Source organism: Apteryx mantelli, chromosome 31, assembly GCF_036417845.1.
Source record: "Apteryx mantelli isolate bAptMan1 chromosome 31, bAptMan1.hap1, whole genome shotgun sequence".
Classification (NCBI taxonomy): Eukaryota; Metazoa; Chordata; class Aves; order Apterygiformes; family Apterygidae; genus Apteryx; species Apteryx mantelli.
Genome location: NC_090008.1, coordinates 1,742,240 through 1,873,820, shown reverse-complemented (window position 1 = coordinate 1,873,820; position 131,581 = coordinate 1,742,240). Strand labels below are relative to the sequence as shown.

The window sequence follows — 131,581 nt, the reverse complement described above, 5'->3', positions numbered from 1 at the left end:
AGCCGGGTGGTTGGTGGGGTGTGCCAAGGACTTTTGCAAATTGGAGTGAAAGAGAGGAAACTGGAAAAGGAAGGATGAGGCAATAAAGTCCTAACGATCCCTTGGCCTGACGTTTATGACCTCTTCCACTCTCTGCCCCTGGCCGTGGTTGGCAATGGTTCCCCTTCCCAGGCTGGGAGTGGAGCCATGACCTCCATGTTTCCCCGCCTGTTGCTGCCAGGATGAGGAGTGGGGATGTCTCCGCCTGTCTCGCTGCTCCCATGGGCTCTTTCCCCCTTCCCCTGAGCGCGGCGTGAGCGTGAACTCCAGCCGTGCTGCGTTCGGGTGGCCGAAGTCGCTAGCGTGCACCGTGGCGTGCACGGACGCTCCCCGGTTCTGGAGGCGGTGTGGGCCCACACGGCACGCTGGGCCACTCGGTAGCTCCTGTGTGTCGCCCGCCAGCTCTTGCTGTGGGCGTTTGCCCTACAAGCCCCTTCCCGGGACTGCACGTGTTCCCGTAGCGGAGTGGATAAATTTGCCAGGGTGTAAAGACAAAGCACCAAAGTGGCTTGCAGGTGATTTTTGAGGAGCTGGTGACTTGCAAAGGAAAAGATTCTTGCAATCCAAGGGCGCAATTGTATCGGAGAGGGGACAAGATGCCGGGAAGGGTGGAGGCTGTCTAAAGGTGTAGCGCTTTGGCTGTTCAGATTGTGAACTTAAAAAGGAGCAGAAATCCTCAGGCACTGAGACATCTGGGTTCTTCCCCAGAAATCACCTCGGGTAGGTGTGGATCAGCCCCATGAAGGCGCAGAACTGACTTTTCTGGCAGGTTTACATCTGTTCCTACTGGGAAACTGGACTGCTGTCAACGGAGCCAGTGAAGAGGCTTCCGGACTCAAAGGGGGCATATTTAAGGCTGGATCCTGGGATTAGGGAGACATGGTGGTGTTTCTTTGTGTGCTTGGGATGTGCAGGCGTGGAGACAAGGTGGTGGGTCAGTGTGGCTTCCTGCTGCTCGGAGCACGGCAGCACAAGCCACCGGCTCCCAGCGGGTACCTTCCCTATAAGAGTATTTTTGCTCTCCTCATCAATAGCAGCATCCATTGTCACCTGTGCCCAGAGACACCCTTTGATGAAGCATCTCCCAGCCTGCTCTAACTAGCCCGTTGTCAACAGGAACGAGATTATGTGAGAGAGGAGCTTAACATAAATTGCTCTTTCTTGGCAAGGTGAAGTCAAATAACAAGAGGCCCCACTAACCCCAGGTGATTGGGCTCTTTGTGTAGCTCCAAACATGCTCTAACGCTCTCAGCATTTAAAAATAGTCCAAGGAAGCCTTTTTCATTGAGGAAGTCTGATGATTGCAGCTCCCCCACCCACCATGTGGAGGTGGATGTAGAGCATCCGAGAAGCAGCAAGGGGGTCAGATCCTGTTGTCTGCTTGCTGTGTGTAAATCTCGGAGCTAATGCCATCCGGTCCGGCGGGGCCTGATAACCCACCTCCTTATGCTGCTGTAGCAGCTTGAAATGGGCCTTAAAGGGAGAGCGAAATTGCAGTTGGTGTCACATTGTTATCAAGTGTTAATGAGAATCCATCTGAATTTACACCAGGGAAAAGTGCAGAACGGGATCTACTTTGTGCGGTTTGAACTAGAGGTGGGAGGAGAAAATGGGTCTGGGAGAGAGACAAAGGGAATTTTCTAGGGGAAACGCACAGGCTCCGCTCATCGGATCCGGCCGCTGGATGCTACGCTGACCAAATGAACCTCGCCGCAGAGCAGCCGGCCCGAATCTAGGGCAGTGGGAAAGCGTGCTGGCGTTGGGTGTCGGGCTCCCTCCCCCTTTCCTGCCTTTGTCTGGCGGCCTCCTCCCGCTGCGTCCCCCGGGCGGCTTGCCTTGCCCCGCTTTCCCCCCCTCCGCGCGCGCGCACGCTCCGGCGCCGGAGCGTGTGCCGTGGGGCCGCGGCAGGATTGTGCCATGCAGGGGGCCGCGGACACACCCACCCCGATGTGATGCATTGCCGGCGGAGAGCGGCTGCTCGGGGGCCGGGGGCTTCCAGCCCCGACTTCCCAACTTTCCTCCGCCGCACAACAAGGCGGTGATTGTTTGTGGCATCGGGGTTGATTGGGTTTGCTGCTTTGGGGTCGAGTTGTTTTGTTTTGCTTTTTTTTTTTTTTTTCCCCAAACAACTTTCATCGCAAGGTGAGAAAGCTAAAATCGCCGCACCAAAATGAGGCGGTTGCTTATTTTCGTGGCGCGTTGATTTTTTCCCCCTTTCTTGTAAACACAACTTGCATCCTCACTACAATAAAAACTCAGTGCACAGGGATTTAGTTGTTTGTTTGTGGTCCTTTTGTGTGCATTTGTGTTTTTTTGACACCACTTTCATCAGATTTTCAATGCAGCAAAATCTTACCCCACAGATATTCAGGAAGGTTTATTTGTGATGTTCTTTGTGTGCTTGTCTTTTAACATGGCTTTCATCTTAAATGGGAAAAGAATGCCCCACCTTCCCAGAGATATTTGATGGTTGTTTATTTTATGGTCCTCTTTAATTTTATGGCTATCACAGAAAAAAGACCAAGTCCTAATTTGCCCTTAGGCTCTTTTCTACCACACCAGCAATATCAAAATGTCTTAAGTGGGGTATTTACAGGTGTAATTTATACCAGTGCAGTGTAAAGGAGCCTCAGTATAAATGGGAAGAGGGGTAAAAACCTTTTGTTTGTAGAGATAATTTATATCTGAAGAAAACAAGAAATATATGGACCCAGGGTGATTTGTGTGGTCTGTTTTAAAAAAAAGACGACGGGGCCAGATCCTTAGCTGTTGTAAGCTGGTATCGCACCTCAGATGCTTTCAGGTGAAGCACACACTCCTGGGCTTTGCTGGAGGTACACCAGTTTATGCCAGATTAGACCCTCTAGGCTGCTCTCAGTAGGGGTGTGTGCTTGTTCAGGATCTGCCTTCTAGCAGCAGCGATGAGAAGGTTGTCAGTGGGTTTATCTCTGAATTTACACTGCAGTAAAATATCCCGTGGAACTACTCCACAGGCACGGCTCCTTTTTCCGTTGCGCCGTCCCTGTGCTGGCATTTACACCGTGCGCAGTGCAGTGGGCGCATCCAAGGTTTGGAGCTGCTCGAAGGCCTGTTCCCGCTGCCAGAGCAGCGCACGGGAGCCCCAGCATCAACAGGAACCAGCCCCCGAGGAAAGCTTTTGGGCTTAGGGCATTGTGAGCGAGAAGAGATTTAGGACGGGTCCACGCAAAGTAAATGGTGGTCACGCTGGAGGTATCCTACACCCCCTTACCCTCCCATAAGCGACTGCCTTGGCTGGAGAGCAGCAGTAGAACAAGCTCTCCAAGCCTCCTCTGTTAGTTTTGACAGATTTCTTTACCCCTAGTGCAGGGGTAAAGAGAGAGGAGAATTTGGCTCACTGCATCCAAATCTCCCCCTGATTCCCCCTCCCCACACCCCTCCATTGCCTGTGTCTAGACTAGATTTATTTATTTAATTTTCACCAGAGCTAGCTGCTACGCAGATTAATTCCAGTTAGCTAACTGGTCTGGGGACAGTCCTCAAGGGTTTGTTCATGTATGTTAATGTTTGTGGCTTACTACGGTAATTTGCAAACACATTTACTTTGAGTCAATTGGCAATCAGTTAACTGAAGTTAAAAGAAAAAGGGGTGGGGGGAAGAAATAACCATACAGGCCTCCTTTGCAGAATGCTTTGGGATCTGTGTTATTGGCGAAAAACAGCATAATAGAAGCTAGGTAGTGGAAACACAAGAAGAAAGGGCTTAATTCTCTCTCTAATATAAAAATCTAACTGGCAGGGGTCTGCCAGGGATCAATTAGCTGATGTCTGCACACTGCCTTAAAGAGTAGAACACTACAGCAAAGTTGTATATTATTATAGTTCCTACAGGTCCTTTTCTCCTTAGTTTTACATTTTTAACACCGCCTACTAAGCAGTTCTCTCCCTTTTTAATAATCCACCGAGTAAAGCAGTTTGTTGCATGTTGTTTTCAAATTTCAGTTACTCACGAAGAAAGCCTTTCATTAAAAAAGCATATAGGGCAGATTTCATTACAAAAGCATGTAGGACTGTACTACTCCTCGGGCCGGGGTGTAAAGGGCCACATCCTGATCATGCTTTGGTTTGCCAGAAAGGGAGCAATGTGAAATAAGGCTCAGCTCCCATTTTCAGTGGTGCAAAGCGAGGTCAGGGTAGGTGCTGAGACAGACTGGCACTAAGTGGGCAAATCTGATTTAAGCCCAGCCTGATTTTAGCTGATGTAAATCAGTGCAGCTCTCTTGGAAGTTGGTGGAGTTATCTGGATTTACACTGCTGACAGCCTGGCCTGTTGTCTGCACCGATTTAGAGCTGCTAGAGATCTGGGCCACTGAACCTGCTGGGCTGATGGTCTTGATGGAGTTGGTCTAATTTCCTGTGGGGTTATTTTCTCCAGTTTTAAAGCACAGGATCCCCCATCTGTCTGTCTCTGCAAAGCTGGCTTTCCTGTCTGCAGGCCTGCACGGAGACCCTCCCTCCTCCTCCCCCTGCTTCTCACACCATCGGCTGCACCATGCGTCCTTTTGTCCGTTTCTAGATCTTCCCTCCCCCTCTCGTGCCGTGCGCTCTCCTTGCCCGTCTCCCTTTTGCCTTTCGGGGTGTCTCTCTTTCTGCCTCCCCACCCCTAATTCCTCTCCTCCCTCTGAAGGATCACAGCTTGCCTCTCCCTCGATTTCCATCACCTTTCCTCCATCCGTAACTCCCTCCCACCCTCTCCCGCTCGTGTAACTCGCTTACGTTTGCCCTCATTCATGTGTATTCCTTGCCACTGCTTCCTTCCATCTGTCCCCAGCATGGAGCCCCCTTCCTTTGTCACCGCTCTGCTTGCCTGACCCTCCATGTCGCCTCCGCGATTGTTTCCCGTCGTGCTGGGCTCGCATCCCTCTCCCCCATCTGCAGCCATTGTCCTGTGGCTTAGAAAATGCCAGACCCAAATGCAGCCCTGACAGATGCGTACCTGAGGTCCTTTTGCGAAGGAGAGCGGGCCTCGTGCTCCTGGGAGGCAGATGTGCAGGACACGGGTCGCGGAGCAATTCAGCGAACGTTACTTCGGTCCTGGGTGACGCGTGGAAGTCATTTCCAGCACGGATGCTCGCTGCTAACACCCCCTTTCTTTCCATGTGACGCTTCAGTGATATCCCTGGGGAAATGGTGGCATCTCAGTTAATCTCCCTAAGATGGAATCTCCATCTTTGGAGCGAGCGTCGTAGGAGCAGGGCAGGCAAATGTCTGCCAGGGGTGGGTTAGGGAGAGCTGCGCCTGCCCCGGGGCTGCGGGATGGCCTAGGTGACCCCTTACGGTTTTATCCAGCCTTCCGGTGACTCCTTGGGACGAACCTTTATCCTGTGATTTTGCCTGGGTGTTTTTATTCTACACTTGTATTGTGCCTAGTGTGGCAAAGTCCTGTTCTTTGACCAAGTTTCCTAATGATACAATGCTGTAGGAAACCATCAGTCCTCACCAACCATTTAAAAACTTTACTAAAGATTGCACTGCAAATATACTTCAGGGTGCAAACTCAGTGAGGAGTAAGGTTTGGGCTACCCTGGACTTGCCAAGGTTTCTAATTGACTGCGATTTGGGGGATTTGCCCTGCTCTTTCTCAGAGTCAGATCAAGCATTTCCATTCCCCAGGAATGTAAAATTAGTGGCTTAGAGATGGGTGTAATGAAGCATCATTACAATGTTAATTATTATAGGAAGTTTTGTAGTAACACAGAGTGAGAGACGGCTATTGTCACCATTTTACAAATGGGCGGCTGAGGCTCAGCGAGCTGGAGTAACTCTGAGGAGTTAAAAGTTGCCTCGGGAGTCTGCAGCAAAGTCAGGATTTGCCCATACACATCCCGAGTCCTAGACCAACGCCGAAACCCCGTGACGAGCGGTGGGGTTTCGAAGCCACGCCGGGAGGTTTCGTGGCCGTGCGGTCTCCCGCGGTTTGGTGCAGCTGCACCCCGGCGCCCATGCGACGCTGCGAGACGCAAGGGTGACCCGGCAGGCTGAGCGCGCTTCGTGCAGCTGCAGCTATTGGTTGCAGGGTAGCACGGCGCCTGCCACCGCCGCCAGCGCGGGGAATTACTCTTGTTGGCTGTAGTGGCACAAGGCTCTGTTTTTATCGCTAAAGGTGCGGGGTTCGATTCTTGCTAATGATACGCAGCGGTGGGATCGTTACGTTGCTGTAAATACCCTGATGTCACAGGTCTGCGTCTCGTGAGACAAGCGCCACATCAGTGGCAGCACTAAGTGAGTGGCAGCCCTGAACTCCCAGCTGGGAGAGATGTTGTTCTTTATTAGGGTCTGTGTAAATAATGATGTTCCAGCCCGCGAGCTGAGGAATCTTAATTTCTTGGTCGCAGAAGCATCGTTTGTGGGTCATTTTGTGTTAAAAGCGTGATGTCAACACAGTGTGCTGTGGAAAGCGAGGCTTGTGTCAGATGAGCTGAGGAGAGGACAAGCAAAGGGCTCAAGAAAAGGAGATTGCTGGGATGAGGAGGAGATGGGAGATCTCACGCAGGTAGTTTTCCATGCCGGATCCAGATCCTCTTGTTTTGTGAGCAGTGCCCCGAGTCAGATGGCTGCAGACCCCGGGATCCTTGGCAAACCAGGGCAAGAGGCTCCCCTTATTCCGGCCGCACTGGTAGAAATGCGACGCCCTGGGGAATCCCATGCCTGAGTTTTGCTTGGAGACCCAAGCTTGGAGCAAGCCTCCTCCCGCAGGAGACACCCCAGCCTGAGCACGAGCTCGGCGCCAGGCTTTGCAAATGCTTTCGGAGAGTGGGGTCAAAGGGAGAGCAAGGGGGAGCGCTTCGAAAAACCCTGTGCCACATCTGTAAAAATACTTAGTTGCTTGACAACATCCTAGTGCCATCTAGGAACCTGGAGTCGCATTTCTGGCTCTGAACTCCCTCAAAAAAAAATGATTTGGAAGCCAAAGCACACTGAAAAGTCTCTTGCCTTTTTTGGAAGAGCAGAAAGATGTTTTCTGAGCTGCAAGGAGCAGGGGGAGTAGGCTGGGTGGGCTCCAGCTCCCTTCTTGGGGGGGATGTTGAGAGCACGAAAACACCACGATGGCAGGTGACCTCGGGAAAGGGCCGAGCGCCTGGAGCACCGTAATGGGGAGGCCTGCGGCCAGCAGCACTTTTTATACAAAGTTCAGTGTCAAGGGCAAAACGCAGCCCTTGATAAATTGCCCTCCGCTCTCTGGTGGTGGCGGCCGGGTGGGTTTGATGCCGTTCCCCACCGAGAGCCGGGGCCGGGCACATCCTCAGCCCCCCTCCGCCATGCTCAATCCCCAGAAAAGGGCCTGGCTCCTACTGGATTCACCCCAAAAGGCTCCCTGTAGCAAAAAGCCACCAGGAAGGCCTCTCTGCTCCGATTTAGGGCAGATTTTTTTCCCCCTCCCGCCCCCTGTGAGCCCTGTGGCAAAGGGGCTCCGCGTCGGCCATTCCTGCCCGCAGACTCACCGTCTCCTCCGCTCCCTCCGTCATCTACTCGCCTCTCTCCTGCCGTCTGCAACACTGGTGTGGCCAAAAAACACCCGGCTGCATGGGGGTGGGTAAAGGGAGTGTTTCTGAGGGGGATCTCTCGGGGGGGTGACTGGTTTTGGAGGGGCTGAGGGGGGTCGCGGCGGGGCAGAGGGGGCAGCACACGACATGGCGGCTGCCTTGTGCGGGCTCCTGAGGGGGAGCGTCTCCCTCAGGGTGTCTCCGTGGGGGTGGCGAGGGGGAAGCCTTCCTCAGGCCCTTCCCCGTGCCAGGTTTGGGGGGAAAAGCACCTAAAAGTGCCTTTCCCGCCTCCTTCCCCCCTCCGGCAGCTGCTGCGGGGCGGTGCCAGGCCCGCTCGCAAGATGGCGGCTCAGGGACTTCTCACAACATGGCGGCTTGGGGTCTTCTCCTCACGACATGGCGGCTCGGGGGCTTCCCTGAGGAGACGGGTGGGCGGCGGGAGAGGCGGCCTCTCCTCTAACCTCCCTGCCTTGTTTCTCCCCTTTCTTTCACCCCCAAAGGCTGCAAGATCAAAGCGCTGCGGGCGAAGACCAACACTTACATCAAGACGCCGGTGCGGGGCGAGGAGCCGGTCTTCATGGTGACGGGGCGGCGGGAGGACGTGGCCATGGCCCGGCGAGAGATCATCTCCGCGGCCGAGCACTTCTCCATGATCCGCGCCTCCCGCAACAAGGCCGGCACCACCTTTGGCAGCGCTCCCACCTTGCCGGGCCAGGTCACCATCCGGGTGCGGGTGCCCTACCGCGTGGTGGGCTTGGTGGTGGGACCCAAAGGAGCCACCATCAAGCGGATCCAGCAGCAGACCAACACCTACATCATCACGCCCAGCCGGGACCGGGACCCCGTCTTCGAAATCACCGGGGCGCCGGGCAACGTGGAACGCGCCCGGGAGGAGATCGAGACCCACATCGCCGTGCGGACGGGCAAAATCCTGGAGTACAACAACGAGAACGACTTCCTCTCCAGCAGCCCCGACTCCGGCATGGAGAACCGCTACTCGGAGGCCTGGCGGGTCCACACGCCGGCTCCGGGCTGCAAGCCCCTCTCCACCTTCCGGCAGAACAGCCTGGGCTGCATCGGCGACTGCTCCGTGGACCCCGTCTACGAGACCCCCCGGCTGAACGACCAAAACGACTTCAATTACGGTTACCTCTTCCCCAACTACGGCGTCAACAAGCAAGATCTCTATTACGGGGTGCCGGAGTCGGGCGCTCCGATGTGGGCCGGGCAGGAGAACACCAACCCCGTCTCCGTGCTTTTCTCCAAGCAGCAGCGATCCAGCAGCACCGGCGCCATCCACCCCAACTCCCATCGCTCCCCTTCCTCTTCCATCCAAGAGCCCGGCCTCTCCGGCCTGCCGCGGCGGTCGCAAGGGGAACCGCTCCAAGGTTTTTCCAAGCTGGGCACCACCGCTGCCGCCCGGACGTCCGTGTCCAGCAGCCGCGAGTGCATGGTGTGCTTCGAGAGCGAGGTGACGGCCGCCCTGGTGCCGTGCGGCCACAACCTCTTCTGCATGGAGTGCGCCGTGAGGATCTGCGAGAGGACTGATCCCGAGTGCCCCGTCTGCCACGCTGCAGCCACTCAGGCCATTAGAATATTTTCCTAAAAAGACAGAGCAGGGCATTGGGGTGGGGTGGGGGGGTGGGGGGAGCAGGAAGGGAGCGTGGCGGGGAGGGGGGAGGAGGGGGTCCAGGAGGAGAAAAGAAAGATGCTGATAATAATAATAATAATTAATAATAATAATAATAATGACATCTGAAGAACAAACGAATGAATGAAAGAATAAATTAATTTAAAGAAGAAGAAGAAGAAGAAAGAAAAGAAATTATTTTACAAGCAATGTATGTTATTTTTTAAAAAAAAAAGAGAGAGAAAAAGAAAGTGAATAATAAAATTAAAATGAATAGCAAAGCCAGAAATTGTGAAGGGCGAACGATGCTCCAGCCTGCGATGTCTTTTTTTGAAGCAAGTACTCTGAACGCACACTCGGATCTCGCAAGCAAAGCGGTTTAGTTCCATTTTTTTTGGTGGCGAGATTGGGACTTCTCTGCGGTGACCAAGCCGGGCCATCCCGACGGGCCGGGGAAGGGAGCAGGGACGTGGGGAGGGCCCTGCCGGCCTTTCTTCTCCGGCCGCGTTCGAGCTTCACTTTGGTCTGAAGCCCCCACTCTCCTCCCCCCCCCCAGGGACGTCAGCCCAACCGGGAGCTCAGAAAGAAACAAATAGAAAGAAAGGAAAACGGATGACGGGGATGTTAAAAAAAAGAAAAAAAGAAACCATCAACCTCTGGGAACCTGTTAGAACGAGGGCACAACTGTATTACCTCAAAGATTTAAACAAAAAACCACAGCAGCTAAAGAACTTTTATTGTTTTCCTTTTTTTCTAAAAAAAAAAAGCAAAAAAAAACAAAAAAAAAAGAAAATCAAAAAAAGAAGAAGAAGAAATAAAAATGACGCCAGTGAAACTGAAGAAGGTTTGGAAGAACCTATTGGAATCACACTGGGCGATTAGCATTTATTTTATTATTCTGAGCCACCGTGGAGTCTGGAACTTTGTTCTTTTTTCCTTATCCGAGCAGGGATTTGTTCATCAGACGAATCAGGAGTCACTAACAGGGTATTTCAAAAGCAGTCTTGAGTTCCCATCCATGGGGGGAGTGTATCGACTTCCGTCTTTCCGTCATTCACTCTTCATCCTTTTTTCCAAGTGATGCCAGCTGCAGCTACGCCGAACACACACATGCACACACGCACACAGAGACACACACACACACACACACAACGTTGTGCTTTTCTTTTCTTAAAAGTATATATATATCGCACCAAAACCTAAGAAAGACGATCATGCAATACAGGCGATGAGCCCATATGAAACCAACATGCATCCCAACAGAAAGCAAAAAAAAAAACCCCGAGTTTATATATATAATTTTGTTGTCGTCGTTTTTAAACTGGACCAAAACTTTTGTTACCCAAAACCGAGTGGAGGAAAAAAAAAAAAGAAGAAAAAAGTATTTCTTTATGGACCAAAACCTCTTCAGCTGTCCTTTACCTGGATCTTCCTGAGGTTGGCCACTTTTATATATTATATTTTTTTCAGAGTGAAACAAAAAAAAAAATGAATTGCCTTGTTGAACATCCTTTTAATCATTTCAAGACTCCTGGTTTTGTTAAATCAGATACTTTTTAAACCATTGGGAAGTGGGGAGAGGCCGGGCTTCGAATCTGGCTCCTGTGCCAACGCACGCGAGATGCGAGCCAGCATCTGAACATCGTCAGGTTTGTTCAGCCAGGCTCTGGATGCCAAAATGCCGTGGTGGTAAAGATGTGTGTCGGATTAACCTATCGAGTACCAGTATATCTATCTCTAAATATATGTGTATGTATATATATAGGCACTTAACTCGTCAAGCACCTATATATATATGTATGTGTATATAAAATTATATATATAGTTTTTTTCTCCCACCACCGCCGCTTCCCCGTTTCCTACCCCTCAACTTCTGCTCACAGATCCCGGACCCTGATTTAGAACTGAACCAGCAAAGTTTCGCAACTTGGCAGAGACAGTTCTACAGCGAAAACAGAAAAAAAAAAGAAAGAAAAAAAATTTAAAAAAAAATCGCCTGAGATTTTTTTTTTTTTTCCCTTCAGTTACAGGAGACTTTATTTTCATCGTAATAACGTTCCTGGGAACATCCCCTCCTCCTGCTGGGTTTGTTCCGGCCGGTTCCTCCCGCCGGGGCGGCCGGCCTTGCCGGCGGGGGGGATGGATAAGGAGCCCCCCCCCCCGCCGGCCCGATTTCGGGCGGAGGGCTGGCGAAACGAGGTGCCTCCGCCGCTTTGCATCGACGGTACCGTATTGCGGAGGGGCAGGAGGTAGGCGGCGGGGTGGACAACATTCCTAGGTTCCGTGACCGATGCCGATTGCTATGATTTTTAATTTTAATTTTAATTTTAATTTTTTTTTTCAAGAAAAATAATAACGATGCTGTGCTAAAGGGACACTGTCAGGTCGGATTTGTCCTCACCTCCTCCCCAAAGCTTTAAGACATCCGTGGCCGGCTGCTTCTCCCAGGCCGGGATCCGCGCCGGAGCTTTTCCCGCGGGAAGCCGCCGCGGTTCGGACCCGCCGGTGCGGGGGAGCCCCCAAATCGCCCCGACACCCCCCGGGAGCCTCGCGCCCTGCTCCGACCACGTCCCGCGCTAAACCCGGCCCGGTTTGGGAAATCCGGCTTCGGTTTGGTCCCAGTAGAAGAAGGGGAAGTGGAAGGGGAGGGGAGGGGGGGAATTGCTGTTTTCCGGGCAGGAATCTCCCCCCCCCCAAAAAAAAAAACACGCTCCTCCGCTGTGTCCCCCCCCCCCCCAAGTTGTATTTTTACCCGTTCTTTGTGCAAAATGCTCCCGCCGGTGTCAAGAGCGTGGCTGGAGGCGGCGGGGGGGGGGTCGGCGGCGTTCGCCGGCCCCGGGGGGGGCCGATGTGTTAGTCGAGTGGCTATAGTCGTTCTTGGCTGAGTGACGTCTGTTCGTGGTAACGTGAGCGAGTTTTTTTGATCGATGTCTTTATTCGATGCCAGGTTGGGAAGAGGATTTTTTGGGGGAGAGGGGGGGGAAGCGGGGAGGTGGGGGGGGGGGGAACCTGTGCTAGCACTGACCCTAGGCGGCGGGCTGGGGCGGGTGGGGGGGGACAGTTGGCATGGGGGGGGGGGGACACCCCGCTTACCCCCCCCCTTCCCGTTCCCCTGAAGAAGTGAAGAAAAAAAAAAACGGAAAAAAAAAAAGACGATGTAAAAGCCTCCTGCATGCTGAAAACGTTAGAAAAGGAAAAAAAAAAGAAAAAAAAAGGAAAAAAAAAAGAGACACCTTTCTTTTTACAAAAAAAAAAAAAGGGAAAAAAAAAACAAGGAGTACTGACCCAAACCGAACGTCTGCGCTTGCCGACGGGACCCGGGGCGGGGGGGCATCCGTCCGTCTGTCCGTCCGGCGGCGGTGGTGGTCCGCCCCCCCCCACAGCCGCGGTTCCTGCTCAAGCCTCCGAGTTGGCCTTTAATAAAACCTTCAGTTCCAATAACCTTTATATATATATATATATACATATATATATACATATACATATATATTAAAAGAAAGCTTGATGTAGCAGTTCTAGTTTAAAACGAATAGAAGTATTTCGGCCCCTGTTTTATTTTGATTTCTCCCCTCCCCCCCCAGCCCCGCCGCTCCCAAACTCTGTATTTTTGATGTAGCAACTTTGGAAGAAAAACAAAAAACACAAAAAACAGGCGCTGTAAAGGCACCGAGAGCTACCTCGGACCCGGGGGGGGCCGCGGCGGCTCCCCGGCCCCCCGGGAAGCCCCCGGAGCGCGACGGTCCCGGGCCCTGCCTGTTAGCGTCCTCGGGGAGCCCGGCTGCGGGGCTTCGGCAACAAATTTGCGTAATATTTTTTTTCTTTTTTTTCTTTTTTTTCTTTTTTTTCTCGCTTTTTAAATATATGTATATATATAATAAAAAAAAATCTTAAAAAAGGAAAAAAAAATAAAATAAAAACAAAAAACGACAAAAATGCCCACGACCTTAACTATTTGCTCTGACTTGTATCTTCCTTGGTAGGCGACTAAAAAAAAAAAAATTATATTAAAAAAACCCACAAATGGCTTGTTGGTCTCATTCACCAGCAATAACGTTAAAACGAAAGACAGCACCCTCCTGCCCGCACCCTGCCCGTCTCGCGCCGAACCGGGTCCCGGTTCCCCCGCGGCGCCGGGGGGGCGACGAAGGCCGCGCCGCCACGTCATCCTCGGCGGCAGAAATTAGAGAGAGGATAGTATGTACGATAATACGTAGCGGGGGAAAAAAAAAGAGGAAAAAAAAACAAAATTGGGTTTATATTTAATGAGGAGATACTATTAAAAAAATAAAAATCTTGTCCTAGCTCCCATTTGCAAAAGTATTTTTCAGCCGGAGGGATAGCTATTATTTTTTTCTCTTTTCTTTCTTTCTTAAAAAAAGAAGAAACTCCATACATACAAAGGCTCAGACTGTTACTCTTGTGAACCTCTTAGATCAAAATGCTCCAACTTGTTTATTTAGTATTTGAAGGGTTTATTTTGATGCATTTACTGGCGTTTTTTAAAGAGAGAGAGAGGAGGGAAAAAAAGATTAAGATTTTAAAATTAGAACATTTCTTTATAATTTAATATTCTATTTTAATAAATGCATTTATTACATGTAAATGTAGCAAGGAACTGGGCTAATAAAAATACTTTTTATTAGGTAATTTATTATAAGAAAAAAGGATATTTTATTTTATGATAAAGTGATCCTTAAAAGTTTAGAAGGTTTAGAATATATGTAGGTTAAAAAATACATTTGTATCCAGAGTATTGCTTAAAAAGTGTTTTTAATATATGTTTCCTTTTTTTGTGTGTGCGTGTGTGTATGTAAAAGGTGATAGTTATGGTGCAGATATAGCCCTTTCCAGACACGAAAAATTAACACAGTTGGATGTATTTAAAAGGAAAAAAAAACCCACCACCACCACCACCACCAAAAGCCAAGGTAATAATTAAAAACCGGAGAAGCAGAAACGGAAAAAAAAAACCACTACGGCTCCCCAGGCCGCGCGGGGCTGGCGCTTCCCGCCCGTCCGTTGGCTCCGCTCCTTTCCGCAGCCGCCCGGGCCGGATTCGGGAGCCCGGCGCTCTCGCCGCCAGCCGCCGCGGCAGGGGAATCCCTCTTTTTTTTGGTTTGTTTGTTTTTTTCCCCCCTAATTCCCCTTCCGCTCCCTCCGAACCAGCGTTGGCCGCGTCGCCGGCAAAACTCCCGACTCCTGCCCTCCGGAGCGACCGGAGCCCCCTTTTTTAGCCAGCGCCACCCGCCCCGGCTCGCGAAGCCCCCGGCTTTAACGCAGCCCCGTCCGGGAAAGCACTTAGCTCCGACCGCGTCCTCGAGCCTTTCGGGGTGTCCCGGCCCCCGGAGGTGCTTTTCGGGGGGGGCTGAGCCGCCGGGACCCCCGCGGCGGCGGCGGCGGCGGCGGTGGGGGGCTCCTCACCCCCCGGGACACGGCGGGGTGGGAACGCTCCCGCTCCGCCGCCTTGCAAAGAAGCATTTGAAAACGAGAGGTTTTGTTTGTTTTTAACCAAAAAGAAGGAGGGGAGGGAGGGGGGGGGGGAAGAAAAAAGTTTGCGTTGAGGGGTATTAAAAAAAGTTAAAATAATAATAATAATAATAATAATAATAATAAACGTTCAAATTTATTTCATATAATCCTAGAGTAAAGATTAAAAGAAAATTAACTAGTTCAAATAGTAGATGCTATCCATATTGTTTAATCTATAGTAGATCCAAGTGATCCCAGACAGAGCAGAATGTAAAATAACCGTGTAACCGAGCTCAGTTATCATTTTTAGCTTCCCCAGGAATTCCATCTTTTTTTGGTACTATTTTTCTGAGACAAACCAACGAAAAGCCTAGCAAAATAGCAGACCACCGACTGGTACCTTCTGTCAATCAAAGTACTGAAGTTATTTTTATAGAGGGGAGAAAAAGAAAAAAATGGGATCTAATAATATGTATTTTTTTAAAAAGATACGTTTGGGTTTTTATGTTGCTTTTTTAATAAAAAAAAACTATAAAGATTTGGCTAGTCACTGAACAAAATAAGAAAGTTTTAGGCCATTATTTTTGCCTTATTCTGCCCTCCGGCCTCGGGCTGGGAGCGTGAGAGCGGAAATTTCGGCAGAGCGGTCCGGGGCGGCAGCTCGTCGCTGCTCCTTTTCTCGGGCCGTCGCTACTTTTTGAGCTTCTCCGGGGCGCCGACGGCGCCGGGAGAGCCCGGCGGAGGCCGGGAAGCGCCGGCGGAGACGGGGACCCCCCTGCGATGCGGCGCGCGGGGCCGGAGGCGGGCGGGCGCCGGCGTTTTCCCGCGCCCCGGCCGCGTGGGAATGGCTCGGGAACGGCGGCGGCGGGAGCGCGGGGCTCCGGGGCGAGGACGGTTCGGCTTGCTGCCCTGTCCGCTAGGAGCCGGACAGTAGACGTAGGACACTAGGGTTGTTTCATTCCCTTTTTTTAACCGGTTTTTCCTTTTTCCGGGTTCTGTCTCGTCCCGGCGAGCCGCGCGGGGACGCGTTACCCGCCGGCGCGAGGTTCGGGCGCGCTCGCACGCGGGGACCTTCCCCCCGGCAGCAGCTCTGCAGGTTTGGGGCGACTTTTGCAGCGGGTTCGGGGCCGGCTGCTTTTCGCCGCTCCCAAATCCCCGTTCCCACGCTCCGGCTCTAAACGGAGCGACGCGGCGGCAAACTCCGGAGCGGGGGTATCGGAAGCAAAGCGCAGGCAAAAGCAACGCCCCGGGGCAGCGCTGCCCTTCGGGCCTCCCGTTCGCCCCGATCCTCCGCGCCGTAGCGAAGCCAGGGCCGTCCCGCGCTCCGGGAGCATCCCGAGGAGCCCAGGGCACGGCCGCATCCAGCAAAGCCATCCGACGGGTCCGGGCGGGAGCGAAGGCGCTTCCCCATCCCGGCTACGGCGTCTAGCACTGTGAATCCAGCGCGGCTCTGCGGCTTTTCCCGCGCCCCGGGCCGGCGCCGCGGCCAGCCGGATCCGAGCGCCCGGCGCTTCCCCGCGGAAGGGGCCGGCGAGGCCGACGGTTTGCTCTTTCCTTTTCGTTTTACCTCATTTTTGGTTTTGATACTTGAAGAAGAGTCAGTGGTTGACGTTGCGCGGTGACGCCCTGGACTGGAGAGTGGATGCACTTTATAGGAACTCGGATACTGCTAGTGGGGTCCCATCCTGCCTCTGCTGAGTCCACGGCAAGGTTTCCCTCGGTGCCGGCGCCGGAAGGAGCAGACCCGGGATGGGTTGGTTCTTCCAAAAAAAGAAAAACAAAACAAAACAAAAAACCTTTCTAGGCTATTAGGGAGCAATTTTGTCTTTTATCGGGGGTTTTCACACGCTGCAGAGACTCGAAGGCGCGTTCTGCCGGCGCTCGGCCCTGGAGCGGGAAAAAATTTGCCGCCAAGCGTAAGTGTGGTGGGACGATGCCGGATGCCGCCGTTATTCCCGCGTATCTCGGTGGGCGACGGCAGGGCCGGTTTCTCGGCCGGGCAATGAGGTTTGCGACGCGACCCGCTCGTCCGCGAAACCAGCAGCACTTTTTTTTTTTTTTTCCTGCCTTTATGAATATAGCAGGCCGTCCGTTCAAAATATCCATTAAAAAATTTAAAAAAGGGAAAAAAAAGTAATTGGGCCAGATCCTGGTTTGCAATTATTCGCTCCTGGGTTAAAAGCAAACGCGAAAGGCTGGGGGATTTGGAGGCCAGGGCGCCAACGCTGCCGGGCTGCGAAGCGGCACCTCCATTCGGGCCGCGGCCTCCGGAAAAGCTGGGAAAGCCCTGCAGAAGCCCTGGGCATCCCGCCGCTGCGGGGCCGGGGTGGGAAAAAAAAACGAAAAAACAACCAAAAAAGTGGGTTTTGCTCGCCGAGCGCCGCGTTTTCTCCCGCCCGCCCGCGCTCGCCAGCGCTGTACAAGTTTCCGCGCATCCGCTTTGCTCCGGGCGCTCTCCCGGTCCGACGCCGCGGTCCGTCCCGCCTGCGCCGCCCCTGCCTTTAAAGTCCATTCCCTCTTTTTTTTTTTTTTCCTTTTCTTTCTTTTCTTTTAACGTCATAGGAAACCTGTAGTCGGGATTGTTACTATTGGAAACCGATCACATGTTCCATCCAGGTATTTTCATCTCTCCGGCGTTACGCAAAAATAAAGGCCTGAGAGAGAGATATAACCGAACATAGAAGTAGAGTTAGGCTCGTTGTCTGAGTTTTGAGGCATATAGTATAAGGGGAGAAGGAAAAAAAAGAAAAAAAATTAAAATAAAATAAAAAATTAAAATAATGATGTTGCACAACTTGTAGAAAACAAAGAAGGGAAAGGGTTAATGTATTAAATGTGCTAAATTACATTAAGAACTTAATTTTATTAAAGTATTATTACTTAAGAAACTCTGGTGTCTGCTCTTGGTTTTCTGTCTGTTCACACCCGGGGAAATGTCGGAGCGCTCGGCCGCTCCGGAGGGTTCAAAGCCGGCGGAGCCCGGCTCCCCCCGGGGGTCCCGGGCCCATCCCGCTCGCTTGCACCTTCCTCCCGTCCCTCTTCCTCCTCGCGCCCTCCCCGAACCGGGGGAGCGCGAGAGCCTCCGGCAGCAGCGCGATTTTGGGAACGCGCCCCAAATTCCCGTTCCAGGGGAAAGCGCGCCCCGAGGCCGCGGGAGCAGAGCCGCCCCGAGCCCCCCCCCCCCCCCCCCCGCTGCGAGGGGGCGCCCGGGCAGGGGGTCGGGGTCGGGTGCTGGGACGGCCGCCCCCGCTGCCCCCTTTTGATTGACACCTGCCAATCACCCGCTCGCCGCACCGCCGCGCCGGGCCCAGTTCGCCCAGTAACGCGGGCGACGCCCGCGCTGGGAGGCGGCTGCTGACACCGCGGTGCCACCAGCACCTTGCGAACGCTGCAGCCGCCCCATCTAGCGGCGGCCGCCGCCACCGACCCCCCCCGACCCCCCCTCAGCAGCCCCGGACGCCGGGAAGCAGCAACGACGCTTTATTGCAGCAGGTTCCAACCCGGCGAGAGGCTCCGGGAGCCGCAGGACCCTCCGCGCATCCCCCCCCTCCCGTCGCCGGCAGCCGAAAACAACCCCGAGACCGGCGGAGGGACCCCAACGCCCTTTTTCCCCCCCAATTCCATAGGTCTTAGGTAAATACGGGGGCGGCGGTGGGGTCGGGGGGGGGTGTCCCGGGGAGGGGGGGGCTCAGATGCTCTGGCAGCAGGGCGCTTGCTTGCCCTCCTGCTGGGTGGGCAGCACCCGGATGGGCTCGACGGCGGTGCTGGCACCGAACTCCGGCTCGGGCTGCCCAGCGATCTGCCGCTGCGACACGATGCGGTAGATCTCTGCCGGCAAAAGGAGAAAAAAAAATAATAATAGTAAAAATAATAACAATAATAAAAATAAATATTCCCAAACGCCCCGCTGCGGGCGGCGAGCGCCCTCCCCGCGGCAGAGGACCCGCCGCCCGCCTCACCGGCGAGGATGCCGTGGAAAGCCGTCTCCACGTTGGTGGAGTCCAGGGCGGACGTCTCGAGGAAGGAGAGCCCGTTCTTCTCTGCAAGCACAGGGCGAGCTCAGGCCGGCGCCGCGGCAGCCCCGGACACGCGTGCACGCACGCCGTCCCCGCGGCGCTACCTGCGAAGCCGCGGGCCTCGTCGGTGGGCACGGCGCGCAGGTGCCGCAGGTCGCTCTTGTTGCCCACCAGCATGACGACGATGTTGGCGTCGGCGTGGTCCTGCAGCTCCTTCAGCCAGCGCTCGGCGTTCTCGTACGTCAGGTACTTGGCGATGTCGTAGACCAGCAGGGCTCCCACGGCCCCCCGGTAATACCTGGGGGAAGGGGACGGGGGGGGGACGGGGATCCGTCAGCGCCGGGCCGGTCGCCGGGAAAGCATCGGGGACCACGGGGAAAAAACTCACGCGGAGGTGATGGCGCGGTAGCGCTCCTGCCCGGCCGTGTCCCAGATCTGCGCCTTCACCGTCTTGTCGCCCACCCGGATGCTCCTGGTGGCGAACTCCACGCCGATGGTGCTTTTGCTCTCCAGGTTGAACTCATTGCGGGTGAAGCGTGACAGCAGGTTGCTCTTCCCCACGCCCGAGTCCCCGATGAGCACGACTGGAGGGGACGGACGGACACGAGGGCAGCGTCAGCCTCCCCCTCCGGCGACCCGGGGCCGCATCCAAGCAAAACCCCCCTCCCCTGGGACGCCCGATCCTGCGGGACGGGGTTTTCCACGCAATCGAGGATTGAAAGCTCTGGTTGCAGAGGAAGCAGCCTCCTCCTCCTCCTCCTCCTCCTCGTCGTCCTGCAGCGCGGCCGGGCGGGAAGTCCCGGGGCGTGGGGTGGTTAAGTGCATTTTTTAGCCTGTCGCAGGCCTGGCCGGTTCCTGAAAAACCCGGTGCAACAGGCTCCGGGGAGGCTTTATCACCCGGCTCCCCTATCAAGTTTGTTGGGTTTATGACTCAGCGGGCTTGGGGTTTTATTTATTTTTTATTTTTTTATTTATTTTTTATTCCCCCACCGCCAATTCCTGTGACACGTTCGAGTGTGGCGGCTCCACCTCGCCCACGAACATCCCGCTAGCTACGGTGGCTGGGGGAGAGCCGGGCACGCCGCGGCACGGGATGCATCCCACTTGTGCAAGGAAGTTCCTCCGGGCCATGGACGGCAGCTCCGGCTCACGGGGATTCAGCTCCTTCGCACGGGCTGGGATGCAAAGCAGTCGGAAAAGCAGCCGTTTTCCTGCCAAACCCCCTCACAGACGCCCCGGTGCAACGTCTCCGGTTAGGGATCACGTCTCAACCCGTGGGGAAGCGCCGGACCACGAAGGTCCTGGCTGCCCCGGGTTCGTTAACGCTTCCCAAGTGGCAGGAAGCCACCGCTTCCTCCTGGCTCAACGGCCGTGTTCCCCATCCCGCCACGCTCCCGCTTCCCCCAACTTTCCTCCTCGTCCGGGTCGGATGAGCAGAGCTCGGGTACAAAACCGGCTTTTTGCATATCGCAGGGCTCTAGAGACGGAGGCGAGAGCAAGGAGGGGAACGCGGAGCCCGGGCTGCTCCGGCCGCATCAGAGTTTCCCTCCTGCCGGCTCCTGGAATAGCTGGGGGAGAGGTGGATTTTCCTGGGCACCGGCCAGGGGAGGTGTGCGAGGAGCCGGCGGCCCCCGCGGGGGCCATTCGCAGCCTTTCGGGAAGGCCCGCGAAGGGAAGCCGACTCCGGGCCAGCAGCCAGGCGACATCACCCCCCCCCCCCCCCCCCCCCGGCTTCGTCGCTCTGGAGGTCGCCACTCCATGAGGATCCCACCTGCCTTCCCCAGCGGGCAGGGAAACCAGGTGCCTGCGGCCAGGCAGGCTCCGACAGGGATGCTCTGTGTGCCAGGGAAAACCTCCGAGGAGGAATCAGCCGGAGTGGGATGGCTCCGCTGCCCGCATCCCGGCGAAGGCCAGGCCTGGGCATCGTGCCTTGCCCGAGGTCACCAGGAAGGAGAACCAGGACTCCCGGCTCCTTTCCCCTGCCTAACTGCAGCCGGGCGAGAGGCACAGCTTTTCCTTTGGGGATCACCCCTCGATCCCAGGAATCGCTTGCCCGCGCGGAGCAGAGCGCCCGAACCTGCTCAGAGGGGCCAGCGAGGCGCTCGCGCCTTCTTCCCCGGTGCCGTGCCCAGCTCGGGAATGCCACCGGGCAAGCAGGGATGAGCTGCACTAAGCAGTGCCGGAGCCAGAAGCAGCCCCCGCAGCCCCCAGCCCCGGGAGCGGGGGGGGGGGCATGCACGGCGGCGGCGCTGGGCTGAGGCCGGGCGCAGCTCATCGCAGGCGCGGCGGGCCCACCTTTGAAGAGGAAGTCGTACTCGTCGTCCTTGCCCCGCATCGCGCCCCGCGCCGCCGCCGCCGCCGCCGCCCGCCCCGCCCGTCCCTTACCCTGCCTCGCCGGCGCCCGCCCCCGCCGCGCGCCCATTGGCCGCCGCCGCTCCCCCTCCGCGCCCATTGGCCGGCGGGGCTGCCCGTCACCGCCGCAGGTGCGCTCACCTGGCGCAGGTAGGCGACCTCACCTGCGCCTTAAAGGAGCAGCGACCTTTTTTTTTTTTTTTGAGGCGGGGGCAGCGGGCCGGGCCCTGCCGCCTTTCCCACGCCCGCGCGCGCCCCCCCGCAGGCCACCCTGGGCTCTCCGCTACCCGGGCCGGGGTTTCGGATGAGGCCCGGAGGCGCTCGGCTGCAGGGCCACAGAGCGAGGGACGTGGCTGGCTAGGCCAGGTGGGAGCCCGGTCACCCGTCCCATCCCGCAGCGCGGACGCCGCTGCAATAAGCCGTCCGCAAGGGCAGATGGGCCATTTCCCCCCCTTGGGCCTTCTCTCCCATCCCCTCCAGCAGGACGTGTCCTGGGGACCCACAGGATACAGGAGTCAACTGCTCCCGAGGACGCTGGAGAGGGGGACGGAGCCCTGCGCAGGCATCCCGCAGCGCTTCGGGCCGGATGCACCGGCCACCAGAACCGCCGGCACCCGGCAGCACTGGCCATGGGCTTGGGGGTCAAGTCAGGGGTCCCCCAGCACCGCATCTGACCGCCGTCACCGCAGCTTCCTCGGTGCCTGGGCCGCGGAAACGCTGGGTGCACCCAGGGGGGGAACGGAGCAGCTGGAAGGATCCGTGCACTGGGGCCGTTAACAGGGGCCCGGCAATAACGAGGCAGACAGAGCAGAGCCGCCGTGACCGGTGCTTCTCCCCCTTTATGGCAGAATTCGGCCAACCTCCGGGCGCCCGGCTCAGAGCGCCACGCAGCACGGACGCCTCTCCGGCTGCTCCGGGGCCGTGCTGCCGGGGCTCTCGCCGGAAAGCGACACGGTGGCGTCCTGGCTGCTCCGCTGCTTCCGCTTCTGCACCTTGCTGAAGATCTCTGCGAGAAAGAGGCGCCGCGGCGGGGGGGGCCGTGGGTCGGCGGCGGCTCCCGCGGCGGCATGAAGCCGCCGGCCTCGGAGAGCGAAGCGCCCCAGGGGCCTGAGCACCTACCCTTGAGGACGGTCTCGAACGCCTGCTCGACGTTGGTGGAGTCCAGCGCCGAGGTCTCCGCGAAGAGCAGCCCTTTGCTGTCTGCAAGGCCGGGCGTCAGCGGAGCCCCCCGCCGCCGCCGCCGCCGCCGCCGCCGCGCTCCCCTTTCCCGGCCCCCTTTTCGGCACCTGCGAACATTTTCGCCTCCTCCGCCGGCACCTCCCGGGCTTGCGCGAGGTCCGTCTTGTTGCCCACCAGCATGACGACGATGGTGGCCTCGGCGTGGTCGTAGAGCTCCTTGAGCCAGCGCTCCACCGCCTCGTACGTCTGGTGCTTGGTGATGTCGAAGACGACCAGGGCGCCCACGGCCCCCCGGTAATACCTGCGGGACCGAGCCCCCCCCGCTCACCCGCCGCTCGGGAAAAACACCCCAAAAAGCCCTGCCGCATCCCTCCGGCGGGATGCAAACCGGCACAAATCCCCCCTCCTGCCCCAAATCCGCCCCCCCGCCTTACGCGGAGGTGATGGCGCGGTAGCGCTCCAGCCCGGCCGTGTCCCAGATCTGCGCCTTCACGGCGGCGGTGCCCAGCAGCACGGTGCGGGTGGAGAACTCCACGCCGATGGTGGTGCGGCTGTCGTGGTTGAACTCGTTGCGGGTGAAGCGGGAGAGCAGGTTGGTCTTGCCCACGCCGGATTCGCCCACGAGGACCACTGGGGCGGGAAAGCGAGGCGCCCGCCCGGGATTAATTCCCGCGCCCGGACTCGCCGCCGGCCAAGGTCACCCCACGCCGGCTGGGCTCGGGGAAGGTGCCCTTGCGACGGGACCCCCCCCCCATCCCCTTGCAGGCCACCGCTCACCCTTGAAGACAAAATTATAATCCTCGACGGCGCCCATTTCTCCAGGCCCGGCCGCTTTCCCGCGCCGGCCCCGGATGAAGGATTTCCTCCTTCCCCTTCGCGAGGCGCCGAGCGGAGCGGACGCGGGGGCCGAGTTTCCCCGCCGGCAGCCGGGGGCCGCGGAGGCAGGTCGGGTCGTGCCGGGCGGGTTGACTCCAGGCGTGGGGAAGGCGGCGGCGGCGGCGGCGCAGGTCGGGCAGGTAATGGCACCCTTGGGACCGGCACCCGGAGGAGGAGCCGGGGCCCGATCCGGGCGCTGGCTGCAAAGCGGCCGCCCCGGCGCAAGGAGCCGGGCGCTGGTGGCGGCGGCGGCGCATGGTTGGCGCGAGCCGGGCGGCTCGAGCCGGCCCCCGAGCGCGTTTCCTCGCCTCTGCTGCCATCGTGTGAGAGCCGGGGAAACCAGGCAACAGCGAACGGCACCCCGCGACGGGGGTGCGACACCCAGCTCCATTCCCCTCCCCCCCCAAAAGGGGCTCGTGCATCTTGCAACCCCCCCTCTGCGGTTCGCTGCAAGGCGACGGCTCCTTGCAGAGCCCGGAGCTTGGGGGACCCCGACCCACATCTACCCCCGACCCGGGGCCAGACCCCCCCCCCTTGCTCTTCCCTTTAATAAAAAGAAAAAACACGCACAAGGTAGGACACAAGCATCAGCCACCATTTTATTCCCCCTTTCCCTCCCGCTCCCCTTGTTTTTAAGGGCGGTTCGAAGCGCCGGGCAGGCGCCTGGGGACAGCTCGCCTCCTCCCGCGTCGGCTCCCGGGGAAGGGATGGAAGCGCGGATCGCTCAGGATGCGGCCACCTGCGTGAGCGGTTCCTCCAGGTACTGGACGAGAGCCTGCGCCTGCGAGCAGAGACCACCGTGAGCCCCCGGCGCGGCACGCCATGCCCAAATCCGCATCCCGCCCCGGCGCCCGGCGGGTTTTGCACTCTCCCGTGCTCTTGTTTTAATTTAATTTCATTCGGGGGGGGGGGGGGCTTAAAAGCAGCAGTGTTTTAGTGCTCGAGCTGGCGTGGGAGGTGCAGGCAGCTCTGCAAAGAGGTGCCCCAGCCACAGCAGCCCCCTCTCGCCTTCTCCGTCACTTCTGTTTTCATCCTTAAAGGATTTACTCGCTATTGCTATTTTTTGCCCCCGTGCAGGGACGCAGCCCCGGCAGCAGTTCCAGCGTTACCTTGGCTTTCAGCATCCCAAATCCGACGGTCTCCTTCGCGTACATGCACAGCAGCAGGTTCGCCACGCGCGTGATGGCGACCCGACCCTCCTGTGCAGGGAGGAAAAAAATGGGGAGAAGAAAAAAAAAATAGGGAAACCCCACGTATCGGACCCCGGCTTTGCAGCGAGCTGCGGCGGCCCCCGGCCCCACGTACCATGCAGTCCATGAGGATGAACTTGAGGTTGTCCTCGTTGAACGCCTGGTGCCCGTTCTTGTCGTAGGCCACCCAGATGTTGCTGGCGATGGCCGCGGTGACCCGGGCGTCCGTGTCCCCGTAGCCGGAATAGGCGAGCAAGGAGCCCTCGTTGTTCAGGAGCCTGGAAAGGAGACGGCGGGGTGGGGGGCGGGGGGGGGGTCGAACCCGCGCGATCCCCGGGAGCGGGATTCCCCCCCTTCCTCCCAGATTAGGAGCAAACGCATCCCATCCCAATCCCCCCCCCCCTCCCCCGGTCCGGCATCGCTCCAACGCAGGGAGGAAACGCCCCGGTTTTCCAAGGGATTTTGAAACCAGGAAGCTCCCAGGGCGGCTCCGTCCCTGCTCGGGGCTGTTTATGGCCGTGCGTTTTGCAAGCAGCGGTGCGCGCTCCGGGCTCCGCGCACGGCCGCATCCTGCCCGGCTCCCCACGAACCGCTTCCTTGCGGGATCGCTTCCTTGCGGGATCGCTTCCTTGCAGCGAGCGGGATCGCAGCGCGAGCCCTCCCGGCCCAGCCGCGCGCGGAGGGGGGGGGGGGGGGAGGAGGGAATCACGTCTTTTCCCAGCCGGCTCCGCTTCCCGGCTCGGAGCGGCGATCCCGGAGGCCTCGGCCGAGCATGGCTCGGCGGCGGCGCTGTACTCACAAGGTGCTTTGGACCCCGCCGGTGTTGGCCTGGCTCAGCACCTGCGTGAGGGCCTTGGGGCGCAGCATGGTGCCGGCGGAGCCCGCCCGCGCCCTGCCACGACGGGGAGGGACAGGGACATCGGCGAGCCCGGTTCGCCCGTCAGCGGGGGCCGTGCCGCTGCTCGGAGCACGCTGGGACTTGTAGTCCCTTTCTCCGGGGACGCCGCGCACCCGCGCATCCTTGCCCCGGCGCGGCCGGTCCCCACGGACAAGGCGTCCCCGGGATGCTCGCGCCGGCCCCAGATTCCCACGGGTCCCCCCCTCCGCTCTGCGGGTACCGCGGCGTTATCCCACCCGCGGAGGGGTGGAAAAAGGCAGCCGGAGCTGGAGCGGTGCGGGAAACCCCGGGAGTTTGCACAACAACCCCCAGAGCACCGCGTTTTTCTCCGCGTTTTGTTTTTCCCCCCCCTGCAAAAGTTCAGTTTGCGGCGCGGAGGCCGCGGGAAGGTCTCGGCGTAGGACGCGCTCGGGGAAGGAGCCCGGACGAGCGGGTCGGACCTCTGCCCCCAAGGACACAGGGCAAGAATAGGCTGGAAAAGCCTCACCGGAATAGCTTTAACAACACGCGTTTTTTGTTTTTTTGTTTTTTTTTATCCGGGGAACCAGCCAGAGCTAGAGGCGGTATCGGAGGGCGCAGCCCACCCGAAGGGGGATCGAGCTGCTCGCCCTCAGCCGGCGCCCAGGGAAAGGTGCTGCCAACTGATACTGAGCAAGGAAATAGCAATAATTAAAAAAATAGCCTAAAACCAGCCAGCCTTGCCCTGCACCCCCAGCTCCAGCCCCTTAAGAGGTGCAACCCCCCCCCCCCAATACCCACATGGCTGCAAGCACCCACAGCCCAGCCTGGACACCCCAACTTTATAGCAGGGGCTGAGCTGTGCCCTAATGACCCCAGACACTAATTGGGCCCGAGCCCAAGTCTGTCCTGGGCCACCTGCAAGCAGGCAGGGGCACGGTGAAGGGGTCTATAGATTGGGTGTAATTAGGCTGCACCCTACTAATGAGGGGGTACTTGGGTCCAGCCAGCTAACGAGGGGGGTGCAGGCGGGATCCCCCTAACGAGGGGAAATGCAAGCCAGACCTGGCTAACGGGGGGACAAGCAAGCTGGATCCCCTAATGAGGATTTAGCTGGGTTTGGCTAATGAGGGGGGGGTGCAGGATGAACCCCACTAACGAGGGGGGTGCAGGCTGGACCCTGCTAACAAGGGGGTTTTATCGGGCACACAGGGATGTGGGGGAGGCGGTCAGCACTGGGGGCGATACCTGGGGCAGCTGCCCCTGCTTTCTCCCAATCACCCCCCCTCCTCCCCTCAATTACCCCCTTTAACCCCCCCCCGTAAAGCGCCCCCCCCACCCCGCGCCGGGGTCCTCCAGCGCTGCAGCTCCCCTCCGGGACGCCAGGGGGCGGCGGCGGCGGCGCGGGGCGGCCGGGGGGAGGCGGTGGCGCCGCTCTCTCTCTCTCACGCGCGCGCGCGGCGGCGGCGCGCGCCGCCTTTCTCTGGCCGCGGCCCGGGCTGGCGGCGAAGATGGCGGAGCCGAGCGGCGGCGGCGGCGGGCCGGGCCCCGGCGGGGAGGGCGCGGCGGAGCTGGGCGGCCCCGGCGGCGCCCACATCCGCGTCACGGTGAAGACCCCCAAGGACAAGGAGGAGATCGTCATCGCGGACGGCGCCTCCGTGCGCGAGGTGGGGGCGGCGGCGGCGGCGGGGGGGAGGAGGAGGAGGAGGAGGCCGTTGGGGGGGGGGGGAGTTTTTTGGGGGGCGGAACCTGGTTTTCGGGGGTGCGAGTGGGGTTGGGAAGCCTTGGGGCCGGCCTGGCTTTGGGGCGGGTGTGAGGAACTGGGGGCGTTTGGGGGGGGCACCTGATTTGGGGCCGATTTGAGGGGGCGGGGGGGTCTGAGGAGTGTGGGGGGGTGAGAGGTGGGAGGCTCATTTTGGAGTGGGGGTGAGGGAGCTGGCGGTGTGAGGGGTCTAGGGGGTTTTGGGGGGGGATGTGAGGGAACTGGGGGGCCCGTAGGGGGCCTGGCTCTGGGGCAGGTGTGAGGAGCTGGGGGTGTTGGGGGGGGCTCTGGGGGGGACCTGGCTTTGGGGGGGGGCTGTTTTGAGGGTGAGAGTGAGGGAGCTGTGGGGCCTGGGGAATTAGGGTGTGTGTGAGGGAGCTGAGGGGTCTAGAGGACTTTGGGGGGGGGAATGTGAGGGAGCTGGGGGGCCTGAGGGATGGAAGGTGACTTTAGGGGGTCATGAGAGAGCTGGGAGGTATTGGGGAGACTCTGGGGAGGAACCTGGCTTTGGGGCTTGGGGGGGAGCCATGAGGGGTCTGGGTGGCTTTGGGGGGGGACATGAGGGAGCTGCAGGGTCTGGGGGGGCTTTGGGGAGATGTGAAAAAGCCGGAGGGTCTGAGGGTGCCTGGTGGGAGCATAGTGGTGAGATGTAGGGGGACACAGGAGAATCTAGGGGGACCTGGCTTTAAATTGGGGGAAGCTGAGGGAGTTTGGGGGGGATATTTGGCCTTTGGGGGGGGGGTATGAGGGTATAGGAGGGTCTTGCAAGAAACGGGTTCTGAGGGGGTTGGCTGGAGGTGGCCCTGGACATGGGGAGAGTTGAGGAAGGAGCTGGCTGTGAGCAGGGAGAGGAAGGTCTTGGGGTGGGGAGGGAGATTTGGGGTGCTGGGGAGGAAGGTCACTTGGGAGGGGGGTGTGAGGGGTTGGAGGAATGGCTTTGTGGCGGGTGGCCGTGGGGAGAGGGGTGTGAAGGGTTGGGGGGCATGGCTCTGGGCATGGGGGGATCTGTGGGGGTGGCAAGGCTGCCCCGGAGCAGGGTTGTTCTTCAACCTGTTGGTATGGGAAGGGCTGCGCAATAGGGAAAAGCGGCTTTGGGGGCAGAGCGGGAGGCTGCGGAGGGGGCGGCTGGGCGGCTCTGTTCCTGCGGGACTGGCTCCTGGGCAGGGTTGGAGACTTGGGCGTGTGGGGTGGATCTGGGCACGTGGGAGGCCAATCCCCCCGCGTGGAAGAAGAGGTCTGGGTACGCCTTTGGGGTGAAGGTTGAACAAAGCAGAGGAGAGGGAACATCTGACAAGCGTGGGTTTGAGGTTCACCCCTCGGAAGGGTATTCCTAGGCTGGAGCGGGATGGGTGGGATTTGTAGGGAATGGCTCAAGCCCTGTTGAAGTGACTGTTCCCTCTGGGACAAGGTGTTGTCATCAGCGCTCTTGGCTTCCTGGCTTGCGGTGTGCTTTTACCTGGGGCTCAGGATATGAGTTTGCAGTGTGATGGATCTGGTTGAGATCTCTGGGGGGCAGAGTCGTGGGGTTAGGCAGGGACTGTGGTCCCTGTGACACCCCTGCTCCTTCCCAGTCAGCTGCTGAAAGCTTGTTGGGATAAACAGGATGTTAAGCGACTGCTCTGTTGAGAAGAAAACGCTGATTAGCTTTGTAAGCAGGTTAACGTGAGGTTTGGGACTGTTCCCCCAGGCATTGGTTTCGGGGGTTATAATGCGAAGGCTGTAGGCTCATCTAGGACAGGTGTTTGTCATCCTGGCTTTTTCTGTGTGAATTTCCCGTAGTCTCTGGCTTCCAAATGCAAAGCTTTTTCCTCTTAAGCCAACTTGGGAATGCCCTTGCTGAGCTAGCAGTGACAATCTTATTGGCAGGTGTTAATCCCACCTCATTCCATAGTAAAGAGGAGATGTCGGTGTTGTACGGTACAGCATGCTCATAGGGAATATAGCTGCAGAAATAGGAATTAGAAAAGACCTAGTTTATTTCCATTGGCTGATAAAGGATTGTTCCCTTTTCCATAGAGCTCTGTCCTGTATTAAATCACAGAGTTGGGCTTTCCTTAGAAAAAAATCAAATGAGCAGAGACAAAAAAAATTGTCATTCAGAGGATAAATGGTGTCTTTGGATTAGACCTAAGAGGCACACTTGATCTTGCTTTGGAAGCCTTCAGCTCATCTTGAGGTAATTGCTCTGTACTTTCTGAAATTTACTCCACATTTCCTAAGCAGTGTAGAGCTCTTCTTTGGTGTTTTTTTTCCTTTTCTTTTCTTTCCCCCTTAATACCTCAGACATGCTCAGCAATTGGTGAATGAACTGGTGTGTGCATGGGCTCCTTCTGGGTGCAGTTCTGAGGGAGTGTCAGTTCCTCATGCCATTTGTATAGGGAATGTGATGTCCGAAATATTATCGTTAAGTTTCTGGTTTCAGTCCTTTTCCTAAAAAGTGCTCTGTTTGTTTTCCAGTTCAAAGAAGAGATTTCCAGGCGGTTTAAAGCCAAACAGGATCAGCTGGTTCTGATCTTTGCGGGGAAGATCCTGAAGGATGGAGATACTTTGAATCAACACGGGATCAAAGACGGGCTGACTGTGCATTTGGTCATTAAGACTCCACAGAAGTAAGAAATGATTTCATGGTGGGGGGCGAGGGTAAACTGCTGATGTGGATAAATGATGGTGGAAGGGTTTTGCTTTTTCTGTGGCTGAAGGGGAGTAACTTGTGTCAGACTTGAGTGCAGGCTTTGGGACATTTGTGAGTCTGGTAATGGTGATCTGGCAGGAGACCTTTAGGTTCCTGGACCTGCCACTGCTTTGCCATGTAACTGTGGGGTTTATCACTTGGCCTGTCTTTCCCTAGTTTATGCACTTGTGTAAATTTGCAAGTATCTGAGGGGACAGAGTCTTCCCTGGTACAATTATCATATCTAGCTTTGTGTGCTTTGAGTGTCTATAACTTGGTAATCCTGCAAGAACCCTATTTGAACTTGATCCTGTCCTAGCTCTAATAAAGACGAGACTGTTAGCAGAAGTTGCGTTCCCACTGAGTTCATATTGAAGTTCAAGCCAATACCCAGTTATTCTCTGTTAGTCCTTGCCATGCACTCTAATCCTGAGCTCATGCTGTCTTTCAGGTGCTGTAAACCTTTGAAAGACAGGCAGTGCGTGGAGAGCATTATCCGAAGGACAGAGCAGTGTTGTTTCCTTGTGGTGCTTATAGAGAAACTATCCATGCAGATGTGTCTAAGTTTGAATGCAAGGAAGTTCTGGCCGTGTGACTGCATAAGTACAGCAGTGTATTTGTTAGCTCAAATACAGCGCTGTAGTCACACCCCTGCCTAGCTTCCAGTTCGGACGCAACTCGCTTGTGTCTGTCTGTGCCATGTAGATCGGCCTGAGAAAGGAATACAAGCACGACAGCATTGAAGAGATGCTGCAAGGTTAGGCTTTTCCCCAGTGCCGTCAAACGGAGCGGTAGGCGTTAAAGGCTCTTGGGAACAGTTGCTGCATTTCAGATGTGGCCGTGTCGTGTTGATTTCGAAATGCCCTTTGCAGCAATTTCTTGGGCTCCCCGCTGCAGCCTCATCGGGCTCCTGGTAAACTAACAGGGCTGCATCTCTTTGTGCAGCTCTGCTGTCCCCTGGGAGAGCTGCCTGACTGCTTTAGTCAAGAGTGGTGGGGTTCCTCCCTTTCTTTTTACAAAGACGAGCGTGTATATTGTCAGCTTCTGCGGGAGGCCCCTTTGCAGGATTCTGCATCTCCAGGTAGCCTGACAGACTGATGCTGTTTACCAGTGTCTCCACAGCAAACTGCAGTACCTGTGAACCGTTTCAAAAAGTAAATGAGAACGCTGTCCTGGGTTGCTTGTTTTATTCTCTAATAGTCATCGGTAAGTGCTTACTGAAGACATTACAGCCTCTTCCTGTGCAGAGAGAAACCGAGTGACCTATCTCCAGCTTCCCTCTTCCTTTTTTGTTCGGTTTCCTATTTGCTTTGTTTCCCCGCATGCCTTGCCGCCTCCTCAGTGGCTGCTGGCTTTCAGCAGCAGTCACTTGAATCTGGAAAATGCATAGGGGCCTTCAGGTTAGATTTTTTTTTTTTTTTTTTTTTAAGTCCTAGGATAAGAGTGAAAGAGAAAAGGGAATTAGAAATGGGACTCATTCTTGGATTGGGGAAAAAAAACACATAATGTTTTAGTTATTTGTTGGTGGCATAACTTTTTTAATTTGAAGTAAAGTGAATTTTGTGGTCTAGCTTCATTTGAAGGCTCTTAAGCGCTTACCCAGGATTATCACTGCAGTGACTGCAGATGCTTCAAAGTATCTTTAAATGTGTGGGTGTTGGGTTTGGGGTTTTTTTTTTCTTTTTCTTCCCCCTCATCCCAGAAGAGTCCTGGGAAGGAACTGTGATTTCAAAGTACTTGTTCAGGTATTAGTGCTAGTACTGATAGTGTACTATTGCTACACTGGCATGTGGCACAATAACTGCGCACATCTATTAAAAGCAGCTCTGGCCAGCTTTTGTTGGACGGAGAGGTCTCCTGGATAAAGTGCAGTCAGTAGCAAAGATGTGAGTTCGTAGCCAAGCTGTCCAGAAACATTTTGTAGCTTCATGGGACCGATGACATTACTGCCTCGTGCCTCAGTTTCCCTCTCTGTAGAATAAGGCTAATCCTTGTTTTGCCCCCCAGGGGCACTGGTAGTAATAATCACTGCGTGGAAGGAATTGCAGAACAGCAGATTCTTGTTTACCCCGTGCGGTAGCCCTGCTGTAACCTCCTGTGATTTCTGTGGGAGCAGCAGGAGGATTTTCCTGTTTGGAGCAAGCTCATTGCTCAAGGATATAGCTGAGGTAAATAGTTCAGTGCTATTCAAGGAAGAGCTAGATATAATTCAAAGAAAGACCAGTCAAGCCACTTGGTGCAGGCCAGGATAAAATGTCACAGGCTGTTATGCATCAGGATGGGAGGCAGATTCCAACAGATGGAAGGCATCTGGAAGACACAGCTGTGAATCCATGCAGACTGGAATGGCTGCTGCTGGGACGACAGGCTTGAAGGGGGACTTTGGTGTGGGGCGTACAGTCCTGCGTCCCCTGCGGAGGACTCTGCTTAACTTGCCTGAATTTCAGGAATTTATTGATTTCTTTGCAGGGTCCAAGATCCTACAGCTGCTGCTTCTGCCCCCACTGCTGCTTCTGCCCCCACTGCAACCCCTCCTTCTCCTGCTGCCCCATCTCAGCCTTCCACATCCAGCAGTGCCGGTTCTGACACGGGGAGCGGCAGCAGACGGAGCAGCGGGTCAGGGACCATGGCGGGTACTGGAGACGGAGCCCCTAACAGTGCTACATCCATCCTTTGTAAGTGATGGCTGCCTGACAGCCTTACCCGAAGGAAGAATTTCCTAGGGTTAGAGCAAGGAGCTGGGCTTCTTGGCCCCTGTAGTTGTCTCTGTTGCTTGCTGTGGGCTTTGCATGAGTCACTTCCTTCAGTGTGCCTCAGTTTCCCTGCTCAGGGTGACACCAAATCCCTTTGCAACGCACTTGTAAGCATGTGTGTGGGATATCCTTCCTCAGAGCTGACTGCCCCAGGAATGGGATACCCTTAGGTTGGCACGGATGCGGTGCGGTTCAGTTGATGCACTTGTTCTCTTTTTGCGGCTGCCGACAGTTACTGACTCGCGCCTCTCTCCTTCTGTGCTGTTCCCTCTCCAGCTGGCTTCGGCGGCATCACTGGGCTGGGCAACCTTGGGATGGGCTCTGCCAACTTTATGGAGCTCCAGCAGCAGATGCAGCGGCAGCTGATGTCCAACCCGGAGATGCTCTCTCAGATCATGGAGAACCCCTTGGTGCAGAACATGATGTCCAACCCTGACCTCATGAGACAGATGATCATGGCCAATCCCCAGATGCAGCAGCTCATGGAGCGAAATCCGGAGATAAGCCACATGCTGAATAACCCAGAGCTCATGAGGCAGGTGAGTCAGCAAACCAGGGGCCCAAGGCCTGTTTAAAACCTATCCAGGAGCATCTTTGTGGACTAGCTTCAGTGTCTGTTCTCAAAAGGCAGCATGTAAATCCCAGATCCGGTGAATTTAGAGATCTTTCTTTTCTTTTCTGCTGCGAGCTCCCCCCAAACAGATGGTGGTCTTGAGTTATATGAATAGTCATTACGCAGCCCACGTGCTTGCAATCCATATCTCCCTTCCAGGACTGTTGAATCCATCATGTGTTGGGCAAAAAGGATGCTAGGATCTTCCAAGTGTGCTACGTACAAGGCTACTGTGTTCTGATTCCGGCATGGGAGCAAAAGCAGTTGTGATGAAGTGAAGCCACTGCAAAAGCTCTTTGTTCCTCTCTGTTTCTGTTTGTAGATTAAGTAAAGACTACAGGGCTGTACGAACAGTGTTTTACCGCATATATCAGTGGGGAGCGCTAGTCGTAGGTTGGGATCCTTGAAGTCTCAATTTTGTCTATGGTCCCAGACCAGAGAGAGACCATTCCCTAGAGAACTGACTACCTGTAAAATGCCAGGTCTATTAGAAGGGGAGCATAAGGGAAGAGTGAGAGCCCACGTGTTAAATAGCCGGTGACCGGACTCTGCTCTTTCCCTAGAAAGCCTTGTCAGGAGGTGTTTCCAGGTTTTTGCTCAGTGAGACTGGTTTCCATCCCCTTCTGAGTTATGTTTCTTTGGACTGTGTCAGTCATGCCCAAAATTCCAGACTTGCTGGACTAAACTGCAAATGATCTGTACTTCAGCAGCTCTTCAGATCAGATCCGGATGTTCCCTGTGCAGGGGATATCCAGCTGAAATCTGGAGATGGTGGATTACTTGGTTTTCCTGGAACAGGAAGGAACCAATCTCTTCCACCTTCTCAGTTTTTGAATGCACTCCATCCACTTTGAGTGGGAACATATGGGTGTTAAATGTTTGGATGTCCTGATACTGCTTAGAAACGAAACAATCTTATCCAGCTGAATTGAGGTTGTAAAGGAAGAGAGCTTAGCAAGGATGGGAGGAGCCAGGATCCCTGGGCTCTCTTTGCTTGGATAAATGATCTCTCTGCTCTCCGGCTGCGAAACGGGTTTAATTATACTCTTTCTTCTGGGAGCTGAGATTTAACTCTTTCAGTGCTTGCCTAGCAGATCAGTAGAAGAGTGTCACTGGGCTGCTAACCAGTCTCTCTATCCACTCCAGTCTTCCATGGTGTGCGTAGACTTAAACTTTCCACATTTTCCTCCTTCTCCCAGACAATGGAATTGGCTCGTAACCCTGCCATGATGCAGGAAATGATGCGGAACCAGGACCGTGCTTTGAGCAACCTCGAGAGCATTCCAGGAGGATACAACGCCCTGCGCCGGATGTATACGGACATCCAGGAGCCCATGTTTAGCGCAGCCAGGGAGCAGGTATGGCCGCAGCCACTGAGCGGGGCCGAGTAGTGTACTGAGAATGGGCAGGGTGTCTTTCCCTGCCCCCGCGTGCTGGGCCTGCCTTCCCAAATCGAGACTTCTCGTCCCCTCCCTCTCTAGATTATAGATGCAGCCGTTAGCAGGAGAACGTTGTGCCGCACCAGTCATTTGCTTTTATTACGAGGTTTGGTGTATGTGAACAGAGGCCTGCCCTCGCTCCTTTTGGTCTCCAGGCAGGCTGGATGCCAACCATCTCCGGTCTGAAAGCCCCATAGCTTCGTTAGCACGGCCCTCTGCTCTCGGCGGGGCTTACTGTGTTAGCTCAAGCCTGACGCCTTTGGATTGGAGCTGGCTGGAATCCAGCTGGCTTGGAGCACAGGAGGAGCGAGTGCAGGTCTGTCTGCAAAAGGCTGCGCAGACATACTCCAGTCTAGCATTACCTACTGGTATGTCCGGGTGCTGGTTTTACATGGATGTTTTGAAGCCCTGTATTTGGGAGCCAAATTTAGGGCTGTGGCTGTTTCTTGAGCCTGGTCTTTTTCTGAATGTGGTGTGTTGTGGATTACAAACTTCTCAGGAGGCAAATTATGGCGTGTGTTTAGCAAATTCTGGACCTGGATGAATGGGATGGGCTGTTCTTTAGCTCATGCAGTGTTGGGGTTAGTCTGATGCTCTCTTTTGGGCTGACTGATTAAGGTGGTTTCTTTTTTCCTTTTTCCCTAGTTTGGCAACAATCCGTTCTCTTCCTTGGCGGGGAATTCTGACAGCTCAAGCTCTCAGCCTCTGCGGACGGAAAACAGAGAGCCGTTACCTAACCCCTGGAGCCCCACGCCCCCTGCGTCCCAAAGCCAGGCACCCAACAGTGAAGGGAGCGCTGGCTCGGCAACCACCCAAAGCACACCGACTGTATCCAACCCCTTTGGGCTGAATGCTGCTAGCATTGGGGCTGGTACGTAAGCAAGAGAGGAGCAGAGGGGACTGCTGACTGAACAGCTCTCCCAGACTTCCTTGGAGGGAGGTTCCCTCTGGCATTTGAATGCCTGTCTGTGACTGTTCTCCAGATGAGTGATTCTAGCCCATTTGCGAGTGAGAATGGATTATTCATTGTGTGTCCGTCTGAGGGTTACTTTGGGAACTCAGAGATGTCCCTGCGGCCCTTGAGAGCATAGGAGGTGGCGAGCAGAGCACCACAGCTGTTCACAGCTGTACTTGCTGTCGGCCAGTAAAGGCACTGCTGTTCTATGTCATGTTGCATTTCAGGCACAGCAGCAGTGCTCAGGCTTGTAAGGGGTTTTCCTTTGTCTTCTCTTCCCTTACCCTTGCAGGCATGTTTAACAGCCCAGAGATGCAAGGACTCCTGCAGCAGATTTCCGAAAACCCTCAGCTGATGCAGAACATGATCTCTGCCCCTTATATGCGGAGCATGATGCAAACTCTTGCCCAGAACCCAGACTTTGCAGCACAGGTAAAAGTGTTGCAGCGTGTCTGCTATCCTCAGACAGACCTTGAGCACGACACCTGTGAGACCAGCCTGCCTCTCTAGCTGGAGAGGTTCCTCTTTGCAGGAAGCTGAGAGTTGAGTGAATAGGCAGTTCCGTTGTGTTTCTTGATAGCTTGGAGCCAGCCGTAGCACTGAGCCCTAAGGCTTCAAAAGTTCTCGCTGTATCTTAGCAGATCCCCGAACTAAAGGCGGCGGCTTTCGAAGGGATGTGGGAATGGCCTTCCTCTTTGCCTGTGGGCGGTAGCCCCTGTTCAGCACTGTTGCCAGGAATCAAGCTGTCTTATTTCAGCCCCTGTTAACAGGGAAAGATGTTGAAAGCCCAGGGAGGGAGTCATGGGCACCTGTGACTTACTGTTTGTGATCTAGTTGCGTAGGGTTTAACAGCCAACGGCAGCAACCCTCTGACCCTACCTACGTGTGCTGTCTCTTGCTAGATCATGGTAAATGTCCCCCTCTTTGCTGGGAATCCACAGCTTCAAGAACAGCTCCGCCTTCAGCTCCCTGTCTTCCTGCAGCAGGTAAAGGCCCCTGTCCGGCCCTTTGCTGCTCTCAGCCCCTGAGCTCTTCCATCCTCCGTAGGAAGGGGAGCATCTCGGCTGCATAGTCAAGTGGGCTAGGAACCATGTGGGTCTGGGTGGTTTGGGCTGTGGAAGAAAGGGGTTTTCACAGGGGAGAGAGAAAGCAAGAGCTTGTTTAGATGAGGCAACCTAAATTACCTAAAGGTGGACTTTAAATTAGACTAGTTAAGCTCCATGAAACCCTAGTGTGGACAGCCTCTCCCTGTAATGCATTTACAAAAATTAAGACAGCTAATTGCACTAGAGCAGCTGCTTCACTCAATCAAAATCACTCTAATTCTGAAGGTGCGTGTCCCCAGCTCTGATATGATTCACCTAGTTCACCTAGGAAATCTGATCTAAACTTTGTTGAAGTATCTCTGTGTAGATGAGCCCTTTTGCCTTCATTCCCAGATGCAGAACCCTGACTCCCTCTCCATTCTCACCAACCCCCGCGCCATGCAGGCGCTCCTCCAGATCCAGCAGGGACTCCAGACGCTGCAAACGGAGGCCCCAGGACTAGTGCCAAGGTAATAAGTGCTGTAGAGTGGGTTTCTGCAGGCAGAACTGACACGCTTGGTACCAGGAGGCAGACTAGCTGTTGATTCATGGAGGAGAGCTGCTTAGGGAGCTCTGTCCTGGGAATTTGTGTGTGTGCCTGCAGGCCTCTGTGAGCTCTAATTAGCACTTTCTACTTGTTTGTACTTAGTGCAGGAAGTCCTTGACCCTTTCTTTCTGCAAAAAAGATTTGGAAAACGTTCAGTCCCTCCCCCCCATCTTTTGTCTGTGGTATTCGGTGTCGCCTAACTCAAGAATTTTGTCTCTGGGGAGAAGTACCAGATGCAGAGCTACAAGGCTGGGTGGGTATGTTAGGGCAAACTGGTCTGCCAGCAGCTCTGGTCTTTGACAGTATGGGTCACGTTCAGTCGTTGCAGTTCCTTTTAGGCCTGCGCCTCTGTTAGTATTGCTTACTCCAGCATCATGTGTGACTGGGATACAAACGCAGCCGGTTCGGTTTACGAAGCTGCCCTGTAGCGAGGGCCTTGGCGAGGGCCAGCCTGGCAGAGGCTGCCGGTTACCCGTGCTGTGCAGCTCTCGCAAGACGCACAGGGTGCACCCAGAAGTGCCAGCTCGCCTCTGAGCACGCCCTGCTTTTCTCCGCAGCCTCGGTTCCTTCGGCATGCCTCGAATGCCCCCGTCCTCCACAGGAGGAAGCACAATCCCGGAGAACCCCGTTCCCTCCGCTTCGACGCCGGCCAGTGCCTCTCCAGCCGGGGGTGGTAACCCTCAACAGCAGCTCATGCAGCAGATGATCCAGCTGCTGGCTGGAGGAAGCTCTCAAGTATGTAATGCCCGGCTGCATGCTGCTGTGCTCCTGGGGGCATCTTGGGGGTGAACCAGAGGCTTTTCTGATCCCACCCTGCTCTAGGGTTGCAGGTCCCCACCAGGTTTTTCTTGGCTACAGTGCTTTCTCCTAAATTTGCTTGGTTTGGTGTCTCAGGTTGGCTGGCTCTTTGGGGATAGAGCGACCCTTTGCGCAGGCTTGAAACTAAGAGTTATAGGGACAAATCAAGAGCCAGGGATCCTCCTCCCAGCTCTGCCGTTGCCTTAGGTACTGAATTTGGGCTAGTGTTGTGTGGAGTAGCTGCTCTGCCCAAGTGCTTGGCATCTTGGGGTGGGGGTCACATCACTAAGTGAGCTTGGAGGGTTTCAGTATTTAAATTTTTTTGGGGTCCCTGCTCAGCCACCGTTGCTGGCCCTGCACACAGTGTGGTCTCTGCTGTGCGAATCTCAGGTCTTTATGTCCTTTCCCTTTTGCAGGCGCAGAGTCCTGAAGTGCGATTCCAACAACAGCTGGAGCAGCTGAACGCCATGGGCTTCATTAACCGTGAGGCCAACCTCCAGGCGCTTATTGCCACCGGTGGAGACATCAATGCAGCTATTGAGAGACTGCTGGGCTCCCAGCCTTCCTAAACTCTTGTCATGCTGCCCCACAGACGTCAGCACACGCATCCATACACATGCACAGGGGGACCTTTCAAGAAAGCCCACCATCATTTTCATATCTGACAGCTGTCCATGTATTTAAAACAAAAAGATACAGCTTAACCCCTGACCTTCCTACTAAGTTAAGATTTCATGTTGAAATGCTCTTTAACTGGCTTGTATGTGGATTCCAGTTCTCATCGTGGCCACAGAGACTTCAGATGTGTATTTTTTCCTAAATATGCCCTCTGTCTCAGACACTCTTCTTCTCTCTAGATGGTAGAGGCGATACTTCTAGTTACTTACCTGAATGATTGTGTTTTGAGTAGCTTGATTTTAACTGTACATGATTCCCTCCCCCAGACCTCGTTCCAGGCAAATATTTAAAATTTAAGCCAAGTTGGTTTTGGTTACTTCTCCCAGCATCTTATTAGGAATGGATCAAAAGAAAAAATTGAAGTGACTTGGAAATTTCTGATGTCCTTTGTCTTAATGTTCCATTGGATGAGCCGAGCCTGTGTCCCTTGCACACAGGTGTGTGTCCAATCTCCTGGTAAAGGGTTGATGCGCATGAAAAATACGTTTGAACTATGGCCTTTTTTTGCTGTGGGGATGGTGTAGGAGCCTAGATGCCTTTAGGGATCAGGCTTGCTGTTCTTGAACCCAAGGTTGAAAGTGCTGTGCAGAAGAAAGTGTTTGAAAGGGGTCTTTTTGCACAAGCAGTCCCGTTTCTGTGCAGTGGTGTCAGGGGTTTGACTCTTGTGCTCAGCAGACTCGTTTATGAAAGTGTAAAAGCAAAAGGAAATGGAAAAATAAGTTAACAGATCTTTTCTCTCCACTGGAAAATGTTGAAGTTTTCATGTTCTTCCCAGTTTAGACCCATCATCTGTCTGTCCTCCACCTCTCCTCCCCACCATTTTGATGTGTTTGAATGTCACTACTCTCCAAGAAACCCTTCCCAAGGACCAGCAGGGTGGTATTTTCCCAAGAGCCTCCATGGCTGTGTAATTTGCATACCATTTTTATCAAAGAAAAATAAATGCGCACAACCATCCGTCTTCCTGCGCTCCATGTATCTTCCTTGATTGCTGCATTTAAGCTGATTGAGTTCCCCTAGTTACCTGTGATTAATTTGTCCCCCCCCCACTTCCCCCACTGCCACTACCCAATTTCCTCTTGTAGATAACGCGGGGTGTTGTGCAACCCTCTGCCCACCTGTTTGGGCTTCCTTCCCTTTTGTGGCCGGAAACCTTTTTGACACTTGAGTAGTAAGAACCGCTGCTGAAGGCTTGCCCAAAATCTGGCACTAAACATGCCTGTTTAGCAGCTTCCTTCGGGTTAAGGGCTTTCAAGTGCGTGTAGGATAAACTGAGACTGGGTGACTGCTGGCGCTCCTGTGCTAACAGCTGACTGTGGAAAGTGGATTTGACCCCTGCTTTTCTGTAGGGAGCATGGCACTTGCCATTAGCTGGGGTTGGTATCGAGTGATTTTATATATATATATACATATATTTTTTTTTTTTTCTGGTGGGAGAAGATTGGGAAGCAAGAGGGAATGGGTGAGATCCCAGGGCCTTTCTGTATCCCTGTAAAACCCATTGCACCCGCCTTGCTCCTGAATTGGAGATGGGATCTATCAATTTTCTGTGTCGTCGTCTTGGAAGAGCGTAGGTGGAACAGTGGTTGCTTGAGAATATGTGCGGGGAGGGGGGAGTATGGGCTGGAAATACTCCTGCCTTTGTGTAATGTGCATCGCAGCGACTTTTTTTTAAGATGGGGATTTAGAAGGCCTAAGTTTAATCTTGTCTTTCTTGAAGGCTATGGGCATGTCTATGGGTTTCTTCTTGTGACCCCTCCCCAAGCGTGTAAAGCATTTGCAAAGAGTTGTGAAAGGATGGAACGTCACTAAAGCTTCTGATCAGACTGGTGGGGGTTAGAGCTCTTTCCTGGTGCTGGTAATCAGCCCCTTTTTTGGTTAAATTTGGATAATCTGAGTAAATAGTTATCTCTCAGATCTGCTGGGCATCCTTTGTCTGCAGTGAGCTCCGACTGTCTCTGCAAAAGCCGTTTCTGCGCGCGAGGCAGCTCTTGCAAAGCGTGTGCTTGCAGGAGCTGAGGGCAGAGCATGGGGCAACCAGGTGAGCGAAGGGGAGAAAAGGCCGCCGGAAGGAGAGCTGGTGCCGCTCGCTCGCAGGGAGCGGCGACTGCGTAACCGGTTGCAAAACCCACCGTTGCGTTTGAACCTCTTTCCAAAGCAAAGTAAGCCCAAAGTTCGTGAGGAAAAGGCACCCTTTTGTCTCAGTATCTAACCTGTAAAAGTGGCCTGCAGGGGTAGGAATTGTCCTCTAAAAATCCAGCTGTGGTGCTGCTCTGAGGCCGATGAACGGACTAGGTGTGCAACTTCGCCGCCGCTAAATCTCTCAGTACAACCAGTTGGCCTGTTCCCTTCTCTGCTTAAACCCAAAGCCCTGTTGTCTGCGGCCGGTCGCAGCCCTTCCAGCTCCCTCCCTCGTGTCAGCTCGGTGCAGGCTCTACCTCGGCGCGGACCCGCAAGGTTGAGCAGGGTTGAAGGGTGATGCTGAAGCCATGGTGTTTACTCACAACTTCCTCCGTCGCTGCGTGTCTGCTGCCTCGGCTTATCTCTGCCTAACCTCAGAGACGGGGCTGAACTGAGCCGTGCAGAAGCTCTTTGGTTTGTGCCTGGGAGTGAAGCCAGCTAGAAATAACCTGCACGGTGGAGAGCTGAAAGTGTAGGCAGGGTGCTGTGAATTATCGAGGAGAATTAATGTGCTTCGTGTAGAAATTCTTGCAAAGATTTTCTTGCAAAGATTTCCTTTTTTCCCCCACCTAAACTTATGTCCTGCTTTTCCAGAGAGCTCTGGACCGTGGTGAGCCCGCGGAAGCTGTTCTCGAGCAAATGCTTCCTGCAGAAGGAGGGTAACGATCATCCTCTATCTGGGGGAGAAGAGAGGAGGAGGAAATGCTTGGTCTTCCCAGGCCATTCAGCGCCAGCGCCTCTCTGCTCGTTTAAGCAGGAAAACATATTTCTCCCGTCTCGCCGTGTCTGCGGCGCCCGCTCTAGTGTCAGCTTGAGATCATTCCTCACCTGCTGCCAGCCCACCAGCCAAGGTGCTAAAATAAAGATAACGGGGCAGCCTGCTATCTCGGCGTGCAGCCTCTGTTTGCATCTGATGTTCATCCTCCAGCGCTCCGGCTTCCTCCGGGTAATTTGGCAAAGCTGCCGCCTTCCGCGCTGCTCGGGGGGTGCCCGCTTTGTTTTTTCGGAGCAGCCTGCCTCCGGCGCGGCCGGCTCTGCGTTCCCGGCTTTGCAGCTGGGCCTGGAGCCGTGCGGAGGGGAGCAGCCGTTCCCGCTGCCGGGAAGGGGAAGAGTTCAGGGAAACGCTGTGCCGGCGAGCGTGCCGCCCCGAAGCGCGGCCTCGGCCCCCCGCGGACCTTGCAGCGTTAATGCCCCCAAGGTTGTTTGGAGCTGCTCGCCTCTTTAGCGAGGGTTTTGCAGGCTCTTCCCCGGAGCTGCTCTAACACAGGCTCTGGTCCTCTTTTTTTTTTTTTTTTTTCCCCTCGGGGAGCAGAAAAAAATCCCGCTCTGCCCATCCCTGCTGCACTCGGGCTCCGGTCGGATGAGCCGGGATGGGCAGCGAGACCCCAGGGACCAGGTCACTGCGGGTGCTTTTGCTTTTAATAAATCTGACCTGGCAGAATAAATTTGGATGAGATTTTGGCTTTGCTTTGGGGGCGTCCGATCTGGCCCCGTGCATCGGAAACGTGATTTATCGTCCCGAGGAGGGCCGGGCCCTCGCAGACCCGCTCTCGCCGGCAGCCCAGGCTGCGAGGAAGAGGCAGCTTTGAACGCTGGTAAGAAGGGAGCTTTTTAGTGAAACCTTAAGCCCCTCGAGAGAGCTTTCCCTAATCCTCGGTAAAGTGCTACTCAAAAGCCCCCTTTTAGAGGAGCAATTGCGCTTTCTAACAGTTGCATCTCTCTTTCCCAGAGGACCTGCCCAAAGGTGTTTCTTGCTGACTGTTTCCTCTCGCTTTTCTCTGGTAAATAGAATTAATTCCTTTTAAAATGTAATGGAAGGAGCAATTTCCTCAGCAGGTAGTGATGAATCCGGCTGATTGATTTGGAAAGATTTCTCCTGTAAAGGACTTATTTGCACTGTGTTCCCCGCGCTGCTCCCCCCTCTCCCAGCAAAAATGCAGCCTTTCCCCCCGCCCCAATACCCCAGTGTAATGCTTTGGTCCTTGAAACCAGACCTCCAAGCGTAGAGGAGGGAGATGTTGCAGAAAACACACCTCTAAATTTCCTTCAAGAAAACTTTTTATTCCTAAAGACTCTGCTGAGAGGGCCGGGCTGTCACGCAGGCTCCGTCCCTGCATCCCCGCAGCCGTGAAGTTGGAGCCTGGGCTGGAGTGAATTGCCCTGATTTCACCGGTGCAAGTTCAAAATAACTCTGTTAAAGTTAATAACTTCTGAGCGAGCTGTGAGGGGGGGAAGCTCCTGGGGTTTAGGAGATCCTGGAGTGGGGATGGTTTGGGGGGAGAAAAAAGTATGTGCGCACACACGTATGCATGTATATATGTGTATATATATATAAAAAATACACGCATTGGGTTGGACTGCTGGAGCATCTTCTGTGCTCAGCCCTGGGAGGAGTAAGGAGATGCTGGGCTGAGCCCAGGCTGAATTATGCTTTGCAGCACCGCAGACCTGCCCGTATTGCATTTTGCTCTGTGTTAACGTTGCTCTGAGTTTAATTTTTGGAATTCTGTAATAACTGGATATTCTCTTGCTCCCTGCGGCTCCCCCCGGCCAGCGTTTCGCGGGGTTGCGCTCGCTGCGGCGTCCCGGGAGGTCCCGCGCTCGGAGGCTGGTCCTGGGGCGGTGAGGAGACTGGGATTTGTTGTTTGCTTCCCTTGACGCCGAAAACAACAAAATCACAAGTCTTCCAGATCGACCCAGGAGCGAGGAGAGCCGTCGGCCGGGAGCCGCGAAGGAGGCGAGGTACCTGGCGGGAGAGAAACGGAGAGAGGGAACCGGGGCGCCCGCGGGAACGTTGCGCCCCGCTCCCGTCCTGGCGGGGGGGGCAGCTCCCTCTGGAGCCACTCGCGTCCCCAAACGGCCCCGTTCTGGCTCACGCTGGGTCCGGATGGTGCATTCGCGCCCGCACCTAGCGGCAGCCGAAATCCCGCGGCGCCGCGTCGGTCCCTGCGGTGGGATGCGAACCGGCATTGCGATGGGACGGCGGGGCCGAGCCGAGACCCTTCGGCTCCCGCGCCGGCTGCGGAGGGACCGTGGGGCCGAGGCGCTGCGTGGGTCCCCCTCGCCGCTTTTACTGCGGAGCCGGGAGGAAGGTGCTGCCGTCGCCTGCCCGGAGCCCTCGGCCTCTTCCCGTTGCTGAGGCAACGGCTGCGGGAAAACGGGCTCCTCCGGCGCTCCGTCCCCCCAAGCTTTGCAAGCGGAGCGACGCCAAGTCGGGTCCTGGCTGGAAGAGATGCGGGAAGGCCGTTTCGGGGAGGATCGGCGCTGGGACACCGGGCTCCGGCCCCTGCGCCTGTTTTCCGGAGCGCCGTGGCGTGGCGATACCTGCGGGAACGCCCGGCCCCCTCCGCCTCCTCCAGCGGGGACTCGGCTCCTCCGCGAAGGTTATTGCTGCTTTTTTCATCCTAGCGGACAGAGCAGATGGCAGTGAAATATGAAGCGGTCAAGGCTGCTGCCCCTGCGGATTTGGCGCTGGAGATAAGAGCGGGCGCTCGCCGGGAGCGGGACGGGGGGACGGATGGCTGCAAGAACTGGGAACGTTTTGCATTTTGTCCCTTAAGGGGAGCAAAATGCCATGGGGGCCCACGGCGGCGCGAGGGACGCAGCCGGCTCCCGCGAGCCCCAGCTCGTCCCCTCCCCGCTTTTGCAAACAGAGCAGTGATGCAAACCAACTTGCCGCCGCTCCGGGCTTCTCGCGCCTGGCTGGAGCGCGGCGCGGAGAGCCGGGCCCCGCGACGGAGCCCTTTGGATGCACGTGCCCACGTGCGCGCACAAATGCGTGCACAAATGCACGCATGCACCCATGCACAACTGCATCCTCCTCCCACGTTAGGAAGCCCAACTTTGCAGATGCCCTGCATTTCGAGGGGGGGGTGCACCCCAGCTCCGCGCTCACCCCTCTGCCGGCATCCTATGGATGGACAGACAGACGGACGGGCTGCCCCCGAGACCGTCCCCCTGCAATGCTGCCGAGCTTTGCTTGCACTTACCTCTCCTCTCCATCCTCCCGGCCCTAGGAGCCCTGCAGCATCCGCAGGGCTGAACCCCCTGGAAAAGGCAGCGGCGCATCCAGGCGCCCGGAGGCGGGTGCTGCACCCCGGGGTGCCCCCCAGTCGGAGGGAGCCGGGCGGCTGCGAGCAGCCGGGCAGCCGGAGGGGAGTCTTATAGCGAGGCTGCCGGGGGAATAGGCTGGCCTTGGTGACAGCTTTGAGTGGCAGCCTGGGGACGGGGCCGGACGCCGCGCAGGGGAGGGCACGTGGCAGCGTGCCCGTGCCACCGAGGCCACTGAGGTGCTCGGGGACAGGCCGGCGAGGCCAGGGCTCGGAGGCCTCGTGCCAGGGCGAGGGGTCTGTAAGAAGAGGCTTTAGCGTGGAAGTAAAAGGTGCATCTGGAAGCGGAGCCCGGCGTTTGGCTGGTGCAAGCCAGTGCAGGGACGGCAGCTCCGGGGAGTTGGTGCACGGCCGTGCGCTGATTTGCACCAGTGAAGGGCAATTGCCCCAAGACTCTGCCTTGAGGTGGCTTGTGCAGTTACACCCCCTGCAGCAGCTCAGCATCCGGCCCCGACCTGCAGCTCCTGGGAAAAACAAACAGCTTCAGGCTGCCGGGGCCAAGCGCTGTGCAATGGTTTCCACAGTAACAGCGAGCTGTCGGCAAGGTCTGCCTGCGTCCTGCGCGCACGCAACCTTCTGGACATGGCAGCCCCCCGCGCACACATGCCGCACAGAGCAGCGGCGGCAGGTGTGGGTGGTGTGCAATTGCGGAGGGAGCAGTCGGTATGTGCATGCAATGCACAGCTAGCTGTGTGTGTGTGCAATGCAATGAGCAGCTGGCTGCATGCGCAATGCACGTCTAGCAGTGTATGTGTGTGCAGTGCAATGTGCAGCTGGCTCTCTGTGTGTTTGTGTAATGCCCAGCTAGCAGCATGTGCGTGTTGCTGCGGCAGTGCCAGCTGGCAGTGTGTGGGTGCGTGCAAAGCAAGGCCCAGCTGGCAGCGTGTGCAATGCCCGGCTGGCAGCGTGGCTGTGCAACGCAACGCCTAGCCAGCAGCGTGTGGGTGTGTGCAATGCAATGCCCAGCTGGCAGTTTGTGGGTGTCTGCAATACACAACTGCCAGCGTGTGTGCAATGCCATGCATAGCTGGCTGAGTGGGTTTGCGTATGCAGTGCACAGCTAGCACAGTGTCTGTGTGCAATGCAATGCACAGCTAGCAGTGCATGGGTCCAATGCAAAGCATGGGTCAGTGTGCATGTGTGTGCATGTGCATGCAATGCACAGCCAGCAGACTGCATGTCTGCATGCAATGCACAACTGACAGTGCATGCATGTGTGTGCAATGCCATGCATAGCTGGCTGAGTGTGCGTGTATGTATACAGTGCACAGCTAGCAATGTGTGTGCGTCTGTGCGCAATGCAACGCACAGCTTGTGGGTCCAATGCAAAACACAGGTCGGTGTGTGCGTATGTGTGTGTGCACGCAACGCAGAGCCAGCAGCGTGTGTGTCTGTGTGCAATGCGCAACTGCTAGTGTGTGTGTGCGCAATGCCATGCATAGCTGGATGCATGCATGTGTGCGTGCAGTGCACATCTAGCAGTGTGTGTGCACGCCATGCACAGCTCGGGGTGCGTGTGCATGCCATGCACAGCTCGAGGGTGTGTGTGCGTGCAATGCACAGCTCGGGGTGTGTGTGCACGCAATGCACAGCGTGTGCGTTTATGTGTCTGTATCCGTGCAAAGCGCAGCCCCAGGGCGGGCGCCTGCCCCGCCTCGCCGACAGTCTGCGCATGCGCGGGGTTCCGCCCCGCCCCCGGCCTTTAGCCCCGCCTCATTCCCTCGCCCCGCCCCTTCGCCCCCCCGTGTGTGCGCGCCTGCGCAGGGCTCCGCCCCGCTCCGTGCGCGCCTGCGCAGTGCCCGCGGCGGCGGCGGCGGCGGCACGTGGAGGCTGCCGGGAGCGGGCGGCAGCGGCGGCTCCTCCGCGCCCCGGCACCGGCCTCGCCGCGGCCGCCTCCCGCCCCCTCGTCACGGGGCTCGCCGGCATGAGCCCCCCGGAGCCGCCGGGCCGCGGCATGCGGTTTGCGGAGAGCCAGCTGCGGCGGCACGGCTGGAAGCGAGGTGGGGCCCGGCCCCCCCCCCCGCGGCCCTGGGGGCCCCCAAAACCCGCCCGGGGGTGTCTCACCCCCCCAGGGGCCCCAAAACCCTCCCTGCCGTGTCCCATCCCACCTCGGAGGGGCTCAAAACCCTCCCTGGGGTGTCCCACTCCCCCGGGAGTCCCCAAACCCTTCCTGGCTTGTCCCCCCCCACCCCAGGGGTCCCCCAAAAGCCTCACTGGCATGTTCCCCCCCCTTGGATGTTCCCCAAAACCGACCCTGGCATGTCCTCCCCACCCTAGGGCTTCCCCAAAACCCTCCCTGGCATGTCCCCCCCACCCCAGGAGCCCCCCCAAAGCCCTTTCTGGCATGTCCCCCCTCCTTGGATGTTCCCCAAGACCCTTCCTGCCATGTCACACTCCCCCTCGGGGGTCCCCAAAACCGTCCCTGGCATGTCCCCCCCACTTCAGGCATGCCCCAAACCCTCCCTGGTGTGTCCCCCCCCCCCCAGGGGTTCCCCCCACCTCAGGTGTCCCCCAAACCCTCCCTGGTGTATTCTCTCCCCTGGGTGTCCCCAAGTGCCCCTAGGGATCCCCGACACCCCCCTGGTCTATACCAGCCACCCCCTGTGGTCCCCAATTCACCCAGGTGTCCCCAGACACCGGAGGGGCAGGATTGCACTTCACAGTGCTTAAAGCCCCGATATTTGGGGTCGTGCTGCAGCCCCAGAGCCCCCCCCGCTGTGGCCACAGAGACCCCCGTGATGGCTGCGTGCATGACGGCGTCCCTTCGTCCCCAGGCAAAGGGCTGGGGAAGCGGGAGGACGGCATCGCCGAAGCCATCAAGGTGAAAGTGAAGTGCGACACCGCCGGGGTAAGAGCAGCCGGGCGCGGGGGGGGCAGCCGGAGCGGGGCGCGGGGCGCGGGGCCAGCGCTGCCTCCTCTTTGCCACGCAGGTGGGCCACGACCCGGCGGAGCAGTTCTCCTTCCACTGGTGGGACCACGTCTTCAACGAGTCGGCTGCCAACCTCGCCGTGGAGGCTGCGCAGGTACCGGGGGCCTGCGGGGGCCGTGTCCGAGGGAAACGGGCTTTGCTCCCGTCCCGGGAGATGCCCGGCACGGGGTATGTCCTGCGGCGACGTACCAAATAACGTGCAGCGCCTCGCACGCTTTGCGCCCCAGGACGGCGTCTCCGTGAAGGCGCTCTCCGAGCGGGACGCCGGGATCAGCAATAAGAAGCCGCGCAAGGCCGGCGGCGCCGATGGCATGCTCTACGGCCGCTTCGTGAAGGTAACCAGCCACGGCGGATGTGGCTCCGGCTGCTCCGGGGGGGCTGCCGCGGACCGCGCACCCCTTCCCTGCAGCACAGCCCATCGCTGCGGGGGGGGGAGGACGCCCGGGCCTTCCTCTTCGCCCCTTCCTCATCGCCTCCCTGCTGCAGGCGGCCACGCTCACGGCACACGGGGAGGAGGCCGCAAAGCCACCCACCGCCTCGGAGAGCAGCGAGGAGGAGGAGGAGGAGAAGCTGGACCTCTCTTCGGCCAGGAGGCAAGGCCTGGGGAGCGGTTTGCGTCCGATCCCTGCTAATCATGGCTCCGGAGGGACGAGGGCTGTGGCCGGCCGGAAAGAAGGTGGTGGAGGAAGGGGGACTGTGGTCCCCCTGTGCAGGTCGCTGGCGGGGTGACGTGTCTCGTCTCTGTCCCGCAGGCTGACAGACGAGGAGCTGATCCGAGCCTGCGGGGGCCGCACGGCGCACAAGTAAGTGGCCGGGGAGGGGGCTGCGCGGTCGGGGCTCCCTTCTCCTGGTGGGGGCTTTGGAGGAGGCCGGGCTGGGTGGCACCTTCCCGGCCAGATCCCGCTGCAAGTGCCGGATGCCCGTGCCCGTTGCAGGGGTGCCCGGCACGGCCTGACCATGAGCGCCAAGCTGGCCCGCCTGGAGGAGCAGGAACGAGCCTTCCTGGCCGCGTACGGGCAGAAAAAGGGGCTGCCGGAGGCCCCGGAGAGCAGCCCCCTGGCAGAGAGGCAAAAGAAAGAGAAAAAGAAGAAAAAGAAACAGTCCAGAGACAGAGCTGATCCCGCGGCTGAGCAGAGCCAGGAGCCAAGTGGGGAAGAGAACACAGCAGAAGAGGAAGAGAAGGTCTCGAAGAGAAAGAAAAAGAAGAAGAAGCACAAAGAATTAGTTGAGCACGAGGAGACTGAGACAGAGGCACCTCTAGGAGAGGCAGATGAGCCAGACCACGCCGGGCACAGCCCCAAGAAGAAGAAGAAGAAGAAGAGGAAGAAGAGGCAGCAGGAGGCAGAGTGAACGGGCGCCGGGGTTGCCATGCTGCGGAGATGCCGGTACTGTCCGGCCAGGAGGGTCCCGATCCGGCCCGTGGCGCTTGCCAGCGCTGGTGGGAGTCCGAGGGTGCTCCAGATGCGGCCCCGCACCACGGACAAGCCCCATGTTTGCTGCCTGGTGCTGTCTGTGGGTGCTGGGGGTCTGGAGCTGATCCGGGGGGGACGCGCTGGCTTTGTTTCACCCACCTGAACCTTCCTCCCCTCGAGGGCGACCCTGGTCCTCACCAGGCCCTGGACTTCTCCCCTTTGGCGTGGGCTGCGCGGGTCCGTCACGGAGGGGCACAAGGGGACAGACACGGCGGAGCGTCGCTATTTTTGAAGAGCGTCAATAAATTTTTATTGCAGAGAAACGGTGCTGAGGCGTGAGCTATGCAACGGACCCAGCTCCGCGGGCAGGGCGCAGGCGCAGCCCGAGGACCCCGGATCGCGTCTGTACCTACAAGCGCTCAGAAATTAGATAGCAACCCCAACCGACAGCCTGCCTAGCGGCAAACCTTAATCAGCGCTGTCTTCTTCTGACTGCTGAGGACTTTGGATCAAAGTGTCCCTGTAGCTAGCTGGAGTCCTGCTGGGTAGGACTTGTCTAGAGACCTGGCGAGGTGCTGAGCATCCTCCTAGCAGAGAGCTGATGCTTTGGCAGAATTAGGCCCTGGACCCCGCTGTGCCCAAGCCCAGCTGGGCCTCTGGTCCTGCTCCCCTCGCTCAGCACCCCGCCGCCTTCCTGGCTGCCCAGGCCCGGCCCCTAGGTTAGCTGCAGGACGCAGTCCGTCTCGGGGTACGGCGGCAGGTTCAGAGCGTATTTTTCCTGCAGCGCCGCGGGCACGAACCTGCCCCCCAGGAAGTGGTAGCGGCCGGTGAAGTGCGCCACCGCCGCCTTGGGCGCCGTGAGCGAGATGAGCATGTCGGGCTGGAGGCCGTCCGCGCTCCCCTTCTCCACGTCCCAGCCTGCAACGGGCCCCAAGGCAAGGCTGGAGCCAGGGAAATCCCCAGCCCTCGGTGCGGGAGGGACCCCCAAAAACATCCCCCACCCCACCGGGTGCTGCGTCACAAGCTGGGGACGGTCCCCCGACAGGTCAGCGTACAACCTGCGGGGCTCGGGCTGCGTTGCTCACCCGAGGGGATGTCGATGCTGGCGATGGGGACGGTGACGCGCTTGAGGGTGCCGAGGATGCTGCCGAAGGGCTCCCGCACGGCTCCCTTGAAGCTGAACCCAAAAATCGCGTCCACCACCAGGCCGTAGAGCTCATCGATGAGCGCCGCCTGCAACGGGGAAGGGAGCAGGGTGTAAAACGGCGTCTCCCCCGCCGGGCGCGAGCCGAGAAGCTGAGCGCGGCGACGGCTGCGAGGCCGGTGGCCTCACCTCGGCGGGGAACTCCGGGAGGAAGGGGATGTCCATCTTCTGGCACTGGGTGGTCAAACCTTCAAACAGAGGTTTATTGGGGCGCTTGGGGTAATACACGGTCGGCTCGTAGCCCTGCAAAGACGGGACGGGACTGAGCGGCGCTGGGAGCCGCTGGAAGAGCAGGTTGCAGCGGGGCAGCTCCCGCGTTCCCGGCACTCACAAACATCTTCAGGTGCCGGGCGCAGACCAAGCCGTCGCCTCCGTTATTGCCCGGCCCGCACACGATGAGCACGGCGGGCTGGCTCTTGGTGAAGGAGCTGGGCGGGTAGGCCTGGCGAGGGGGGGGGGGAAACGTTATCCTCCATCGGGGGGGGGGACGCTGCGCCCGAGGGCGGCCCCCTTCTCCTTGCACCCACCTTGGCGATGGCTGTGGCGCAGCTCAGCCCTGCCAGCTCCATCAGCTGGTCCACGCTGAACTTGTACTCGGTGAAGAGCTCCTGGTCGATGGCTTGCGCCTCTTCCTGCCTGGGGGGACGGAGAACGGCACGGATGGGACCGCGGGAAGGCCCCGGGTGGGGTGGGGGGGCCGTTTGGGAGCCCGGGGGGGCTGCTGGCTGCTCCCCCTCGGTGCAAAGTGCCTGTGGCTAAATAGGGCTGATGCAAGAGAGGGCAAACACCGGGCAGGGGGAGGCTCCACGCAGGGCCCAGCACCCCGTGCCCCCCCCTGCACCTCATGCAACACCCTGTGCCTGGCTGAGCCCCCCCCGCCACCTCCCTGCACCCTTCTCCACCCCGTGCACCCCCCTCCGGACCTCCACGCACCCCTCTCCACCCCCTCGGGCCCCTCCTAACGCCCTGTGGACCCTCACGCACCCCCTGAACCCGCAAGCACCTTTCTGCCCCCCTTCACGCCTGTGCACCCCTCTGTGCAAGTCCCCGTGCCCCCCTGCCCCCATGCGCCCCTCTGTGCGTGCCCCCGCGATTCCTTCCGGGCCTCCTGCAACTCCCTGCACCCCTTGTGCCCCCCATCGCCCCATGCACCCCCCCCCGCACCCCTCCCTGCCTCCTCTGCACCCCAAGGAACCCCCTGTGGCCCCCTGCACCCCCCCTGCCTCCTCTGCACCCCGAGGATCACCATGCATCCCCTTGCACCCCCTATTGCCCCATGCACCCCACCTGCACCCCTCCCTGCCTCCTCTGCACCCCAAGGAACCCCCTGTGCCCCCCTGCACCCCTCCCTGCCTCCTCTGCACCCCAAGGGACCCCCTGCGCCCCCCTGCACCCCTCCCTGCCTCCTCTGCACCCCAAGGATCACCATGCATCCCCCTGCACCCCCTATCACCCCATGCATCCCCCCGCACCCCTCCCTGCCTCCTCTGCACCCCAAGGAACCCCCTGCGCCCCCATGCACCCCTCCCTGCCTCCTCTGCACCCCAAGGGACCCCCTGCATCCCCCTGTGCCCCCTACCACTCCCTGCACCCCCCCTTGCCCCCCCCCCCGCACCCCGCGGACCCCCGTGCACCCCGCGGCGGCGGTACCCGAGGAAGCGGAGCCCCCGCGGGCCCGCGCCGGGGCCGTGCATGGCGCAGCGGGGGCGGCCCCAGTCCCAGCCCCGGTCCCAGCCCCGGTCCCGGTCCCAGCCCCAGCTCCGGCCCCAGGGGCGGCTCGGGCAGCGCCCGCCCGCCCGCGCCCCCGCCGCCACCAGCAGCCCCAGGCCCAGCAGCGCCCGCGGGCTCGGCATGCGGCGGGCTCGGCTCCGCTCGGCTCCGCTCGGCTCCGCTCGGCTCCGCTCGGCTCCGCTCGGCCCTACTCGGCTCCGCTCGGCTCGGTCCGGCCCCGCTCGGCTCCGCCCGGCCCCGCTCGGCTCCGCTCGGCGCGGACGGCGCAGGCGCGGGCGCAGTGGGCGGTCCCGGGGCGGGGCGGGGCGGGGGGCGGGGCGTCCGGGCTCGGGGAGGGGTGGGGGGGGCGGCGCCGACGGGCACCGTCGGCTCCGGCTGCGGCAGCCTGCGCGGGGCCCCCGGCGCCTCGGAGACCCTCCCGGTCCCTTGGAGACCCCCAGCCCCATCACATTGGGGTCCCCCAGCCCCTTGGAGACCCCCAACCCCATCACATTGGGGTCCCCCAGCCCCTCGGAGACCCCCAGCCCCATCACAGCGGGGTCCCCCAGCCCCTCGGAGACCCCCAGCCCCATCACATCGGGGTCCCCCAGCCCCTCGGAGACCCCCAGCCCCATCGCATCAGGGTCCCCCGGCCCCTTGGAGACCCCCAACCCCATCGCATCAGGGTCCCCCAGCCCCTCGGAGACCCCCAGCTCCTCGGAGACCCCCAGCCCCATCACATTGGGGTCCCCCAGCCCCTTGGAGAACCCCAGCCCCATCACATCGGGGTCCCCCAGCCCCTCGGAGACCTCCAGCTCCTTGGAGAACCCCAGCCCCATCACATCGGGGTCCCCCAGCCCCTTGGAGACCCCCAGCCCTGCCGCAGCAGGGTCCCCCGGCCCCTTGGAGACCCCCAGCCCCATCACATCGGGGTCCCCCAGCCCCTTGGAGACCCCCAGCCCCATCACATCGGGGTCCCCCAGCCCCTCGGAGACCTCCAGCTCCTTGGAGAACCCCAGCCCCATCACATCGGGGTCCCCCAGCCCCTTGGAGACCCCCAGCCCTGCCGCAGCAGGGTCCCCCGGCCCCTTGGAGACCCCCAGCCCCATCACAGCGGGGTCCCCCAGCCCCTTGGAGACCCCCAGCCCCATCACATCGGGGTCCCCCAGCCCCTTGGAGACCCCCAGCCCCATCACATCGGGGTTCACCAGCCTGTCCCAGCCCACCAGCCCCATCACAACAGGGCTCAGTGGTCTGTCCCCATCCTCTGGCCCTTTGGGACTCACCAGCCCCGGCACATTGGGGTTCACCACCCTGTCTGGGTCCTCCAGCCCCTTGGAGCCCACCAGCTCCAGCCCTTCAGGACTCAGCAGCCTGTCCAGGTCCAGCAGGCTCATCATGTTGGGGTCCACCAGCCCTTCAGAGTCCACCAGCCCCATTTCCTTGGAGCACACCAGCCCCGATGACTCCAAGGACACCAGCCCCCTGGTTGACCATGACTCCTGGCCCTCGGCGTACGGCCTTTCTGAGGACGTGGACACCTCCGGCTATGCCAGGCCCACCTCGCAGGCAGCACGCGGACCATCTCCTCCGGCTATCGAGAGCTTGCACTGGGAGGAGGCCATGGACAGCCAGCTCAGTACAAATATAGCTTTATTTGTAATATTTTACAGCAAAAAGGAGCAATTAAAGAGCGGGGCTCAAAGCTGGTGTTGGCTCAAGCGCCGCTTTGAGAACAGCCGCAAAGAGGCTCCCGCTGGGAGCTCTGGGCAAGACCCCGCTGTCGGGAGCGGAGCCGAACGGTCCCTGCGGCGGTCCGAGGCCGGATCCCGGCGCGTCCGGCTTGGTGCAAGCCCTGCGCCGGGCTCGCGGGTCCCCCGTCGCCTCCCCGTCGTCACAAGAGGCTGCAGACGAGGGACTCGATCCGGCTCCTCTTGCGCCGCCGGCGCGCAGCCGGCTCCGCCGCGGGGCTGGGAGGGAGCAAAGCCGGCGGCGGCATTACCGCGGTCCGGGGGCACCCGGCCCGGCGGGATGCAGCCTATGGAGCACCGGGGATTTCCTGGCGGCCACCCTCAGACCTGTTCCCCTCGCTACGGTGGGAAGCGGTCGGGATGTGGATGCTCCGGGGCCCCAAACCCTGCATGCGGGGCGTATCCGGCTTCGAGCCCACCTCGTCCCCGGGGTGCAGCCCTCCCGGCCGCTACCTTCGTGGGTGCTGGCTCGCGTTCCCCCGCGGCGCCGCCAGCTCCGGGGCCTGCGCTCCCAGCCGGAGGGGGTCGTGCTCGCCGGCGCCTGCAAAATGCAGCGGTGCAAATGCAGCTGCGTTTTTAAGGGAAGGCTTATTCCCGGCTGGGGCTGCCTGAAGCTTTTTCTCTTTCACCAAAGGACTTTTTGCAGGTTTTTTTTCCCCCTACTTACGTCTTGGCGACAGCCGGAGGCTCCCGTTTGGGAAACAACTGCAGAAAAAGTCCACGTTATCCAATATAACCCCGTGCTCCCTTTCTTCCATGAGGTCTCCGCTTCCCAAACCAGGAAAACATGAAGAAATGCAGCCCTGAGGTTTAATGATGTGAAAATCCCCCCCCCACCCCGTTGTATCCCTGCCAAACTGCGCTTGGCTCCCCAAATTCTGGTTTGAGCTGCCGTGACACCTACGCTCCCCGGTATTACGCAGCCTTGAAGAAAATCTAGCATGTAGCAACAGCCAAAACTATTTTCGTCCCCTATTTGAGTCGTAGGTGCTGTCACTGCTACATTGCAATCGCTGTTCCGTATCTTTCTCCTGTGTATGTATATAAACTTATATATAAAATACAACACGGGTGCTGATCTTCAAGCCCCCTCGAGCGATGCCACTTGCTGCGCCGCGTTTGCACCGCGATGGGCAGGCTGCAACCGGTGAAGCCCCTGCGATGAGCCGCTTCCGTGCTCGACTCCCCCTCGCCCGCCTACCTGTTAGCGTGGGGCCGGCCGGGACGGCCTGGAGCGGCGCCGGATGCATCCGCCTCTTCGGAGAGCTGGCGCGCGAGCGCGGCGCGGCGGCGCGGGTCTCCGGGCTGCGGCACGGCTCCGGCGGCCGGTCCTGCGGCATGGGGGGAGAAGGGCAGATAGGCACTGCGGTACCGGCCCGTGCTTAAACCTCGGCTCCGGCAGAAATTCACGGTGGGGCTTGAGTGAATCAGTTGGATTTTAATTTGCAAGCTGGGTTTTGATTTGCAAGCGGGATTTTGCTTTGCACGGCTGGATTTTGATCTGCAAGCGGGATTTTGCTTTGCACGGCTGGATTTTGCTCTGCAAGCGGGATTTTGCTTTGCAAGGCTGGATTTTGATCTGCAAGCGGGATTTTGCTTTGCAAGGCTGGATTTTGATCTGCAAGCGGGATTTTGCTTTGCAAGGCGATGCTGTTTGGTTCTCCGCTTGCTGCTTGGCAGATGTTAGCGAGGCACTGACTATATTTTACCCTGCTCCTCTCCTCCCCGCTGCCTCCCCGCTCCTCTGCCCAGCAGAAGGCGACATCCCCCCGTATTTCTGCTGATTTCTGGCTGATCCCAGTTTCCGGAAGGTGCAAAATCCCTCTCCGAGAACGTGGTCCGACCAAAGCGGCAGGGCTCCGGCCGCGGTGCTGGGACCCCGGAGCGGCTGTGATAGCGATGCTCTCCGCTCCCCCTTACCCGACGGCTTGGGCCGTGCTCCCTGCGGCCACTGTCCGGAGGCGGCTGCCTCCCTTTCCCGGTGGGACAGCGGCTCCCCGGCCTGCGCTCCCCCCTCGGAGACACTGGGGTCAAGGGCAGGCGGATTCGTCTCGCGGACGACGCGCTGCGGCGTGGAGCAAAACCGCCCCTGCTCGGAGACCGGTGCTCCTGCCGGGAAGGGTCTCTGCGGAGAGATACGCGGGGAGAGGCTGGAGCCACCGCCAGGATGGGGACGGGAAAGGACCGGCCACGGAGACGGGAGCGAAGGTGGCTGGATGGGGAGGTGAGAAGAGCCGGAAAACCTCGGGGACGGGGCAGGCGACGGGGGCTGGCGGGAGGGAGGGATGCTCCGCTGTACAGCTGCCTGCATCCGCACGGCAACGGACCAGCCGGGAGGCCAGGGTGATGGGCAGCGCGGCCCCCCCCCCCCCCCCCCGCAGCCCCCTGACTCACGCGGGGGCAGCAGCCGCTGCTCAGGGAGAGCTGGCACCGGATGGCATCCGCCAGCTGGTTCACCAGCCGCTCGCCGGCGGTCCGGGGGGCGTCCTGCGGGCGAGAGCGCCCGGCGCGGGGTGACGCGGGGCCCCCGGCGCGCCGCCGCCCCTCCGTCCCCGCCGCCCGGCCTTACCCGGCAGCGGGAAAGCAGCCTCAGCGCCTCCTTGTACCTCCGCACGGCTTTCTCGGGGGCTCCCAGGCGGAGCTGGGATGCTCCCAGCCCCTCGCACGCCTGCCACTGCCCCTGCAGGTCCCCTGCAAGGCGAAGGGCGCATCCCGCTCCGACGCGCTCCGTGCACGGAGCCGCCGGTGCGGGAGCCGCCGCGGGCATCGATGCGCTTACCGGCGTCCCGGAAAGCTTGCAAAGCGTGCAGGTAGCTCTCCGCGGCGGCCTCATGGTCCCCCAGGCGGCCGAGGGCGTACGCCAGGTTGCCAAAACACTGGCCCTGGGCCCGCCGGTTGCCCAGGGCGCCTGTGAGCGGGGCGAAACGGAGCCCGTCGGCGGCAGCCCGCCGGAGCGGAGCGGAGCGGAAAGCTTGGGGCCAAGGAGAGGCAGCGCGCAGGCAGGGCGTTAACCCGCGGAGCTCGCTGCAGCGGGGTTTGGGAAAGGAGGGTGTCACCTGTAGCTACGTTACGTGCAAATATATACATAAGCACTTATATACTTCTACGTTATATGCAAGCATATATATAAGTGCTTATATACTTATACATTATGTGCAAACATATATGCAAGTGCTTATATACTTATAAATTACATGCAAGCATATATGTAAGCGCTTATACTATATGTGCAAGCATATAAGCACTTAACACCCGCTCCAGACATGGGCTTTGAGCCCGGCTATTAAGAAGTGAGGTTCCTTGATGTATATATATCTATATAGTACCGTGGAGCGCGGCGGCTCGCTGGTGGAGGGCCAGGGCGGCGCGGGGGCTGCCCAGCACGTTGTGGGCAGCTGCCAGGTTCTGCAGCAGCGCGGCCTCGCCGCACCGGTCCGTGGCGCCGCGGCACAGCGCCAGCGCCCTCTCGAAGCTCTCGGCGGCCGGCGGGAAGGCGCGGAGCTGCGAGTAGCCGAGGCCGACGGCGTTGTAGAGCTGCCCTGCAGAGGGGGGGAAAAAAAAGCGGATTGGGGCCGCTCTTCCCCGGGATGCTCTTCCCCGGGACGGCGGCGCCTACCTTGCAGGGCTCGGTCGGGGATGCTCGCGCAGAGCGCGCGGCACTCGGCCAGCACCGCCGCGATCTCGGCCGCTCCGTACCGCCGGCTCCGCAGCATGGAGCTGCTCGCCCGGCTCAGGGCGGCGGCGGCGGCGCCGGGGCTGGCCGCCTCCGCGTAGGCTCGTCCGGCTTCGCGGAAGCAGCTGGCGGCTCGCGCCGGATCCCGGGCGCCCAGGTAGCAGCTGCCCATGCGCACGCAAACGGCGGCCCGGGCGCCGGGCTGTGCCGAGCCGTAGTGGCCGGAGGCTCTGCGGAAATATTCCAGCGCCAGCGGGAAGTCGCCCAGCCCTTCGTGAGCGGCTCCGAGATGGAAATACAGGCGGCCCAAGCGCTCGCCTGCCCGCAGCGCCCGGCGCCCGGCTCGCGCCAGCCCCCCCGGCACGGCTTCTCCTGGCGCCGCCGGACGCTCCGTCCCTCTCTTCCGGCTCTTCTTCCCGGCGGCGGGCGGCGCTTCCGAAGCGGCGGCCGAAGCCATCGGCTTCGTGGCCGGAGCCCTGCGAGGTCTTGGAACAAACAGCTTTAGTGGAATAATAAAAAAAAATCTTGGCGGCCCTGTTTGCTGCAAAATAAAGCAGGGAAAAAGCCTTTCCGCGGAGAACCCCATCCCAAGTTCTGTACTTGGTGGTGCGTGAGCCTCCCTGCTCCGCATGGCTGCCGGGAGAGGGGGAGACCACGGCAGGAAGAGTTTTCCCAGGGTTTCTTTTACGGAGAAAGACTGAACGGTTGCACTTACCTAATATTTCCCCTTTGGGTGCCGAGAGCACGGAGGGGGGGGACAGCGCGTTGCCGCGGCTTGCATCCGGGCGCTGCGGCTGCACGATCCGGTTATGGAGGTGGAGGTTTTCCAATGTGCCTTTGAATCCCGCCTGGGCCGGGCTGCTTGGAAAAGCTCCGGCCGGAAAGCTTCCCGGCACCCCGCGCGGCGTGCCCGAACCGGGCGCCTCCACGTCTCCTCCTGGGGAAGGCGACGCTCCCGTGATGGCCCGGACGGCTCCGGTTTCCTCGCCATCGGAGCCGGGACACGGCAGGTGGTGCCATGGCAACTCTCCAGTTTGCAGCGCGTCGCCTGACGGCTGGCACCGGCCAGGTGGCAGCGGGCGCCGCCGGCACGTTTCGTGGGTGACATGTCCGGAGCAGACTGTGCATGGGGCAGCGAGGGGGAAGGACCCCAAAGCACTTGGGGACAGCGAGCGGGGACCGATCCGGAGCTGCCTTCACGCCCGCGCAGGCCCGGGAGCAGCGGGGGTCCCCGCGGGGGGCAAAGCCGGTTTGGTTTGCGGGGGTCCACAGCGGGCGCCAGCTCGGCCAGGTGGGTTTGCGGGGGACAGCGATGCAGGACGGGGACGGGGGCACGTCGCCCCCGGGAGCAGCGCAGGCTGCGGGTGACAGTCCGGACCTGGAGGGTGCAGCCCGGGGTCTTGTTCGTGGGGATCCCCGTGGGTGCCCAAGCCCACGTGCCCAGGGGTTCCCCGTGCACCCCCCCCGGTGCGTGCTGATCCCCGTGTGCCCCTGGTGTGCGCTGGTCCCCGTGCACCCCCGGACCCCTTCTTCCCCCCCTCCTCCTCCTCTGTGCACGGTGCACCCCCGTGCACCCCGGTACTGGCAGACCCCTGGGTGCCCCCGGTGTGCTCCGATCCCAGTGCGCTCCCAGTGCACCCAGCCCCCCGTGAGCCCCTGCTGCAGCCAGACCCCCCATGTGCCCCCCCCTGCCCGGTGCACCCAGATCCTGGCACATCCCCAGCGCACCCAGACCCCGGTGCATCGCCGGTGCTGGCAGACCTCGGCGAGCCCCCGGTTGCACCCAGATCCTGGTGCACCCGTAGTACTGGCGGACCCCCCGTGCACCCCCCCCCCCCGGTGCACCCAGACCCCGGTGCACCCAGACCCCGGTGCACCCAGATCCCGGTGCATCCAAACCCTCGTGCACCCCCCGGTGCTGGCGGACCCCAGTGCACCCAGACCCCGGTGCACCCCCCGGCGCTGGAGGTTCCCGGTGCTCCCGGGAGCCGCCGCCGCCGCCGCCGGACTACAGCGCCCAGCGGCCCGCGCGGCGTCGCGTGTCCGGGGCGGCGGCGGCGGCGGGAGATTCAAATCGCGGGCGGAGCCGCCGCGGCCGCAGCCATGGAGGCACCGGGAGCGGCGCCGGGAGCGGGAGCGGGGCCGGCGCGCCGTGAGTGCCCGCGGGGCCGGAGGGGGGGGGGGGCAGATTTTGGGGAGGGGGCGTGGGAGGTGCTGTCGGGCTGTTGCACCGTCAAGCCTGGCTTTTCCTTGCAAAACCTCATTTAGGTGGGTAAATATTAAAGAAAAAGAAAAAAAAAAAAAGGAAAAAAAGGGGGGGAAAAATGAAACTAAAGGCCCGGACTGTCTGTTTTTGCCTGTGCTTGTCGGTCCCGCCGCCCAGACGAGCGCCTCACCGCCGACGAGATGGACGAGCGGCGGCGGCAGAACGTCGCCTACCAGTATCTGTGTCACCTGGAGGAGGCCAAGCGGTGAGGGAAACCCCCCCCCCCCCCAAAATCTGCAAGCCGGGGGCCCCACATCCTGGGGGAGAAGGGGTACGAGGGGAGGGATAAGGATGCGATGGGGCTGCTTTCCCCGTCCGGATGAGGCCCGGGGTGGGGGTGCCGGTGGGTGCTGAGGGTCCACAACGCGCCCCCGTGTCTCTGCCCTGCCAGCTGGATGGAGGCTTGCTTGCACGAGGAGCTGGCCCCCCCGACGGAGCTGGAGGAGAGCTTGCGGAACGGCGTCGTCCTGGCCAAGCTGGGCCACTGCTTTGCCCCGGACCTCGTGCCCCTGAAGAAGATCTACGACCGCGAGCAGCTGCGGTACAAGGTAAGACGGGGCTGTGGCGTTAGGCGCCGATCCCTGAACACGAACCCCGCTTCTGCTGCCGCGACGGGGGCGCGTGAACCGTGCAAAACCCCCCTGTGGTTGATGGGGTCTTTCCATGGCCAACGAATGCAAAGTGGGGAGAAAGGTGCTGGTTGCGATAGTTAGGTGAGTCGGGTCAGTTTAGTAGAGCAGGGTTGCAAGGAGGCTCTCTAAGCTCTGCTGCCCCAGAGGGCTGCAGACCTGCCTGCGGGTTTAACTTTGAGCGCTGGCTCCTGCTCGGTGGGTTTGGGGCAGCGGGCGACCCCAGAGACGGGAGAAGATGAGCTTGAGCCTGAGCCGGTTTCATCTCCTCCCGTCTAGGCAACCGGACTTCACTTTCGGCACACGGATAACATCAACTACTGGCGCGACGCCATGACCCATGTGGGGCTTCCTTCGGTAATGTGTCCCCTCGGCTGGCTTTTGTAGGAAACCCTCGATGGCAGCGCCCTGCCTGCCCGGGGCTGCGTGCCGGGGGGTTGGAGGTGGGAAACGCCGGCGTGCCGAGGGGCTTCCCATCGTCGCGGTCCCCTGCCCCTCGCCGGCGTGGCCCCTTGAGCCCTGCCATCCCCATGGACCGTCTTAAGTCCAGGCCCGACTCCTGTGTCCTCGGCAGATCTTCCACCCGGAGACCACCGACATCTACGACAAGAAGAACATGCCCCGGGTGGTCTACTGCATCCATGCGCTCAGGTGGGTGCCAGCGAGTGTCCCCAGTCCTGGTCGTGGGGCCAAAGGTGTCGTCTTGGTTCATGTTCGTGGTGCGGAGCCCTTTACTGGCATCGAGAAGGTGGGAAGACTCCCAAATCCCAGCCTCAGGGACTCCTTGTGTTTGCTTAATCCTACATCTGGCAGACTTGGCGAGACACATCCTGATGTGAAACCCTTTGGGATAGGGGGAGATATAAGAGCCCACGGGATCCAAGCGCTGGGACTTGGAAACCTGGAGTCATGCTCGTGCATTTCTTTAATGAGGAAGTATCTGGGCCCAGTAAAGGATTATCCCTATCCTCATAGGAGAAAGTGAGGCACAGGGCTGGGGGTGGCTTGGCTGGGGGTGTTTCAGTGAGTCTGTGGTGGCCATGGGTCTGCCAAGTCCTCTTCTCCCAGCCTGGGCCACAAGGCTGCAGAGCCTTCTCCATGCCCAAGGACAGAAAATATTCCAAGTGCTGCGTTGGGGGGGAGAAACAAGTGCCTGAGTGGTCACGGCGTGCATCTGCTTCATCTTTCAGCTTGTACCTGTTTAAGCTGGGGCTGGCTCCACAGATCCAGGACTTGTACGGGAAAGTGGACTTCACAGGTACGAACCCACGCGGGGAAACCTGGGCCAGGGCTGGCGACTCGTGTTTGTCCATCTGTGCTGCTGCGTTCTTGGATCCCTTCAACGAAAGGGATGCTGAGAATAAAGATCTCGACCGAGCTTTGATAACGCTGGCCCCAACGCGGGTGTTTTCTGCACCCTCGGCTCGATGGAGGAGCAGGGAGCTCTGCTGTCTGCTCCGGGTTGGGGTGGTGACATCTCTGTTCTGCTCCAGAGGAGGAGATCAACAACATGAAGCGGGAGCTGGAGAAGTACGGCCTGCAGCTGCCCGCCTTCAGCAAGATCGGGGGCCTCCTGGCCAACGAGCTCTCGGTGGACGAGGCGGCAGGTGAGTGGGAGCCGTGGGGAAAGCGGTGACGTGTGTCAGCCCATAGCAGCATCCTGGCTTGGGATTCCTGCTGCTGAATGCACCGGCCCCCTGGATGCCAAATCTGCACTCAGCAACCACCCGGTGCTTCTGAGGTGCTCCAAATGCCTCTAAATGCAGCTTGGACACCTTGCTGCTCTCATCCAGACCGGCACGGGGCTGGCACATCCCCTTCCCAGCTGGCAGTGCCTAGGATTTGCATTAGCTGGACTTGCTCTAGAGAAATCAAGGCTGCCTGGGCACTGGGGTCTGCCCTTGGAGAAGGGACATCCTCCACCGTCATGCATGGGGTGGCTTGTCCTGCTGCATGCAGGGCTAGAGGTAGCTGGTGGATGGTTCATTACAGCCCTCGGAGCCTTGCTCCGTCTCCCTGGGGCGGCTGCTTCACATCTCCTTCCCACCTTGCCCCCAGTCCACGCAGCTGTGCTGGCCATCAACGAAGCGGTGGAGAGGGGAGCGGTGGAGCAGACCATGGAGGCCCTGCGCAACCCCAACGCCATGCTGCTCAACCTGCGGGAGCCTGCGGCGGCTGTCTACCAGGAGGCGCTCTACCAGGCGAAGCTGGAGAAAGCCAGCAATGCCAGGAACAGGGTAAGTACGGCATGGAGGGGCCAGGAGAAGGAGCAGTCCCTTCTCTGGTGGTAGGTGCTTCCAGCTGGAGGGGTTCATCTTGCTCACAGCCTGTCCTTGTGTCTGTCAAATAAAGCCCAAACCTTGTGCTGATCAAAAGATGGGGAAAGTTGGGGAGGGGGAATGGTTCTTCTCTTGGTGCTGGTTGACCTCATGGCCTGGGGATAGCAAACGAGTCCAGATGTCTCCAGACAGTCCCCTCTGCTGGCTCACAGCTAGTGGGACGTGTCTGGGCAGAAAGCTCACGGTGGGGAATCTGTCTCCAGTACCTGCAGGCGATCCCAGAGGGGGAGGACATCTACGACCGGTGTCTGACCCAGGCTGAAATACAAGGGAACATCAACAAAGTGAACGGTGAGCAAAGCTGCAGCTCTTCTTCTGGGGGGGGGCGGGTCTCCGGAGCTGCTGCTGTCGATACAGAGCTTATTGGGCAAATCTGGCGTGATCCTGGCAATCCCAGGCTGGAAGGAAGAACCTAGCCTGGATGTTAGATGTAGCAGAAAGGAGATGTCTCCTCAGGCCAGTCTCAGACCTGGCAGGAGCAGGGTTGGTTGGGTGTTTCCAAGGAGAAATTAAAGTTCTTGGCATGTGGACTTGTGGTTCAGGTTTACCCTCATCCCTGGAGTCATGGGATGATTTACCTCTCTGGCCTCTCTCCTAGTCCACGGGGCTTTAGAGCAGGTGGATGACGCCCTGGAGAGCCAGGACGCCCAGGAGCTGTACCAGGCGCTGCAGGACCCCATTCTGGCCCTGCGCTATCTGCAGCGGGAGAACCTCGACTGCTACTTGGAGCAGCTCAGCATGGAGCGGGAGCAGAAAGCGCTGGTAGGGGCTCGCAGGAGCCTGGCGGATGGGGTGCACCTGTGCTGGGGTGTCACCTGGGATGGCTTTAACGGTGGTGCCCCAGCTGGAGGGGGCTCCCTGCCCAAGAAGGGGGACGATCTGCGGAGCTGCAGGCTTTCTGCACGTTGGTTTGAGCGTTGGCTGCTCCTCCTGGCCAAGGGGGGAACTTGATGCAAGTCCCAGAGGGCTCTTTGTGCCTCCTGCAGGAGCTGGGCTACGTGGACCTGCTGGAGCAGGAGGAGCTGCAGGCAGGGATCCTTGCAGCAAACAAGAAGGGAGAGGAGGAGCGAGCCAGTGAGTGGCCAGGGCTGGGGCGGCCGCGGTGGGTTTCGACGCATCGCGCTCCATCGCGGGGACCGGCCGGTCCCCGGCAGCCTGGCTGGACGCCGCGTGGGATAGCCTCGGTGCCCCGGCCCCTTCCCGTGCCCACCCACCCACCCCGCTCTCTCCGTGCAGTGCTGCAGGCCGTGAGCCGAATCAACGCGGCCGTGCGCCGGGGGACGCCGGCCGAAACGCTGGAGGCGCTGATGGACCCGGCGGCGCAGCTGCCCGCCGCGCATCCCCTCGCCGCCCCGCTGTATCAGCGCGAGCTGGCCCTGCTGCAGCGCCAGCACCCGCGGGTGAGAGCATCTCCCCGGGCTTTGGGGGGGCTGCCGGGGTGCGAGGCCGGGGGGGGATAACGGGGAGCGCGGCAAGGGTCAGCGTCCGCCCGCTCCGCGCAGGGCGAGCTGACGCAGGAGGAGCTCTTCGTGGCCGTGGAGATGCTGTCGGCGGTGGCGCTGGTCAACCGAGCCCTGGAGGCTGGAGACCCCGACGGACTCTGGAGCAGCCTGGTCAGCCCTGCCCTGGGCCTCGCGGATGTGGAGGACGCAAACGCCCAGCGGTGAGCAGATCCCCCCCACCTGGAAAGCAAGGCGACGGGTCCTGGCGGAAAGCTTTCCTGCTCCGAACCCGCTAAACCGCTGCCCTGCGTCTCCCCTGCAGGTATTTCGACGACTTATTGCAGCTGAAAGCCCAATCGAGGAGAGCGGGAGCCGAGTTCCTGAGCTGGAACGACGTCCAGGCCAGCGTGAGCAGCACCAACTCGTCCGTGCAGAACGAAAACGCCCGTGAGTGGCGGCCGCGTGGTTTGTGGTTGAGCAGAGAGGTTTGGCCAACTTTCCGGAGGGGCCGGTTGCGTTGGGAGACCAACCCTCGTCGGATGCCGGAGAACCTCGTGCAACCTCGCGCCGCGAATCCGCGGGGGCTGACGCGGGTGTCCCTTCCCTCCCGCGCAGAAGTCCTCGCCGTCAGGCTGATCAACGAGGCGCTGCTGCAAGACGACCCCGAGAAGACCCTGGCGGCGCTGCTGCTGCCGGCGGCCGGACTGACCGATGTCACCCTGCCCGTGGCTAGACGTTACCACCACGTCCTGACCCGGGCGCGAAGGCAAAAGGCCCAGGTAGGGGGACCGGTGGCCGCAGCAGCGTGGCGCCTTTGCCGCTGTCTTCGCCTTGCAGAGCAGCCAAAACAGCCAGGTGGTTGCGCTTGGGGCTTACCGGACCCTTTTCCTCTCCATCTTCCAGGCCACGAAGGACGACAGGGCTGTCCTCTGGTGGGAAGAGATCCAGCAAGGGGTTTCCAAGGCCAACGAGGACTCTGTGGCTGCGAGGAGAAGTAAGGGCTCTCTGCGGCGCTGGGAGCAGATGCCGCAAAGAGCCGGGAGCGGGCAGGGAGGCGAAGGAAGGATTTGCCGGGGCCGCCGTGCCGCTGCGAATCTCCGCAACCCGCTTCCTCCGCTCCCGCAGTGGCCCTGGGCACCGCGGCCATCAACCAAGCCATCAAGGAGGGGAGAGCGGCGCAGACGGTGCGCGTGCTGCACAACGCCGACGTGGCCCTGCGCGGCGTGGTCACCGCCTGCGCCGGCGCCTACCAGCAGCAGCTCGCGGCCCTCATGGCCGGCAAGAAGCAAACGGGTAAAAAAAAAACCCAAAAAACGGGGAGCAGCGCTCCGTCCCGCTCCCATCTCCCATCGGCTTCGCGATAGCGGCTCCCCGACCGCGTTTCTCTCCTGCATCCTGGCGCAGGGAGCGGGAAGCCTTGCTGGGTCCGGCACAGGCTGAAGGACGGTGCCGAGTACTACCTGAACCTGCAGACGTTCGAGGGCTCCTGGGAACGGCCCCGCGACGGCATCCTCAACACCACGCACCTGAGCCGGGAGGAGATCCAGGTAGGGCCAGGACCGGGCGCACGGGGAGGCCGGTGGCACCACAGGGCGCTGAGCCGGCACATCATCTTCCCTCTCCGCAGTCCGTCGTCACCCGCGTGACGGCGGCCCACGACCGGGAACGCCTCTGGGCGGCCAACGCTGGCTTCGTCGTGCGGCTGCAGGCGCGGGCCAGGGGCTACCTCGTCCGCCGGGCGTTCGCGGAGCGCCGGCACGTCCTGCGGGAGCAGTGGCCGGCGGCCACCAGGATCCAGGTGATGTGCTGCGGCGGGGATGCGGAGCGCGGGCTGCCGCTCGCTGCGTCCTCCAGCCGGTCCCGGGCGCCCCGTGCGGGGCACTGCCCCGTCGGCATCCAAATAACTCATCTTTCCTCATCTCCAGGCTTTTTGGAGAGGATACAGGCAGCGCAGGGCTTACCTGGAGAGGCTGCGCTACTTGCAAGCCAACGCGGACGCTGCAGTAAAGGTTGGAAATCTGGTCCTCGGAGTCTGTTGTTGTTTTTTGCCCCCGCAGACACGGTTCATGTTGCTGTAGTTCCCGTCGCATCAGGGAAACGGCCTTTACCTCCCTGCCTGCTGGGAAGGCAGCCAGCTCGAGGGAGGCGTGTGGCGGCTGATGCACACCTAGCTTAGCAAACCCAGCTTTCGGCAGCTGGTCCCGTCCCGAACGCCGCGCGCTGGGAGATCTCTGCCGAGCGCAAACAAAACCTTGCCGCGAGCTCGGATGAGACGGAGAACGTCTTGCGAGGATGCAGCTCCCTCCCTTCCTGCCTGCGGCGCGGCCGTGCTCGCTGCGCTTCTCCCCAAACCGCTGAACCTCTCTCCTAGATCCAGGCGTGCGTGAGGATGTGGCAGGCCCGTAGGAAGTACCGGGAGAGGCTGCGCTACTTCAGGAGGAACGTGAGTGTCGGGGTGGGAGACGGCAAGCAGCCCCCTAAAACAGCCTGGGGGAGATGCTGGGAGCTTGTCGCTGGCTGCTGGCACAGAGGGGTGAAAAAGTCCCTGGAAAGCGTAGTCAAACTGTTGCTCCTGAGTGCTTAGCACCCGGCTGCAGAGGGAAAAGCTGGTGCATCCTTGTGCTGGGACAGATGGGAAGGAAAAGGGGTCTCGTACCTAGAAAGCCTGGCTGCCAAACTCAGCTCTGAAAAGGCTAAGGAGAGAAAAATGCTCCAGCCCCCTGGAAAACCAACAGGGACGGAGTGATGCACATCAGAGGGGAGGGAAAGTGTCGCCTGCGGGAAGCGAAGCTGCTTCCCTGGCATTGCTGCAGCACGTGAAATGCAGCAATTGCAGAGGAAGCAACTGCTGCCGAGGCTTCTCCGAGGCAGAGGGCAAAATCCTGAAATCCCTCCTGGGTTTTGGATACCCTTATCCCATGCACCAGCAGATTCCTGGAGCTGGGAAAGCGCCAACAAGCAGGGAGGGAGCAGCTAGCCGGCTGCCAGGCCGGCTCTCCGGCGCTCCCGGTTTGCTGCAGGGATGCTATGGGGAACCTTCCCTCCTCTTCCCTCCCCTCTCACCCCCTTGTTTGTCTTGGCAGATTAAAGCTGTAATTAAAATCCAGGCTTTTGTGAGAGCTAACAAGGCCCGTGGGGATTACAGGATGCTGGGTAAGTGCCTGCTTGTCTCTGCTCTGAAGTGGCTGTAATTAATTGGGGACGGGGATGCCTCCTTCCTCGTCTGCCCGGCGCGGCGGTGGGCTGGTCCGAAGTGTCTGCGCGGCAAACGCGGGCGGCAGAGGCTCGACGCCAGTGCGAGCAGCCTCGGGGCCGTCCGCGCTGCACCTCTGCTCCCGAAGGCTCCCCGGGGAGCTGCCGCTAACGCAGAGCCCGGCGTGGTCCCATCCCACATCCTCTGCGAGGGGCGACCGGCACGGGGCATCCGTGCATCGGAAGAACTTTTTTTGGGGGAGAGGATGGAGTGTTTTTGTGATGTACTGGGAGCGTGAGGGCCCACGGGGGACGGCCGCCCCGTCTTCCAGCGGGCGCTCACGGGGCCGCCGTGCCGCCTTGCAGTCAGCGCCAGGAACCCGCCGCTGAGCATCGTCCGGCGCTTTATCCACTTGCTGGAGCAGAGCCAGCACGACTTCTGGGAGGAGTCGGAGCTGCTGCGGCTGCGGGAGGAGGTGGTGAAGAGGATCCGCGCCAGCCGGCAGCTCGAGAGCGACTTGGACCTCATGGACATCAAGATTGGGCTGCTGGTGAAGAACAGGATCACGCTGCAGGTCAGGGAACCCCATGGGGTGGGGAAGGACCTCAGTCACCTCATGTGGCTCTGCCGTGGTGCCCTGGCTGTTAAACTAGTGCCAATCTGGCCTCACCGCCTTGGCATTACAACTTAAACTTCTCTGCTTTGCTTTTAAAGCAATTCAAGGGATTTAGATATCTTCTAGGTGCCTCTAGCTCTTTCCCTGGAAGCTAGGCTGAAATCTGGAGCTTGCTCGCAGTTGCCAATGCTTCTGCTCTCTCCTGGCTGATGGTTTCTCCAGGAGGTGGTGTCCCACTGCAAGAAGCTGACCAAGAAGAACAAGGAGCAGCTCTCGGAGATGATGGCCATAGACAAGCAGAAGGGGCTCAAGTCGCTCAGCAAGGAGAAGCGGCAGAAGTTGGAGGCCTACCAGCACCTCTTCTACCTGCTGCAGGTAAGGGTTGCAGGGCTCTGCCTGTGTCTGTCCATAGAGCCCTTGGTGCGAAGGCTGGGGCAGCCCTGGCCCGTGATAGCGCACGGGGCTATCATCATGCTCCTCGTCTCTGCAGACCCAGCCTGGGTACCTGGCCAGGCTCATCTTCCAGATGCCCCAGAACAAGTCCACCAAGTTCATGGAGTCCGTGATCTTCACGCTTTACAACTACGCGTCCAACCCACGGGAGGCCTACCTGCTGCTCCAGCTCTTCAAAGCTGCCCTGCAGGAGGAGATCAGGTGGGTGGCCACAGGCACATGCGCCCTGGTTTGGGGAGAGATGTGGGAAAAGGCTGGGCTAGGAGCTTCAGCTCGGATACAGTTATTGCCTCTGGCTGTTGGCTCCTTGCCTCTGGCTACAGCCTCGTGCTGGGAGAGTGAACGTGATAGCTCATGATCTTCATCCTGTCACTCTCTCCAGGTCCAAAGTGGACCACATCCACGACATCTTGAGGGGGAACCCCACAGTGATCCGGCTGGTGGTTAGCTTCTACCGCAATGCCCGCGGGCAGAACGCCCTGCGGCAGATCCTAGGCGGTGCTGTGCAGGAGGTCCTGCAGGACAAGACCCTCAGCATCCGCACCAACCCCGTGGACATCTACAAGGCTTGGATCAACCAGACAGAGTCGCAGAGTGGGCAGAAAAGGTCAGGTCCTGGGCGAGGATGCTTAGCCCGGAGGCAAGCTGATGGATGCTGTGACAGTGACGGGGATCTTGTCTTCCATCTGCAGCAAGCTACCATATGAGGTCAGCCCTGAGCAGGCCCTAAGCTACCCCGAGGTCCAGAGGCGGCTGGATATTTCCATCCGCAACCTCCTAGTGATGACAGACAAGTTCGTCTCTGCCATCACCTCTTCTGTGGATAAAATCCCGTATGTATCTCGATGGCTTGTAGCCCCCTTCCTGCTAGGTTTCCAGCTGGAACGTAACTTCAGTGAGGCCCCAGAAAGGGAGCTTGGGCAATGGAGGTCCTCCCTGCCCCTTAGGTGCTGTAGGGCTGAGTTCTCATGCTGCCAGCAAGGGGAAAAACAAGTATCAGTGGGCATTGCTGTCTCTCACTCTTCCAGCAAAGCTCTGGCTGGCTGGCGCTTCTCACCACCGTGTTTCTGAGGGCTTTGCTGCTGATGTCAGGGTGTCTGTGAGGAAGAACCTGAGCTTTGAGGGGGGGTCTCGGAGGATGAAGGCTTCCTACAGGGATGTCTAAGCGGGTAGTGAAGGGACAGGAGAGGGCCTGGAGAGATCAGGGCTTGTGCAACCTTGAGCACTTTGCTGTGTTTCTGGATCCTCCATTGCCTCAAGGCTTTGGGACCTCCTATGTCACCAAGCACGGCAGTGATGCTCTTGTGTAATGCAGCGCTTGGCCATCTAGCTGGAGATCAGGCAGGACGGCCAAGTCTGGCCCTGCCCCATGTGCTAACCGAGCTCTCTCCTGTCCTCTCCTCAGCTATGGCATGCGCTACGTGGCCAAGATCCTGAAGACGTCTCTGGCTGAGAAGTTCCCTGAGGCCTCAGAGGAGGAGATCTATAAGGTGATGGGGATCTGCACTACCTGGTGGGGGTTCAGCCGCGTGTGTGTGCAATGGTCTGGGATCTTACTCAGGGACACATTCATAGAGCGGTGGTAATTTCTCTCCGGACTTGAAGTTGCCTTCAAGTCTGAATGATTTCCTTAAGCCATTAAGGAAATGCCAGCTCTGGGCACTTCTCTGTGCTGCCGTCCCCTCCAGGAGGGACCAGGAGCTTCCACCCTGGGTAGCGTGAGCATAAAACCACCTTCCCCACTGAGCCACCAGCCCATGTGCTCCTCAGCCCTGGGGCTGACACCCCCTGCCTGTCCTGTGCCCTAGATCGTTGGCAACCTGCTCTACTACCGCTTCATGAACCCGGCGGTGGTGGCTCCCGATGGCTTCGACATCGTGGACATCTCGGCCGGGGTGGCCCTGCACCCCGACCACCGCCGCAACCTGGGCTCCATCGCCAAGGTGCTGCAGCACGCGGCCGCCCATAAGGCCTTCGACGGGGAGAACGCTCACCTGCGCGTGGTGAACTGCTACCTGGAGGACACCCATGACAAGTTCAGGTGGGTGCCGGGACGGCGTCAGCTCCACTTAGGGACATACCTGGGGCTTTGGGGTGTGTGGTGCTGAACGTCCAGACACCTCATCTGTCCAGGAGCAAGCAGAGGATTGCGACCCTAGAAATAAAAAGGAGTACGCGTTGGGGAGGAAGGGAGGGATCTAGCTGAAGCCAGGGATTTTTGGGGCTCGCTGAGAGGTTCTTCCCTGCAGGGAGTTCATCTCTGCTGCCTGTTGCGTCCCGGAGCCAGAAGAGCGGTTTAACATGGATGAGTACTCGGAGATGGTGGCAGTGGCCAAGCCAGTCATCTACATCACGGTGGGGGAGCTCATCAACACGCACAAGGTAAGGGCATGAGATCCACTCTCGGATGAGCAGGTCTCGTGCAAAACTGTCCGAGCCTGGACCCTGGTGACCTCAGCATGATGCTCACCACATGCACTATCCAAAGCAAACTCCCAGTTTCTCTGCCTGCTCTCAGAAAACACCGTGGTTGCCCCCAGTTGCCAACATAGGGCATCAGCATCATCGATCCCCCCCCACCCCATGTAACTTCCTAATTCCTGCAGGGAACTTGGCAGACTCTGGGCCCTGCTACAGCCTGTGGGGCTGGATCCTACAGTCTAAAAGCATGTTGCAGGAAAAAGGATTCCTCCTCTTCAATCCCCATCTCCTGGGCCTTCCGCTTTCTGCTGCGTTTCATCACGCTCCCCTGCACCCCATCACAAGGACAGCTGCTCCTGGCCTGGGCTCTCGGGCTGTTCGTTATTTGATCGCGTTCCTTTTCTTACATGAGCAAATGATCCAGATTCTGCAGGTTCTCTGCTGTTTGTCCTCTCCTGAACCTCCCAGCTTTGCAGTGATCTTTCGAATGCAAAGGCAGTTGTGCCATTCCCTACCACACCAGTCCTTGTTCTGAATCCTATTTCTTTGCACCCCCCTGTGCCCCTGACTCTTCTCTCTTGCGTTATCCAGCTACTGCTAGAGCATCAGGACTCCATCGCACCGCTTCATGGAGACCCCTTGCATGAACTTCTGGAAGATCTTGATGAAATTCCTACAGTCCAGTCCCTTGTTGGTACGTACAGTACCCCTGTGAGCTTAGATCTCCTGAAGCTGTAGCAAACGGCACCTTTTGCTACTCACAGCTTTCTCAGCATGTGGCTGAGCTCATCTTTCCCTGCAGAGCATCCAAGCCCTTGTTCCAGCTCACGTGGGTTTCTCAGAATTTTGCAGAGGTTTCTGCAACATCAGTGTTTTTCAGTCTTGGGTTATGCAAGAGGACTAACACTTTACGGGACCGGAGCGGTTGGGATGTGTCTGTACTATAATCCAGGGTGCAGTGTGACTACCTTGCCTCTAATACCGAGAAGATTTAATCTTCTGTAAATTAATGTGCTCCCTTGCAGCTCAGGGGGATGGGAGTCTCCTTGCTCAGTGTGCTGTTCAGCGTGTGCTCTGCATCCTGTACCCTCAGGTCCTCAGCAGACACGAGTCTTTGAGGACACTTTTCTTGCACCAAAGGCTTGATGAATTGGTCTGGCCATGGGTGCTCAGGCTCATGCCAGCAGCAGGGCCCAGGGGCAGCCAACTCTGCTCCTTGTGCTCCTGTGTGTCTTCTCCTGGCTCCTTGCAGGCGAGGGTGTTTCCAGCCTGGCAGACGGCACCACGGAGCAAGCGCTTTCCCAGTTCGCCAAGGCGGAGATCTCCCTCACCCTCACCAACAAGCTCGTGCTGGAGGCCAGCAGCGAGGAGGCCGACGTGAAGAGCTTGCTGCTGAGGTGAGGACGTGCTTCTGGGCGCGGGGTGTTGGGGACGCGGCGCAGGAGGTGAATTGGGCAGCCAAGGCCATGCTGCAGCCCAGGGTCTCATGGCCTCTTGCTAGCTGGACTTCGGGGGAGCATGGTGGTGGATGATGCTAGCTTGGATGTTAAAGGGAAGCAAGAAATGCTCAGAATATACTAAACAACTTATGGGAGGGAACTGTCTGGAACCTGACTTCTTTCTCATCTCCAGCACCAAGCAAATGCTAGTGGACGTGATCCAGTCCCAGCCAGGAGATTCCCTTCTGGAGATCCTGCGGACACCGGCATCGGAGGATGAGGTGGGATGCTTGCAGGAGAAGTGCTGGCTGCATTTTGATGCATGCCAAAAACCTCTTGTTCAGGGGAAAAGGCAAACGGGCCACGAGCAGAAAGCTAGCCTGCTCCTCGCTCCTTGTCCGTATGCCCCCGCGGTGGCCGACTGCAGCGATGCTCCTGTGAAATGTCCCTCCTGTCTCGTCCCCCAGGAGGCCTCCCACTCCCATCTCATGCACAGACGGGCACTGCGGGACGCCCGGACCCCCGACAAGCTGCAACGCAACCGCTCACTGGCTGGGAACAGCCAGCTCTCCATGGGGGAGAAGAAACGTAAGGTCATCCGAAACCTGCGGCGCTTGGAGAGCCTGGGCGTTGTGGACTCTGCCGATGAGTACCAAGGGATCGTTAACGAGATGGCCAAGGTGAGCTGGTGGCTGGGTGCTGTGCGGGAGCCTCCATGTGCAGAAGTGTGAGCTGATGCTTGGCCGGGGCCCCGTAGGCTGGAGGGTGCTGCAGGGCTTGGGTGCACGCCTTGGTGTCACCTCAAGTCTGGAGGTCCCCCTTCCAAACCCACCTGGTGTCCTGTTTCAGGACCTTGTTCGAAGCTCCGGGTGGGTGATGCCAGCTTTATCGTACACCTTTATTTTCCCCAGGACATCCGCAATCAGCGGCGTTATCGGCAGCACCGCAAAGGGGAGCTCCTGAAACTGAGACAGACCCTCCAAGGGCTCAACTCCAAGACCTTGTTTTACGAAGAGCAGATCGACTATTACAACCAGTACATCAAGACCTGCCTCGACAACCTGGCAGCCAGCAACAAGTAGGTTTTCTTTGCACCAAAAAAAAAAACCCCACCCAACCAACCAAGCCCCCCTGCCAGATCCCTATCTGGATGTTGCAAACGTTTAATGTGGGGGGGGTTCAAGGGGTTATATGTGGTTAAGACCCTCTGGTGAGAGACCGAGTCTGCGGTCCCGTCTCTTGCAGGGCCAGCGGGAAGAACAAGAAGCTGCAGTCGTTGCATTACACGGCAGCCCGGCTGTTTGAGAAGGGGGTGCTGCTGGAGATCGAGGACTTGCCGGTCAGCCAGTACGTAGTCGGGGAGATGAGCTATTGCAGCACAATTTTGGGGGCAGGTGGAGCAAAACCACCTGGAGGGGGGGTCCCTGCGGTCCCATCGTCCCCCATGGACGGGGTGAGCTGTTCGAGGTGTTACCAGGGACTGCAGTAGGGCTGGGATTTGGAGATGGCTTTTTGAGTCGTAGATCTGGATTCATCCACGAGGATGCCGCCGCTCGGCGGTTCCAGATGGAGCGGCAGGGGGTCCATCTGGGTCGCGCGAACCCCTGCTGTTGCCTCTAGGTTCAGGAACGTGATTTTCGACATAATCCCCTGCGAGGAATCGGGCAAGTTCCAGGTGAAAGCCAAGTTCATGGGCATCGACATGGAGAAGTTCCAGCTCCACTACCAGGTGGGCAGCCCATCCCTGTGCCCGTGTGCGGCGGCTAACGGGCTCTCGATGCTGCTGCGGGAATGGGGTTGAACCCAGGAGTCTGGGCTCAGCCTGGGGGGGTGTGGAATGCAAACGGTCTCCCCAAATCCCGGCTGGTTGAGGGCAGTGGCCGGAGCTGATCTGCAGCTGTGCTCCGAGCAGGGCACAGACTCTCCGCGCTGCGGGAAAGCATCTCCTTGCTGCGTTTCCTAATGCAAACCTGCTCCTTGCTGGCTTCCCTCTTCCCTTGGGACCACCAGGGTCTGGGAGGGGGTCGCTGCCGGGTGCTGAGGTCGGGAGAGGCTCTGATATCTCTCCTCCAGGACCTGCTGCAGCTGCAGTACGAGGGCGTAGCTGTCATGAAGATGTTCGACAAGGCCAAAGTCAACGTCAACCTGCTCATTTTCCTCCTCAACAAGAAGTTCTTCAAGAAGTAACTGGAGCAAGGGTTGGGCGGGAGGGGAGGGAAGGGTGCTGCCGGGCATCCTGGGGTGGGGGGATGGATGGTGATGCAAACCTGCCATGGAGAAACCTCAGGGAGAACGTCCCAGGGCCGAGCGGTCCCCTCTGCAGAGGGGAAAGCCACCGCCATGGGTCTCTTGACCCAACACGCTTAAGCTCTTGCAGCAAACGGCATCTCCCTGGGGAGAGCGGAGGGCTCCCTTTCCCCGGACGGCAGAGGCGATGCCCTCCTTCCCCACCACACTCCAGCCCCAAAAGCAAGGGCACTCTGAACCAAAGTTAGATGTGGGACTCTGGGCAAGCTGCTTTGACTCTGATTTCTGCTCAAAGCTTGACCAAACCCTGGCCAACCCCAAAAACCATCATTATGAGCCCTCGGCGAACCACCTGGGAGCATCTCCTCTCCCTTTCTGGCTTGGCTCTGGAGCAAATCGGTACCCGCGTATTTAAGAGGTGACCGTCTCCCTCCAGGAGGGAAGACGTGGCTGCTGCATCTTTCACGGCACGCGTAACTGTTTTTAAAGCTCGTATTTGTGCGTATTTTGGCTGTTTAGTTCCTGTGTCACTAACAGCTGGCTGCTTAAGGACACTAAGGATTTCTGGACACTAGGCAACTTTTTAGTAATGAAATAAATGTATTCCAATATATATATTTTTTTTTCTTCCTCCCTGCTAGTTAAAGAGGGGGAGATGTCAGAATTCGACTTTGTACCGGGGTAGGGAGAGGGGGGATACAGGAACCGGCTTTGCAGTCACCGCTTGCGAAGACACTATGGGCTGTTCTCTAGGCAATTGAGGTGCAATAGGAGAAAAATCGGTTTTTAAATTGAATTTCCCTGCATGCTGTGGCTGCTCTCTCGAAAAATAGCCAAGCGGAGGGTCTTGGCGGCCGGTTGGCGCAGAGCTGCTGGTGTCCCTGTCCCTCCGGGGCTGCTTTTGAGGGTCCCCTCGGCGCCGGCTGCTGCAGGCAGCCGCAGCTGGACCTCTCCTTCGCAGCCACATTGACACCTAGCGGCTTTGGGGAACAAAATCCTCTTTTTTTTTTTTTTCCTCCTTTTTTTTTTGTGGTGGGAAGGGAGAGGAGCCGCACTCAAGGTCACCCCGCGCACGTGCGGCTGGTGGAGGAGCCCTGCGCGTGCACCGCGTATCCCTTCCTCTCTCCGCTGCAGGGTTTGCAGCGCCCAGGGCTGCTAAAACGGCTCTTTTTTGGGGCCGGCGGCAGCGGCTCGGCGTGATGCTCTGCGCAACGCAAGTGCCGGAGGGAGAAATGGGCTCTCCATCCAATGTGGAGTAGCCGGGCACTCCTGCCCTGGCTGGAGAAGTGGCTGCTCCATTCCCGGTTATTTATTACGGTATTCCGTCAGTTTTTAATGTCCGAGCTGCTTTAGGAGCAGCATCGAATTGACGTGCACTTTCTGCTCTGGGTGATGCCCCCAGCCCCAGCTCCTCTAGCCTGTCTTGTCTTTGGAAGATGATGGGTGTGTTGGTGGCGTTTTTATGTATTTTTTTTCCTTTCCCTTCTGTCATGTAAACGCTGCATACGGCACTTCTGTCCCCGCCGCGGGCGCGCTGCATCCCAGCTGCGCTGCCGTAGCACCCTGGCTTGGTTTATCCTAAATAAAATATATATGAGAAAACGCTCTGGGCGCTCGTCTCTCCTTAAACCAGGCTCTGGTCTTGCACCGTCTCCGTTTTGCGGGAGCACCCGGGCGCGGGACGAGCGGGATCGGGGCCGCGCGAGCTGCGCTCGGGCTGCGCTGAGTCAGGCGCCGAGGCAGCGACTCAGCACTTTGCACGGGGAATTTAGGCCACTTTCGGAGGCACTTAATTCTTAAATAAATACTATGATTACATCTCATAAAGACTATGATTATATCTCTAAAGGAATGAATTGGGATCAAGCTGCAGCGCGCTTTGAGTTTTAAAATAGGACCAGGCTGCGGTTAACCTGTTGGGTGCCGCACCAAAGCGTAGGGAAACCATTTGGGAACTGCTTGGGGGGTTGGAAATTTTCTTTTTTCCTTCTTCCTTTCTCCTTGGTGGCTGCTCGGTCCTTGGCTGAACCAGCTGCTCAGCTTTCTCGCTGCAGCTCAGCCCCTTTCATTTGCCATCAGCTTGCTCTTGCAGATGCAATCAGCTTTGCTGGAAATCGAGCTCCTCGTGCAACGTTTATCACGAAAAAGTGATTTCAGGGTGTCGTTTTGGGGATGGAGGGGGGAGCCTGCCGTAAAACACCTTGCGCAATTATAATAATCCTTAATTCTTCAGCTCGCAGCCGTCAGCGCAGGGGGAAGGGGACGCGGCATCAGCGCGGGGAGGCTCTCGGGGCTGCGCTGAAGCTCAGCTCGGGCCGGCCCCGAGTCAGGAAAGCAGGTGGCAGAGGCTGGCTGCTGCCCCCGCGTTTCGCAGAGGCGCTTGGAGGGGGAACGTCAGCGAGCCGATGCCGGATGGCGCCGGTCCAGCCATTTCCCGAGGCAGCTCCACTAGATGTCATTGCAAGCCGGCGGGAAGCGGCACCACAGCACCCCTCCGGCGTGACCGGCACCCTCCGCTCGGCCGCGTCCGGCTGCATGCTCCGGGCACCTTGCAATCATTCCCGTGCACCGGTATCCTGGCTGTCGGGCTCCGTATGGATGCATAGGCAGCACCGGTGCAGGGCATGCGACCTGGAGCAGGGAAAGGGTTAGAGAAACCAAGGCACACGGGCAAGCGCGGCCGGTCCTGGACCGCCTGGCAGAGCCTGGGTGCAGGCACGCGGCGTCCGGCCCCGGGGCGTCCCCTCTGCACCCCGGGGTGCTCGGCTTGCACAGGGGCCGCACGGTGCTTGCTCAGTCCGGGACGGGGGACGGGAGGATGGTTCTTGCTCTGCCCTATTGCTAAAAGCAGCCTGAAAAAGCATTATTTGGGGAGAAGGGGAAATATCTGGGCTCTGTAGCGCACGTAGCCCTTTGCAACGGCAGCCACAAGACGGGCACGAGCGGGCGCGTGGGTGCGTTTTCAGGGGAATGTGTCGCATTCGTGCTAAATCCACCTCTCCCAGGGTCCTGCCGGCGGCGAGGCCGTGCTTCCAGCCCTGCAGGAAAGCGCGTGGCGCTGCCGAAGGCACCGCATCCCCAGTTGCCATGCAACCCCTTCCATGCAGCTCCCTTCCTTCCCTTCCCTTCCCTTCCCTTCCTCCAGCCCCGCGCCGGCTCCCTCCTTATTTCTTGTCGTGATTGCCTCCAGCAGCACGCCTGATCCGACAGGTTGGTGGGCTTTTAAAAAAAAAAAAGACCATGGGAAAGGGCTCCCAGAAGTATACCTATATGTATGCATGGGTATACGTGTGCATGCAAGAGAGAAAAACGGGTACGGGCGATGCATGGAGTATTTCGAGTCCAGGGAGTCAGCGCCAACCCCCCCAGCCCCGGCATGCTGGATTTGCAGCCGTTAAGGAGATTGGAGGCAGCTGCCAGGTGCAATCAGGGGTGATGGGTGCAAAGTGACCCACCTGGGGCTGCTGCCCTGCTCGGGGCGGGAGAGGGGCTGCTGGGGCAGGGGTCTCCCAGCTGCAGGCAGTTTTGGCAGGGGGCGGTTAGGTAACAGGCAGCAGCGGCTGAAGGAGGGTGGTTGGGAGCTTGCAGCGTTGGGGTCATGCTGCGCTGGGGAGCTTGCAGGAATCTGTGCACTGGGAAAGGAGAAAAAGTTGCAGAACCGGCCCCAAAAAGGTGCTGAAGCGTCACTTAATTCCCCCCTGCCCAAGCAGGGCTGGGGCAGGGCGGCTCGAAGGCAGCGGTGCTGAGCCGAGCCCGGAGAGCTGCTCTCGCCGCATGGCAGAGGGGCGTCACGTGCTGCGGAGACGCTAATCCCGGTCTGCAAGCCCTCTCCCGGCTAATCCGCCACGCTAGCGCGCCTGCACGGGCTCGGGCTCCAGATTTACCTCAGTATGGCCGGAGCCGAGGTTTTCCTCGACCGGCACAAGGAGACCTGACCGCGTCCGTGTCCTCTGGCGGCTCCCGCCTCATCCTTGAGGATGCCCCTGAGCTCCCTGCCCGATGCGGAAAGGTGCTGAGTCCCGGCCCCCCGAAACGCGCCTGTCGGATAGAGGCTGGTGCAAAAAACCGCAGGGTCAGGCCTTTCCGGGTGCACCTTAGCCCCGAGGTTCGGACATCCCGGGAAAACAAGCTCAAGAGGAGGGATTCATCCTGCTTGGCCAACCCGACTTTTGCAAGCCGAGCTCGCTGGCACGCGCAGCGCCCGGGAGGTAGGTGAGCGCCCGCGTCCCGCCGGGGCTCCGCAAAGCAGCTCCTGCGGGAACGGTGCAGCCTTCGCGCGCTGGGGAAGGCTCTCGCCCTTCTCCGCTGCCGGTAGCAGCTTCCTCGTGGGAGAGAGGGGAAAAAGCACAAACCGAACCGGGGGGAAAATAAGAGGGGAATGTTTGCCGACTGTCTGCTGAGTGTTGTTGCTGTTTTGTTGTGTTTCTGCGGTTGCCCGGGCAACGCCGGGGAAGATGTGCCAGGCTGTAGCATCGCGGGTACCGGCGCTCTGCAGCCGGCTCGGCTCGGCTCAGCTCGCTCACGCCGCTTGGGCAGGGCGAAGCGACCCGACCTGGGAGCCGCCTGCCGCGAGGCCTCTCCGGGATTTACGCGGCCTCATTTGTACACCCGGATGAGCCCAGACCACTGCGTCCTCCAGGGAGGACCAGCTCTGAGATGAGCAAACAAGTGGCTTTAAGGGATGGTGGATCAGCCTCGTGCATGGGGGGAAAAGGGCCAGAAAGGCTGTTTTTTGGCAGCCGCGGAGTATTTGAGCTCGCCCCCTCCGCTTGTGCGGGAGGATCTGTGAAATGGGCGCAGTGCGCGTGGGGTGCAGCCGCAGAGGAGGGGGCGTCCGCGCGTGCAGCTCCAAGCTTGGGGGTTATTGCCCTTAAATCAGCATGCCAAACCACAGCCGGGGCTATTCCCAGGGCGCTCCGCTCACTCCCACGGGCGAGGAGTGACATCCGTCAGCGCGGCGGCGGTGCAGAAACGCCCTGCGGCATCCCCAGGGCAGAGCGCACGGTGGGTGGGTGAAGGTTTTGCCTTTGGGGGCCGGGGGCTGCTTTGCACAGCGGGAGCCGCATTAACTCTCCGGGTGCTGCAGGAGCAGAGCTGAGCCGAGCCCCGCGGGGCCTCATCCTTCGCTATTCCCACGAGCCGAAGGTTTGGGGGAAGGCGAGGGTTGACCTGGAGGCTCTGTTGCTTTCCACCCTGCTTTGCACAAAAGGTGTCTGCGTGGAAAGGTTGCAGGCTGTCGCTGGTTAGAGGTGCCAATTTAATTGAAACAGGTTTAATTGCTACGTCTCCAAACGGTGCTCATTTGAACCCGAACGGGAAGCAGCAGCAGCAGCAGCTTTGGACTGATGAGGAATTCTGCCCTGCACTGGGAGCTGACTCATTCCCATGCCGGCCTCGGGGTCAGCGCCACATTGCAAACAAACACATGAAATTCCCACTGCTCCGCTCTGGGAACGGGCCCCCGGGGCCGGGGGGAGCGTGGGCACGAGCATGTGCATCGCCCCTGTGCGCGCAGGGAGGGCTCGGGCCGCCTGGAGCATCCTGGAGAGGAATAAAAATCTAGGAGCTGTTGGGGAAAGGGGGGGGGGAAAAAAAACAGATTTGCACTGATGAGGGTCTGAAGAAACCCAAAGCACAGAGATTTCCCTCCAAATGGGAAGAGATGCCCCAGGTCCCGCTCTTTGGTGCTGGGGGCTGGGGTGCTGCGGGAGCGACCTTGTGCCACTGAGCCGGCGCGGGCTCGGGGCTGTCCCTGGATCCGGGCGGCTGTGGGAAGGGGAAACACTGCTCTGAGCAGGCGGTTGAGGGGAAAAAATGAGCTGCGGGGCCGAAAGGATGGGTGCAAGGTCGGGAAAGGCCTGGGATCTGCTCGGGAGGCTGCGAGGCATTGCTGGAGCAGGCAGGATCTGGGCATAGCTGCAGGAGCCTGGCCGGCGGCTCGTGGTGCTTCCCGGACCCACTGCCAGGATGCATTAAACCCCGCAAAAGCCATGAGATCCCTTTTTTTGGGGGAAAAAAGGCTGTTGCAGTTGGATGATGTGCAAGATCCCTTGCAAACCCTGCTGCCTCTCGCTCCGGCTCCCTTTCCCACCCCTCTTCGCGGCCCCGGTCCCCTCCCAGCTTCCAGCCAAACGGGTGCAGCCGAGAGTGGGAACTGGTCGAGCCAGCGCTCCCCGGCCGGGGCGGAAAGGGGAGATTCCTCCGGCGAGGGTGCAGCACCCGCCGCCGGGACCCTCTCGGCTGCCGGTGGCCCGAGACGCCGAGCGAACCCTCTCGGCGGAAGGGTCGCTCCTCCCGGCGCCGGCTTAGGGGAGTGGGCGAGCGAGGATGCCAAATCTCGGCCGGATTAGTTTAGGGGATCAAGCAGTCGCGGGATTAGAGGGTCGAGCAAGCAAAGCCACCCGCGGAGGTTAAAAAAAGCCCCGACCCTCCGCGGGAGGATGCGCGGGAACTCCGGAGAGAGGCGGCTGAGGCTGGGGCTTCGGAGTGATTAGATAAGTGAATCGGGGCCTCGGAGCGATTAGGGAAAGAAAATCAGGTTTTACACCAATTAGGTGAAGTCCCCGAGTGATTAGCTGCCGCGGTGCCTGGTCTCCCGGCGGCCCTCGGCGCAGATACGGCTGCGAATTGATTAAAGGAGCATCCGAGGCGGAGAGCGAGTTGATAAGCAAACAAAACAGTGGATCAATTAGCCCGGGGAAGAGGACGAAGCCGGGAGATAACGCGGATAAGGGGGGACGGGAGCTGTGCAAACCAGCCCCTCTGGCTTGCACGGTGCCTTCAGAGCCCGTTGGGGTCCAGGGAATGGGGGAAAAAAACGGTTTTCTATTAACTCTCCAGGGGATTTCTTAACCGGGTTTTGCTCTGGGTTCATGCCGCCATATACTTGGAATAAGCTTATTCCCTTAAAACTCAGTTATGCCACTCGGTCCCAAATCCAGGCCCAGATGCTTGGGGAGCGCGCGGATATGTGAGCCAGCCGAGCGAGCAATTAAGTGCCTCGATGGAGCCGGGAAATAATTAGACTGAGGAGCGCGGCTTCGGCGAGATGAGTCCGGCGGAGAAACGGGAGCGTTGGAGAGACGGAGATGAGAAGGGTGATCGGGTCTCGGCACAATTATCTGGAGAAAGTCTGCTCCAGGCTGATTAGAGGAAGGGGGAAAAAAGAGCTTTCCGGGCAATTAGGTGCGGGAAATCAACTCCGGGCAGGAAGAAAAGAGCCTACGGAAGAGGATGGGGAGGGAGACGGCCATACAACCGGGCTATGGGATGTACGGGCCGGGCTGAGCCGCGGGGAGACGCGTAGCCATGGGCTAGCGCAAGCCCAAGGTCAGCGGCAGCTGCGGCGGGGAACGGCTGCACCCTTTGGGAACGGCTGCATTCGCTATTTAATTAGCCTTGACTGCTGCCGGATGAGATTTTGCTGGCCCTGGCTTCAAGTTGCACGCTGGGCTCCTTTCCCCCCCCATCCTCTGCCTTTTTTTTTAATTTCTTCTTGCATGTAAGAAAAGGAAAGCAAAGGAAGGGAGCGAGCATCATCCGAGACACATGACGCTGAGTCTGGGGCATCGGAAGGGGAAGCTGCGGTTTGGCTGCCAGGTCAGAGCTCGGGCTCTGGAAATGACCTTCTTGGAAAGATGAGCAACGTCTTAGCAAGCCTGGTCAGGGGCCTTGCGCAGCGCTTTTCGGAGGGCGATAGGTTACGTGGCGCGACGCCTGCGTACCCCAGCCCGAGCGCGAACGGGGGACCTTGCTAAAGCAGCGGTGCGGCGGTCCCCGTGCGCGTCCTCGCCCGTGGGCACCGATTGCCTTCGCTTCCCCCGTGCACAGTCCAGCCTCCAAGGGGATGCGCTGGGAAAAACCCCCGAATGTCACCCATCATTGAGGGTTGTTGGTTTTTTTGCAACACTCGGAGAACAAAAATGCTGGTTAAAGCTGACGCTTTGCACTTGTGAAGTTTTCCCCGAGCTGATGGCAAGTGACGGAGAGCAGAGCCCGGCCCGGCGACCCTCGCACCCTCCTTCACCCCGTGGCCTTGTGCGGAGGTTGAGGCCGGTTTCTGCGGGGCGACAGCGTTATCTGGGACGCGGGAGAGCCAGGCTCCGCTCCGGGGTCTTCACTGGATATCCTCAAAAGATAGCGAGGCCACTCGCTCCCCCGGGACTCGGCGTTTCCCCGCTGACGGGACGGGAAAAATCAAGCCCGTTGCCTCCCCGCCTCGTTTTTCCACCCCTTCCCGTCCCGTTCACACCGTCGCGTTTTGGTCTCCGGGGGGGGGCTGGCGCCGTTCCCGCGTTTTTTGGCTGCGCGTCGGCTCCTCCGGGCTGCGCCGGGCGCACGTGCCGGGCTCCGCTTCCGCCGGCCCGCCGCCGCGCATCCTCCCCGGCGCTGCCGTTAGCGTGACCCCCGATCGCACTCGGCAGGCTCTGCATCGCCGCCGTTGCCCGGGCGACGTGTCGTCGCCGCGGCAACCGTGACAACCTTATGTTCATTAATTTAGAAAGGTTCGCAGCCTAACGAATGAAATAGTTATAAGCTTGTCGGGGCGGTGAGGAGCCGCTGCCCCGGCGCAGCCCTCGGCATCCTCGCCGCCGCCGCTGCCCCGATTTCGGGCCGTTTTCGGCAAGTTGGGCTGTCAATTTGGGGTGAAGCATCGCTTCCCAACCTGCCCGTCCCGCTGCCGTCGCGGCTCCGGCACCTTTTTCACCGGCTCTGGCGGGAGGATGAGCCGGGGGCTGCAAATTCAGCCTTTCCCTCCGGAGGAGGAGGAGGAGGCTGAAGAGCCCCAAAACAGGCTCGTTTTCCCCCTGATTTTGAGGCCAAACAGGGGCGGCAGCGTGGATACCCCAAATCGCAACCCAAATCCCGGCGCGAGTTGATCCTGTCTGCTTGAGCCCAACAGCTGGGCTGAATCCATGCGTTTTTTCCTCGCAGCCTCCGGGGCGGATAGCGAGAGGCATCGCAAAAGCCGCAGCCGCTAAAGCCGTGGCCGTCGGTGCCGGCTGAGGAGCCGCCTCTCGCCGCGTTACGTGTCGTTTTGTCGGAATTTCGGCAGGCTTCGGGTGGACCGAACCCCTTTAATCTCGAATAAAAGCCGCCCTCGGTTTGGTTTTCTATAAGAGGGAACATGAAAGGAGCCGGTTTAAACAAAAAAAAAAAAATCTCCTGCCGCCGCAGTTCTGCTCAGCGAGCTGAGAATCGGGTCGTTTTTCAGTGAGAAAAGCGGCTGTTTCGGTTAAAATCCTGTATTTTGGGCCCCAGCCTTTCCGGGTGGTGGCTGCCCTTGGAGGTGGACCCGTTCCTGCCACTTCCGAGCTCCGACGCGGATCGGGACTGGGCATTTCGGTGGGGTGCTGGGGTTTCCGGAGGCGATGCAGATGCACGGGGGGAGCTGAGGGCAAATTTGGGAGCTTTGGCCCTTTTTTGGGGATCTGGTGCCGTTTGCAGCCCGTGGGGCGTTTTATCCGCGTGCAGGAGGCGGTTGTTAGCGCGGTGGTGCTCGTTCACCGATTTCAAAGCGCTTTTGCCAGCGCCTTGCCTTTGCCCTGTTTTATTGCTGGGAAAAATGTGGTTTTTGGGAGAAGGATGGGCTGATGTCCAGGAGGGCCAATATCCCTCTTGGTTCCTTGCTTTTCCCGGGAAATCGGTGCCTGGGGTCTGTCGCGGCAGCCTCGGTGGCGAGCGCCCGCCGGGTGCTCATCCCAACGCCGGCGCTTCAAGAGATCCTTCCCCCCCCCAAAAATAAATCTTTCTCAATAATTGAACAAGTGACGCCTAAAAATAGCGCCAAGATCCACTCCGTGCGGCGGGATAATTTAAGGGGCTGGCAGGGAATGAAACGTCCTCCGCGTCCTCGCCTGGGCTGCCGCGACGCCTTGGGCGATGGGCGCGGGAAACGCGGATGAGAGGTTGCAGCGGGGGGGGGGGGGGGGGCTGCTTTGGGGCACCCATCCCAGCTCCTGCCCTGCTCCGTGGCTTCTCCTCCATCAGCCACGGTGATCCCAGATATACCCCGGAATAAGGTGCATGCAACACCCTGCCGGGCCGTCGGTCGTGTGCATCCGCTAACGGCAGGCCTGGGAATAGCATCCCCGCGCATGGCAGTCTGAGCGTTAAAACCAGCTCTTCCAAGTCCTGGCTCATCTCCAAAGCTCTCCCGGCAGGTGAACTCCGCTGCCCGCGGTCGTGGGTCAGGGAAGGCGCTGGGATGCAGTGGGCTCAGCTCTGCTGGAAACGGGAAAGATGGGAATTCCGATGGAAAGGGAAACCTGGGAACGGAGAACAGCCGCCAGGGCTGGGCAGGGAACGTCGTGGCCTCATGGCTGGCAGATCCGGGGCTCGTCCCTGCCCTGCGCCGGGTTCCCAGCCCGGCCTGGTGAAAAAATTCCCTCGCAGCGAGAGGCGAACGGCTCGGGCATGTTACGTAATCGGGAAAAATGCGTCCTCCGGAGCCTAGTGGCTGCCGGCCAAGGTTTGGCATTAAAGTGGAGCAGAGGATACCGGGAGGGAGCTGGGGCAGCATGGCTGGATGCGGCCGGTGCGGGTCTCGGGAAAGAGGTGGCGGCCGCGTAAATCCGGGGACCCGGCTCGGCTCTTTGCTCCCCTGGAGCCGCTCGAGCTCCGATTCGGCAAGGCGCTAACGCCTGCAAACTTCTGGGAGCTCCCAGAAACGGGGCTGCTCCCATCGGCGCCGGGGCTGCACGCTCGCTTCAGCAGCCGGAAAAATCCATTCGCTCGCCGCCAGCACCGGGAAAAGCTGTGCCGTGATTTTTGCGCTTGGGCAGAAAAGGGAGAGTGCGAGCGAAGTCGAAACGGCACCATGAATTTTTTTTTTGGGAGGGGGCATTTTTGCAAAATGGGGCTCCATCCGGGAAATTCCCGGGGTGACCGTGACCCATTGCAAATCCCCTCCCGCCTGCGGGTGCTGCGGGAGGGGCAGCGCCTTTCCCGGCTCGGCTTTGCCCCGAACCCGACGTTTCTGGCCCCGAAAGCCTTGCCGAGGGCCGCGGCGCTGAGCCACACCAGCACCACCGGGAGAGGGCGGCTGGGCATGACCCGTCGGGGCGCGGAATGAACGCGAATCCCGATTTAAGGCAAAAGGTTAGGGCCGGGAAGGAAGCAATAGCACCGCGCTCGCCGACCGCACGCGGATTCGACACCCTAAATAGAAGGGAAGAGCCCAAAATAGCCTCCCCCCGACCCGGGGAGGAAGGCGGCTGCTCCGGCCCGGGGGCTTCGCTGTCCCCCCCACCCCCCCCCCCCCCAACGCCGGGGCCGTGGGTCACCGCCAGCGCCGTGTCCTCTAGCCTCGGCCCTGTAAGACGATACCGCGCGGCCGAAACGAGGAGGGGGCCGGCGGGACGGCGCCCGAGGCCTTGCAAAACTCGTGCCGCTCCGCCACCGCTGAGCCCTCGTTCCGCCGCTGCCGTGCAAACCTTGCAGCGGGGACTGGGAAGGGGGGGGGGGGGGAAGAAAACCCTCGGCTCCCCCCCTGCCTGACCCCGCTGCGAGGTGGGGAAGGGGGGGGGTGCGGCGGGGTTTGGGGGGGATGTCGTCCCCCCCGCTTCCCGCTCCGCGTGCCGGTGCCGGCCGGGGCCCTGCCGCTTTAAACCCGGCTCTCCCACGTGCCGTCTGGTTGTGCTGGAGACGGTGACGCAGGCGGGACGTCAATGGCCGCGGTGGGAGAATTTAGCCGCGGCGAGGAAGAGGGGGGGGGGAGGTAGGGAGGAAGGGCCCCCCTCGGCACGGGCTGGGGACTTGGCATCGTGCCCCCTCTCCGCCCCCCTGGGGTGCATCGTTGCAGCCCTGCGGCCGGGAGGGCAAATAATCCGCCTCCGGAGCGCCCACGGCATGGGAAAGGGGAGGGGGGGGCCAGGCCACGTGAAGGTGACGCTTCCCGGCGCGCATGTCTTCCCCCCCCCCCCCCCCAACCCGTCACTGCACATGTGCCACCCGTGGCCCCTGCGGGTCATCCGTGCAGCGAGCGTGTCGGGCCTCTGCTCCGCCCGCCCCGGGGGGGAGAACGGGGGCCGTGGTGGGAAAAGGGATTTTTGGGGGGGGGCAAGCTCAGCACGGGGGTGTCTGCCCCCCCCCCGAATCATCCCCGAGCCCCCCCCCCCTCCCCCGGGGTGGGGGGGACAGGGAAAGCTGTGGCCGCGCTCGGGTTTCCCCACCCCGCGCTGCCAGGCCTCGGCGTCGCTGCCGGGCTCCCACGTCCCTTCCCGAGCACCTTGGGGGTTTAACACCCCCCCCCCCCGCCCCCGGGCAGGTTTTGGGGCTGTTTCCTCGGCGCGGACGGCGATCGCAGCCAGCCGCAACCGCGGGGAAAGTTGCATCGCCGCGAGCGCTGCGGTGCAGCAAAGCAGCAAAGATTTGTCACGCTTTTTCTTCATTTTGGGCTTTTTTTCCCCCCTTTTTTTGCTGCAGCCTTGCGTTGCACGGGGTGTAGGTGGCCGTGTATCTCCGGGAATCCTGCCTCCTTCCCGCTGGCGCGGGGCAAGGGAAAGCGGTTTCCCCTGCCGGCAGGGCCGTATCCCCGCCGCACGAAAAGACCAGCCCGCTGTGGGGAGGGAGTTGCTCAGCGCTGGGTTCCCAAGGGGAAAAAAAAAAACGCGGCTCGGACCGACTTTCCAAAATACTTTTGAGGTTCGTAGTAACGTTCCCGGCTCCGTCTCATAAATATCCTGGGTTGGATCCTTCCCTGCTTTCCACCGGCAGCTCGCCCAGGCGGCGAAGCTCAGCTGGTGCCCGTTATTATGACTATTTTTATTTTATTTTATATATATGCATATTTTATATATTTTTTTTTATTATTTCTTTGGCTACATGATCTCGGCTGATTGGAAAACAAACCCCAGAGAAGCCTCGAGGAGAGACTGCAAACAGCTCTCGGTGGGATGACTAATCCCATCTCCAGCTAAACCAACAGGGCGCTAAAAATAGCCCCATTTCTAACAATAAATATAGTGAAATAACCGACTGACAACAAACAGCCCCAAAAAGCCAAGCGGGCGGCAAAGTCCACTAGCAGGACGCGTCGCGCCGGGCGAAGGCGGTCGGGGCGCGAGTGCGGGGAGACGCCGCGAGCCCCCTCTGCGCGGCCAAACGTTTCCTGCCGTCTTTTGGCCGAGTTCTTCCGCAAAAGCTCCCGGCAGGGCCGGGAAGGGCTCGCGCTTCCCCACCGTTTGCTCCGGTCCTCGCGCGGCGATGGCCTTCGCAGGGCCGCGTGCCGTCTGGGGGGCCTTTTTCCGGGCGTCGGGCCTGGCCCTTTTTGCAGCCTGCTGCCAAGGGCCGGAGCAAATCCGTGCTTGGCGTTCCCACGCTGCGGATCCGCTCCCTGCGGATGAGCCTGGGCCCTGCGAGCCACCGGCTCTCGCCGTGCCACCTGGAGCGGGCCGGGAAGGGGGGACCCAGGTGTCCTGAGCTGCTTCTCCCCACCGCGGGAGAGCTCCGGATCCTGCATCCCGGGCAGAGCCGGGCTGCAAAGGCAGGGAATGGGGCCCTGCGAGCTCCCAAATCAGATGGAGATTGGGGGGGGGGACCCCGGATCCTTGCACCCCGGGCAGAGCCAGGCCCTGCAAGACCCCAGTCCAGCCTGGGGAGCACCCAGGCGCCCCGACCTGGTTCCCCTTGCAATGGGGGGGGTCCTGGGGTCCTCGCACCGGGGGCAAAGCTGGCTGCAAAGGGTGGGGACCCCTGCGAACCCCCAAACCGGATGGAGATGGGGGGGACCCCAGATCCTCGCACCCCCCCCCCGGGGCAGAGCCAGGCTGCAAAGGCAGGAGCCCTGCAAGACCCCCCCCCCCCCCGCCCAGCGCAGCCTGGCAGGGAGCCCCCGCGAGCCCCCAAATTGCACGGCGATGGGAGGGGGGGGACGGGGACACCCCAGATCCGCGCACCCGGGGCAGAGGTGGGGCGGGGGGGTGGGGGGGGGGCAGCCGGGCGGCCCCGGTTCCCCGCAGGCAGGAGGAGGAGGAGGAGGAGGAGGAGGAGGAGGGTGCGCGGAGCCTCCCTTCGCCGGGCCGCGCTTCCTGCCGCCGCGGCCATTGGCTGCCGCCGCCGCCTGCGCCCTGCGCCGCCTCCTGCCGCCGGCCCGGGCCGCCCCGGCCATGGTCGCTGCCGCCGCTGCCGCCGCTGCCGCCGCTGCCGGCGCCGCCGCAGCCCCGCGCAGGTGCGTGCTCCGCTCGTGGCCCCGCTTTATTTTTTTTTGGGGGGGGGGGAAGTGGGGGGGTTGGTTATGTCTTTTTTTTTTTTTTTTTAAATACGGAAGGGGCGGGGGCTCTTCGCGTGTTTTTTTTTGTTGTTTTTTTTTTTTGTCCTTTAATTTTGGTTGCGCTTTTGGGGATATTTTCGCTCGACTTCCGCCCTCCTCGGAGACCCCCCCCCCGCCCCCTTCCCCAACCCCGCGGCGCCCCCAGGTGCGGGGTGTGTGTGTGTGTGGGGGGGGTGAGTAGCGCCTGCTCCGTGGGTTTTTTTTGGTGGGGTGGTGGGGGGGGGGGGTCCCGGGGGCGCCCCCTCCCCCCGCACGCCCTCCCTCCCCGCGGCGCAGCCCCGAGGCGGCGGGGATGGGCGGCCGGAGCGCGGCGCGCCGAGCCGCGGAGCGCAGCGCGCAGCCGGCGGGGGCGGAGAGCACATCCTCCCCCCCCCCTTCCCTTCCCTCCTCCTTCTCCTCCTCCTCCTCCTCCTCCTCGCCGCTTCAAAACAAACCGTCACCAAAATGGTGCAGAGGTGAAGGAGGGAGCGGGAGGAAGGGGAAGAAGTGTCGCCGCGGGGGGGGCAGGTGAGAGGGGCGCGGGTCCCGCTTCCCCCCCCCACCCCGCTTCCCCCCACCCCAGGGGAGCTGCTGGCGGCTGGGGGGGGGGGCACGGCGGGCGCCGGCGCGGGGGGGGGGGGACCCGCCGGGGGGGGGTGGGCGGATTTGGGGGATTTTGGGGGGGGGGTGAGGATACTTTAGGGAGAGGGTCGCGGTCGGCGATGCTGCGGGCAAGGCAGGGGCACCTCGGGGTGCCGCCGAAGGGGGGGGACGGGGGACGACGACTGGGGGCGGCGGTGAGGAGGAGGAGGGGGGGGGCGGAGGAAGAAGGATTTGGAGGGGGGGGGGGGGGTTGATTGGCAAGAGCAGCTTTTCGGAGGGCCGGCGGTAAACCGAGTCCTGGGAGCTTCAATGACCTGGCGCGGTGCCGCCTCCGGAGCCGGCAGCTGTGATTGTTTGTTCCTCTCCGGCCGGAGCGTCGCCGAGGGCCGGTGGCGGCGGCGGCGGCGGTGGCGGCGGGGGGGGGGGGGGGGGTCGCGCTCGGCCCCCCGCTTTGGGGGCGCCCGCAGCGCTTCCGTCCTTCGGGCGCCCGGAGATCCCGCGGCGCTGGGGCCGCCCGAGCGGCGGATGGGGCGTCCCGGCATCTGGATGTCGTTTTGGCATCCGTGATTCCTGTTTGCCGTCCGTTTGTCTCTTTGCAACCGGCTCGCCCCCCCCCCCCTTGGCTTTGTTGTTGGCTCTTTTATTATTATTATTATTATTATTTATTATTCCCCCCCCCCTTCTTGCGCGCAAGAACAAGCACACACCCAACGAGACGCATCCGCACACGCGCGCACGGCTCCGTCCCTCCTGCATCCCGGGAACCCGTTCCCATGCGCTCCCCCCCCCCCGGATCAGTTTGTGATTTTTTGCTCCACTCTCCGTCCCGCCCCGGCGGCCTCCCCGGCTGCCGACACGCTTTTATTTTTGCCCACAGCTTTTTTTCCCCCCCCCTCCATTTCCCTCCCTCCTCTACCTGTTTTGGGAGCCGGGCAGGGAGGCGGTAAATGGAGCACATCTGGCGCGAATCCCTGCAAGCCGCTCCGGCGAGCGGGCTCTGCCCGGCACGGGGAGGCCTGATCCTGCCTGGGAGCCTCCGGCCCTGCATCAGGGTTTCATGACAGTTTTATTCCGGGTCCCGTTTTTCTTCCCTCCTCCAGGCCGTTCGGTGGTTAGCGGCTCCCCGGGAACGCAGAGGTTAAAAGCGAAGCCGGCAGGCAGAGCCCCGTTGGGATGAGCTCGCGCCCTCCGATCCGGCGGGATCAGTTCCCGTGGGCTCCTGAAGGTCACCGACCTCTGCAAGGGACCTGGGGGCTTCTTTACTTTTTTTTTTTTCTCCCTTTTCCCCCCCCACCGGCCGCCACCGCCTTGCCCTTCGGATCGGGCTTTGCCGAGCGGAGCCGACAGATGCTCCACGCGTGGGGCGGCCGGTGCGGGAACCGGGCGGCGGACGCGGGAACCGGCGGCGCCTCCGCTCCCGGCCGGCCCCGGAGCCCGCCGCGGCCCCCGGGGAGCGAAGCGCTGCCTTCGTCACCGGCTGGGTGACCTTGGGCGAGGCGGCGCTGCCGTGGCCCCGGGTGGCTTTCGGCCAGGCTGCCGAGCGAAACGAGCGGGGTCTGGTTCTCCTTTGCGCCCGAGCCCGCGAGCGCGACTCTGGCAACGTGAAGGAGCCTAAATATGGTCATAAACCACACGCACTTTGAGGTCCCTCCGTGCTGCCAGGGCACTGTAAAAGCCGCTTTGTGCACGGAAGAACAAAGCCGAAAGTGTCAAACTAAAAGTATACGTACGCGCCCGTGCGATGTGTCGCGTGGCCGGGAGCAGCGTGCTGCGCCCTTGTCCGGGGCCGCCCGGCTGCCTCGGGGACGATGTTTTATGCTTTTCCATGCGCTGCGCTTCTCCGTTTTCCTTTTTCTTCTTTTTTTTTTCCTTGTCTGAATCGGAGAAGCTTTCGATAATGAGCCGAAACGCGTTAATCGTTTGGTTTGATCGGAGCCCGGGCACCCTCCCGCTTTCCTCGCCGGAGCGGCGGGTTGCTCTTGCTCTCGAGACGGACGGAGCCGCCCGCCTGCCGGCAGCTCTACCTGCGCGGAGCCGTCGCTTTGCATCTCGCCCGCTCGTTTTGTTTGCTTGCAGGGTTGGTTTTTTTTTTCCCCCCCTTTAATTTCCCCTTCCCTCGCTCCGGGTGTCTCCCTGCCGTGGGAAAAGGCATCGTTTTAAAAAAAAAAAAACCCGCCCGTGCGGAGCGAGGGCTCGGTAAATACATGGGAAAGCGATTCGGGCGGATTTATTCCGCGGGGCGGCCTGTGCCGTTGGCTCTAAAACGTTAGCGGAAAAGGTGGGACAGGAGGGCCGAGCTGCGCGAGCGCGGCTTTTGGGGAAAAGTCGGCCTGTTTGTGCACGCTTCCCCCAAAACGGCGCGGGGGAGCCGCGCCGGGGACCCGTTTGCAGGGTGCTCGGCGCTGCACGTGCTTCCTCCGTCCGGATGGGCCGGATCCGCTCCCAGAGTGGCTTCAATTGCAAGGAGACGCTCGGGCTGCAATGCACCGTCCGAGATGCTGGGCCCCGTTCGTTAGCGCCGCGTGCCAAACGAGCCTTTAGCGGCCGGGGTCCGGCTCGCCTACGAAGGGCCCCTCGCTCCCGGGAAGGCGCCGACGGCATCTGGAGGTTGCGCTGCCGAGGTCGGAGCCTGGCGGCTCGGGCGCGGGATCGGAGCGTTCCCACCCTGCGCTGTTTTGGGGGGCAAAAGGTGGTGATGGAGTGACCTATTTCTGAGCAGGGAAGGGGAAGGGAGAGGAGAGAATCATCCTCTCTCTCTCTCTATATATATATATTTATTTATTTATCCTATATATATATATATATATATATATATATATACACATAGCATTTCCAAGAGGCGTTTCTGCATTTTTTCCCCCCTTCCCACAGCGATGGAGGCAGCGCGCTGGGGGCGCCTGCCTCGGATGCAGGGGGAGATTGGGCTGCTTGCACAAACTCCTGGCTTCCTTATGAGATAGATATATATATATATTTTTTTCCCACGGTGGCTTTTGCCATATCAACAGTTTCTTTCCACGTGTTGGAAACGCTGGAGCCTGCCCGCGCCGTCGCATCGGCTCCCTTTTAGATCGCTCCAGGCCTCCGGTGCCGAGAGGTGCGACGCCCAGCCGAGCATCCAGCCGCCCGCAAAAGCACCCGAAATCGGTGTTAATGCAAAAAGAGCCTCCGAAAAGGGTCCGGGGTTTGGGGCAGGGCGTCGTGATCCGCCGGCTCGGCCCGGCCGTGCCTGGCGCCGCTGCAGCAAGGGTTAACCCGTATTTTTTTTAGGCCACAAGCTGATGGGGGGTTTTCCCTGCCGTAGGGGGGATTATCCGGAGCGATACCTGCCCGGAGGGATGCGCCAGAGGTGGCCGGGGGTTATTGATGGCTATAAGCGGCGACTATAAATAGCCCTGGGTGAAACTTTTCATCTTCCTTTTGAAACGAAAGCGCCTTTTGGAACAATGTGACTTTTCTTCATCCTTTTGGAAACCGTCCTTTTTTTTTCTTTTCTTTTCTTTTTTTTCCCCCTTTTTTCTTTTTTTAAGATGAAACGTTTTAAAAGGGAGTTTTTCTCTTCCAATTATTGGAAGGCTTCAGGGAAAAATTGCTAGGCACCACAGAAACAAATACCCGGGAACGCATCCCATGGAGAGCTGCGTGCTGCAGGTAGGGAAAATAGGTGGGGTTGAATTGTTCTGCTTTGTTTTGTCCCCCTCCAAAAAAAAGATAACGGGAAATGTTGATGCGTTCACTGCAAGTCTTCTACCAGGGTGTTCAAAATTTGGGGATGGCGGGGTGAAAGCCGGTGCTCGCCGCATAGTTGCTGCATGAAATTATTAAAAAAAATAAAAAAAATTGGATGAACGACTTCTGTTTGGCCCAAACTGGAAGGATTTCTGGGTTTCGGTCTGGAATTTTTGCAGTTGTAAAACCTGAAATCCTCCCCCGGCCCCAGCCGGTAACCTTGAGACGCGGGGCCTGTAGCAGAAGTTTCCACTGGCAGGAAAAAGGAAGGAAAAAAAAAAAAAAGAGAAAAGAAAAATCCAAGAAAAATGTGGACGAGTTGTTTTGACCGGCCGGATGGTTTTTTTTTTTGCGAGTACCGTCCCCAAGAACATCCTGTCCCGCCACCGCGAGAATAAGGTGATCCGCGGGATGAAATCGGGCCACGGTGGCCCTCGGAGCTGCGGGAAAGGGCCGGTACCGGGGCGCCCGGTCCACGTTCCCGCGCGCGCGGAGCAATCGGGAGCTAATTGCCGTAGTGGAGCATCCCGAAACCTCTCCCGCCGTGTCGGCAAAACGGCAGAGCCGGTCGCTTGCAAAATCCGGATCGCCGATAACCCCCCGGCGGGCGCCGCTCCGGGCCCAGTCCTGCCCCGGCGTGCGTGGGAACGCAGCTCCCGGGCCCCTTCCCGGCGGGATCGGACGTGCCCCGGGTGGGAATTTTCTTGCCTGTTTGGCGGAGGAGCTCTTGGGGTCAGCTCCTGCCACTATCCTGGTCCGAAAGTCAGGATATCGAGGGGGTGTATATATTGCAGGGGGTGAGGGTAGCGCCTAAAAACGCCCCTGTGCTCGGCGCGTTGAGGATGCCCTGCAAAGCTCGGTGCGGAAGAGGAGCAAGGATGGTTTTCCTGCTCTTGCCGAGGCGTTTGCCTGCCGGTCGGGAGAGTCGGCAGCGCGTGGCTGGCCGTCGGGATATAAGGCCCCGGCGTGCCTACCCGGCCGCAGCCCCGAAGGAGACGGAACGGCGAGGTCGGCGCGGCGGGAGAGTTGGGGAAAAAAAAACACTACTAATTGCTCTCCGGTCGCTGAGGTTTTCGAAGGCCAAAACCGCTTCGGCGCGCGGGATTTTCCCGCGTTCCTCTGCAGCGGGGGCCGGAGGCGCGCGCGGAGGACGGGCGCTCTCGCGGAGCCCCTTCCGGCGGCCGCGGGCTCGGCGTCGCTTTGGGGGACCGGCCGCGCGCCCCGCTCGCCGGCGGAGGAAGGCGGCTTTGCATGCGATGCTCCGGGCAGCAAACAGGGGTCTTTTTGTTATGCAAATGCTGATTTGTTTTTTAGCTCCTCGGAGACAAATACCTTGGAGGGTTAAATTTGGGGCGCTCGCGTCCGGGGTGCGTTTGCCTCGACGCAGGTCGGGCCGGCGGTTTGGGGTTTGCTTCCCGTTCGGGAACTGAAGCAAACCGCTGCCATCATTTATTTATATGTTTATTTATTTATTTATTTTCCCCTTCCCTGAGGTCACCCGAGCTTTGGGGAAGATCATCCCAGCCGGCTGCAAACAGGCCGGAGCACGGGAAAACCGGGTGCGGGACCGGGCTTTTGCATTTTGGCAGTGCCGCGCTGTGATTTGATTTGATTTGATTTTTATTTTTCCCAGCGTTTGCCAGCGCTGGAGCCCCCTCCGTCTCGGCGGCCGCGCACCTCTCCCGCCCCAGGTGCCGCGCTTTTCCCGGCGGGCGCGTGGGCGAGCGCGGCGCCCGGGGCCCCGGCGTCCCCCAGGGCTTTCGGGTTTCCTTTTCGGCCCCCTGCTCGCGCCGGAGGCGGCCGGCGGGTCACGGGCCGTTGGGCTGTGTTTACGCCGGGCTGCTTGTGCACGCGGCTTATTTTTATTTGCCCGGCTCTCGGAAATTTCCCGTCAGCGCCGGGCGGTGGGAAACGCCCTGGGTTAGTGCAGTTTTGCATTGCGGCTTTCCCGTCCCCGCATTGCAGCGGGGCCCCGGCGCGGCCCCAAAACTCCCCGGCACGAAGCCGGCAGATCCCGGTGGCCGGAACGTGGCGACGGCGTGACACCGAGGGGTCTCGCGGTCCCGCGGAGATGCGGAACGGCGGCCCGTCCGCCGCGTTTCTCGCGCTGGGGGTAAGCCCTGCCCCGCCGGCGTCTGCTAATTAAGCTAACGTGTCGCTGCTGCTTCTTTTTTTCTTTAATTATTTTTTTCGGTGCCTCGCCGGTGCGGCTCCTCCGTTTCGCAGCCTGCTCCTCCATCCCGCTCCGGCGCTGAAGCCTATAGCGCTGAAATTATAGCATCGCCGTCGTTTCCACGGCAACGCGCGGGGATGTATTAAAAAGAGGGAGGGGGGAAAAGAAGGACCAAAACCCCCTCCGAGGATTATGGCTTCGCGGAGGGATCAGGTGCGAGGGGAATCTGGGTCACGGCTGGAGCAGGCTTTTCTTCCCGCGCGTCTCGGGTAATTCCCGGCGGCGGGGGGACGCGGCGGGGGCGTCCGTGGGCGCCGCGGCCCCTCGCTGGGGCCACCCCGCCCTCGTGAATCCCGGATTCGGGGGAAAAGCGGGAAAAGGAACGAAGCGGGAGGAGGGTTTTGCCGGCGGAGGAAGCGCTGGCCCGGCCGAGGGGTCAGCGAGGAGCCGGCCGCCCCGGGAAAAGCCGTCCTCCACCAGCCGAGCGTTCCCACCGCAAATCCGGGCTTTTCGAGCAAAAGCCTTCCCCTCGCGATGTCCGCGGGAAAGCCAGAAAGCCGGCTCCCCCTCCCCGGCTTGCGCATTGCAAGTTTTCGCTCTCATCCCCCAAAATAAACAGGACTTTTTCTTTTTCTTTTTTTTTCCTTTTTTTTCCTTTTTTTTTTTCCTCCCTTTTTCCACACCCCCAGAGCCGCTGTTGCTGGTGGCAGGAAGCCCAGACTCGGTAGGAGCTCAGAAACGCCGCAGCTCCAAGCCCCGGCTGCCCTCTCCCTTTCGCAATCCGGGGAAAAGGCGGCGGCAGCGGGGCGGGGTGGGATTGGGGAGGGGAGGGGGGGCCTAAAAACGGGAGGGGAGCTTTCATTTTTTTTTTTTTAATTATTTTTCTTTATTAGCCATTTGCAGACTTTCCCACCAGTAGGGACGAGCAGCCTGTCGGAGCCGGGCGGCCGATTTGCTCAGTAAGTTTCCAGCGCTGCTTTTTGTTCCTCTCCGGCCTCGCGGCCACTGAGGAGTCTTTTTTTCGGGAACACTGGGGACCGCTTTGCCGGGAGATGCGGCGGGTGCTTCTCCCGGTGCTGGGCTTTTCCTCCTCAGCTGCAAGATTAATCGAGATATATATATATCGGCGCCGTTTGGGCGGCTTTATCGCCTTTTTCCGCCGGGTTCGCCTCCCCCCCGGCTTCGTTTTGAGTTTGCGGTCCATTTATTTTTAGGTAATTGCAGCGCCGGCGCGGTTGGTTCGTGCTCTCGGTGCAGCAGAAGGTAACTCGCAGCCTCACAAGGGCGGGTTTTGTTTGCGGGTGTATTTTAAGCAGCTGATTTTCATTTACGGCCGCGGTCCCGCCGCAGCGCCGGGGCGCTAGGGACGGTCGCGCCGCTCGCGGGACGCTCGGAGCGGCGCGGCGCTGGAAACGACGCCCCGGCTTCCGCGCCTGCGACTCTCGGTTTATCGAGACCGGGGCGATCAGGGCTCTTTTAGCCCAAATTTGCCGCCGGGGGTTTATGGGCTGGTGCGAACGTTGCGCGTGGGGATGTTTTTGGAGGGCGCTAGCTTTTCCCGCGCGCTTTTCCCGCGTCCCTGGGGGTAAATGCAGAGCGCGGGAACGGCAATGCTCCTGGGGCAAAATCCGGCGGCGCTGGGATGTGCGGCACGAAACGGGCAGCGCGCCGGGCGCTGCGGAGCCGGTGCCTCCTGCGGGGCGGAGGACGACCGCGGGGAGGCCGGGGCCGATGCCCGACTCCGGCCGGCGTCCCTTTTCCCGTGGCAGGAACGATGCCCCTGGGAGGGTTTTGCCGAGCTCCTGGCCCGTGGCCAGCCGAAACTCCTCCCCGCCGCTCCGCCGGGCGGAGATTTGAGCCCCTGCTCCCGATGTCCAGCGATTAATGGGATTAAGTCGATGTTCCCAGCGATTTCCATTTTGCATCTGGTTTTCTCAAGCCGTCGCCGCCGGCTCTGAGTCGATAAGGGCGAGAGGCCCGCGAACAAAATTCCTACCGGATAATTATTTATACCTCCGCGTGCGTCACTGGTAAACATCTGGATCCGCTCCAAGCGGCCTCGCTGGATTTTGTTTCGTAGTCCCCGACGCGGCTGCTTGTCGGATTCCCTCCCGTTTTCCTGGCCCCTTCCCGCTCTGGAGCACCGCGCCGGGGCGGCAGCGGAGGGATGGAGGAAGCGCTCGGGCGAACGGCTCGAAAACGCCTCGGATGCGGTTTTTTCCAAAGCCGCCGGCGCTTTCGGCACGAAGGGGGCCCCCTCTCCGCCTGGCCGCGGTCCAGCGCCGGGATGCTCCAGCCCCGCAGAGCAATTCCCGCGTCGGCCGTCGCCTCTGATAGCGGCTGGGGCCGCCGGCCGGCTTCCCAGCATCGCTGGACCTCGCCGCCGCGCTATGGGGGGGAAAAACCCCCCACGTTTCGGTGCTGCGCCCGGCCTTAATCTCTTTAGACTGTATTTGACTAATCCTTCATTAGGATCTTGTTGGGAGCTTGTTATCCCGTTACGGCTTAGCGCCGGGTGCCGGCGACCGCGGGAACCTCCTTCCCCTTTTCCCTTTCTTTACCCCTTTCCCCTCCGTCCGGGGCTGGGGCCGGCCACGCTCTCCATGGGGGAAATGCCGAAAAATTGCGTTTGCTCCGCGGCTGGGTTTTCCTTAGGTCCGAGCTTACTGGAACGAACTTGGGGTGAAAAGAGCGGTTTTGGGCCGGGTTAGCGAGCTCGCGGGAGCCTTAAAAAGGGCATCGGTGGCGGCAGCCTCTGGAGCAGATTCCTTGCACGGCGCCGAGTCCCGTTGCAGCGTGCCCGGGAATTCGCATCCCTCCAAGAGGGGAGCTGCTCCGAAAGGCTCGGAAATGCCCGCAGAAGGGCGAATCCAACACCAGAGCGGTGGGAAGCATCTCCGATTTTTTTTTTCCCTCCCCAAAAAACCAGATTCAGTGGGATTTCTTTAGTTTTCCAGCGTGAGCGGCGGTGCACGTAAATCCGCCTCTCGTGCTTTCCCACTTTCCCCGCTAACCTCCCCGTTTTCCTGGCAAGTCGTCTGCTAACGCATCCTTGTCCGCTTTTCCGTATCAGATCGACCGAGGTCAGGGGAAGGGAGGTGACTCGTCTTGACGTTGCCCGGAAAGAGAAAATGAGCCAGGCCCTAAAATTGCATGCGACTCGCCGACGAGCTCGCGCCGCCGTTTCTCTTTCCCTTCGGCTTGCAGAGCCGCCCCGCGAGCTGAGGCTTTGCCGAGCGCCGATGCGGAGCCGGAGTCGCCGCCTGGCTTTGGGAAACGGGCTTTCGCCGCTCCGTGCTCCCCGGCGCGGCCGTGGCGGAGCTTTTCCCGACGCCGCTCTCCCTGTTTTCCTGTGCCTAGAATTAGCGCTGGCGCGCCGCCGCTTTTTCCGAGGTGCTTGGGAACGGCGCTGCCTTTGCAGCCGGGCATGTGGCGCGGTTTTCCAAGGAATGGCGCGGGGATGGGGCGCCGCCACCCTGGGATTCGCGGGATCCCGGGCGACGGCATCCGGCGGCTTCCTTCCCCTCCATGGGAACTCGCTCGGTCTGGCTGGATCCAAAGCAACGTTAAAATACCCTTCGGCTTGCGGCGAGATGCTCCGCCGGCTCCGCGAGCCCCCGGAGCAGGCGGCTCGGGCAGCATGAGACGAGGGGAGCTTTTTTTATTATACCGAATTATTATTATTATTATTTTTTATTTTTTTTTCTTGGATGCGGATCTCTGGAAGGGGCGGTAAATCCTGCTCCCGCATCCTTTGGGTTTTCACTTTGCCGGAGCGGCGCCGCCTTTGCAGTGGGGCAGTTCCGCCCCGGCACCGCCGCCGCCGCCTCCGCGCTCTTCCTGGGCCGACCCGTTAAAACCTCAACGCGAGAGGAGGGGTTTTGAAAAGCTAAAACTCCCTTTCGGCCGCACTGCAAAATCCCCCCCCGGCAGAAAGTTTCCCGGAGCGCCGGTGGTTCATTTTGCTGCCGCTGCGTGGGAATTTGGCGACGACGTCGGGATAAATCGGAGCGTGGGTTTCATCCCGCGGCCCCGGCGATAGGCAGCCGGCCGGCGAGCCGACCTGCCCTTTCCGCAGCAGGGATTAGCTTAAAACAAAACAAAACAAAACCCCCAAAAAGAGAAGCGGGAGATTAAAAAGCAAAACAGTTTTCCGTTTGTTTTAATTGGCTCTGAGGCCGATTTCCTTTTTTTTTTTTCTTCTTTCCTTCTCTTTTAAATCTGACAGCTGTGATTTTCGCTTTAAATTAGAGAACTCTGAAGCTGGGGTTTTAAGGGGAAAAAAAAAACACAAAACCCACCAAGGATGCAATTCAGGTCCTGCCGGGATCCGCGGGAGCTTTGCCTTCCCAAGCAGTTTAAAAAAGCTCCCGGCATCCAACCAGGACCACGAAGCCGGGCCGGGATTTTCCTGCCCGGTGCGACGGTGCGTCCCGGCTGCTGGGGGAAAGCGGCCGGTTCGAGACGGAAAAGCGAGAGGCGCGTGGCGGGATTTGGCTGATTTGCACCCGTTTCATCCCGGGAAGCAGCTCTGAGCCTTTTTCTTTTTACAAAGTGACTTTTGCAAAGTGTTGGCGGAGGAGAGGGGGGAAAAGCCGGGAAAAGCCGCCCGCCCGCCCTGTTGCGTTGTCCAGTTACAGCTGGGAGGTGATTTTGGAGCTGCCGCCGGTGGTCGGAGCAGCAGGGATATATCGGCCGGAGGGTTCGGAGCCGGCGGACGTGTTTGTTTGGTTTCCATGGGGAACGGCCGCGTGTTGGAGGCTGCAAAATGTCCCGGGGGCCGGGCGGAGCGGTGAGGGGCGCCTGCATTTTATCCCATAATAATAATAATAATAATAATTATTAATTTTTTCCCTCGTCCTTCCTTCTCGACCGGCGTCCGCCCCAGCCAGCGGGCTCCCGCCGCACCTTGCCCCACTGGCCCTGGAGTTTGGACCTGGCAGGCGGCACCGGGATTGCAGCAGGGTGTCCCAGGAAAAGGCGCCGGGTTGCTTCCGCCCGCGCTTCCCGTAATCCCCGTGAAATTGCTCCGATCAATGGACACGGAGCTTCAATTAGTCGCAAATCGATGGGGCGCCGGGGGGGTAGGAGGCGGCTGCAACGCCGCGGCTGCTGCCCCCATCCCTCCTCCCCGGATAAACGGCAGCAGGCGAAAGGGGAGCGTGAACCGGATTCGGGACGTTTGCCACTGCAAAGCGGCAGCAGAAAAAAGGGGTTTTTAGGAAATTCGGTGCGGTCGGAGCTGCGGGATTCGGTGTTTCCTCCGCCGCAAAGCAGCCGGGGTTGTTTTTGCAGGCGCGGGAATTGCGAATCCGGCCTGAGGCTCGGGTGCTGCGCGGGCACCTGCGCCGTGCCAGGGATTTCTGGGGCCGGCGGTTCCCTCTTTCTCCCGTTTTCCCCATAAATCGGCACCGGCCGGGAGGGAAGCAGGCACGCGTGCTATCCTTGGAGATGCTCCCGCGTTAACGCTAACGGCAGCATTGGGTGACGCCGCCGCACACCTGGCATGTGTTTGACCCGAGGCCTTTAAATCATTAATGCCGGGCTGCCGTTAAGGAGGGGAAAAATTAGTTGGGAAAACAAAGCGGAGGCTGCTTGGATCGCTGGCGGCGGGGTGCCGGCACCTGGCTCGGCCGCGGGAAGCTGCTTTCTCGGCCGGGCGGTTTTTGGGAGCCTGGGAAAACCCATCCCGATGGACGGGAAGCGACGCCTTGCACGACGCACCCTGCTTTTTTCCTGCCCGGGAGGTCCCTGGGGTGCCGCGGCGGCGCTTTGGGGCTCGGCGCGGGATGGGGATGCAGGGCGAGGCTTGCTCCAGGGAAGCGGTTTGGGAATTCGGAGGCGCCCCTCTCCGTGCCTCGGTTTTCCCGGGCTCCGCGGCATCCCGGCGCGGCTCCGCCCGGCCCTTCCGCGCCTCCTCCTCATCCTCGCCGGCCGCCCCCGCGCGCCGGCGTCCCTACAGCTGGCGGTTTCGCTTCTGCATCCCCGCTGCCAAAGGGGGAAGTTGGCCAGCGAGAGCGAAACCCGGCGGCTCCAACGGTCACACGCTGCCCCGCGTCCCCCCCCCTCCGCATCCCGTCCCCCCCTCCCAAAATCCTGGCCGGAGGCCGCTGTCGCAACAGCCCGGCCCCCGGGCACCCGCATGTGTTGAGCCCGGTGCTGAGAACTGTCGTTGCTCGTTGCATCTAACAGCCGGGTCCGGAGCGGGCGGCTCCTGAGCCTCCGTGCCCCTTCCTGCCCGGAGAGAGGCTCCTTCGGAGTTTTTCCCATTCCACGTCTCGGTGGCAAGCCAGGGAAAACCAAAACGTCAAAGGTTCGTCAGGCCCAATTAAACCCCGGGGAAATTCCTCGTGTCCGGGGTAAACTGGACGCGGAGGCGCAGGCCGGGCGGGGAAATGGGAATGGAGAAAGACTCGGAGAAAGCCTGGTTTGGGTCTTTTTTTACTGGTTTTTGTGCTACTGGGACCCCCCAAACAGCTGCGGGAGAGCAAATTGCCCCGGAAGCGGCGCGGATAGAGCCGAGGACCCCGAAGGGGCCGCGGGAACGGCGCCGGGGGCTGCGCCCGGGGGGAAGTTTGGGGTTGGAGCCCAAATGTTTGCGGCCCCGGAGCCCGTCGCTAGAGGAGACACGGGGGAAAAAAGGGAAGGGGAGATTGCGGCGAGGCCGCTCTTCCCCCTCCGCAATCTGCGCCTCCCTCTCGGCCCTTTCGGGTGCGCGCAGGATCCCGAAAGGGATCCCAAATTAGGACGCGATGCCAGGGGCAGCGGTGCCCATCCGGAGGCTGCCGGAGCCCCGGCGAGGGGGGATGCTCGGAGCCGTGCCGGGGGCTGTGGGAGCGCCGGGAATGCCGCCGGCTCCCGGAGCGGAGGTGGCCCTGCGCGGATGAGCAGGGGGCCGCGGCGGCGTCCCGGCAGCCCTCGGGCGAGACCCACGTTTCGGTTTTCGGAACAACGGTTGTCTTGCCCGTTTCAGCGTTTTTTTGCAAAAAATTTGGACAAAAAGGTTTCCTTCTCCCCCCCCCCCCCCATTCTCGCCCCCGCTGGTTTTTTTCCACTTGGAAAGAGGGATTCGCCTGCCTTCGCTACCTCCCTCCCTCCTCCTCCTCTACGCCGGAGTCTAATCCCGGCGCTCTGCCACTTGTGCTGCCGTTTGCTCCGGCGCCGAGCGCCTGCAAAACCCCGTCGGATCCGGAGGGCGGCATCTGTGCAGCTTTGCCCTGCTGGAAAATAACCGTCGGGGCTGGAAGGGGAGAGAGGATCGGGCCCTGCCGCTTGCTTTCGCCTGAGCTCCATGTACCGCGGCATCCCGGTCCGCGGCATCCCAATCCACAGCATCCCTAGGAGCCTGCTGCAAACGCCAGCGGTGCCAAGGGGCGTCAGATCCGACTGTAGCGCACAGGGCTCCGGCAAAACCACCCGCTGGGATAAATATCCCGTGACTGATCCCAGGCCCCGGAGGATCGCTCGGAGGCGAAGGCAGGGTTGACGCGGAGCGGTCGCGGTACGAGGCCGGGGACGGATCCGGGTGGCCGGGCACGGATCCGGGTGGCCGGCTGGCTGCCGGGCTCCTCTCCGTACGGTTTCCAGCAAGGAGAAGGTAATACAACATGAAACCTGTGTTATCACCCCGGTGTCACTGGCTCATTTGCGCTCGGTGACCCGTGACGTGAGATGAGTTGCGGGGGGTCTCAGCCAGCCCGGTGCCGAAGCGCAGGCTGCACGGGCCGATTTAGCCGCCGGCTTCAGGATCCCGGTGAGCTTCCCGGCATCTCCGGGCCAGCTGCCGGCGCGGGGGCAGCGCCGTGCTCAGAGCCGCACGTCCCCGGAGCGAGCCGGGAACTGCGGGATGAGGCAGAACAAGCGCCCGGAGAACAAAATTCGGCTTTTCCAACCCAAACCGGCCGCGCGTCGCAGCTTTCGGTCGGCCGCTTTGGTCCGAAGGGGCCCGCCGGCGCCGCGAGACGGTGATCCGGGCGTCTTTAAATAAACAGCCGGTGACATTTTTGCTGCCGGGGCCCTGGTCCTTGTAAACAGGAGCTGACATTTGTGTCCCAGCTGTCGCGGCGCGGCGGGGAGGCGGCTGCGCCCGGCGCGGTGCAAGGGGGGGGCGTCGATGCAGATCACGGTGGGTTTAAGGGAGGTGAAGCTCGGCGCCCGGCGCAACGAGCCGGGTGGGTCCGCGCGGGGCGGCGGGTCACTGGAGAAGCAGCTCCTTGCAGCCGGAATTAGGGGAGCGATTCCCGGGCGGAGGCGGCGCGGGGAGCGGGCTCGCTCCTCGGGACCCGGCTCCTTGCAAGGTGAAGCTTCTCCCGTCTCCTCTCGTCCGCCGGCGCCACTGGGGGGGTTTTGCAGGACGCGGCTCCTTTTTTATTAAGGGAAATAACGGGATGCACCTGGGGGAGTTGCAATCAGCCAGCGGGCCGGGCTGGGACTCACCGGATTAATCCCGGTGTTTGCACGTGCGTTGATGCATCGTGGCGGCTGCGGAGCTTCGGGCGCCGCCGGGGGTGATCGCGGAGCCGAGGGCGAAGGGGGACGCGGGGCGTTTTGGCAGCAGGCTCGCCCGCTGCCGAGGGGGCCGGATTCGAGCGGCTCCGAGCGGTGCTGCCGGCCCCGCGTTGGCTCTGGAGGCCACCGGCGCCGCCGGGGATGCGCGCCGCGGATTTATACCCGTCTCTCTCATCCTGCTGTATTATTTCTTTTTTCCATCTTTTGCAGCCCCGCGGGTTCCCGCGCCACATCCCGGCCGCCGGGATCCCCACTTTAACGCGGCTCGGGCCCGGAGCGGGGAGCGAGCCGGCGATGCCGGGCGCCGGGAGCCGCTTGCCGTCCCCGCTGCCTCCTTCCCGGGGAACTGATGGCCGTTTCCCTTTTTTTTTGTTGTTTTTTTTTTCGCAGCTTGAGTGAGGAGCGGCGGCCACAGGGCGTCTTCTGGCAGGAGCCGACGATGCCGGAGTCCGCGTAGCAGGTAGGGGGGCGAATCCCGGCGCTGGTGCAAGCGTGCCGGAGGGGCTGGGAAGGCGCCTGCGCGCTCGCGGACGCTGGTTTGCAGGGGTCGGGCTGCCGGCTCCGGCCTCTCCGGGCCCCCCAACCTCCCTCCACTTTTCCATCTGCCCCTGCCCTTTAGCCGGGCCGCGGCTCCCGCCCCGGCTCCTGCAAGTGCCTCTCACTCTTTCCACTGGCGAGTTAAAATTAGCAACTTTAGGGTTTTTTTTTTTCCCTTTTTTTTTAAAGCAGCCACTGGCTTTCCCTGCATTCCCCCCCCACCACCAGCTTTTCATTATTATTATTTTTTTTTTCTGAACGCGGTGCATGCTTTATTTTGGCCTTTCCTGCCTTTTTTTTAGACCCGCCGCGGAGTTCGGGGGCGAACGAGCAGCCCCCGGGTGGGAAGTTGCATCGCAAACATCAGCGGTGCAAAGAGAGGGGGAAACTGAGGCACGGGGAGGGGGAGGATGTGGCTCGCCTGAGGGTTAGTGAGTGGGAGAGCTGGGATTTCCCCCTTTAGAAACCTAAACAGAGCTCGACGCTCCAGCCCTCGCCCCTGGAAAAGGCAGCGGGCGCCGAATCCGGCGGCTGGGGATGCCGGGGAGCCGGCAGCGGACGGACTTTTAGGCACGGAAATGCCGCTCCTGCGCGAGCGGCGACAGCTGAGCGGCAGCTGCCGGGGCCGGATTGTCCCGCGGGGCCGCCGCTGGAGCAGGCGATGCCGAAGCTGCCCGGGAAGGAGGATCCGTCGCCTTTTGCTTGCAACCGGCCCCGCGTGTGCAAAGCGGCGGCGGGGAGGAGGGGAAGAGGAAGCCGAACTCGCCGGCGCGTTGCATCTCGGTTGCTGCTGCTTGCGGGAAGCCGGCAGCGGCTCAGGCTCCGGGACGCTCCGGCTGCCGGCTGAGCTGCCGTGACTCATTTTTCCGTTCTGCTCCGCGCTCACTCCCGGGAGTGGGAGGCGGCTCTTGCTGCTCCGGCCTTTGCACGCCTTGGTCTCCGGCGGCGAAGCGTGGCCCTGTTATATTCCCAAATCATTCATACTGTGCATGGGCCCTACTTCCCTTTATTCGGAAAAAAGGGGAAAAAAAAAGCATTGTCCGGCAGAAAGCTTCCAGCTGTTAGATTGCAGCAAGCTCCCGGCAGTGGTTAGGAGGAAAGTAGGTTTTTTTGGCAGGGGGAGGGATGGGGAGGGGTGCGAACAGATGGATGGGCGAATAAACCTGTTAGCGAAGCAGGTTGGCCGGGGAACCGCTTCGTGCTTAGTTGTTGCAAATGTGGAGCTGCCGCGCGTTGGTCGGAGCTGCGGTATCCGAATGCGATCGTCCGGGTGGCAAGGGACCGCGTGGCCGAAACCCCCCTGCTCCCGCGCGGAGGCGGCGTCGGGTTCGGTCCGTGTGGGTCGGGGAGCGCCTGCTAGCACCCCGGGGCGCAGCGCTGCTCGTGCGGGCTCAGGCCTGGATTCGTTCCTGGTGCTATTTCTCTAATCTTTTCCATTCCTCCAAAGGGAATCTCTTGGCACGCTCTGCTCCGGCGTTGCAATGTCCCATTCTCAGGCATTGCAATGTCCCGTTATTTGGCGTTCCCCTCCCGTTCTCCGGCATTGCAATGTCCCATTATCCAGCGTTGCAATGTCCCATTATTTGGCGTTCCCCTCCCGTTATCCGGCATTGCAATGTCCCGTTCTCCAGCATTGCAATATTCATATTCTTCCCCCGGTGTCCCCCGGTGCATGGAGCAGGGCTGCAGGCAAACCGGGAGCCCAGGGTGCGAGGGCTTTGCAGGGGCGCAGGTTTGCACCCCTCTTCCCTGCATCCGCCTGCAGCTCCAGCTCCCAGGCCGAGCCCACACTTGGTTTTTTTCTTGCTTTTTATTATTATTAATATTATTATTATTTTGGGTGAATCTTTGCCCCAGAGCTGATGCCACAGGGCCAAGCGGCGATGGGAAGCGCTGGGCTGGTGGGCTGGCGACGGAGGCTGGTGCAGAGCTGCCTCTGGGCTACGGAAAAACGCGGCCCAAGTGGTAAAATCAGCCGGAGTGTAAGGATGAAACTTGGGGTAGGAAAATGGAACGGAAAAGTGAAAATGAGGGGAAGGGAAAAATAATCTGCTCCCGTCGCCTCCTCCACGGCTGCTGCATCTGAATGGGGGAAAGCGAGAGCGTTTTCCCCCCCTGAATAGTCGCCTTCTCCCTGCATCCTGTGTGGATGCCGTTGCATCCCGCCGGGCACCGTTCCCGCCCCTTTCCCGCGGCTCCCGGCGCAGCGGTGGAGGATCGCTGCCGGCGGGGGAGTTTCCCCTGGGTAAAACCCGCGTGGGGCAGAGGAGCGTCCCCGCCGCGTGCGCACGCACGTGGGGAGGGGGGGAAACCCGGCCCCCTTTACGGAGAGCCCCTAACTTTCCTCCGGAGCAAATCCCGGGGGCGGGAGGTGGCCCCGAAACCGCAGCCGCCTCCGTCCTCACCCCCGGCCCAAATCCCTAACGCCGACCCGGTTCGGGAGCGACACCCGGCTCCGCTGCTGCGGCGGCGGCGGCTTGTAGCAGCCTCCTCATTTCCATCTGGGTGATGGGCGCAGGATCCATCCCGTTTCCCCATCCCCCCCCCCCCGGCTCGGCTCGCTCTCCTGCTCCCTCTTCTTTTTAATGAGTCAACCCCTCATCTGTCACATTAAAGCGCCTCATTACCAGGTAATGTGCCTCGCGCGCTGACGAGGGTGACAGGGGCGGCCGCGCGGCGCCGGGCCCCGGGGAAGAGGCAGGTGGTTATTTCGTGCCCTGCGGGGAGCCGAGGGGGTGGGCGCTAATGGGAGCGAGCGCCGCCGGGGGGGAAGGAAGCGGCCCCGCGCCGGGGGACGAGGTTCGCATCGCAAATAGCCATGCGGCCGGGGCAGCGTTTCCCCTTTTCCTGGATCCGGCGGCGGCAGCGGGGGGGAAAAGGGGGCGGCCGGAGCATGCAGCTCGCGTCCTCTTGCCAAAAAAAAAAAGGAAGGGGGGAACGGGTTGGCGTTTGCACCGTGAGCGTGTGCCGGGCTGGGATTTAGCCCGGCGTCTTCCCCAAGGGCGTTTTGAAGGTCGCTTCGGCGCGGGCTCGCTCTTATTGCGCCCATTTCGCAGATGTGGAAGCGGAGGCGCGGGGCAGGGAGCCGCCAACGCCCGTCCGAGAAGAATCCCGCGCGGGGCGCGTTGGCTCCGGCGGTCGGCCCCTGCTCGGGAGGGGGTCGTCCCGCGTCCCGTTATTCGGCGTGCCGGGCTCCTTCGCCCCCCGCTCAGCTTTCGGCGCAAAGGAGCGGGCGGCCTGCGGGGCGAGGGAAAACCGGGCGCCGTTTCATCGTTTCCCCAAATCCTTTCCCTCGGCTCCCCCCTTCCGCAGGCGGGTGCCAGTTCTCCGGCATCATTTAAGGGCTGCGCTTCCCCCCCCCCCCCGACTCTGTAGCTCTTGGCACGGCCGGTGGTTTTGTTACAGCTCAGCAGAGCTGGCTGTGCAGTTGGCATCTGCTTTTCTCCGGAGAGCGCCCGAATCTGGGTCAGGAATATATGTATCTTTTGAAATTCCTCGGGGGCCTGATTGAATCCAACCTCAATTCTTCTCTTCGGAGCCTCCCGAGGTTTGTACCTGCAGCTGCCGGGGGCGGATTCTGCGCGGGCAGATGGGCCCGAGCTGCTGCTGCTGTCGCTGAAATCCCCGGGAATCGCGCGCTCGGGTTACCCCGCCGGGTGCCACGCTGTCGCCGGGGCTCTGCGAAGCGGGCGCGCGCGGGAAGGGGTCGCAGCGGGGCGCGGGGCCGGCGCCTGCTCCGGGCGCGCGGGGCTCGGCCCCCCCCACCCCGGGGCGCCTGCCACGTTTCCGCGGTTCGCTGCGGCGCCGCCGGCCGCCCTCCCCCTGCCGCATCTGGAGCCTCGGCACAGGAACCCAGATAGCATCGCCCCGAAACCAGAATAGAAGCTCTGGAGGAGGCCCCAGCGTGTTTGTGTGGTTTTGATCTCGGTTTGGAGATAACGGGGCGCGAAACAATGCTGAGCTGGGGAGGACTCGGCCACGGGGGTGCACCGGGGCTGGGGGGGGGGGCGGACGCATGCATGCATGCATGCACACGCATGCACACGCATGCACTTGCATGCACACGCATGCACAGCCTCGCCGCTCGCGGGGGCTTTGCATGCGTCTCCGTCCCCGCGGAGCCTCGCGTTTGCTCCGCGCGACCCCCTCGGCCGGCACCGGCGGTCCCTCGGGTGCTGCCCATCCCGCGGGAGCCGGCGTGGCGCCTTTGCACGGGGAAGAGGAAGAGCGATAAACTGAGCTGCGGGGCTGCACTTTAGGAAGGTTTTTCTTTCCCCTCCGCCTCGAAGAAAAAGCAAGCCGGCCCCGAAGATCCGCAAATCATCAAGGAAATTAAAAGTCCTTGGTGTCGCTGGCGATGTAAAAAAAAACCCCCAGCAATTAAGTCGCAAAAAGCGAGCCGAGCCGTCGGCGCGAAAGGAAACAGGAAGGCCAGAACTGCAGTCGAACATCGGGTTTGAGGGGTCACTTGAGCTGGGGGGGAGCGGAAGGGGATGCTGGGTTGGGTGGTGTTTTTTTTTTTTCCGCTTTTCTTTCGGCCTCCCTCCAGAACAGGGCGTTTTTCCTCTTTTTAGTTGCCTTTCGCCCCCCCCGCTTGCTCTCGCCTCGTGTCTTTGAGCCCGGCCTTACCGCCGCTCGGCCCCGCCGGCTTTTTACGGATCCTTCCAAATTTTGCCGGCGCGGAAGCTCCGCCAGATTTTTGCGCGCCGGCAGCAGAGACCTGGGGAACTCGTTGCTGCGAGCCAACGCGCCGGGAAGACCCCGGCCCTGCAGAATTCCAGCGGTCGGGCTTCGAAAGGCAAAAACGTCTAACTTAAGAAATTAAGAACCGATGCTCGTGCGGCGCCGCGGCGAAACCGGTTAGAAACAGGTAAAAATCGCTTAGGAATGCGTATAAGCGGTAAAAATATCCAGAAATAAAAACTAGGGAAGAGATATCCGCTCTCCTGCCTTCCCGGTGCTCGGAGCTGTGGATTCAGCCCCCCCCCACCCCCCAAATTCCTTGTTTTGTAAAAACATTTCCCAGCTGAGCTGCTGCCTCGCTCGCTCTTTCTTCCCCCATTTGCAAAATGCTAACTCTGCTCCCTCGCCCGTCTCTCCAATTTGAAGCAATTTGCTGGGAGCCGGGTGTGAATTACTCAGCACAGAGTTAACCAGCACCTGCTCGGGTTTAATTGGCACGTCTGCTAATTGCCGTGATAGTCATCCTTGTGTAAGAGCGCGCGGGAGGGCAGCGGGGCAGCAGGGAGGCGGGCGGCAGCTCCCCGCCGCTCGCTCGCTCGCTCGCGCCCGCCCGCGGCGGCTGCCTCCGGCCCCAATTCCCATGGGATCGCGTGGGGCCGTTCCCTCCCGTCCTCGCGGAGGCGTCCAAGGTGCTGCTTTCCCCCCCCCCACCCCGCTTGGCCGCTGGGGGCGGCCGGCAAGGCCTCGCCTTTGGGGGTTGCTCCCATTTTACAGATGTGGAAACTGAGGCCCGGAGCGAGCAAAGGGTCTCCAGGGGAGCAGAGGGAGCCAAGCTCCCAGGACCCCAAATTCCTATTGCAGGGCCGGTCTCGCCGCTCCCGATCAGCCAGCAGGGATGATCCTAGGCCTCTTTTTTTTATTATTATTTTTTTAAGTGCATCCAATTGCACCAAACTGCGAGAGAAAAAAAGGGGGGGGGGAAAAAGTGTCACCTCGGGAGCAGGGAAGAGGCTCGGCGAGCGGTTGCGTGGTGATAGTCACTATGGAGACGGGCATCGCTCCCTGCCTGCTCCCGGCGGAGAGGGAGGGAGAGGCCGAGGCACATGGAGATTCTCCAGCGGCTCGTATGGCTTGAGCGCGGGGCTCGCCGGAGCGCCACGTCCCGGAGCCGCCCGCTCCTCTGCCGAACGGTGCCGGGAGGGGGGAAACGGGACTCGATTAGCCTCGTTTCCCGAGAAAACCTGGCAGAAGAGGGGATTTAATGCTTGGGGCTCTTATACGGAATAACCCTCTTATAGTGAGGGTTTCCGAAAGAGCCACCTGGCCGGGAAGCCTGAAAGGTTACCTGGGTTTAAAAATAGATTGCAAAAAAAAGAGAGGAAAAAAAAAGGCCAAAAAGTGTGAATTAGCCATTCTTGGGCTCCCAAGTGTTCGTCTTCCCCAGAAAGCAAATTGTGGATCCGCAAGGGAGGAAAGTCTTCCCGCTTTGATGCTTGGATTGGCAGCGAGGCCAGATACCGCAACGTCCCAGGAATAATTCTACCAAAAAAATATATATATATATAATAATAATAATAATAATACAAGTGACTCACAACTCAAGGAACCCCAAAAAACCCGCGTGGGCATGCAACTGTCGGCTGCCAGGGTGATGGACTGGTGCCGGGTCGGTGCCCGCCGGAGCTTCGAGCGGAGAATTGCAGGGAAAAAATTGATAAGAATTAGGTTTCTGCGCCTGATGGGGATTATTATTATTATTGTTTTTTTTAGTAATCAAATAAAGACGTTTTTAAAATTTGGAACTGAAGATGAGCGCGGGGATTGGAGACGGGTTGAAATTGCCCCAGCTAATCACCAGCTGCTTGACTGCTTATGACTTTATTAAAAGGGGGGGGGAATAAAAAATAGGAAAAAGCCGCCGCTTCTCCGGAGCGTCGCAGCGGAATAATGATTCGCCGGGTTATTCCTGCCGCGTTGCCGTCCTCCGTGAGCGCCTCCGGCATCCCCCAAAGCTGCGTTTCGGGCCATTTTGTGGCTGTTTGGGGGCTGGAGCTGGCACGCGGTGCCGCCGGACAGACAGACGGACGGACGGGGGGGGGATGCGGCAACGCTCGAGGAGACACTTTTCCCCCAGGAGAGGGGGGAAACAGCGCAGGAATGAGATGCCGCATCCATCCTGTGAGTCTGGGGTGCGTAAATCCCTGGGAAACCTGCTCGGATCCCAGAGCTCAGGGCAGCGGGATGGGCCGGGATGCCCGGGGGGGTCCTGACCGGGATTCCCGCGGCCAAACTCACCGTAGCCACGGGGAATACGGGCCGGGAAGACGTTTTCACTCCTTTCTCTCTCCCCCCCGGCAGGTTTCCGAGCGGATGCTGACAGCTCGACCCCGCTGGACTCGGCCGCGCAGGAGGGGACCATGAACTGAGAAAGCGGCGCCCCACGCTGCTTTTTTTTTTTTTTTGGCTTTTTGGGGTATTTTTTCCCTATTTTAATTTAAAACAAGAAAAGAAGGAGAAAAAAGCGACCTTTAATGAAAGCGTTTTGAAAAACGGGATTACTTTCCCCCTCCCCTTTCCCCTGCACCAAAGTCGTCCCCCCGCCGCTGCCGCACGGCGAGGATTTCCGGCGAAGATGGGGAGAAAAAAGATCCAGATCCAGCGGATCACGGACGAGCGCAATCGGCAGGTCGGTGTCGCCGCATCCTCCTCTTCTCGCCGCGGGAAGGATTTGGGGGCCGGGTTCGTTTTGCGGGTCCTCGCGTCTTTGCCGCCTAAGCGCTTTTCCGGAAGGAAGCGTCCGCTTAAGCTAGTTTCTCCTCCCTCTTTTTTCTTTTTTCTTTGCTTTTTTGCAGAAAATATATTTGTTTGACGTTTTCCGTGAGGTTTTTCCATCGAAAACTTCTACGCGGCTGGGGTGTTTTTCCTGCTCTGCCAGATTTTGGGGGGCGTTTGCTCTAGTTTGCTTCAACACCTCTTTTCTGCTGCTTTTCTCCCAGAAAAGCATGCGTGTCCGTGCGATATACTCTTAATGCCGAAAAAAAAGCGGCAAATAATAGATTCCGCTGGACCGTTTTATTGCTCCGCGGCAAAACAATAGGGAACGGCAGGTTTTCTTCATTACGGCTTTATTTGGTGGTTGGGGGACGGGAAGGGACCTAAAATGGTTCTGAGAACGTCCCCGTTGCTCCCGGCCCTGCTTATTTCCCTAATTAGCAGGAAATGGGGCATTAGGGGTTATTAAAGAAGCCGGAGCGCGTTTTCCGGCACCGGCGTGCCAGGACCTTGCTGAACGTGGCGGGGAGGTATTTGCACGCGTGCAGCCGGGTTTTTGGAGCCCCCGGGGGGGGGGTTTCAAGGGAACGGATGGTCGGCATCCTCAGCAGTCCCGTTTTTCCGTCCCCGGCGGATGCCTCCTCCGAGGCAAATCTGAAGCCCTCGCTGCAGGGCGAAGCCTTTTCCATGCATCTCCCGCCAGCTCTGCAGCCCGGCGGGTCAAACCCCGCTCCGCTCAGGGGCTCGCTCCCATGGGACCGGCACGGCTCCGGAGCCCGCGGATGCCCGATCCGAGGGCGGAGAGCGAGGAAGACTCCCTAATGTCATTAGCGGAATTACAGGGGAGGGTTTGCCGTGACGGATCGGGCCGCCGCCGGCGGTGGCCGCTGCGGGCTGCCGAACGGTTCGTTAAAGCCCCGAGTGGAGGGCGGGAGGGGGACGGATGCGGGACGCGGTCCCTGACGCCGGCTCTCCTCTCCGCTCGCTTCCAGGTGACCTTCACCAAGCGGAAGTTCGGGCTGATGAAGAAGGCCTACGAGCTGAGCGTGCTGTGCGACTGCGAGATCGCCCTCATCATCTTCAACCACTCCAACAAGCTCTTCCAGTACGCCAGCACCGACATGGACAAGGTGCTGCTCAAGTACACGGAGTACAACGAGCCCCACGAGAGCCGGACCAACGCGGACATCATCGAGGTGAGCCGCCGGAGCCGGGGGAGGGAGCGGGAGCGAACGGGGAATCTCGCGCGCCCGTGTCCCCTTCCATCGCATCTCCGTGGTCAACCGGGCGCAAATCCTCCGTCGGAGGCGGTGGGGTTGGGACATCACTTGAGTTATGGCTCTGAGGTTGAGGTGTAGCTTTGTTTTAGGAGATGTTCCCATGGTCCAGGCTGGGCAGAGGTGGTTTGGGAGGTGTTTTCCCGGGACATGGCGCCCTGCGGCACCGGGGGAAGTCTTCCCGCGGGAGCTGGCCGAGGACGCGCGCCCTTTCGGCAGGGTTTTAGGAGGGCGCCGGAGGTCGAGCGCTAAAACTTGGGATAACTTGGGTCGGGCAGCATCTCCGGGTGTCCTCCACCAGGTCCTGTCCGTGTCCTCTCCCGTGGACACGGCGGGATCCCTCTGCGCCTGGCGCCGCGTTTCTCCCTGCTGCTTCCCGAGCCTTTCCGGCAGCGCAGCCTCCCCGCCCAGCCGCGCCGGGATGCTCATTCCGCGGCTCCCGCGCCGCCAAACGCATTTGTCTTGGCTTAAAAATACCGCAAACATTTTGGGCAACGTTCTCTGCTCCCTTATGGTCCGAGACGCAAACACTCCCGAGCCGGCGCGCAGTCCTTGGCACCCGGAGAGGCGCCGTGTTTGCACCACGCGGGGAGACGCGTCTGCATCCAAGGCGGAGCGGAGGCGCGCCGGGAGCGGGAGGATGGCGGCGGGCGGCGGGCGAGGAGCCCAAGCGCTGCGCGCCGCTCGCCAGCGCGCTCGTCTCTTCTCCCTGCTCCTCTTAGGGTTGCTCTAAGATTTTTTTCCTATTTTTTATTCCGAATTTCCCCCTGCCCTGAGCGGCCGTTCCTGCTCACGGAGACAGCCCGGCTCGGGCAGGTTTCTTTTTGCCGCATCCCTCCATCCGGACAGCGAGCTTGGATCCCGCTGGGTGGGTTTTGGACTCCTAAGTGCAAAGGTCCAGTTTTTCCAATGTTTCCTGCTGACTCCCAGCTGAACGGACAAGGTGCCAGGGATTTACTCCGGCCGAGGGCTGGCTTGGGGGACGCCCTGCGCCGGTAACCCACAGTCTCTTGCTCTCCATCTCCTTCAAGAGTATCTTCCCGGGAAGACGCGTCCTTGAAGCAAGCGGCAGCTTCCCGAGCGCGCCGCGTTCATAAAGCTCGAGGACACAGTTTGCCACCGAATACGATGCTTCTCCCCGCTCCGTTTGCTGCTCAGAGGCTTCGGCACGGCAGCGGGGACGGGACCCTCCGGCTCGTCTTGCAGTCGCCCGCGGGGCCTGGTTTTATGTGGGAATCGCGCGTGCACGTGCCGGCGTGCAGCTCGGAAAGCCTTTGGGCAAAGGCGCCCCGGTGCAAGCAAGCGCAAGGCGGCACACGGACACGCGCGGATCGCTGCGCACCCACCTGCCCCGCAACACCGCCGCCACCTCCGGCGGCACCTTGGAAAACCGGCGGAGCAGCCTGGGGCTCTCGTGAGCCGCGGCGGTGGATTTGCAGCGCCGGGAGAAGCTGCCTGCCTTCGTTTCCCTGCTGGAAAGCAGGATGCTGGAATGCAGCGTTGCTCCCGGAGCCCTGGCAAGCGCCGCCGGCGTTCCCAACGGAGGGGCTCGGTGTTTTCCTTAACACCCACTCCCGGGATGCAGTGAGAATTTCCGCTTTCCTCTATTAAAAGCGAGGGAAGTGACGCCCGATGCCCGGCATCCAAGGGCGTCCGGGGATGTTTGGGGCTGGAGGCCACGCGCGATGCCGAGGACGCCGCTCGCCTGCGCTGACGTAAACCGGAGGTGACAACAGGGTCCCCTCCGTGCTCTCGCCGGGGTCGCGAGCTCCTGGGAGCAAAGGCACTGGCAATGTCAGCTCCGGACGCCAAAAGCCTCGGGAATCGGTCCCCTCAAATCACGGTTTGCGTCTCCGGATGCGCGTCCGCGGGCAAGAGCCATCCTGGGAACGGGATCGCCTGACCCCCGTGCAGGAGGGGGCTCCCGAATCCATCCCCGGCCGGCGGCGCCCCGCGGAGAAATCTGTGCGTTCCACTCGCGCCCAGCCACCGGCAGCTTTGGAGCCGGCGCAAATCTCCGCTAAGGCAGCGCGGGGGTTTGCTTTGCCGGGCGCATGCCGAAAGAGAGGGACCGGCAGCGGCTCCCGCGGAGGGGAAAATCCTGCCCGCGGAGAGGGGCAGAGCCGGAGATGTAGGGACAGCAGGGAAGCGCGCCCGGAAATAGCGTTTTTTCGCTAGTGAAGTTTTCCCCCCAGTTTTCTCCTTTGGAAGGATCGAAGGAATTCATTTTGCGTCGCCTTTAAGTGAAAAACGGTTTGCAGCAGATCGCAGCCCGGTTAAAAAAGGAAAAGAGAGAAAAAAAAAAAAAGGCTTCGTTCCTCCCTCACCTTCTGTTTTCCCTGTGAAAAGGGAACGGGGAGGGAAAAGGAGAGAAAAGGAAAGCGGCGCCTTCTTGCCTTTCTCTTCCCCTTTCGAAAGACCTTGCAGAGACCCTGAAAACAAAGGGAATTTGGGGGGTTTCATTCTCCCCGAAACAGGATTGTTCCCTTTTTTTACATCATCTCGTCAAAAATGTGGGATGCGCATTTTGGTTTTTTTTTTGCTTTCTCGCCAAAAAATAGCAGCCGACGTTCATATGCTTGGCGACGGCGTTCGTTGCCCAAAAGCTCTTTTTTTTCTTCTTTTTTTTTTTTCCTTTTTTTTCCTCTTTTTTTTTCTGAGCAGCAAATTGCCACCAGCCCGGGCGGCCCCACCGTGCGCGGGGCCACCGAGGTCCCGCGCGGTGACAGTGACAATAATCCAATCTTACGCTTCGGGGTGTCCACCGGGTGCCGGGAAGGATTTTTTCCGCCCTCTCCATGTGCAGTTGGCTGGATGCAGGCTGTCGCCTGGTTTTCCATGGGAATGGGGGGCGGATTACGGCCGTGGCTCGGGCAGAGCGGCGGCGGCGGTGGCCTCCGAGACGATGAAGCTGCCGCTAATTTTCTGCAGTTGGTGGCCGGAGCTGAGCGGAGCTGAGTTCACCCCGTCGCTCTGCTCTCCTTGATAGAGCTTGATATTGGTGGAGAAAAACCGGTTTCCAAGGGAAAAAAAAAAAATAGGCGAAGCCATTCCTTCCCCAAGTGCATTACTTTTTTTGGCCCTTTCTAAAAACAGCCAGAGCCATGCGCAGAAGCAGGAAAAAGGACCCTGGAAAACCTTCCCGTCGGGTCGGGCCCGTGGTTAAAGCCCAGCTCGTGTCTCGGCCGCATCCTTGGGCCGTGCAAATTCAGCTCGTTCCCAGTCGAGCCAAAAACCAGGAGGATTCCCCGCAAATAGAGACCCGTCGCTATAAAAGCAGCCCTGAAGAGGGGATCATTTAACCCAAAGTCGCTTTTGGAGTCACCTGTGTTGCTTCTTTGGCAGCGACTCTTTGCAGCCGCGGCAAAGCGGCCGAGGTTTGCGGTGCTCGGTGCTGCACGAATGCGGAGCAAAACCTGCCCGCGGCATTTCCAGGCTTTGCAAGAGGCTTCACCGTTTTTTACCCCTTCCGTTATATCCCCGCGTTTCCTGGCGCTTACAGGTAGCTAACGATGTATATCCAGGATGTATTTTGCCCTTAAAATAGCTGTGTTTATTACTGTTTAGGAAGACAAGAGGAGAATTGTCAAGGCCCCGTATTTTTTATTTCTTTTTTTTTTTCCCCCCTGCTGAATTTGGCATGAAAAGAGATCAAGACTTCCAGGAAATTCTGTGGCTTTGACTTAAAAAAAAAAAAAAAAAAATTGGCAAGTGGCGCTTCCATAATAATGCCTAATTGCTTTTGGTATTTTGCAAATAAAATGATTAAATGTGCATGCGTAAGGCAATCTGCAAACTGGCTACCAAACGTGGACGGGGAACTTTTGTTGGTGCACGCGCGGCGCAGGAGACCCGGGTTGCTCTCGCTTTGCAAAACGCCGCCCCTATTTTTGCCGGGGGCAAGATGCTTTTTGCTATATATGTATATATATTTTTTTGGTTTCATTTTTGGCGACAAGTCTGGTCATTTTGTCTATTTTTAGCAGATCTCGTTAAGGTTTCTTTCCCCTCCGGGTCCTCGCAGTAATTGTAGGTGGGAAAAAACGCGCCCGGATGCCGGGGCCCGGCGCCGCGGGAACAGGGCAGCCTCCGCGCACCCGCGGGGTCCTTCCCCGTCCCCCCCCCCGTCTCCATCCCGCCTCCCGGACCTCAACCATCTCCCGGTTGTCGTTTCCAGACGTTAAGAAAGAAAGGTTTTAACGGCTGCGACAGCCCGGAGCCCGACGGCGAGGACTCCATAGACCAGAGCCCCTTGATGGAGGATAAATACCGCAAAGGCAGCGAGGACTTGGACATACTGTTCAAGCGATACGGTGTAAGTACCTCCCGCTCTGGCCGGAAAAACCCTCATTATATGTTCTTTTTTTTTTGTTTTGTTTTGTTCGATTTTTTTTTTTTTTTTTTTTTTTTTTTTACCCCCAAAACCTCGTCCCCGTCCCCCTCCGTCCTCCCCGAAACGTAACAGGCGCTGAACAAGAAGCACAGAGAGTGCGAGAGCCCCGACGGGGACGAAGCGTTTGCGTTGACCCCGCAGACGGAGGAGAAATATAAAAAGATTGATGAGGAGTTTGATAAAATGATGCAGAGTTACAGGCTTGCAGTGAGTAGCCGGGGGGGGCGGCCGGCGGCACTTCTGCATGGCTTTGCTTCGGAGCCGTGCTCTGCCGCGGCCGCGGCGGCGACGGCGCTCGCTGCCCTGCCGCCCCGGCGCCCCTTTTTTCCCCCCCCCCCACCACCCCGTTGCAAAAGGAGTTTTGCCTCAATTGGGGTTTTTTTTTTTTTTGCAAATCGATAGAAAGGGTGAAGCCGCGGCCGCCGCTCCCCGGGAAGGGGGGAATCGGGCCCGGTTTGGGCTTTTCCGCTTTAATTCCGCCCAAATCCCGCACGGCCCCGGGGCAGCTGGCGGCGGTGGCAGAGAGCCAGGGAGGCTTTAGCCTCTGATCCCGGCCCCAGGGTGGCATCAGGACAGCGCGGGAAGGGATTTGCGGCGGGAGCTGGGGGGGGGGGCCGCGTTGCAAATTAGCCGTCAGCCCAAGGGCGCAAAGACGGGCGACGCGGGCGAGCCGCCTTCGGAGGGATTAGCCCTGAGATGCCCAAATTAACGTGGCCAAGAGCAGAGAGGAGGCTAATTTTCAAGGGCTGGATGCAACGTTGCAAAAGAACACCCCCCCCCCCAAAAAAAATAAAAATAAATAAAAATCCAGGCTGCTTTGCCTTGCAAGCCCATGCAAGCAAAATTCTGGCTTTTCTGGAGATCTGGGTCTTGCGAAATGCCCGGATCCTTATTTTGCCGGCTGCAAAGAGGCAGGGGATGCAGCGGCGGATGCCGGGGGATGCCGGCGCCGCCCCGGCCGCCTGCTCCCTATTCCCGCTGCGAAACGGGGCCGGGAAAAGTGAGTGGAAAACGCTTCTCCCCGGGCGCGGAGCAGCCGGCGCGGGGGTCCGCGAGCGGCTCGGCGCTGGCGTTGGGGCAAAGCGCTGCAAAGCGACGCGCGAGCCGGCGCCGCCGCCGGAGACGCTTTTCCTTTCTAACCAGCTGGGGGGGTCGTTTTGGCCAGTGGTTTTGGGTCGTTTTGTGGTTTTTTTGGTGTGCGCTGAGAACTAACCCGCCTGGCGCAAACGGACCCGCCGGGGCGGTGCAGAGCGCCGCCGGGGCTGCAAAGGCGGCGAACGCAGGTCGGCGATGAGTCGGGGGTCCTCGGGGTGGAAGGGGGGGCACCCCGACCTCGCCGGCGCCCTTCACCCCCATCTCCGCTCAGTCCGCAGTGCCGGCGCCCAACTTCGCCATGCCGGTGACGGTGCCCGTGAGCAACCCGAGCGCCCTGCAGTTCAGCAACCCCGGCGGCTCCCTGGTGACCCAGTCGCTGGTGACCTCGTCGCTGACGGACCCCCGGCTCCTCTCGCCGCAGCAGCCGGCGCTCCAGAGGAACACCGTGTCCCCGGGGCTGCCGCAGCGGCCGGCCAGCGCAGGTGAGCCCCCCCCCCCCCCGCGCTCACCGCTGTCACCCCCCTTCCCGGGACCATTGCTCGCGCCGCAGAGCCAAAACAGGGGTGCAAAACCCCCCCCGTGCAATTGCATTTTTAGCCCCAAACGGCCCCCCGGGTGCATTTAGGAGCTCGGCGCTGCAGGGGGACGAGACCAAAGCAGCAGGAGCATCGTTCCCCCGCGCGGATAAGGCTGCAGGAGCCCCTTAAGCCCATTGCACCCGGGGAGGGGGGGACACACAGCCCAAAAAAGGGGCTTTTCCACCTGGGGACTTGCTGCTTGCAGTCGCCGGCCGGGCGATTGCACACGCGGATCGGAGACGTGAGGATCGGGGAGCCGAGGGCCGGTCGGAGGAGCCAAATCCCGGCTGCGCGGCCGCAGCCCGGCTCTCCCGTGGCGCGAGCGTCGGTAGTTGCAGCACGCAGAGAGCCTCGAGGGTCCCTGCTGCCCTCTCGCAGGCCTCTTTGCGGAGGGGGGGGGGAAAAAAGCCAAAAAAAAAGTAAGAAAAGAGGCTCCGTTGCAAGGAAGAATCCGCCCTGACCGTTGTCGTTTCCATCCAGCTCATGCGCAAGGAGATAATTTCGTGGTCGCGAGCGGAGAGGTTTTCCAAGTCCGGCCATCTGCGTTTCATTCACTCGCTGCCTTGGACGCGGGAGAAATCCTGTTTATAGGAGCCAGGGCCTCGCGTGTTATAAGAGCTGTTTCTTTTCATTTATTTTTTTATTTTTTTAGTTAAAACAATGTGCCGCAGACGAGAGCCCAGCGCCGGGTTCTCGTTTCCGAAGCAAAAGCGGCGCTAGCGCGGGGCGGTTTGGGCCGAGAAGCGGTGGGATTTGGTTCGAGGAGGGGGGGGGATCTAGGGACGGAGGCTCCCGGTTCCTGCGGGATGACCGCGGTTTGGTGCTTACCGCGCCTGGATGTTGTTTCCAAACCCGATCGCCGGGAACGCGGCTCGTTTTGCCCACGCTGGCTCGCCGGCAGCGTGACGCCCCCCGATTTTTCCCCCCTTGCCTTCCTCCCTCTTTCTGCCCCCCCCTCGCTCCCAGTGCCAGCGCTGACCCCCGCGTTTCCGATTGCTTTCCAGGGGCAATGCTCGGCGGAGACTTGAACAACACGAACGGAGCCTGCCCGAGTCCCGTAGGTAAGCGAGGAGCCGTGCCGGCGGGCAAAAGCGCGGCTCTCCGGCATCCTGCTCCCGGCGCCTCTCCGTGCCTCAGTTTCCCCACGGGCGAAACAGCGGCAAGGATTTTTTCCTTGCTAATGACGTCGCCCAGCACCCAGCAAAAACCCCGCAATGCCGCCGGGGCCGGCAGGGTTGGAGACCCTGGATAAGGAGCCTGAGCTCAGCTCCCAGTGGCTTTCCGGTGGGAAGCCGGCAGCAAAACGGCCACGGAGGAGGGTGGGATTCAGCGTTCCCCTGGTTAAAACCAAATCGGGTGCTGGATCCTGCCACCTCCGGCTGCCCTGCTCCGTCGGGGAGGCCTGGCCGGGCACGGGAATAACCGTGGCCTTTTTCCCGCCCCGGCAAATGGCCGGGAATGGGAGGAATTTCTCCCTGGCCTCCCCGGCTGTGCCTCCGGGACGGACGTCGCCGGGGCTGTTTGCAAGGGCTGGAGCCTCTCCCGGGGGCTTTGCACCGCTCGGGGCTTCGCTGCCTTCGGAGGCGCTGCCGCGGAGCCGGGGAAGGGCGGAGGGGGGCTGCGGCGGCCGTCCGCCCGCCCGTCCGTCCGCCTCCCCGCGGCCCCCACGGCAGCTGCCGCGAGCAGCCGCTCCGGCGCGGCGCTTGGCAGGACCCGTGAATGTCAGCATTGACGTCACCGCAGCATTCCCCGCGTTCCTGCCGCCGCTCCGGGAACCGGGAGCGGAGGAGCCCGGCCGGCCGGCCCCGGCGCTCGGTGGCTCCCGCCGGCTCGGCGGGGCCGGGAATTGCAAAGCCGTGCTGGCTCGGGGGGGGCTTTTTGGGGGCTACCTGGGACGTTTCCTCCTCCGCCCCGGCACGGTGCCATCGCCTGCTGCCTCTGAGTCATCCGCCTCCGGGCGCCTCCGGCCCGGCTCCGGCTCCGATCCGGGCTGGATGCCCCGGATCCTGCGTATGCACCGCTTGGCGCCCCTCTGCCCCCGATGCCAGGTGCACAAGGCTCGGCCCCGGGGCTCTTCCCGGCGCTCCGGCCGTGCCCGGCTTTGCAAGGGCGGCGCGGGAGCCCCGCCAGCCCCCCGGCAGCGCGTCCTTGCCCAGGCGGATCATCCGCCTTCTGGCGCCGTGGCGCAGCCCTCCCTCCTCTTTCCTGGCCTCCCGCTTGCTCCGGCTGGCCGGAGGGGGGAGCGGATCCGGCCCGGAGGAGATTCCTCTGGCAGCAGCGCCTGGAGCAGGGAAGCCCCTTTCCGGGGGGCGAGCCGGGAATCGAACCAGCGGCTCGGCGGTGCCCCTGCAGCCGGGAAGGAGGCTTTTACGCACCCGGTGGGGGGATTTTATGCACCTTTATTGCCAGTTAGTACCGAATCCGGGGCGCGGGGCCGAGCCGCCAAAGCTCCCGGAGCACCGGGACACGATCCTGGTTTAACCCTTCTGCCGGCGGGCGCCGGGGCCGGAGCGCCGCTGCCTCCAGCCGCCTGCCGAAATGCAGATGCAGCGCGATGGTGGATGTGATTAATAATGCAATCAGCGACCTATTTTTCCCGGTCTAACGTGCAGTGAATATGAGGGCTGAATCCTGGTGATTGCTAAACGCCTTTCTATCTTTGGGGCCTATTCATAAAAAAAAAAAAACCCTCATCAGAACAGTAATCTGATCCAATTTATGCCTTTCCTGATGTTCATCAAACCCTTTCCTTTTAAAATTTTTTTTCTTCCTTCCCTTTCTTCTTCTTTTTTATTTTTTTTATTTTTTCTTTGCACATAAAATCCTTAAGTGGGGCAGCAGCAGGAGGAGGAGGAGGAGGAGGAGGGAGGCTCAGATCTTCAAAGGGGCAGTGGGATCAGTGAACCGGATTCGCGGCACCGCTGCGACCCCTTTACGCTGCTCCGGTGCCATAAAGGGGCCTTAAAAGCAAGCGTGAGAGCAGCGATATCCCCTCGCTGGGGTCTCGGGACCCTGCCGGAGCGGCAAAAAGAGCCTGGCTGGAGCTCAGGCCAGTGATATTTATTGCTTGCGGTGATTGCGGGTCCCCGCGGGCGAGGGCGACGCAAGTGTCCGGGTCACCCCCGTGCTTTTTCCCTGCAGGCAACGGCTACGTGAGCGCCCGGGCTTCTCCGGGGCTCCTTCCCGTGTCCAACGGCAACAGCCTGGGCAAGATCATCCCGGCGAAATCGCCGCCGCCGCCGGCAGCGCCGCCCCAGCTGGCCCCCAGCAGCCGCAAGCCGGACTTGCGCGTCATCACGTCGCAGAGCGGCAAGGGGCTCATGCACCACTTGGTGAGTGCCCGGCGCGGGAAAAAAACCCAAAATTCCCTGCTCCGGCGAGGCTGCGACGCCGCAAGGGAAAAAAAAACTTGCGTTTGCCGTCGCCCCCCTCCTCGGCCTCTTTGCTCCGCGGCGCGGCTAACGCTACCTCTCGGTTTTCTCTCCGTGCTTGCGCGGGCAGACGGACGACCACTTGGCGCTGGTGAGTTGTGTGCCGCGCGCGTGCGTGCGTGCGTGCGTCTCGGGTGCCGCGGGGCCCGCGCGCTTCGCGGCTTTTGGGCAAATCCCTTAGCTCGCAGGCGAGCGGAACGACAGCCCCAAATTGCCTGTTTCTCCACCGATTTCGGAAGAGCCGGGCTGATTTCGGCAAAGCGAAGTGTCGCCCGGGCTCTGCTCCACCGTGGCAGTTTGCAGCCCAGAACGACCTGGCCCGCTGCCGCCGCGTGAGAAAGAGGGAATAAATCAGGCTTTTCCCATATTAAGGATATTATTTAAAGCCTGTGCATAGCCGCTGGCGGGCTGGCGCGCTTGCTGAGCCCCCTTTGTGCACGGGGGACGGTTTTCGGCGTTATTTTTGTGCTTTAGGGCCCCAGCGGCCCCGTGCCTCAGTTTGCCCCCCTCCGAGGTGGAAGTGGTGGCTGTCTTCCCGCCGATCTGCTCCTCTCCGTTCCCTCTGCCGGAGGGCATTGCCTCTGCATGCGCGGGAGGAGCAGCTTGCTTAAGGCAAGCAGCAGCCCGGTTAGCAAGAACAGTTTTAATTGCGAGTCGGAGCGAACCTGGGAGAGTTTTGCCCGAAGTGCAGCCCGGCCCTCGCCCAAACCGAGCCGGCAGGTTCAGCCCCTGTTGCGTTTTAATATCAGCCCCCGGCGCGCTCCTTTAGCGGGTTCACAGCCCCCCCCTGCATTTCTCTGCATTGCACCGGCGGCTCGACGTGCAACGCGTAGAGCGGGATCCTGCAGCGACACGCACGCCTCGCCTGGCAGCACGTGCGCACGCTTTTGCAATCGGCCCCGGGCGGCAGCGCGCGACCCGGCGTGCCGAGCGATCCGCCCGGCGCTTACCGCGGCCGTTGCACGTTGCAGCCCGGGCGCTAAAAGGCTCCAGGAGCCGGTGGCGTGCCGGGCGGGAGCGCGGGCATCCTCCGGGATGTGGCCCCGCATGGCGCCGGGCGCGATTTAAGCTAGGCGCTGCACCAGTCTTCACGGGCTGACGTGTGCCCGGGTGCTTCCGATTAGAGCCAAGCCTCTTGAGTCCGGTTTAAATCGGATCAGCAGAGGCAGCCCGGATTATCTGCCTTGTAAACAGGGCTGAATCCGACCCTCCGAGCTGCCCACGTAGCAGCCCGCAGAGCCGAGGGGGGAGGCCGGCGTGCAGCGGGCCAAGGGCAGAGTTTTTCCACGCTGGACCTGCTAATGCCCGAGTCACCCAGGCCTCCGGAGGGGCCCTATCCTGCAGGGTGCTGAGCCCCGGGTTTTAAGTTTCGGGATGCCAAAGCACCTTTAAAATCCTGAGCTGAAAGTCTTCGGTTTGCATTAGAGGGCAGGGGCTCGTTCGCAAATGCCGGGAGGAGGCTCGGTGCTGCTTTAGCCCGTCCTGTTCCCGTCTGGTGCCCCTCTGGCTCTTGGAGCGGCAAAACCTCGCAGGGAATCGCACGCATCCCCTGGAAAACAGGAGCCCTTCTTGCATCAGAGGGAAATTGGGAGGATCGGTGCGTTACAGGCTGAGGCATCCCGCTGGCGCAGCGACAGGGCCCGCGGGGACTTTGCTGCACCTGGGCAGCCTGGTGACCCACGGCCGCTGCAAAGCGACCTGCAGAACGATTTCCCGAGGGTCTAAAAGCCTGTCGGCGGCGCGGTTCGCATTGCACCACGTTGCAAAGAGGCACGTCCGGAGGATCGATCCTGCCCAGCCCCGCAGCCCCAAAGGCGGCTGCAAGAACCTCTCCAGCGGGGCCGCTCACGGACCGGGGTTTTGCAGGGGGGGGACGCGACCCACGAGGACGGAGGCGTCCGGGTTGTGACTCCGTCTCTGTTTGCTTCCCCAGCAGAACACGCAGCGGTTAGGCGTCTCCCAAGCAGCTCACTCTTTAACCACGCCGGTTGTTTCTGTGGCTACTCCCAGTTTGCTGACCCAGGGGCTGCCTTTCTCTGCCATGCCCACAGCATACAACACAGGTAAGCGCATATAGCACAGGTAAGCGCATATAGCGCAGGTAAGAGCATATAGGACAGGCAAGAGCATGCAACACGGGTAAGAGCCGTCGGCGACACCGTTTCGGGGAAGAGGGAAGCGCTGCTGCAAGCACGTGCCGGGCTCTCCCTGCGCAGCCGCTTTACCACCCCGTGGTGCTTCTGCCGCGAGACGCAGCCGAGCCCAGGAGTTTCGTGGGATTAAAATAAAGGGGAAACTCATTATATAAATAAGGACAACTCTGTTGTATCCACAAGGGCCTGATTCTCTCTTATGCCGTGGCCCATTGCACCATGCTGGCAGCGTGAAGGTGCTTTTAAGTGGATGCTAATTAGAGCTACACCCATTTCGAGGCTCCTGAAAGCCACCGGTGATGTTGCAACAGGGGCTTATTGAAAATAAGTGTCAGGAAAGAGTGTCAGGCCCCCCCTCCCCCCAAAAAAAAAAGTTTGGGAAGAATGTAAACCATCCGGCTCAGCCCGGGTTGGTGGGGATTTGGAAGAAGCGGAGGCGACAGTTGTCAAGCCTTTGCCCGAGCGAAGAGCTTGTTCATCAGGAGGTTGTCAAACGTCCGTGGAGACTGTAGGAACTTGCTGGTTCCCCGTGCAACTCGCGCTGGCATTTGCTCAGAGAAGAGTTTGCAAAAATGCAGAAAGCTGCTTGCCTGGAAGAGCCTGGAATAGGCGTGCTGGGAACTCCCTGCCCTAATTAGTAGGTGTAGTCCGGCAGATGCCTGTTTGCGTGTGACTAGTAGGTGCCCCGCCGCACGGGGAAGTCGTCTCCGGGCCTGCGGTCCGCCGGCGAGCTCGTGTCCTGCCAAAATCCTCAAAATAGGCTTTAATTGGGCCCTGCGCTGCTGCCTCTCGGGGCAGGGGCGGGCCGATTCCAGCTCTCGGGATATATTTTTCTCCCGTGGATGGGCAAAAAATGTCCCAGCTCAGGCGCCTTAGGTGTCTGCGGCCGGGACGCCCTGGTAGAGATACCGCAGGGTCCGGCCATCCCGACCGAAATCCGTGCTCCGGGCGTTGCCCTTCGTTCACGGCACAGCCGATGCACCGATGCAGGGGCCGGCTCCGCTGTCGTAACCCCCCCCGCCCATGGGTGTCGGGAGCTCCCGAACCGGAATGGCGGGTGCCGGCGGGAATAGCAGCACCAGGGCAAGGCTGAAACCGCAGACGCCCAAAACGATGAGTCGGTCGGGTGCCGATAAGCAGCCGGGAGCTGCGGGCGCCCTTATCAGATGCAGACGCGGCCCTGCGGAGCTGCCTCTGCCCGGCGAGCTGCTCGGGGGCCCCACGGTCTTCCTGGCAAAGTAATTCCCGTGTTTTCGGTAGGATTGGCCGCCTTTGACAACTTTTGCAAATTCAGCCCTGAATTTGGTGGCGTTTGGCAGGGTTTTTCCCTGCAGCCTCCTGGAATGGTGCAGCCGTGCCCAGCGCCTGTTTGCCTTGCAGAGGAGCGCTGGGAAAGGTCTCCTTCCCCTTTCCCTACTCGGGTGGGCACGGCCAAGGAAAACGCCCGGGCTTGGATGCTGTGATTTTGCAGCAGGAGCCAGACCTGGGCAGCTTGCAGCGTCATAGCTGGCCGAGCTGCTCTCGCCCCGCTGGGTTTGATCCGTGCAAAGCCGGGAAGGAGCCTCTGCAAACGGCTGCGGGTCGCCGCTGCCTCCCTGCATCCCGTGGCGCGGAAGGGGGGGCCGGATTCGGCGGACGGGGAGCGCCATCTGCTGATGTGCAGAAACGGGCCTGGGGGAAACGTATTTGTGTGGTTTATATCCCATTTCCCCCTGCGTGAGTGGGTGTTTTCTGTGCCAGGGTCCTTTCCTGGTGCAGTCGGTGCGTGTGCGTGAGCGTGCTCAGCTCTGGGTGGACGTGCACGTGTCATTGCGTTTGCTTTTGGGCATAAGCTTATGATTTTTGGGGCCAGGAGAGAGGGGGCCCGTAGCGCCGTGAAACACGCGGCAGGATCGGCGACGTGCTTTGGGCGGTCGTAGGTGCGTCGCGGTCCGGCGGATGGGCCTCCGTCGTCCCGCCGCGCCGGGTTTTGGGGCGGCCGCGGCCCTGCGGTGACCGAAGGTTGCGTCTTCGCAGATTATCAGCTGACGAGCGCCGAGTTGTCCTCGCTGCCAGCGTTCAGCTCGCCTGGCGGCTTGTCCCTGGGCAACATCTCTGCCTGGCAGCAGCAGCAGCAGCAGCAGCAGCAACAGCAGCAGCAGCAGCAGCAGCAGCAACAACAGCAGCAGCAGCAGCAGCAGCAGCAGCAGCAGCAGCATCTGGTTCCTGTATCACTAGGCAACTTAATGTAAGTGAAACCGAGGGTCGCGCGGTTGATGTCGCAAAATATCCGGAGGCGGATGAGGAAAACCTCCAAGGCGGCAGCCGTAACCGCCAGCCTGCCCCCTCCCGGCGGCTCCGGCAATCCCAGCCGGCTGCTCCCAGCCTCTAGCAAGCAGCAGCGGACGGGGCCCGGAAGAAATAGGTATCCTGGAGCAGTATCCGCTCGCGTAGGAAAGCGATAGCTTTTAATATCGGAAGCGAACTGGGGGAAAAAAAATGCAAAGAGGAATAATGAGATATTTCCCGTTATCCTCTCTGTCTGTTGGGTTTTTTTCCCCCCCGCTTTTCCTAACGTTTTCCGCCCTCCTCTGCCCCGCGCTGACCTTGTCCTCTCTCCCCGGCTGCTCAGACAAGGGAGCCACTTGTCCCACACCACCACCTTGACCGTCAACACCAACCCCAACATCAGCATCAAGTCGGAGCCCGTCTCGCCCAACCGGGACCGAAACACTGCCACGCCGCTCTCCGCCTTCCCCCAGCAGCCCCGGCACGAGCCCCCCGGCCGCTCGCCCGTCGACAGCCTCAGCAGCAACACCAGCTCCTACGAGGGCAGCGAGCGGGAAGATCCCGCCCGCGCCGACTTCGGCCCCTCGCTGGGGCTGCTGCGCCCCACGGCCGAGGCCGAGGGCGAGAGTCCCGCGGTCAAGCGCCTGCGGCTCGACACCTGGGTAACGTAACCGGCCCCCCCTCGGCCCGGGGGGGGCAGGCGGGGGGGGGGAGCCCGGGGCTGGGGGGGGCCGTAGGGTCGGGGAGGGGGTCCGGCATGGGAAATGATCCTAAACTGCCTGAGAAATAGCTTTAGGGGCGTCGCGGCTTGTGGGGGGGGGGGGAAGGGGCGCCCGTGCCGCTCCCTCCGTCCTCGCCGGAAAAGCGGCTCCGGGAGATGCTTGTCCCTGCGAGCCGGGTGGCAGGGGGGCGGTTCGTGGCGCTCATCGGATCGGACCGAGCGCCGGGAAGGGGGTCTCGGAGCATCCGGGGTGTTTGTCGGATCTGGGATCCTCTCCTTCCTGCCGCATGCCGGCGGTTCCCGCGCCCCGGCTCCCCATCCCGACTCCGGCGGCGGAGCCGTGGTGCAGCTCACGCCCGCGGCGCCGGAGCCGTTTCCCTCCCTGCATCCCTCCCGGGGCCGCGCGCCGCAGATTCCCTGCCGGCAGCCCGTGCTGCGGGTCCCGGCGGCCCGGGAGGTGACGTGCTCGTCCCGGCGGCCCTCAAGGCGACCCTGCGCTGGGCGCCGGGTCCCCACGTTTCCGCCCCGCGGCGGCGGCGGCGGCGGCGGCAGGACCAGCGCGCCGGCTCCTTCGGCCGCCTGCCCGCTCTATTTGCACTGGCAAGCTGAAAAACGGGGGGAAAAACAAGGCTCGAATCCGTCTGTTTGCTACCAACCAGAGTTCAGGAAGAAATCTCAAAATCTCACGTCGCGTGCGACTCGTTCCCGCTCTGCGAGAGAGAAAAGCTTTAAATTAGTAAAATAGGAATAAATCGCTGATTTGTATTTAGGAGTGCAATTGAAATAACAACCTTGCGATTCCGTGGGAAGGTTTTCAGGCCCTGACCGATACGCGGGAGCGGTTTGGGAAACCGGCTGGACTTTGAGGTGGTTCAGCGGAAAGGAAAAAGGGCCCAAGGGAAACGGAGAAGCTCCCTTCTCTCGCCAGCTGTTCGGTCGGGTTTCTCGCGCCAGCGCGGCCGGGCCGGGCATCGGCGACGGAGCGGAGCCGGGATCGCTTTGCATCCCGGGATGCGACCCCGACCCGCTCCCCGAAATCACCGCGACGAGCTCGGCAGGGCTTTGGGCTGCCAGGAACCAGGAGCGCGGCGCAGGCAGGGTCTGGAAATCGCCACCTCTGCCCGCTTTAGCCTTCGCGGACGCCGTGATTTTAACATCAGGCCTGGACTGAGCCGCGTGAGCAGATGCTGGGAAAGCTGCCGCCAGGTTTAAGGAGGATGGGAAAAAAAACAACAAAATCCTAATTCTCTAAGAGTTGGGTCTTTTAATCCTCGACCTGGCTCTTTTAAGGGAATGCATGTTAATTCGATCCCAATGTTGTCCCAAAGGCCTGAGCTGGGATGCGCTTTGCGTGCAGGAGGGAAGCGCCTGGCGTGGGAGAATATCCCGGCCCGCTCCCCGGCTGCTGCCAGCCCCTTCCGCGCTTCTCCTTTTTGTCCCGCACCCGGCTGCCGCCCCATCCTGCTCGCCAGCCCGCGTCTCCATCCATCCATCCGTCCATCCGTCTGGACTGCCGGCGGCGGCTGGGTTTGCTCAGGAATCTCTCGGGAAGGGTTATGGAGCCGCGGGCTGCTCCGGTTCCCACCGCCGCCGCTGCCAAACGACACCAAACCTGCCCGGATGCTCCCCTGCTTTTTTTTCCCCCCATGGCAGACAAAGCCTGGATCCGTTCCCGCGGCTTTCCGCAAAGGTGCTTTGCTCCCGGCTTTCCCCCCACCGCGCGGAGCGAGAAGCCGTGGTCGGATGCGGCATCGCATTCTCGGGCGAGAATAAGGAATCTGGGGCGGGCGATGAGCATTCCCGAGGCTCCGGGGCAGGTTTTGTGTGGTTTTGCTAAAAAAAAACCCAAATTGCCCTTTCCTGCTCCCCGCCGCCCCGTGTCTCACCCACGCGGCAGCCGAAACGGGTCGCATCCTCTCCCGGTGTTTCGGGTTCCCGGTCGGGGATGCAGGGGGGGGCGACGGCACGGACCATCCCGGGCGGACGCGGAGCAGCACCCGGCAGCCTCCGGCATCCCGGACCTACCCCCGAGTCCTTCGCGCGGCCTCGCTTCGGAAATGAGGCGGCATCGACGGCGTCTCTCATCGGTGTCGTTTTATTTTATTTTATTTTTTTCTCCGTCGCTGCCCCCGTGGGGGAAAAGAGGAAAAAAAAACCCAGCAAACGCACGCGGACGTTTCCTCTCCCGCGGGAAGGGCGGCGGGGCGGAAAGCCCTCCGCTCCGGAGGCGCCGCAAGGACGGAGAGCGGGACCGCCGGGCGCTCCACCGTCTGCCCGCCCCGAGCATCGACACAAACCTAAGGAAAGCAACAAAACAAAAAAAAAAAGGGAAAAAAAAACAAACAAAGAAAAACCCATTTTTGCTCATTAACTCCATACCCTGACTCCCACATCCGCGCTTCCGCCGAGGGCCGGGAAGTGCAACGCCCTCGGAGACGGAGCGCGCGGAGGAGCGGCGCCGCGGGAACCCGGCGGGACGCGGCGCGGGAACCGGCTCCCGCCGGCGGCTTTACCTCCACCGACGCGGGGGTTGGCTTGCTGGGGGTCTTCTTCTTTATTTTTGGGGGTGGGGGGGACGGGGCTGGGGGTTATCCTTATTTTTTCCGCCTGGGTCATTACTCTTTATTTCCCCACAGACTGTAGAAACCGGTAAACTCCTAATTTTCGAAAGACAACGAGAAGAATGACAATCTTAAGCAACCAACACCCTCCTTTTGTGCTTCTATAAATATGTTTCTGATCTTCTAATTTTATTTCTCGTGCTCATCTGTACTGTTGACAGTTACAATTGTGTATAATTTTTTTTTTTAATTTGGAATTTTTGCGTTGTATAGGGTTTAGTTTTAAAATATATATATATATATTTTCCATTTTTTAAAGAGGGGTGTTGCAAAAAAAAAATTGCACGATTTAAATGACAATAGTTAAAATGCTGCAGTTTTTAGAGATGTGGAAGCAAAATGGAGCTTATTTATTCTCAAAGGCTATAAAGGTGTAAAATGCATGAAGAAAAAAAAAACATTTACAAAAAACAAAAAAAAGACAAAAAAAGTGTAACCTGAACAAAGTGTAGCGTTAAAAATTTTAAACGACGATGACGACAAAAAAAAAAAAAAGAAAAACAGCTAATATATTGTGTTTGGGCTAGTTTGCTTTTGTTTTTAATTGTTCCTTTTTTGGAGAATGAAATACAATTGTGTATATTTTCATATAAGAAGTATGCACTGATATGTTTCAAAAATGATATATTACTTTCTAAAAGTGTGGTTACTTACCAAAGTCTGCTTCTGATCTTTAACCTTCTCGAAACCTCTGTGGATCCTCGGAGCTGGCGCTGCCGCCGGGGCCGGACGCGAACCCCGCTGCCGGCGTCCGTGCGGGTTTTTGGGTGTTGTTTTTTTTTTCTTTTTTTTGCAAAACTCTGCAAACTTGAGGCTGGGCGGCGGTTCAGGCCCCTTTCTGGATAATTGCGCTATTTTGCGGGAAATCGGGTCTGGGCCTCGTTTTTCGGCCTGGGGGGTGGCGCGGGGCGGGCATCGCCTGGGTTTGCAGCGGAGCCGCCGTGTGCTTTTCCCGAGGGTTGGAGGCACCGGGGGTGCGACGGGCTGGATAAAATAAAAGGCAAATTCACTCGCGAGGGACGTTTGCCCTGTGCTGGTGCTCTTTTGGGGGAGAAAAAGGGCAGAAAGGGTTTCGTAGGGGCGAAAGAGCCGGCTTGGTCCGGGGCGAGCCCGAGGGCAGCTTGGAGGCGCCGGGGATTCACTTTCCCTCGGCGACGGCGCGGGAAAAAGGAGCGGAGACGCGCGGGAGGCCTCAAAAAGAGCGAAATTGGGGTTTTTCAAAACGGCGTTTGCGAAACGCCGAGGGGCGAGTGCGCAAAAGCAGCCGGCGATGGGACCGAACGCGCGGAGCGGCGCGAGGGCAGATTGAAACGTTAAAACTGGAGCTGGTTGGAAAAAATAAA

General features: G+C 60.1%; 10 protein-coding genes and 2 long non-coding RNA genes across 14 annotated transcripts in view; 6 read left to right on the top strand and 6 right to left on the bottom strand.

The window, feature by feature from the left end:
- The window catches only part of MEX3A (mex-3 RNA binding family member A), a 13,076-nt gene extending 3,898 nt beyond the window's left edge, over positions 1-9,178 (top strand). The window contains exon 2 of the mRNA XM_067313313.1: positions 8,063-9,178. Within this exon, the coding sequence (XP_067169414.1) occupies positions 8,063-9,168 (1,106 nt within the window). The 3' untranslated portion in view covers positions 9,169-9,178. The remainder of the gene's footprint in view (positions 1-8,062) is intronic.
- Positions 9,179-18,140: 8,962 nt separating this feature from the next.
- LOC106492294 (ras-related protein Rab-11A-like) lies at positions 18,141-21,046 on the bottom strand. Its single transcript, XM_067313175.1, has 5 exons — positions 20,973-21,046; positions 19,066-19,261; positions 18,782-18,975; positions 18,621-18,701; positions 18,141-18,489 (listed from the first exon to the last, which is right to left on the bottom strand). The coding sequence occupies exons 1-5, from the start codon at positions 21,010-21,012 to the stop codon at positions 18,350-18,352; spliced, it is 651 nt and encodes a 216-aa protein (XP_067169276.1). The 5' UTR covers positions 21,013-21,046; the 3' UTR covers positions 18,141-18,349.
- An 803-nt stretch (positions 21,047-21,849) lies between these two features.
- On the bottom strand, positions 21,850-23,307 carry RAB25 (RAB25, member RAS oncogene family). Its single transcript, XM_067313227.1, has 5 exons — positions 22,986-23,307; positions 22,643-22,838; positions 22,316-22,509; positions 22,149-22,229; positions 21,850-22,035 (listed from the first exon to the last, which is right to left on the bottom strand). Exons 1-5 carry the CDS (start codon positions 23,020-23,022, stop codon positions 21,905-21,907), a joined length of 639 nt encoding a protein of 212 aa, XP_067169328.1. The 5' UTR covers positions 23,023-23,307; the 3' UTR covers positions 21,850-21,904.
- A 351-nt stretch (positions 23,308-23,658) lies between these two features.
- Positions 23,659-25,222, bottom strand: LAMTOR2 (late endosomal/lysosomal adaptor, MAPK and MTOR activator 2). Its single transcript, XM_013952098.2, has 4 exons — positions 25,074-25,222; positions 24,390-24,552; positions 24,194-24,283; positions 23,659-23,865 (listed from the first exon to the last, which is right to left on the bottom strand). The coding sequence occupies exons 1-4, from the start codon at positions 25,139-25,141 to the stop codon at positions 23,809-23,811; spliced, it is 378 nt and encodes a 125-aa protein (XP_013807552.1). The 5' UTR covers positions 25,142-25,222; the 3' UTR covers positions 23,659-23,808.
- A 1,408-nt stretch (positions 25,223-26,630) lies between these two features.
- UBQLN4 (ubiquilin 4) lies at positions 26,631-39,392 on the top strand. 2 transcript variants are annotated; one of them, XM_067313294.1, is made up of 11 exons: positions 26,631-26,797; positions 29,350-29,501; positions 32,033-32,238; positions 32,593-32,855; positions 34,129-34,287; positions 35,014-35,239; positions 35,616-35,755; positions 36,226-36,309; positions 36,763-36,878; positions 37,513-37,690; positions 38,170-39,392. In XM_067313294.1, the coding sequence occupies exons 1-11, from the start codon at positions 26,642-26,644 to the stop codon at positions 38,320-38,322; spliced, it is 1,833 nt and encodes a 610-aa protein (XP_067169395.1). In that variant the 5' UTR covers positions 26,631-26,641; the 3' UTR covers positions 38,323-39,392. The 2 variants fall into 2 exon arrangements, with proteins under 2 accessions (XP_067169395.1, XP_067169396.1); XM_067313295.1 differs by lacking the exon at positions 36,226-36,309.
- A 1,200-nt stretch (positions 39,393-40,592) lies between these two features.
- On the top strand, positions 40,593-42,380 carry LOC136994617 (uncharacterized). The gene is made up of 3 exons (XR_010886629.1): positions 40,593-41,084; positions 41,207-42,207; positions 42,342-42,380. It is a non-coding gene; the product is annotated as an uncharacterized lncRNA (long non-coding RNA).
- Positions 42,381-46,539: 4,159 nt separating this feature from the next.
- LOC106492291 (G patch domain-containing protein 4) lies at positions 46,540-49,385 on the top strand. The gene is made up of 7 exons (XM_067313397.1): positions 46,540-46,721; positions 47,496-47,569; positions 47,652-47,744; positions 47,878-47,985; positions 48,137-48,243; positions 48,403-48,453; positions 48,586-49,385. Exons 1-7 carry the CDS (start codon positions 46,646-46,648, stop codon positions 48,998-49,000), a joined length of 924 nt encoding a protein of 307 aa, XP_067169498.1. The 5' UTR covers positions 46,540-46,645; the 3' UTR covers positions 49,001-49,385.
- NAXE (NAD(P)HX epimerase) lies at positions 49,346-52,145 on the bottom strand. The gene is made up of 6 exons (XM_067313398.1): positions 51,917-52,145; positions 50,794-50,902; positions 50,598-50,708; positions 50,396-50,509; positions 50,148-50,295; positions 49,346-49,980 (listed from the first exon to the last, which is right to left on the bottom strand). Exons 1-6 carry the CDS (start codon positions 52,117-52,119, stop codon positions 49,778-49,780), a joined length of 888 nt encoding a protein of 295 aa, XP_067169499.1. The 5' UTR covers positions 52,120-52,145; the 3' UTR covers positions 49,346-49,777.
- Positions 52,146-54,211: 2,066 nt separating this feature from the next.
- LOC136994601 (uncharacterized) lies at positions 54,212-55,904 on the bottom strand. Its single transcript, XR_010886621.1, has 3 exons — positions 55,648-55,904; positions 54,929-55,058; positions 54,212-54,268 (listed from the first exon to the last, which is right to left on the bottom strand). It is a non-coding gene; the product is annotated as an uncharacterized lncRNA (long non-coding RNA).
- A 229-nt stretch (positions 55,905-56,133) lies between these two features.
- On the bottom strand, positions 56,134-57,857 carry TTC24 (tetratricopeptide repeat domain 24; the record flags this gene model as incomplete). The annotated part of the gene is made up of 5 exons (XM_067313143.1): positions 57,344-57,857; positions 57,054-57,266; positions 56,507-56,635; positions 56,297-56,418; positions 56,134-56,214 (listed from the first exon to the last, which is right to left on the bottom strand). Coding segments are annotated over exons 1-5 (1,059 nt in total), but the record flags the coding sequence as incomplete, so codon positions are not given.
- A 1,660-nt stretch (positions 57,858-59,517) lies between these two features.
- Positions 59,518-74,390, top strand: IQGAP3 (IQ motif containing GTPase activating protein 3). Its single transcript, XM_067313349.1, has 38 exons — positions 59,518-59,552; positions 59,784-59,871; positions 60,058-60,214; positions 60,575-60,652; positions 60,870-60,946; positions 61,486-61,553; positions 61,789-61,902; positions 62,354-62,532; positions 62,838-62,925; positions 63,233-63,396; positions 63,621-63,708; positions 63,871-64,034; positions 64,137-64,297; positions 64,399-64,523; positions 64,692-64,855; positions 64,980-65,070; positions 65,202-65,369; positions 65,481-65,623; positions 65,704-65,874; positions 66,002-66,085; positions 66,448-66,519; positions 67,160-67,229; positions 67,635-67,843; positions 68,108-68,260; positions 68,376-68,539; positions 68,721-68,945; positions 69,031-69,171; positions 69,744-69,828; positions 70,147-70,379; positions 70,588-70,720; positions 71,351-71,453; positions 72,012-72,156; positions 72,392-72,479; positions 72,666-72,878; positions 73,110-73,276; positions 73,444-73,545; positions 73,819-73,927; positions 74,272-74,390. Exons 2-38 carry the CDS (start codon positions 59,807-59,809, stop codon positions 74,383-74,385), a joined length of 4,875 nt encoding a protein of 1,624 aa, XP_067169450.1. The 5' UTR covers positions 59,518-59,552; positions 59,784-59,806; the 3' UTR covers positions 74,386-74,390.
- Positions 74,391-88,550: 14,160 nt separating this feature from the next.
- On the top strand, positions 88,551-127,581 carry MEF2D (myocyte enhancer factor 2D). 2 transcript variants are annotated; one of them, XM_067313375.1, is made up of 11 exons: positions 88,551-88,615; positions 104,100-104,169; positions 111,288-111,615; positions 112,694-112,897; positions 117,156-117,293; positions 118,738-118,948; positions 120,049-120,105; positions 122,186-122,376; positions 124,412-124,538; positions 126,645-126,855; positions 127,240-127,581. In XM_067313375.1, exons 3-11 carry the CDS (start codon positions 111,562-111,564, stop codon positions 127,565-127,567), a joined length of 1,521 nt encoding a protein of 506 aa, XP_067169476.1. In that variant the 5' UTR covers positions 88,551-88,615; positions 104,100-104,169; positions 111,288-111,561; the 3' UTR covers positions 127,568-127,581. The 2 variants fall into 2 exon arrangements, with proteins under 2 accessions (XP_067169476.1, XP_067169474.1); XM_067313373.1 differs by having other exon boundaries at positions 124,409-124,538.
- Positions 127,582-131,581: the final 4,000 nt, after the last annotated feature.

What these genes read in the sequence shown, in the direction of transcription:
- LOC106492294 (XM_067313175.1), bottom strand. Translation starts at nt 21,012, where the DNA reads ATGCGGGGCAAGGACGACGAGTACGACTTCCTCTTCAAAG. An exon ending in TACCGCGCCATCACCTCCGC is followed by an intron (nt 18,976 to 19,065) that starts GTGAGTTTTTTC and finishes CCCTTCCCCCAG; the next exon opens with GTATTACCGGGGGGCCGTGG. An exon ending in TTTCCACGGCATCCTCGCCG is followed by an intron (nt 18,490 to 18,620) that starts GTGAGGCGGGCG and finishes TTTTGCCGGCAG; the next exon opens with AGATCTACCGCATCGTGTCG.
- RAB25 (XM_067313227.1), bottom strand. Translation starts at nt 23,022, where the DNA reads ATGGGCGCCGTCGAGGATTATAATTTTGTCTTCAAGG. An exon ending in GGAGGCGAAAATGTTCGCAG is followed by an intron (nt 22,230 to 22,315) that starts GTGCCGAAAAGG and finishes CCGGCCTTGCAG; the next exon opens with ACAGCAAAGGGCTGCTCTTC. An exon ending in GTTCGAGACCGTCCTCAAGG is followed by an intron (nt 22,036 to 22,148) that starts GTAGGTGCTCAG and finishes TCTTTCTCGCAG; the next exon opens with AGATCTTCAGCAAGGTGCAG.
- LAMTOR2 (XM_013952098.2), bottom strand. Translation starts at nt 25,141, where the DNA reads ATGCTGCGCCCCAAGGCCCTCACGCAGGTGCTGAGCCAGGCCAACACC. An exon ending in TCATCCTCATGGACTGCATG is followed by an intron (nt 24,284 to 24,389) that starts GTACGTGGGGCC and finishes CTCCCTGCACAG; the next exon opens with GAGGGTCGGGTCGCCATCAC. An exon ending in TTGGGATGCTGAAAGCCAAG is followed by an intron (nt 23,866 to 24,193) that starts GTAACGCTGGAA and finishes CTCTGCTCGCAG; the next exon opens with GCGCAGGCTCTCGTCCAGTA.
- UBQLN4 (XM_067313294.1), top strand. Translation starts at nt 26,642, where the DNA reads ATGGCGGAGCCGAGCGGCGGCGGCGGCGGGCCGGGCCCCGGCGGGGAG. An exon ending in CAGTGCTACATCCATCCTTT is followed by an intron (nt 32,239 to 32,592) that starts GTAAGTGATGGC and finishes TTCCCTCTCCAG; the next exon opens with CTGGCTTCGGCGGCATCACT. An exon ending in TGCTGCTAGCATTGGGGCTG is followed by an intron (nt 35,240 to 35,615) that starts GTACGTAAGCAA and finishes TTACCCTTGCAG; the next exon opens with GCATGTTTAACAGCCCAGAG.
- LOC106492291 (XM_067313397.1), top strand. Translation starts at nt 46,646, where the DNA reads ATGAGCCCCCCGGAGCCGCCGGGCCGCGGCATGCGGTTTGCGGAGAGC. An exon ending in TGAAGTGCGACACCGCCGGG is followed by an intron (nt 47,570 to 47,651) that starts GTAAGAGCAGCC and finishes TTTGCCACGCAG; the next exon opens with GTGGGCCACGACCCGGCGGA. An exon ending in GGGGGCCGCACGGCGCACAA is followed by an intron (nt 48,454 to 48,585) that starts GTAAGTGGCCGG and finishes TGCCCGTTGCAG; the next exon opens with GGGTGCCCGGCACGGCCTGA.
- NAXE (XM_067313398.1), bottom strand. Translation starts at nt 52,119, where the DNA reads ATGCCGAGCCCGCGGGCGCTGCTGGGCCTGGGGCTGCTGGTGGCGGCG. An exon ending in CGGGGGCTCCGCTTCCTCGG is followed by an intron (nt 50,903 to 51,916) that starts GTACCGCCGCCG and finishes CCGTCCCCCCAG; the next exon opens with GCAGGAAGAGGCGCAAGCCA. An exon ending in TCCCGGAGTTCCCCGCCGAG is followed by an intron (nt 50,296 to 50,395) that starts GTGAGGCCACCG and finishes TCCCCGTTGCAG; the next exon opens with GCGGCGCTCATCGATGAGCT.
- IQGAP3 (XM_067313349.1), top strand. Translation starts at nt 59,807, where the DNA reads ATGGACGAGCGGCGGCGGCAGAACGTCGCCTACCAGTATCTGTGTCAC. An exon ending in AGCTCATCAACACGCACAAG is followed by an intron (nt 70,721 to 71,350) that starts GTAAGGGCATGA and finishes TGCGTTATCCAG; the next exon opens with CTACTGCTAGAGCATCAGGA. An exon ending in GAGGACTTGCCGGTCAGCCA is followed by an intron (nt 73,546 to 73,818) that starts GTACGTAGTCGG and finishes TGTTGCCTCTAG; the next exon opens with GTTCAGGAACGTGATTTTCG.
- MEF2D (XM_067313373.1), top strand. Translation starts at nt 111,562, where the DNA reads ATGGGGAGAAAAAAGATCCAGATCCAGCGGATCACGGACGAGCGCAAT. An exon ending in AGGGGCTCATGCACCACTTG is followed by an intron (nt 122,377 to 124,408) that starts GTGAGTGCCCGG and finishes TTGCTTCCCCAG; the next exon opens with CAGAACACGCAGCGGTTAGG. An exon ending in GTATCACTAGGCAACTTAAT is followed by an intron (nt 126,856 to 127,239) that starts GTAAGTGAAACC and finishes CCGGCTGCTCAG; the next exon opens with ACAAGGGAGCCACTTGTCCC.